At 44.3% G+C, this 143,672-nt stretch overlaps 2 protein-coding genes and 1 long non-coding RNA gene across 7 annotated transcripts; 2 read left to right on the top strand and 1 right to left on the bottom strand.

The window, feature by feature from the left end:
* Window positions 1-13,427: 13,427 nt before the first annotated feature.
* On the top strand, window positions 13,428-17,240 carry LOC138803811 (uncharacterized). Its single transcript, XR_011365054.1, has 3 exons — window positions 13,428-13,497; window positions 14,252-14,423; window positions 17,204-17,240. It is a non-coding gene; the product is annotated as an uncharacterized lncRNA (long non-coding RNA).
* A 38,085-nt stretch (window positions 17,241-55,325) lies between these two features.
* On the top strand, window positions 55,326-68,566 carry Smndc1 (survival motor neuron domain containing 1). The gene is made up of 6 exons (XM_069987961.1): window positions 55,326-55,509; window positions 56,787-56,906; window positions 62,381-62,523; window positions 63,098-63,259; window positions 65,772-65,925; window positions 66,880-68,566. Exons 2-6 carry the CDS (start codon window positions 56,787-56,789, stop codon window positions 67,015-67,017), a joined length of 717 nt encoding a protein of 238 aa, XP_069844062.1. The 5' UTR covers window positions 55,326-55,509; the 3' UTR covers window positions 67,018-68,566.
* Window positions 68,567-75,940: 7,374 nt separating this feature from the next.
* Mxi1 (MAX interactor 1, dimerization protein) lies at window positions 75,941-140,196 on the bottom strand. Of its 5 annotated transcripts, none has more exons than XM_069987956.1 (7): window positions 139,696-140,196; window positions 119,728-119,860; window positions 109,947-109,976; window positions 96,282-96,383; window positions 80,193-80,307; window positions 79,404-79,575; window positions 75,941-77,711 (listed from the first exon to the last, which is right to left on the bottom strand). In XM_069987956.1, the coding sequence occupies exons 1-7, from the start codon at window positions 139,997-139,999 to the stop codon at window positions 77,548-77,550; spliced, it is 1,020 nt and encodes a 339-aa protein (XP_069844057.1). In that variant the 5' UTR covers window positions 140,000-140,196; the 3' UTR covers window positions 75,941-77,547. The 5 variants fall into 5 exon arrangements, with proteins under 5 accessions (XP_069844057.1, XP_069844060.1, XP_069844059.1 ...); XM_069987959.1 differs by lacking the exon at window positions 139,696-140,196 and adding an exon at window positions 124,023-124,150; XM_069987958.1 differs by lacking the exon at window positions 139,696-140,196 and adding an exon at window positions 120,997-121,227.
* Between the last annotated feature and the right edge of the window lie 3,476 nt (window positions 140,197-143,672).

The following is a 143,672-nucleotide window of genomic DNA, read 5'->3' as shown; positions in this document are numbered from 1 at the left end:
TTTTTTTTTTCCTCAAGGCTTGTGCTCTACTGTGAGTCACAGCTCTACTTCCAGCTTTTCTGGTGGCTAATTGGAGATAAGAGTGTCATGAACTTTCCTGCTTGGGCTGCCTTGAACTTCGATCCTCAGATCTCAGCCTCCTGGGTGGCTAGGATTACAGGCGTGAGCCACCAGCACCTGGCCACATTTCTTCATCTGCACCCCAGCACATTGGATTAGGGACCCACTCTACATGTCTCAATGACTCATGTCTGTCATGACCCTCTTTTCACATAAGTCTGTGTTTGGGGGAGCCATGGTTACGATATCAGCATATGGATAATTAAACCCATAACCTATGAGACTACCTCCACCGTTCAAGAGTCCATGGCATTCCGTTGGTGTTCATAGATCGCCACAGAGTCCTCTTGACAATTACTGCAGATGCCCAGTTCAGGACCAGGGGCACCACATTTCTTACAGCCCAAGTGTGACTGACCCCACCCCTGGGTGACAGAGCCTCTGTTGATGATAGCCACGTAGAGACCAGGAAGCAACAAACTGATAAGAGCCTGGAAGTTAAAAATAATCAGGGCAGTGGGCGTGGGTGGAATGTGTCTCGGTGACCTTTGCCCATCGCAACCTTGATTTTTCCAACAGCACGGCTGGATCTGAAGGTGTCACTAGCGCACGTGGCTCTCTTCTTGGCAGCTTGGGAATTTCCAATCCTGGAAAAACTGTAGCCGTAATACGGAAATCTATTTCTCTTTCTTTATGCCCTGGCAGCCCTTCAACACCTTTCAAAGAGTGGGAGAGGTTTCTGGTGAATAACTCTTTTCTGTTGATGTAAGAATGGCTTGCTGGAGGACCCACACCGATGCAACCCCTTGCATCCTTGACCTGGGAAAGCACAAGATTTGTTTAAGTCTCTTTTCTGCAGGATAGGAATGATGAAGCAGGCTTTCCTTGCCTGCCATAACCTGACGAAGGACGTCTAAAGGAGTATCTGGTGGCAGGGCAGTGGCGGCTCATATCTGTAATCCTAGCTACTCAGGAAGCTGAGATATGAGGGGGATGGTTTGAAGACAGCCCCAGGCAGCAAAGGACAGGGTCAGTCAAGCCTGTCTTTGTGTCTACAGACCCCCAGGCATGCGCCTTGTGCACATGTCTGTGTGTGTGTATGAGAGAGAGAGAGAGAGAGAGAGGGTGGAGGTGTGAGAGGGGGATTTCTGAAGCCTATGGGAGTTCTTTCATTGTTTTCCTTTCAAATGTTCCTACCAGCTGCAGGGGCTGTTCCTGGGAAATCTTGTTGTCTAGGTGAGTCTGCCAGTGGTGGTAACTACAGGGCACGTGGACAGAGGTTATATAAGTGGGCAGGTGAGGTCACCCGTGTGTGGGTGTGCCTGCAGTCATCTGAGGTTCAGTGTCCGGAACCAGCCCTCTGAGCACATGTGTACCGCCAATCCCTCCAGTTGGACGGCGCTGGGTCTCTCGCTCATGCGCTGCAGGCTGGAGCTCTTGTTCCCAAGACACAAATTATCCTGTTTTTTCCTGGCTTGTCCTGGGTAGCACCCTTCTCTGGGAGAGTTTAATAAACTCTTCGGTACCTGCCAGTCGGTCTCCATGTGAGGGAAAGGCAAGTGGGTGCCAGCTGCCTGGTAGCCGCCATGCCCCCTGGGTTTGCATTCGCCCCGTTTCTCTGAGATAAAATTGCTGGTGACACTTTGCATCCTGGGCCTCCCGGAGAGCCGGCATTCAGCGCAGATGTGTCTTCATACCAAGGCCCACGCCTTAGAGCCCCTGACATGCTCACCATTGTTGTCATAAAGCTGGGGAAGAGTAGAATAATAGAGCCATGTGGCTCCTTTGTGAGAGGAAGAAGAAAGCTTCTGGAGCCTTTGTGTGAGGCACAGAGGAAGTGAGGCCCCAAAGAGGCCAGAGGAGGCCGGGAGGAAAGGGGGGGCTTCCTGTCAGAGACAGGTGACAGGGCTCAGGATGAGGCTGTAACAAAGGGCTGCGGCTGGGATGTACACTGAACCTAGGGGAGTAGTCGACCCGGGAGCTGTGACCCTCAGAGGGCAGGAGAGGGGGTTCCCACCCCCACCTGCGCCCGCCTCCCGCTGTGTGGGATTGGCTGAGGAGGCCCCAAGGATGAGTGACTGACAGAAGCAGCCTCGGGATTTACTAGGCTGGAACTCTACATCCTACACATTTCCTTTTCTTTTTTTGTTTTTATTCTTTTGCACATGCTGATACTGAGGCTTGAACTCAGGGCCTGGGGGCTATGCCTTAGGGTTTCTTTTTGCTCAAGGTTAACACTCTACCACTCGAGCCACAACTCCACTTGCAACTCTTTGCTGGCAAATTGGAGAATCTCAGGTACTTTACTGCCTAGACTGGCTTCCAACCTTGATTCTCATAGCTCCTGAAATAGCTAAGATTACAGGCATGAGCCATTAGCATCTAGTCTAGCCACACTTCTTAAAACACAAACAGCCCCGCATACAGACAAGGCTGCCTTCCTATCACTGTTGCCCGGTTACTGGGCAAAATGTGGCCAAATGGCTTTCTCCTTTTTCAGTTCCGTTGAGGGAAACTGAAGAAATAAATTTCCCCTCAATACACTCCAACTAGCTTTCCAGTGGTCCATAAAAATCATAACAACATTTACTGAGTACTTGCTTGTGTGCCAAGTGCTATTAAATAGATCTTAAAGAAAGACACTAGTGGTATCTCCATAGCTTAGAAGAGAAGGCAGAAAACTCTGCCAAACTCACAGAGACTGAAAAAAATCCAACCAGACTGGTGGTACCCAAGAGATCTACTGACAGAGGCCTGGCATGGCTGCTTGCTTCTGGGGAAAGTGGTTTGGGAGGTGAGAGTCCCAGGGCCTGAGGGACCTTATCCTTTGGAAGCTGGGTCACAGGGTGAGTGCAGGGTGAGCCTACTGAGCTCTTTGAGACAGACAGGCAGGATTCCGGGAAAGCCAAATTCAGGAGAGACAGTCATGGAAGGAGAGCGCACGGGCCCAGGTTGGCCTGCAGAGGTAAGTCAGAAGAGAAGACCAAGGGAAAACCAAAGGTCTGTGGAGACAAAGTGAAGGGCCCTGGAGCAACAATCAGCCACAGTGCTAACCCAGGCCTCTCTTCCTGGGGTTCACTGCTGGTTTCCAAGGGTCCCCCGGAGTCTGTAGGCAAGCCTGTACTCTGACCAACTGCAGGACCTGGGCTAGCCTGGGGTGCGCTCTGCAAATGAAAACACTCACCTCTGAGAGCTCCCAGACCTGCCCCTAGGAAGAGCTGGAGGGCTGTGGAGTCAGGGTGCAGAAATAAACAACACCTGAGCTCCTCTGCCACGTGTCTCTTCCAAAAACTTGCTTACTAGAAACCGTTTAAAGGAGTCAGGTATGGTGTCTCACACCTGTAATCCCAGCACCAGGGAGGTTGGAGCAAGAGGATCATGAGTTCAGGGCAGCGTGAACTCACAACTCATACTGCTCCGCCTGTCTCATAGGAAGACACTTTCAAAAACCTGAATAAATAAAAAAATAAACTAGTACCAACCACAGGGAGCGAGCCGCATTGTTGCAAGCCTTTTCGACTATTTACATTTTCTTTTCCTATGGGCAAGGTGAAGGCCTAAAATAAGGCTGGACTTGAGTTGATTTTTTTTTTTCTTTTCTTTTCTTTTTTTGCCAATCCTTGCTCTTGCAATCTGGGCCTAGACTTTGGCCCAGAGCTCGAGGCTACTGTTCTACCACTTGAGCCACAGCGCCACTTCCAGCCTTTTCTGAGTAGTTTATTGGAGATAAGAGTTTTACAGACTTTCCTGCTGGGCTGGCTTCAAACTGCAGTCCTCAGCTCTCAGCCTCCTGAGTTGCTAGGATTACAGACCTGAGCCACTGATAGCTGGCTGGCTTTACTTTTTGGAGACCGTTTTGCTATGTAGTCCAGACTGGCCTCAAGCTGAAGATCCTCCTGCTACAGCCTCCTACAGAAGGATGACACTGCTCCTGGTGAATTAGCTTGTTTTTGAGGAAGAAACTGAAGCACTGGCTGGGCAATCAGCAGTCAAAGGCAGTGAATATTGCTTCCATCTTGTTCTTGATCAGAGTCTCTGTGGAGAATCTGTCTCGCTGCTAAGTCAAAGCCTTCTTTCTGTGATCATTTTGATATCCCAGTGCCCAACGGTGGATGAAATGAAGCTCAGGACAAGCCCTGAGGGCTACAGGCCTGTGTGGGCAAGTCACTCATGCCATGGTAGAAGCCACTGTCCTGGCGGGAGGCGGGAATAGCCAGGTTAGGGGAGGGGCCACCCTGCCTGTCAAACTTCTGAGGCTGGATGGAGGACTCCTGTATATTCTTCCTTACCTCAGGAGGCTCCTCTAACAGCAAAGAAAGCTGGCTATTAAAATGTCTTTTGGGGGCTGGGAAGGTGGCTCAGTGGTAGAGTGGTTGCCTTGCATGCATGGGGTCCTGGGTTCAATTCCTCAGCACCACATAAGCAGAAAAAGCTGGAAGTGGTGCTTGAACTGAAGAGCTGAGGGACAGCGCCCAGGCCCAGAGTTCAGGCCCCACGATCGACGATAATAATAATAATAATAAATAAAATGTCTTTTGGGGTTCAATAGCAAGGGGTCCTTCGACTTACACGCTGAGACAAGGCAGAAGAAAACATCCGTCATTCTTCCTACAGGTTACTCTGAGGCATAACACACAGGGCACTTTCTTACTTGTAATTTGTTTGTTTATTATCCTTCCGTGGTTGTACGAAGGGATTTCCATTCAGCACTGCCAGTCTGTGAGCACCAGGCATGTTGATCAATGTCAGCATCATTTCCCTCCATCTCCCCCAACCCCACCCATCCCCTCAATTTTCCTACTTCCATTTTCACATACATCCATTGAGGATTATGACTGCATTTACCCGCCCTTCCTCTTTCCAAGTGTCTACCACCCTCCCTTCCCTTCGCCCCACCCCTGACAGCACATGCTCCTGCTTCCTGACATTTATCTTGTTAAATTACAAGTTGTTCAAAGGAGTAACACTATGGAATCTTCCTCTGCGTAGAGCATACTTTTGTTACTATGTCTGTGTCTATATGCGCATGACCCTGTATATATTCACATATATATTTATAATTTAGATCTAACTTCACACATGGGAAGAAAGCATGCATACTTTGACTCTCTGAGCACCAGGCACTTTAAATTCTCTCCCGAATCCTACCCAGACATCCTGTCTCTGGTGACAGCTGGGTCGTTAACTGTGAGGTTTATCACTGGGACACACAATGGAGCTGTGTGCTTCAGGTTGTTGTTAAAGGACACAGGAGGTGCAAGAGGTCCTGAGAGTCACAAATCTCACACTCCTTCCGGCCCCACAATTGGAAATAAGTACAGGAAAGGTCACTGGCAAGGTCACTCACGTGACCATTTCATGGGTGTGTCATGTAACCAGCACTTAGGTACCTCAGTTTGTCAAACACTCTCCCTATGCTCCATCTCTCTATTCAAAAAGCAAGCCAGGACCGGTTCTCCTTCCTAACACTTCCTCCCCCTGGCTGTCCATTAATGCTGTCCATTAGAGCACTCTCCAGCAGAGATAGGCCACAGCCAGTGGGCTGAGTAAGCCACTGAGACCGTGTTTTCTCAAGCTCAGCACTAGTAACCCGTCGTGGGGACTGTCTGTGCCCTGTTGGCTGTTCGGTGGCACTCCTGGCGCTAGAGGCCAAAGATAACCCAGAAGACATAAATCTTTTGCTTTAAATAACAAAGTGGACAAGAACCTTGAAAAGGTTTTTGACATGAACCTGTTCTAGACCATGACCCTCTCAAGACTATGACTTAGATCCTTCCCTGCCTTGTCCCCAACCCGACACAAGTCTGGAATGATCCTTTCCCACTCCCAGCTCTGCCCCCAGAGCTTTGCAAAAGCAAGCAATCTAACCAATCTTCCTTCTTCCTTCCTTCCAACCTGCCTTTCTTCCTTTCCTCTTTCCTTCCCTTCTTCCCTTCTTTTTCTCCTTCCTTTTCTTTCCCTCCTTCTCCCCTTTCTTCCCTCCTTCACATGCTAGAAATGGAACCCAGAGCTTTGCGCATGCTAGGCAAACACTCTACCACTGAACTACATCTCAGCAGGAGCTCATTGCTTTTGAATAGTGTAATGATTATTTTTTAATGGCTTGGTCAAAAAATAAAAGATATTATTACCCTCTAAAAATATTGAAAGAGGTATTACTGATAAATATTACAACTCACATGAATCTTAAAAAACACACAATGTATAAGAATCCAGATCCAAAAGACCATATGTTGTATGTTCTACTGGCATAAAGTGTCTAGAATGGGCAAATCTTCAGAGGAAATAGATAAATGGTAGCCAGTGGCTATGGAGTAACTGCAAAGGATTAGAAGGAGTGACTGCAAATGGTTTGAGGTTGACTTAGGGATGATAAAACAATGCTCTGGGATTAGTGGTGGTGGCACAATTTTTACCATGCAAAACACTGAGCCAAGTGGTGAACATTAGGTTATATGAGTTACATCTCAATTCAAAGAAAAAAGATAAACACATAGCCGTAGAGAAGTACACAGTGTACACAGAACACATTTATAAGCCTCTGTGGAAAGGTTGCCTAAAGAAAAGACAACATTTGCTGGGTACAAGTGGCTCATGCCTGCAACCCTAGCTACTCAGCAGACAGAGCTGAGGCTCATGGTTCAAAGCCAGCCTGGGCAGGAAAGTCCATGAGATTTTTTTTTTTTTTTTTTTTTTTTGTCGGTTGTGGGGCTTGAACTCTGGGCCTGGGCACTGTCCCTGAGCTCTTCAGCTCAAGGCTAGTGCTCTACTACCTGAGCCACAGCGCCACTTTCAGTTTTCTGAATGGTTTATTGGAGATAAGAGTCTCACGGACTTTCCTGACCAGGCTGGCTTTGAACCGAGATCCTCAGATCTCAGCCTCCTGAGTATCTAGGATTATAGGCATGAGCCACCAAACCTGAAAACTGGAAGTGAGGCTGTAGCTCAAAATGGTAGAATGTTAGCCTTAAAAAGAAAAGCTCAGGGACAGCACCCAGGCCCTGAGTTCAAGCCCCATGGTCAACCAAAGAGGGGTGAGGTGAGAGAGGGGGGGGGCAACACATAAACCTGCTTTTAAAGGACAGGAAGAACTTTCAAGACAAATGTCATAGCATGTGCAAAGACCCAGCATGAAGAGGGGAAATTAATGAGATATGTTCTTGTATCTTACTATAGTGTTCTCAATCTTCTGGGGTATAGAAGTCATTGGGTTTTGTGTGTGTGTGTGTGTGTGTGTGTGTGTGTGTGTGTGTGTGTGTGTGTGTGTGTGTGTGTGTGTGTGTGTGTCTGTGTCTGTGTGTCTGTGTGTCTGTGTGTCTGTGTGTCTGTGTGTGTCTGTGTGTGTCTGTGTGTGTCTGTGGTTTTGGTTTTCTGTCTTGTTTTTGAAACAGGGTTTCACTATGTAGGCAAACTCAACTTGAACTCAAAACTCTTCTGCCTTTGCCTCCCAAGTGCCAAGGTTACAGATGTTCACTCTGGCATTGAGAAATCATTAAAAAAAAAATTCCTGCTTGATTCTGTGCCACAGTTCTCAGGCTGCAGAAATCCCACTCCATCACTCCTGGTACTTAAGCTTGTGAAGTGCCCCAAGGCCCTGGGCTGCTCCAAGACTGAGGCTGCTCATCAGCCCCGGGTTCACAGGAAGTGCTTCTCCCCTTCTTGTGAACACAGGGGCTTTCTCAGCCTTGGTGACCCAGGCACCCTGCTCCGAGGTGGGCTGGAGACGCTGCTGGTTGTAGGTTGGAGTCTTGGAGAAGACTTCTGGTCTCTGGAGGAACAGATGATGCCGGGGAAGCCCTCTCCCACCCTGGTTTGTTCATCCTACTACTTCTGTTTATCTCCTCTGCCAATTCCCTAAATTACCTTTGATCATGGAGCAAACAACCACCCAGTGAGACTTTCAAGTGTTCAGCCTGCCCTGCCTTATAGGTGACCTCAGCATCAGCCAGGATCGCCAGTATGGCACCAGATGGTATAGGTGCCAGTCAAGGATATCTCTCTGAAGAATGCAGGCCAAGACCACGCTGTCCTCAAGTGTCGTGACTCTCAACAACTGAGTCCTGCAAGCTGGGGCAGAGGACCCTGTTCCCTGTGAGTTCTGGTACCACGGCATTCGGTCCTATGTGCACGCAGGTCCTTATGGCCACAACTTCTGATGGTGGTGGAGAATAGAGAAGGTGTGTGTCAGCCTAATGAGCTCCCTTCCCATAGCTTAGCACGCTCCTTCCCCTCTCCACTAGTATGCTCCCTTCCTAGGCAACACTAGACCCCTGTAGTAAAGGCAGTAAATAATCAGCCTCCAGCCCCCTTTACCTTGGGATGGCACTTCTCTGGGGCAGCTACCACCATAGAAGGCAACAAGAGCCCCTTAGAGTGACCTTCAGGTCTGGGCAGCTGCAGGGTCCCTTATCTACTCCTTGGGTAGCAGCCATAAATCCTAATCCACCATGATGAAGCAGCTGGGTCTCCTAGCCCCTTCTAGCCCCGCCTAGACCTCCGAAGTTACATAGGTCACCCCAGACAATAGCCGGCGCTTCTTCTCACTTCTCCCTTTTGAGAAGGGGTCTTGCCAGCCCCCTTTTCTGGCAATAAACCTTTTCTTTGTTCTTTGTACCGGGATGTCTGTGTGGCTTTCCTGGCAGAGTCTAAAATACTCTTAAGAGGATGGGTAAACTGAGGCTACGAGGGGGGAGGAATGAAAGTGGATGTGAGCAAGTGATGGAGACAACATGGGCTTGGAGATGAGAGAGCAGACAGAATGTTTAAGTTCCCAACTCTAAGAGAGCCAGGGACTCAGCCGGGAATAGCAGGTCTGATGGTGTGCTGTCACCTTCACTGACTGAAGCCATTTAAAGAAAGACCAGATATTCCAGGTGGCCAGTAGGGGTGTGGGGTTAGAGGTAAAGCTTCTGTAGGCTGAAAGCAGGTAGCAGCTGTAGTTTACATAGAATAAGGGTTGGGCCCAGGGTGTAGGTGTGGGGTGGGGGTGGAGGGGTGGTTGGGGGGGGGTAGTTCTTATTTCCAGGCTGTTCACAGAGGTAGAGCTGTCTGGTTAACTGTCCTGGAGGGGAGGGGTCACCCACTTTACTTTGTGGGGAGGATGTTTATTTAAGGAAAATCACTATATTTACTCAAAGCTTTGGTCTGCTGGCTGGGGTGGAATTATCAGTGAAAGCCAGGCTATTAATCAACTGTGGGGCCCGGGTGACAGAACCTTCTGGAGAGTGGACAGGACCGAGGGGAGAGGGGGGACAGGGAGAGAGGGGAGGGAGGAGGGCTGGCTCAGGCCCCAACCAGTGTGGGAAGGACTCTGCTCCCAGCAAGAGGATGATCACTGGGGAAATGCCCTTGAGGTGGTGCCAGGGGTAGAGACGGAGCAGAGGGTGGCATTCCATGGCATAGCGGTCATGGGACAAAACCAAATGGAGATCACACTGCAGGGTGCTCGACGTCCAAGGCCAGGTTGTTCAGGGGGGAAGGAGGAAGCTCCTGGAAGGATGCTGGGATGCTGAGCCCTGGGAGGGACAGAGGGGTTGGAGGCCTGAACACATGCTGCACTGGAGCTGCGCCACCGTGGGCTTCTGGCCTCCAATCATGTCCTGTGCACCCATAGCCTTGCTTGGCCAGCCTGGCTGGGTAGGTAGCAAGCTGGATAGGTGCTGACAGTGGTGCTTGAGCAGCCACCCCCCACACTCCCCAGTCCCCAGTGGCCAGCAGAAGGTCTTCTTTTCTCACACACACACACACACACACACACACACACACACACACACACGGGGGGGGGAAGGGAGGGAGGGAGGGAAGGAGGGAGAGAGAGAGAGAGAAAGAGGGGGTGGGGGAGTCAGTTGTGGGGCTTGAATTCTGGGCCTGGGCAGCTCAAGGCAATGCTCTACCACTTGAGCCACAGTGCCACTTCTGGTTTTCTGGTGGTTTATTGGAGATAAGAGTCTCATGGACTTTCCAGTCTGGGCTGGCTTTGAACCACGATCCTCAGATCTCAGCCTCCTGAGTAGCTAGGATTACAGGTGTGAGCCACCAATGTCCAGCTTAAAATATTTTTGTTGTTATTATAAAGGTGATGTCCAGAGGGGTTACAGTTATATAAGTCAGGTAAAGAGTACATTTTATTTTATTTTTTTGTCGGTCATGCATGTATAAATGAATGAATGATGTTCATTGATGATCATTCCCCGGTGACGGCATCATTAGTAGCAACCTCATCATGGTGCTAGTAAGACAGAATTTCCAGATATAGTTCCAGGCCTGGCAAATGCTTGGCAAATACCACTGGGACTGTGATTGTGGTCACGTTTCTTACACCCAGATCTCCTCATTACCTCATGCACTGTACATCTACACACATGCAAGCCTCCTCTTCTCTTCCCTTCACACAACTCCTTAGTGCCATTATACACTCCCAGCTTCCAACTTGCTGTCCTGGGCCCAGAGGTTCTGAACACCATGTGCTTAAGTATGTGATCTTGGGCTACTTACTGAACCTCGGTGGGCCTCCGTGTCCTCATTTGTAAAAGTGAAGGTGACAACAAGATCTTATGGTACTGTGAAGAAGAAGGAGTTAACACAGGTGAAGTGCTCAGCCAGAGTACATCTAGGTTTCTCTTTGCAGTAAATGAAGACTACACTTGCATGGCTGGGAGCCATTTGTGTTCTTTCTCTGACATGTGTTTCAGACATGGGCCAGCGGCCGTGGCCCTGGAGTTAGAGGTAGCACCAGCCCTAAGGGCTTAAAGGCAGGGCTCTGGGTTGCCAGTGGAAGGAGAGGGGACAGGTAGCCGCCCTCCCACAACCAGAGCTGATGTCCTAACCCTTCTACCATCTTGGAAGATCTCTTATCTCCTCCATGAATGGGGTGGACTTTTAAGCCAGGCATCTCCACTGATAACCAGCTCCCTGGAGATGTTTGGGTGAGTTGGCTTTGGAAGGTGTGGGTGGAGGAAGAGGGGGAATCCTGGAGGATGGGAGGTCTGGGGTGATTTCCTCCCTAGCACCCAGCCCCTAGCGGCTCCTCAGCTTAGACTGTTTCCAGAAGCTGGGTCCTGAGTGAAGGGGTGGGGGACTAGGCAGGTATGGGACACTCAGGGGCATGCGAGCCGATTGCTTCACCTCAGAGAATGAGGACAGCCACCAGACCCAAGGGTGTAAACCACGTCTCTGAGTCTCCTCAGACTCCCACCTTGGGAAGCATGTGGCCCAGGGACAGAGATGAAGGAGCTGTATTTCTGTAACAGTGAAGTAGGGTGGCTATGGCAGAGGGAGAGGAAGTCTGGTCATTTGCTTCTTTTTGTAGTACTTGGGATTGAACCCATGGCCTCAAAATATGCTAGGCTAGGCAAGCACTCTACCATTTGAGCCAGGCCCCAGGCCTGGTCTTTTATTCAGCAAGTATCCACAGAGAGGCCACTATGTGCTTGGTGCTGTGGTTGCAATGAATTAGCAGTTATTATCGCAGGCATTGCCTTCAGAGAACTTGCTGGTGATCCCAAGCTGGTGGCTGATCCCTGTAAACCTAGCTACATAGAAGGCTGAGACCTGAGGATCAAGGTCTGAAGCCAGCCCAGGTAGGACAGGCCGTGAGACTCTTACCTCCAGTTAACCAGCAAAAAGCTAAAAGTGGGGCTGTGGCTCAAGTGGTAGAGTGCCAGCTTTGAGCTTTCTGTTTTATTTGGAGAAATGCTTATGAGAGGAATAAAAGAGAGAGGAAACGAGAAAGTCAGGAGAACCACCAGCTTTCGACACAAGTCTGATTCTGAAGAGCAGACAGACAGGAGGGTAGCAGAAAGCATCCTACACTGTTGTGCAATTTAAGGAATCTTTGCAAGGCTGCCAGAGGAGTCCGCCTTCTCCCAGGAAAGATCTGCCCTAGAAACAGACAGAGCTCTGTCATTGGCTGGGAATGGTCTTTGGGAGGTGTGGCCTTACCAGCCTTGGATTCAGAACCGGGAAGCCACACTGGCTGATTACATTGCCTACAGCTGCAGGTGTGTGAGGCTCGCTGTTACAGGTCCTCCTAGAGCACTTGACATTAGACCTTCAATTTAATATTTAAATAAAGATTTTGAGGGAGGAGGGGCGGTATTGATACTGAAACTTGAACTTAAGGCTGGTGCTCTGCCACTTGAGCCACATCTCCATTTCCAGCTCTATGGTGGTTAATTGGAGATACCAGTCTCCCATAGACTTGCCTGCCTGGGTTGGCTTCGGACCCCAATCCTCAGATCCTCAGATCTCAGCCTCCTAAGGAGCTTGGATTACAGGCATGAGCCACCAGTGCCTGGCTTATCTTTACATCTTTGAGCAGTCTATTCTGGGCATGGATGGGTACGGGGGCAAACAAGATGCCCCCTCTAGGAGCCTGCAGCCCAGAGAAGAATTCAATAACTAATCATACAGGGAGCAGGGAGTTTCTAGGCAAAAGTCAAGTGAGTTTCTGTTTTCTGTTCACACGACTTGAGCGGCTCTCTACACCCACAGGGGGTTTTCTTTGAAAGGGCAGCTGTCTCTGGGGACAGCTCCTGCCCCCTGGATGTGAGTCAGCCCCGAGGACTGGCTGTGATGACACAGCCCTTAGATTCTCTGGGGAATGGCTCCATGCCATTTCCCTGAGACGCAGAGGGGGCCAGAGCAAACAGGGACACACGCAATCTTTCTTCCAAGTAGAAACACCTTCGTCCGCAGCGAACGTCAGCCTGGAACAGCCTGACATCTCTGCTTCTCCTGGGCTTTGTGGTCTGCTCCCTGCCACGGGAAAGACTGTCACTTGGTGAGTGTTTTTCTAAGAGTGGCCTCCATTTACTCCCCTTACAGAAGTGTTAAAATGATGCAATGGTAAAGTGCAGCCCCAAGAGGAAGGAGGCAGATCCGGTGACAAGCAGCATTAGCATTTTTCCTTTTCCTTAAGTCAGCTCTGAGCTAAACCTATACCCTGCAGGTTCACCGTGGGTCCTCATCGGTTAGGACCCCCATGTTACAGAGGAGGACACTGAGGCTCAGAGACGGTTAAAACCACCCACCACACAGCCCATAAGTTATCTCCATAGGTGGTTTCTCTCGAAGCTTTGCAGAATGTGACTTCAGCCACTGGCCAGGACTCAAGGCCTAGAATCCAGGCAGGGCCTCGTGTGGAGGCAGTATCACTTGGTCTGCACACATAGTATCTCTGTGTCTACAGCTATGGAGTAGTGGTAGACCTGGATGTCCATATCCATGGGGGTTTGGGGGAATCATTTTCAGTTAAGGGTCAATATGGTACTAAAACCCTGGGAAAGCTAACACCTCATTTGATCTCTTTGGTTTTGATGCCAGTACTAGACCTGGAACTCAGGGTCTTATGTTCTCACTCAGCTTTTTTGTTCACATTTTGGTGCTCTACCCCTTCAGCCACTCCTCTGGGTCCAACTTTCTGCTGGTTAACTGAAGGTAAGAGTTTCATACACTTGTCTACCTGGGCTGGCTTTGACCTGTGATCCTCAGATCTCAGCCTCCGGAGTAGCTAGGATTCACAGGCATGGGGTCATCAGTGCCTGGCTTCATTTTATCTTAAAAAATAAAAATCGTAGGAGTTGTAGCAAAACAGGAGAACCAGCATCATCAGAATCACTGTACCAATGGGGAAATTGAGGCACAGAGACTTTTTCTTACTTGCTGCAGAATACATACTCTAGCAGGCTCTACTGTAACAAATAGTGCTGAGTCTTTTCCCTCTGTGTCTTTTCAGCAGAAACCCAATGCTCTCTTCTACTTAATTTTTAAAGATTTCTTTGCCAAGGTCTGGAATTTCAGTAGTACTGAAGTATTAATGACAGTTATGCGCACTATGAGCTACTTACTTCTCTTATTAGCTAGCAACATATGAAGAGCTTATTGTTTGTTGGCATAGATCAAACACAAGTACTGTGTTGCCTCTTCTGAGGATAAATGGAGTTGAACGGGATTCAAAGCCTGTGGGAGGGCCTCGAATCCTAAGGGACAGGTGATTTTTAAGCCCAAGGTCATCACTTTCTATAAGGATATAGCTCACCTAGAGGAAGCTTTGAATCGATTAGCATGGGCAGGCTGCCAGTTGGTAACTCTGAGCTCTCTTTGAACCTCATCTCTCTTCCTGAGTTGCTTTAGCTTCTCTCCTGTCCAGTAGTCTTCTCTGCCATTCTGATTCTTTTTTTTTTTTTTTAAGAAACATTTTTAGGTACTTGCCATTTTCACTCATTGGCTAGCACTCTACCAACTGAGCCATGCCTCCAAGCCCTGCTACCCTGATTTTTGGAATTATTGGAATTTCTGGTGTTCTTCAAACCCCTGCATCAGCCTCTCAGCCCGGCTCCTGGAGAAGACCAATGTGACCAAAGGTATGGCCCATAAACTACTGCCTGTAGAGTAGACCCTGACTCGTGATGATCCTCAAAGTAGAAGTGGGAGAGAAAGAAGAGCCCAGTGAAGGAGCCCAGCATGGCCGGAGGGTGCAGTCCTGGTCCTGGTGATCACCTTAGACATTCAGCCCTGGAGGGCTCAGCTGCCAGCAGAGTGCTGCAGAGAGACCTCATCTCCTGGGTTGCTGTCATTTGTCTGGCTCTGTGCTGCTCCTCCTACCACACAGGAGCCAAGGTCGAGAGGTTGACTACAGTGGACTTCTATTTTCTTCTTTTTTCTTTTCTTTTTTGGGGGCCTGGGAGTGGTGGTGGTGATGTGGGTCTTGAGCTCAGGGCCCAGGTGCTGTCCCTAAACTTTTCCACTCAAGGTGAGTGCTCCGGAGCCACAGCTCCACTTCTGGATTTCAGATTTTCTGGTGGTTTATTGTAGATAAGAGTGTCACAGACGGGCTGGGAAGTTGGCTCAATGGTAGAGCGCTTGCCTTGCATGCCTGAGGCCCTGAGTTCGATTCCTCAGCACCACATAAGCAAAAAGAAAAAAGCTGCAAGTGGCACTGTGACTCAAGTGGTAGAGCGCTAGCCTTGAGCTGAAGAGCTGAGGGACAGCGCCCAGGCCCAGAGTTCAGGCCCCACGCCCAGACCCCCCCCCCCAAAAAAAAAAAAGAGTGTCACAGACTTTCCTGCCTGGGCTGGCTTTGAACTGCGACTCTCAGATCTCAGCCTCCTGAGTAGCTAGGATTACAGGTGTGAGCCACCAGCACCTGGCTTTAATTTCTTTTCCAAGGCAAACAAAACACTAAGCTGTCAAGAGACTTTCCCAGCAGAGTTCTGGCTGGATGCAAAGTTCTGGGAAAGTCTTCCATTTCGCTGCTCTGCAAGAACACAGTCAGTGATAGAATCTTAATTCATCCTTGGGGTGAGAAAATAGCACCCCAAGGTCAGAAAAGAGGCTGTGCTTTCCAAAGGGGGCACATTAGCCCCAAAGGCCCTACATCATTTTCCTTAAAGAATACAACCGTAGGCAGGTGTGGTGGCACCCACCTGTAATCCTAGTGACTGTGGGTGGACACTGAGGCAGGCTGGGAAGATCATGAGTTCCAGGCTAGCCTGGGTAAGGTAGCAAGACCTAGTCTCAAATAAAAATTAAAAATAAAATTTAAGCTGGTTCATGTCTGTAATCTTAGCTACTCAGGAGGCTGAGATCTGAGGATCATGGTTCAAAGCCAGTCCAGGCAAGAAAGTCCATGAGACTCTTATCTTCAATTAACCACCAGGAAACCAGAAGTGGAGCTGTGGCTTAAAGTGGTAGAGTGCTGGCCTTGAGCTGAAGAGCTCAGGGACAGCGCCCAGGCCCTGAGGTCAAGACCCACAAGTAACCAAAAAGAAAAATGAAATTTAAGGAGTGGGAGGATATAGCTCAGTGTAGTGTTTTCCTAGCATGTGTGAAACCCTAGGTTCCATTTCTAGTGCTTTCTATTAAAAAATAAATAAAAGTAGGACAGGTGTGAGTCAGAGCCACATACGTCATTGCCCCTCCCCCAGCACCTACGTTTGTGCCACCGCAGGGATGCAACCAGCAATAAGAGCCAATGCTGGTGAGCGCTCAGGGCCTGCCCCACAGCCTGCTGGAGCAGTGCATGACTGGTCTCATGCAACCTTCACAGCAGGGGCCAGGCAGCGGCCCCACTCCCCTTTTACAGATGGGGAAACGGAGGCTCAGGCGTGCTACAACTGGTTAGTAGAAGAGCTGGGATTTGAACCTAGATCTAATGTCAGTGTCTGAGCTCTTGATGGTGAAACCATGGTTCTCCCAATAAGTTCAGGAACTACTTGCCTGGGAAATTCTCAGCTTGGTAAAAATGGCCAATTCAGGGTCTTGCTCACAGGTACTAAATCAGAACCTGGAGGGATGGGGGTCAAGAACCAGTCATTAGCCATTTCCCAGGTGGTTCTGAAGTCTGAAACCATCTGCATTGTGCTGTGTGATCACCTGAGTGGAGAGAAAGGGCAGTGTGTGTGTGGGGGGGGGGGGGGGGGGGAGGTAGATCCTGAGGTGGGCCGGTCCTGAGCGGTGCAGGATACCATGTGATGTGCTAGGGGTTTCGAATTGCGTCCTTGAGACGGACCACCCTGAGCACGTTCCTCCAGTCCCTCGTAGCTGTCTTCACATTCTGCCTGCACTAACCAGGCTCTATCCGTCCGCAGCCTGAGGTGTCTGGGCCCAAAGGAGGTCCCCACAGGAAGCCTAGGGCAGTGTTTCTCAGGCTAGGATTGGGGCAAACTCACCTGAAGACAACTCCCCATCCCCGAGATACCGCCTTGGAGGTCCCTTACCTTCCCCCTTGCTGCAGACCTCACCTGCTGAGGTCCCAGACAGCTCTGTGCACAGCACATGCTGCTTTGCTGGAGTTGGTGACCTCCTGGGTAGGGGGTTGGAAGAACTAAAGAGGAGAGGCAGTTGATGGCAGTAGCAGGTGGCCTTTGGGATGCAATGAATGGGTTTGGGCAGTTAATTGGAGATAAGAGTCTCAGACTTTCCTGCCCAAACTGGCTTTGAACTGCGATCCTCAGATCTCAACCTCCTGAGCAGCTAGGATTACAGGTGTCAGCCACCAGCGCCTGGCTTCAGCATTGTTTTGAAGATGACTTGACCTGATCTGGGTGGGGCCAGCTGGCTTTGCCACAGACTGATGATGCACCTCCCCCTTTCCTGAGTCACCTGTCTGGCCATGTTTTTTTTTGTTTTGAGGGGGCTTTAGGTACCCCAGCTGGATGACATCTCTAGAAGCTTCCCAGACCCCTGGAGCTATCAGAGACAACAGCTTCCACACAGGAAGGGACCCGGATGCAGCCTGGATGTCTCTACCAGCAGCTGCAGCCTCCTCCTCCTAGCCTCTCTTCCTGTCCTCCAGGATAAGGAGACCGTAGACAGACAAGAGTGCTCTGCGTGGCGATGGCTGGTCCAGGCAGCAAGTCCTATTTCTTCTCCACTCTCCATCTGGCTTCCTCCATGAACTTTCTTCTGAACTCCTTCCAGCCCCACGGGCAGCTCTCCTGCCAGCAGGACCCGGTGCCAGGGAGAACAGAGTAATTGCCTCTCGTGTTGTGCACGCAGAGCCTTCATTAACACATCCCCGGAGTGGCATTCGCAGCCCTCTGTCACAGCAGCCCGCCACGGAAGAGCACACAATTCATCACCCTCAGATTCTCCACTGCCTTGAAAGAGCCAATTCGCCCTGTTTCTTGCAGGTTGCGTCGGTTCATTTTAAAGTCATGGGGTTGGTATTGCTGTTATTTACAGAGTTTTCTCTGTGCCCTTGCTTACTCAATGGTGCATGTAAATGACCAGGCCCCATCACTCACTCGATTTTTTTCTTTCTTTAGCACAAGAAACCACCCTTCCTTTCTTTCTTCCTTCCTTCCTTCCTTCCTTCCTTCCTTCCTTCCTTCCTTCCTTCCTTCCTTCCTTCCTTCCTTCCTCCCTCCCTCCCTCTCTTCCTTCCTTCCTTCCTTCCTTCCTTCCTTCCTTCCTTCCTCCCTCCCTCCCTCCCTCTCTTCCTCCCTCCCTCCCTCCCTCCCTCTCTTCCTTCCTTCCTTCCTTCCTTCCTTCCTTCCTTCCTTCTTTCCTTCCTTCCTTCCTCCCTCCCTCCCTCCCTCTCTTCCTCCCTCCCTCCCTCCCTCCCTCCCTCTCTTCCTTCCTTCCTTCCTTCCTTCCTCCCTCCCTCCCTTCATTTTTTTGTGCTGGTACTGTGCTTCAAACTCAGGGCCTTGCATTCTTGCTTGGCTTTTTCACTCAAGGCTGGTGTTCTACCACTTGAGCCACACTTCCATGTCCAGTTTTTTTTTTTTGCTGGTTAATTGGAAATAAGTCTCTGAACCTCATTCTCAGATCTCACCCCACCCCCCTTACCACCCCACCCCGCCCCCCACTAACTAGGATTACAGGTTTGAGCCACAGGCACTCAATAAAAGCAATGTTTCTTATCGAAGGAGGTCAGGAGGTGAAGGGTATGAAATGGGGGTGCCCCCAGCCCCACAGTTTGTATGAGAGCTGGGGAGGGGATGCTGAAACAAAACCTGAGTGTTACTAGTCTGTGGCTCAGCCAATGGTTACATTTGTGACCTTAGGTGAAATGATGCAATTCTGGGTATTACCCCTTATTTACAAAGTCAGGGGCTGGCATTGGCATGCAGTCCTGGAATCTTAGAGCTCATCTAATTGGCTATAATTTCACACATAAGAAACAGAGGCCAAGACTGGCCATTCAGCTCACCTGTAGTTAGGGAGTGCTAAGAAGGCTTTAGGCCCTCTGGTTTTGGGTGAGATGGACACGTTGCAGATCTGACACAGTACAGGGGCCGCTCTGCATGTGTGGACAACTACAGGAGCTACTATCTTCCTCATCCGAGACTCCAGGGCTTAGAGTGATGCTTCTCCCCTAGGGATCTATTTGAGGGGGTCATCGGAAGGGACATCTTTTTCTCTTAGTTGATACAACTCAAGCAGGCAGTGAGTGGAAATGAGGGCAATTTCTACCCACTCCCGCGACGTTCCTGACAGTGGAGTCCCCTGGACCCTCCATTCGGCCCACCCCGCAAAGGTCACTTTGAACCTTGTACTTCCAGTATATGAACCTTTGGGGGTGTTTAATCAATATCCAAACTTTAACAGGACAGATGATAATACAAATCTGGTTCTACCAAAACAGTAAAAAATATGGTTGATCCCTTTTTGACAAATATGAACACGAAAGTTTAGCAAGGTGCCTTACCTAGTCATGTGACCCTTCAGCTGATCAGCGAGAGGAGCTCTGGGACTCATTCCAGGGCCACCTGGTTGGACGGCCTTGAAGTTTCCTAAGTCCTATTGAATCCACTAGCCCCTGCCTACCTCTGTTTCTACATCGAGAGGCAGTGGGTGGCTATTTCAGCGCCTGGAGTCTGGGTGGCTCTAGGCAAAGCCAAGGGACGTCACGGAACCCAGGATTGCTCTTTGCCCATGGGAACCTCTGGCTAGCAGGTGATCATAGCCAAACAGGTCTGGGCTGAGCTGTCCCAGAAAAGGCTCTACTGCCCAGCCAGGCTCCGCCTTGCTCTCCAAGGTTCTGAAGTCATTCCTGCAACTTCAGAACCTTCTCTCGTTTCATGGTGAGGCAGACCAAGTGCAGGCTCTGGTTCAGGTTTGGATTTGTCTCAACCTCCATTCTGCCAGCAAAATAGTCATCACAAGGTGCTTGTCTTTGCAGAGCCTCAGTTTCCCCATCTGCAAAATGGGAAGAACAGTGCCAATCTCAAAGGGCTGATTAGAACATGCAACAGAAGACAGAGAGAAGCAGGTAGGCTGCATGTACTCAGCAGCCTCCTGTTTTCTGGTAGACATTGGAAGATGATGAAAGAGCGGATGGAAAATGTGTAGGAGAGGAAAGTGGGTTGGAATGGGGCTGCTGGGTGGGGTGGCCTATTTCCTCTTGTTTTTCTACTTGGAGCCCTGGTGCAGGAGAATCCCTGGCTGTTGCTGACAGCCTTGCTCAGACACACTCAGTCATTTCTATAGGCTAAACCTGCTGCTCTAAACAGCTCAGTATCAGCCAATAGGCCAGTGGAACCCAGCATCTAGAAGACTTACGATGTCCAGCTCCATTACTATGGGGCTTCCAGCGAGGTGGTCCACGTTAGGGCTTCAGTATTATCATTGGTAAAATGGAATGCTGGTATCTGATTATGCACCTGGATGACCAAGTTAGATCCTTTGCAGACTGTGCTGGCTCCGGCCTATGCGACCTGTTTTTATCAAGCTGCTACTCTCACTGCTGTTTTGTTGTTGCTGCGGCTGTTACTGTATCTGTCTTATCCTGGCTGCTGGTCTTGGAGACATGCCCATCAGGAAAGTGTGGTTGGTGTGCCCCAGGCCCTAGGCCTGGCAAGCCCTATCATCCGAGGGGGAGCCTGCCTCATCCACAGGCATGCGATCCAGGTGTAAGTAGGGGCTGTATTCTGGCCACAGAAACTTCAAAAATCAGAAGAGAAACTGCTCTAGCAGGCGGGGGAAGGCACTGCAGAGCTCCGCCCCATGGCTTACCACACGAGCCTAACCTGGTGCTACCTGCTATAAGAAGCCTCCATTGAACTCCTAGCTACCTGAGAGATGTGTGGAGCTCTGGGAGGGGGACAGGCCAAGGAGAGGGACTGATGGAGACCCCACTCAACCTCAGGTCCTGCATCAAACCTCTGAAGACAGAACTCTGGTTCCTTCTACCAGAGTATCCTCAGGACAAGCCTTCGCAAGCTGCGGCCATCCCTCCGCTCCTCTTGTTCATTCCGAGGAAGTCCACTGAAGTGGGGAGGGGGTTCACCTTGTGGTCCGCTGTCTCTCCTGATAAAATAGAGACTTAGATTCTCTCTGTGGTGAGGGGAGGTGGGCAGGGCTGAATGACTCAATTCAGGGACTTGCAGAGGCTTCTGTTAGGGAGCTGACCTTGTGCCAGGTTTGCTGTTCCTTCCCCAAGCGGAGAGGACCTTAGGGGCCCTCACAGAGCAGAGAGAAGGGCAGGCATGCAAACAAAGCAGACAAAGCAGGATAGCATCACACTGATGCAGAGCAACCCTAGAATCCGGCCCCCTAATTAGTAGCTGTGTGACCACAGGTGAGTCACTTACCCTCTCTGTGCCTCCATGTTGGCTTCTGTAATCATGGGGATGAGAGCCAGTAGCCTCCCTTATCCATGGTTTTAGCCGTCCAACATCAACCGTGATCCTGAAATATTACAGGGAAAAATTCCAGAAATAATTCATACTCTAGGGTATAATTGTTCTACTCTATCAGTCAGTGCTGTTAGTCTCGCTGACTCTCCTTTGTACATTAGGGTAGACGTGTGGAGGGACGACAGAGCCAAGTGTAGAGTCGGGCACCATTGGCAGGTGCATTCTGGGACTGTGTCTCCTGCACATGAACAGCTACCTATGTCCCTGCCTCCACGGCAATTGTGTGTGCGTTAATGTGAGAAGACTTGGTTAGGACGGGGCTGGCTCACCCCACATCCTGTCCTTGCCTTAGCTGTCAGCTGGCCCCAGTGTGCTCCAGTGACATTGGCGGTGGCCTCAGGTGACACGATCACGTGGACGGAGTCCTTAGGGATCTGCAGAGGCTCCGAATGGGAGGGATGCTTAAGCCAAACTCCAGAGGCAAGCCGTGGGCTGTGAGCAAGGAGGAGGGGAGGGGTCCAGAGGTGGGGCGGAAGCTGCGGGCACACCAGGGCCACGGGGCGTGAATTAGATTCTCCAGTGCCTGGTTGAGATATGGGTGGGGAGCTGAAAAGGGGCACGGAGGTCTTGGAGCAGCTCAGAGGTCCAGGTGGTGGTGACAAGGCAGGTAGCTTCCAGTGTGCAGACCTGAGACCAAACCCAGAAGGCCCACGGGCTGACCTGCCAGTTGAACAGCAGAGATACAATGCTGCTGAATACATGGCTTTCGAGGCTGCCCTGTATGGTGGTGACAGAGAGCCAGGCCTCTGATCATGGCTCAGTTCTCACAGGAAGGACCAGAGGGTGAGGGGACACAGTGCCACCAGGGAACTAGAAAGACTGAGCCAGTGATGATACACAGAGCACCTACTATGTGCTAGCACCTACTATGTGCTAGCCATTGCGCTAAGTAGTGTCACTTAGCCCTAAATCTATCTATCTCTGAGGTGGGGTTTTAAGTCCCCTCATCTCCCCCAACTAGATAGGAAGCTGTGGGCCTGAGCATGTCAGCCAGCAACTTGCCCAAGTTTGCCATCCCCAGAAGCACAAGCTCTGGATCTCTGACTTCTGTTTGTTTGGTTTCATTTTCTGTTTGTGGCGCTGGGGATGGAACCCAGGGCCTTGTTCATGTGGGGCAGGTGCTTTACCTCTGAGCCACATCCCTAGCCCGGATCTCTGACTTTTAGTTCTTGACCAGCTGCCTGTTGATCTTCAACTGACTCCCCGCAAGCCACACCTGTGAGTGGGCCCCGAGCCGCCACCACAAACCAAGGCTGCCTCCTGTGACTTACAGATACTTCCGCTTTTGCTTACTTTAACTCAGCTGAGAACATCCAAGGAGCATCATTCCCAGAGGACTGCTTGGTCTAGCCTTATGAGCAGGAAGGAAATGGACTGTTCCAGAGTCTGAACCATCTGTCTTCACCCCTGCAGACAGACAAGGGGCTTCCCTCGGATTTAGGAATTCGGTCATGTTCAGCATGAGGCAGAGTTTCCACGGCTGGCCCAGCCCTTCATGTGGGATGGGGGAAGATGGCAGCCGAAACCGAGAAAGTGCTTACAAAGGTCAACGTCACAAGCAGGGCTGGTGACCATGTCCTCTTGCGGAGGACAATTCATCTGTGTCATCTGGGGCCACCCCAGTTAAGCCTCCCAGAAACATGTCAGCCATTGTCCCCTCGATGAAGAAGCAGGGACTGTGAAGTGTTAGTAAACTGGTTTAGGTCCCATGGCCAGGAGACACTGATGATTCTAGCAGGTTAAGCAAGGACACTTGTAGCTCTGTGTGTTGCCTTATATGTTGCTCTGTGTGTGTGTGTGTGTGTGTGTGTGTGTGTATGTGTGTGTGCGTGTGTGTGTGTGTGTGTGTGCGTGAGAGAGAGAGAGAGAGAGAGAGAGAGAGAGAGAGAGAGAGAGAGAGAGAGAGAGAGAGAGAGAGAGAGAGAAGGAATGTGCTTCTGTGTGCATGCACACATGAGCCAGTATTAGGATTTGAACTCAGGGACTGGGCACTGTACCTCGGCTTTTTCACTCAAGGGTGGTACTCTGCTTCTTCTTGAGTCACAGCTCTACTTCCAGCGTTTTGCTGGTTAAGACTTTCTGCCTAGGCTGGCTTCAAACCACAATCCTCTGATCTCAACCTCCTGAGCAGCTAGGCTCTTAGGCATGAGCGACCAGTGCCAACATTCCTGGCTTTTTAGAAAATTCTCATTTGTTGGAGCTCCTTTGCGCAGTTGCTCTTTTCTGTTTTCTTTTTTTAGGCCTCAGGGGTTGAGGTTAGAGACCAAAGGTGGAGTTGGTTATTTTGCACAACCGGCTTGCCTCACACGTCATCCACACGCCAAGTTCTGTTCACAAAGGAAGTGAGAGGTGTCCGATTTGGTCATGCAGAACACAGCTGGGCCGCCTGAAACGTACCGCACTGGCTGCTCCGAAGGAGTGCCCTCCCTTCCCCAGGCAGATCTGGCTTGAGTCAGAGCAGATGTCACTCCCACGTTGAAAATACCGGGCCATTGTCCCACAGTGAGTTAGCTTGTCGGCTGGCTCAGGTCATTTCCGGCCTACTTCCTAGAATCCACATTAAAGGAAAAAAGGAAAGGGAAGGAGATGAGGGAAAGAGAAGGAAGAGAAGGAGGAAACTGCATGGCGAATGGAGCCTGTCCGAGCAGCCTGGCCAGTGCTTCTGAAGGTTATTTTGTCTTTGGCTGTGTCCAGGACCCCGGGAGCAAATCTAGGTTGCCTGAAATCCAAAGACTTGCAATCTGGGACACATCTTAACAAAAAGAACATAAAAGTATGAAAGCAAAATTAAGTACAAAAGTGAATATATATTCACAAGGAGGGGAGGGGAGCTCAGCAAATAGCTTAACACCTTACAGTTTTGAGTCTCTTTCTTTAGAGATCTCTGTGAGTCAGTTGCCAGAAATGTAATAGCAGCACTTCCTCTCTGTAACCCTGCCTCTGGCCTCCTTCCCACTGTTTGTTTCTCTGCCTTTCCCACCTTACAGTTTCATAGTAAGAGCACTTGTGATGAGACCAGAAAGCTATAGGTTTGGGGACAGGGAGTTCTAGCCTTTAAAAGGCAGGCCTTGGCTGGTTAAAAACTGAATGAGGCCCATGGGCTCATGCCTATAATCCTAGCTACTCAGGAGGCTGATTGCTGCCTGCTGTTCAAAGCCAGCCCAATCAGACAAATCCAAAGGACTTTTATCTCCAATTAACCAGAAAAAAAAAAAAAGCTGGAGAGGCTGGGAAGGTGGCTCAGTGGTAGAGCGCTTGCCTTGCACACATGAGGCCCTGGGTTCGATTCCTCAGCACCACATAAGCAGAAAAAGCTGGAAGCAGCACTGTGGCTCAAGTGGTAGAGTGCTAGGCTTGAGCTGAAGAGCTGAGGGACAGCGCCCAGGCCCAGAGTTCAGGCCCCAGGACCGACCAAAAATAAAGCTGGAAGTGGAGATGTGGTTCAAATGGTAAAGCACCAGCCTTGAGCAAAAAAAACTAAGGGACAACACACAAGCCCCGAGTGCAAGCCCCAGTACTGGCGCATGGCACACACACACACACACACACACACACACACACACACACACACACACACACACACACACACACACACACACACACACACACACAGATGGATCTCTTCTGGGGAAAATGCACAGATAATTAAGACCACTCAATTTCATATATTATTTCAGGGATTCCTATCTCCTGTAAAGCCTACCTGTAGGAAACCATCTCTCTAGAGCATTCCTCTCATTCCAGAGGTGAGACAACACTAGCCCAGACAGGGAAGTGACTTGCTCAGAGTCACCCAGTGAGCTGAGGCAGAGTGGGGACTGGGCACAGCCCCACCCCTGCCCTCCTCCGAGAGGCTCCCTGCCTTCAGCACAGGACAAATGCGGGCTGCTCAGGAAGGAGGCCCGTCAGAGGGTCTTTCCTGTGTCTTCGATCTGCTTTGCTGGGTTTGTCTTTTTGCCTAGTGTAGCTCAGAGAGGGCAGAAATGATGTCACTGGAACAGACCAAAAAAGAGAGCTGCAGGCTCTGAGTATGGAGGTGGAGGGAGGGAGGGAGGGGAAGAGGGGAAGAAGGCAGAGAGGAGGGGGGAGAGGGAGGAGAGAGAGAGACAGCCTTAGCCAACAACCAGCACCAACTTGGGGCCCGTGCATTCATACCTGGAGACCTGAGCCCTTGGGGAAGTCCGGGAAAGAGTCCCGTGTGAGCGGGGTGCTCCTCGTCTCCTGCCATGTGGGCCCCTGGAGCGCGCTCATGCTCACAGGCACCCTTTAGCAGGCTGCTGCTCTCTGTCCACACAGCTAATGCCTCCCTCAGCCCTCCACCCCACGCTGCCCACAGCCGCCACCCTTCCAAATAGCTTAGAGCTCCTGCTGCCTTCAACTCTGCACCTGGGCCTCCTCTCTCACAGTACCGTCACTTGTGGCCGATGTTATGTTCAGTGGTTTGAGGACTGTGCATCCATGGAAGCCAGGCCTAGCTGGGTCCTTGGTGCCTCTGGTCTGGCACCTGAGGCTCTCCACCATCGCTTGCTGATTTAAATGAATGGTGGCCTCTGATGGTGTCGACCGGGGCACCAGGAGCCAATGCCCAACAACCAATTCATTCCTGAGATCCCAGCTAGGTCTTTGGGTTCCCAGAGGCCCGGTTAAACATCTAGAGCACCAGAGCGGGACATGCAGACCACCCAGGGGCCTCTCCACGGTTCCCCATCGGAACCACCCAGAGCCAGCCAGCAGGTGCTGGAGTCTGCAGGGCAAGTTCGTGAGCCAAGGACTGAGCTGGGTGTCTCCTGAGGGCTGCTCACACCCGGGAATGATTAAGAAACTAAACAAACAGCCTCCCCTCTCCTGTCTTCTGGGACGTCTCCAGATAGTGGAGCTGTCTTCAGAGGACAGCCTGTTATTCATACCCAAGTACTTTTCCTCTTTGTTCTATTTAGTTGGGGCTAGAATGTATCCTCTCTTTTTTTAATTTTTATTCTTCCCAATCGGACACCTACAGCTCCAGGGAGCCCTGATCAATTATTCTTTCTCCTTCCTTTTGTTCTCCTCAGTGTGGTTGTGGGGTGGGGAAGCAAAAGATATAGGTGACAAGAAACAATGAGGTACAACCTGTTTTTCTCCTTCTAGGCTGGGGGAGGAGGGCTTGTGGGTGGAGAGCACCGATACCAATTGCTCTTTAGAGACGGCCCCTGCAGCCAGCTCCACCCATCTCCAGCAGAGGCTGGGGCGGGAAGTCTGATCCCAGACCTCAGGAACCAGCGGGTGCTAGGGCCAGGTGAGTTTGCCTCAGCGGGTAGGTGTCTGATCCCATCTGCTCTCTGAGTCCCGGCCAGCATCCTCCAACAGAGCAGCCTCCTTCCTCCCTTCCTCTCGCCCACCTCGAACGGAATAAGCACAATGATTATTTTTTCCCCTCTTGACAGGCACTGGATGCGTAATTTTCTTGTACCAATCACCTTTGCAGAAAGATGAGGAAACAGCAAAGATAGGATAGGTAGGCAGCTGAAGACAGGTGATTGGTGCTGATGGGAATAGTTGTGGGGAGTGCATTATCCATGTCTTAGCCTTTCTAGTTAAGCACAAGTGGTTTTCAGCAGAACCTGCAGCCTCAGTATATGTGAGCTGTCCTCAAGGCCCGGCTGACTAGTCCCTGAGCGTCGTGATCAGGCCCTCAGCCCCCCTCTCTGCCTTACTCAGCTGGTGACTCTGCTTTAGATCACTGCACCATGGCTTTAGTGCTTTGTCTGTTCCGGAAAGAGCTTTACTCTGTCATAGCTTCCCTCCTCGCAAGGCCAGTGCATCAAAAGAGAGTCACCACCCTCCCAATGTGGTGTGCTGCTAGATGAGTGGCAGCCATCCCACACCGTGAGGGCAGGTGCAAGAGGCTGTCAGATCAATGTCTAAGGGGAGGGAAACAGTGGCGTCTTATTATGGCCTGTCATCACAGCAGGGCTGCATCCGTTCTGTCCAGTGAATCACTGAACACACAGTTCTCAAGGGTGAGAGATACAGCTGCAGGGGCTTCCACACACAGCCTCTGATAGGCACTGCCCAGCAGGGAACCCTGGCACTGCCACGTGCCAGCTGTGCAAGCTACAGTCTTCATCAACGCAGGGCCCTCCCGTCTCCTCACCTGTCAAGTGGGGATGGGCTTACTCCTCAAAGACTGTTGTGTGTAAAACTTAAAACGTTGCCAGCTACAAAAGAAGCACCAGAGAAGTGTTTGCTGTTATTCTTAAGACTGAAAAGCCACTCCCAGTAATTCAATATTACTTTTCTTTGTGTGTGTGCCAGTTAGCTTTTTTTTTCTTTTTCTTTTTCTTTTCATTGTTCTTTTTCTTTTTTCTTTGCTTTTTTTTTTTTTTGCTCAAGGCTAGAACTCTACCACTTGAGCCACAGCCCTACTCCTGGCTTTTTTGGTAGTTAACTTAAGAGTCACACAACCTTTCCCACCAGGGTAGGCTTCGAACCACAGTCCTCAGATCTCAGCTTCCTGAATAGCTAGGATTACTGGCATAAGACCCTGCTGCTTGTCTCAATATTACTTTTAACTAGGAGCTGTGAATTTCCATTTCTCCATCCATCCATCCATCCATCTCCCTCCCGCCATACTAGTTCTGTCCATGAAGGCTCATCCATTGCGAGGTCAGCTGCAAAAGATCAAACGGTAAATATTTCAGTCTAAATAGGACACAGTTTCCAACACAACTAATGGCCACAGCTAGTGGCCACAGACAGTATGTACAATGATGAGGGAGGTTGGATCCTAACTAAGCATTATTTACAAAAACAGAAGTGGACCAGATTTAGACAGCAGACCATATTTTGCCAATCCTTGATCTAGGGTAATTTGTTTTATACAAAGTATGTTTGTACGCTTGTTGTCTTCCTTTCCTCTTCCTTCTTTTTGCGGCTGAGTCTCATTCTACAGCCCAGCCTGGTCTTGACCTCAACCTCCTGCCTCAGCCTTCCCGTGCTTACAAGCATGCTCCATCACACTCTGTTTTTGTTGTTTATTATTTTTATTTATTGTGTATTTATTATTATGTGTGTGTGTGATGGCCTGCTCACTGTCCCTGAGCATTTTTTTTTTCTCAAGGCTAGCTCTCTACCAAGTGATCTACAGCTCTGTGTCAGGTGTTTTGCAGATTAATTGGAGATAAAAGTCTCAATGGACTTTCCTCCCTGCCTGGCTTTGAACCGTGATTCTCAGATCTCAGCCTTCAGAGTAGGTAGGATTACAGGCTTGACACACTGGTGCTCAGCTTGTGGGTTTTTTTGTTTTTTGGGTTTGTTTTTTTTTTTGCCAGTCCTGGGGCTTAAATTCAGGGCCTAGGCACTGTCCCTGAGCTTCTTTTAATCAAGGGTAGCACTCTACCACTTGTGGCTTTTTCTGCTTTTGTGGTGCTGAGGAGTCAAACTCAGGGCTTCATGTATACTAGGCAAGCACTCTATCACTAAGCCACCTTCCCAGCACCTGTGGTTTATTTACTTATTTAGTTGTTTTAGTTTTTGTTGGTCATGGGGCTTGAACTCTGGGTCTGGGTGCTGTCCCTGAGCTCAAGGCTAGCACTCTACCACTTGAGCCACTTCTGGTTTTCGGGTGGTTAATTGGAGTATCATGGACTTTCCTGCCCGGGCTGGCTTTGAACCATGATTGTTAGGTCTCAGGCTCCTGAGTAGCTAGCATTACAGGTGTGAGCCACTGGCACCTGGTCCCTGTGGTTTATTTTTAAGCCAAGTTCCCCTTGGCAAGCTGGCCTCAAACTCTTGATTCCCTGCCTCAGCTTCCCAAGGACTAAAGATAGAGGGGCATAGCGCCATGTCCAGCCAGTTGTCCATATAGTGAGTATGTAATACTTAACTCATTTTCTTTTTGCAAGAGGTGCAGATTGTTTATCAGTCTGTACCAGTATAATAAAGATACCTCGCTTGGGCTTTGGAGTTAGAAATCCCCAGAAGAAAATTTGATTCTGCCATTCATTATGGAAAATGACTGACTTCAGAAAGCAGCACAAATAGAAGGACCCTAGCTTGGGTTGGCCCTGAGCATAAAGTGAGGTCCTATCTTGAAAATCACCAAGGCAAGAAGGGACTGGATTGTGGTCAAGTGGAAGGATGCAAAAAAAAAAAAAAGAAAAGTAATATTGAATTCCTGGGAGTGACTTTGCAGACTTAATAATAACTTACAAGGTCCTGAATTCAATCTTAGTACCACCAAATGTGTGTGTGTGTGTGTGTGTGTGTGTGTGTGTGTGTGTGTGTGTGTGTGTGTGTGTGTGTGTTTGAGAGAGAGAAAGAGTGGGGGAGGACAGAAGGGCTGTGAGTGGTAGACATAGGACCTGTGATGGCTCATGGAGGGCAGAAGAGGTAGAAAGGCTGGAAGGCTCCATCATGGCCTTCTAGGAAAGCAAGGAAAAGCCAGAGAAAGACATTCAGGAAGAGTGGCAGGGTTGGAATGGACCAGGCTTGGGTGCTTCAGTGCTTGGAACTGTATACTTCCTTCCTCGCAGGCAATATGACGTGGTGGTCTGGCTTTTACTACTTGGCACATGAAGTCCGGAGCCTTGTCCTGTCTTCCTCCATCCAGCCCCAGGCAAGCCCTGAGCTTCCTTTAGTAATTGCCAATGCTTTCTGGGGTCTTGGAGGTAAAAAATGGAACCTAGCTGTTCTGATCACAGAGAATATTATCCTAGTGCTTTATTATCAACTTTCTGTGCCGTGACTACTCCAGGAACATTTTCTGTTCCACTGCTGTGCATTCCCAAGGGGATGGCAAACACATACTGACTGCCCACTGCCGTACCCCTGTGGGTGGGATGCAGCGGCAGAGAAGCAGCAGCCGTCTTGTTGGTCCAACCTGACACCCCCCCCCCACATTCCAGTTATAAGAACTAGAGGAAGGAACAGAACTTGGAGGACACTGAGGGGACCAAGGAGGGACCTTGTGTGTGCAGACAACCCTGAGACCAAGCCCACACCCAGTCCTGGTAGGTGGAAAAGGGCACACAACTCTCTTAGAGGCTTTGCAGAATACCACTGATGTCTCTGATTTCTTCCCATTCCAATAAGCAGGAATCTAGTCATGACCAGACAGTCATGACAATAGCCACGTCTGGGGATAAGGTCAACCCCCCACCCTGTTCCCCCTTCCCTCCCCCCCCGCAAGGTCAACAGAGGATGATGACCTAGGCTTGGGCTTTCCAGAGCTTTGCTGCAATAGAGGAAGGAAACTGCCTTCAACCTGAAGCTCAGGAGACCCATGTGAGTCAGAGTTACGACACAGCTGGATATCGCCTGCCAGTCCCCTCCCACGATGCTCAAGTACACACTGTCACATCTCAGCACCAGACTAGACCACTCCCCGCCCCGCTGCACCAGGCCCCTGAAAGATGCTCTCTCCTTTCTGTTCGCCGGGCATCCGGATTTCCTCATGACCTTCCTTTCTGAAGGTCATGTTCACCCACAGAGTTCCCACTGGCTGGTGCTTAGCATCTCCCTCTACTATTTAAAAACAGCAAACTCTAACAAATGAAAACAAGAGTTGTTTTTTTTTTTTTTTTTGCTGTTTTTGTGTTCTTTCCTTTTTGTTCTATATGTTCATTTATATATCTTTGGGAGTGAAAGGGGAGACACAGAAATGGAGGGACAAAGGGTGAACAAATGCAGCAATGGTACTCACTGGACCCTGTGTTGAAAATGAACTATACAACTTGTGGATGGAGACAGGAGGGAAAAACTGGAAGAGAGCGAGGGAAGGGGTGACATGGTCCAAAAAGATATGTGCTCTTTACCTGACTTCTGTAACTGTCACCCCTCTGTCCATCACCTTTATGATAACAAAAAAATTAAAAAATAGCAAAAGTCCTGAATAGGTCAGAAAAATCAGTTGATCTATTTAAACTTCTAATAGAAACAAAGGAAGGTAAAAAGCACAAATGTTTACTCAACTCAGAGTAAAGTGCTGCTGAGGACCAGTGCTGAAAGGAAGAAAGAACACAGAGGAGGGTCTCCCAAAGGACTTCTGATTCTTAGGGAATGGAGTTTAAACAGAGAAGGGAATTGGCCAAAAGGGGCTGAAGTCAAAGAGCCCATGGAAGCTGGGAAACACCCTTCTGCCAGTCTATGTGGGTATCTTTGACCCCATGGAGATGGAAAGAAGAACAGTTCAGAAGCTTCTAGTTCACGGAGGCAGGCTGGGAAACCCAGCCTATGGACAAACTGCATTTTGGACCACACAGCAAGAACCACAGTCTTCTTCCTCAGGTTGTTTGTTCATATTGCCTTTGTGCTGAGATACTCCTTTTGTGGCTTTCGTGTTTCTCTGGTATGGCTTTTTGTTTTGTGGTGGTAGGTTTTGAATGCAGGTCCTCACACATTCTAGGCATGCGCTCTACCAGTGAGCTACAAGACCAGCCTCTGTTGTGCTTTTAACGTCCCTTTCTCTTGGTGGTGCTAGAGCTGGACACATTACATGTTCACCAGGCATCCGGAGTTCCTCATGCAAAGTGCCTGATCATGATTTTTACTCATTTTTTTGTTTGAAGCACTTTATTTTTCTTCTGTATGCTGGGGATGAAACCAGGTCCTCATGATTGTGGGGCAAGCAATATATCTCTGAGCCACATCTTTATAACTCCTCTACCAATTAATGTGTTAAAAACCCCCACCTTTTCTTTTCTTTTCTTCTTTCTTTTTCTCTCTCTTTCTTCCTCTCTTTCTTTCTTTTCTTTCTTTGTTTCTTTCTCTCTTTCTTTTTCTTTCTTTTTTTTTTCCGGTTGGTCAGGGGCCTGAACTCTGGGCCTTGGCACTGTCCCTCAGCTCTTAAACTCAAGGCTAGCATTCTACCACTTGAGTCACAGTGCCACTTCCAGATTTTTCTGTTTATGTGGTGCTGAGGAATTGAACCCAGGGCCTCAGGCATGTGAGACAAGCACTCTACCACTGAGCCACTTTCCCAGCCCCCACCCTTTCTTTTTGTGGCTTGAAAATCCCAAAGGTTTTTCATCTTTTGTGTATCTTTTCATGGAGAGAATTTTTTTACACATTCATGTTGCCTATTTCATTGATCCTCAAACTATATTCAGGTAAAGGATCTTTTTGTTTGCTGTTTTTATTTCCACTAATGGTTGACTGGTACAATCTAAAATAAGATTAAAATAAGTTAGAAATGAAAACAAAAACTATATTAAGACAATTGTCATCAACATCTTGAAGTGACTTCGGCTCTTAGTGTTCATAGATTTTTTTTTTAAAGTGAAACACCTGTATTGAGCTAGTGATATTTCGACACTTGACAGATGCTTTACAGTATAGAACAGAGATTATAAAAATATCATGAGGCCTGGATATAGAAAACAGCATGAAAGAAAAGAAAATCAAGCAGGCAGACATGAAAAAGAGGAACACTAGTACACTAGGATAATGACAAAATGTTCTCATGAAGTCTGAAAACAACTAGATTAAGAACAGAATACATTCTATCCCAGCACATTTCTTGCCATATGAGATGCTCTACTACAATCATAAGCCAGAAACACAGTGATCTTCCTCATTTATATGCTGTCACCCAGAATGTCTAGGGCTTCCTCATTTTGAGGAAGAATGCTACTAGTGTCAGAGTTTATGTGAAAGCAAATTAATTTTAGATATAACAAGATTATCTATTCATTTATTTATGGGATTCTTGATTAAAGTTTTCATTTCATGTCTCTTGATCAATTAATTTATCCAGATGGTTTCTGGAATATTCACTAAACTTTCCAATTTTGTGGAGGAGTTAATTCAGAATGACCTATTTCAAACAGATCTCCTTTAAAAGCCATAGCACATATTAACTTTTTGTTGAACTCATTTCTAAATGGGTCATCTTTTCTGGGCCAGCTATTCCAAAATCCGAGAAAGAGATAGACAGAGACAGAGACAGACCAATAGAAAAGAGAGGTCTATGTTTCCCATGTCTTCATTTGTAAGAATTACGCAATCATTTTTCTTGACCTCTTTGTTCCAGGCTCTGGTCTGGCAGATAAGTGGCATGAAATTTTATAATTGAAGGTCAAAGATCTTTTCTGATTCACTACAGTTTCTTAGTTTGCTGGGTAACAAAAGCAAAGAAAGGGGAAACAACTGTAACAGCACAAATGTTCAGACTGTGGGTGAACATTTGTCTGAGTGTTGAAAGTGTGGATGCCAAGGTGTGTGTTGACTATGTTTACTACATATGTGTATCTATTAGTAATGTGTATTGAGTGTGTTGTACTGTGTTGAGTGTTTGCGCATGTATAATGAGTTCTATATGTATTGGGTCTGTGCACTGAGGTGTGTGTATGTATGTATAAAATGTTTGGGTGTTGAGTATGTGTGTCATTGAATGTGTATTAAGTATTAAGTGTATATATGTGTTGAATGAATATGTGTGTGTATCTGCCTGTAAGGGTGTCCATAGTAGAACTGTATGTGACAGAGACACCAGAAAAATTAAATCACACATGTTAGGTCACACAGATTGCATCAGGAATCTAAAGGGCTGCTTCTAGAGTCTGATTTCTTTTGTGTGCTTTGCAGCTTGGCACCAACAAGACAACAAAGTAAAATACAGATTAGTGTTTATTTGGACTAGTCTGGAAAATCAGAGAGGATCCCAGGGCAGATCTCATGGCTGGTATCTTCTCAGTCATTTCTTACTGCAATTCACAGCCCACTTTTGCTTCCTTTCCAGTTAAAAAACAAACACTGGCTAGAACAAAATTTACCATGAAAGTACACAATTCACCAAGAAAATCATAGAAATGACAATAGGTGGCCACCAAGAAACTGGCTCGCAGTTACCACTGTTAACAGGTACGTCTCCCCCCCCATACATACAGTGTGTGTGTGTGTGTGTGTGTGTGTGTGTGTGTGTGTGTGTGTGTGTGTGTGTGTCTGCACGCGCGTGCGCACACATGCTGCTATTGGGGCTTGAACTTGGGGTCTTGCACTCACTTCTTTTTCTTCCGCTCAAGGCTGGCACTCTAACACTTGAACCACAGCTCCACTTTCAGCTTTTTGCTGGTTAATTGGAGATAAGAGTCTCTCTCCTAGACTTTTCTGCCCAGGCTGGCTTCAAACAGCAATCCATAAATCTCAGTTTCCTAAGCAGTTAGGAGTGTAGGTATGAGCCACCAGTGCCTAGCTGTAACTGGCACAATGTTGACCCCTCAACTGGACAGAAACGCTGAGATTTTCTCTTTCTTTCCCTTCTCAGTCTCTTCCCAGAGCACTCAAACCTGTCGCTGATAAGCTCTTCCCAACAGCGGCAGACGCCAACATCAGGCATCTGTTTAGGCCACACTGTGCAGAAACTTCTCTCCAGGTGACAAAGTACACAGGCTTGGCCCCTGCAGCCCCGGCCTTCTTCATTCTTGCTCCACCCATACTAACCTCTTTATTTTTTATTTTTTTGGTGCTGGTCCTGGGGCTTGAACTCAGGCCTGAGCTTTTTTTGACTCAAGGCTAGGCTAGCACTCTACCGCTTGAGGCACAGCTCACTTCTGGCTTTTTTTTTTTTTTTTTTAGTTTAGTGGAGAGAAGAATCTCAGACTTTCCTGTCCGGACTGGCTTTGAACTCAGATCTCAGCCTCCTGAGTAGGCAGGATTTCAGGCGTGAGCCACCAGCACTAGGTTTTGTTTTTCTGTTGTTTGTTTTTTCTACTCGTTGAGCCCTCTAAGCTTTTCCTTACCTCAGGGCCTTAGCACTTGCAGTTCTCTCTCCCTGGAATATTCCTCCAGCTCTCAGCATGGTTCTCCTCAGTGCTACTGGAAGACTAGACAGATTCAGAACAGGGCAGTCACTGCTGCACCTGGACAGTGTGAACATTATCTGACATCCTGACAGATGCGATCTTAGCGGCTTAGCAGAGACAAAGCCCCGAGTGCAGAGAGGAGAACATGAAATTGGTAATTACAAAGAATGTATGCAAAGGGAGACAGGAAAAGCAGGTGCTGTTGAAAGTTTCCTTTCAAAGCCAGAGATAAGACAACATGTGTGCATTTGGGCACAAGGTCCCTAGGGAAGAGAAGTAGGAGGGCGGGGATGATTGTCTGGAAGAGTCATTTTGGAGTTGAGCAAAGTAAAAACAGAATGTGATTGGAGAGTCCTGTGGGGTTGCCAGGCACTGTGGAGTCTGTTCAATACATGTAATGCTCACACAATCCTATGAGGTACGCGTTGTTATTTTTATCTTATAAAGGAATGATCTAAGGACCGAAATGTTAACTAAGTTGCCTAAGATCACATGGAAGGCAACTGGAGGAGCTGCGGTTGGAGGAAAGATTCTGACTGCACGTTAATTGCAAGATTCAAGGTTTGTCAGGTGCCATTGGTTTGTGCCTGCAATCCTAACTTACTTAGAAGGGTGAGACCTAAGAATTCAAACCAGCCTGCTCAGGAAAGTCTGTCAGACTCTTATCTCCAACTAACTAGCAAAAAGCCAGAAATGGAGGTATGGCTCAAGTGGTAGAATTCCAGCCTTGGGCAAAACTGCTAAGGGACAGTGCCCAGGCTCTGAGTTCAAGCCCCAGGAAAGGCACAAAAAGGAGAGAGGGTTCAAGGTCAACTTCTTTTATCTTTCTATTGTCTCCAATTCAAAATCCTGCTCCAGCCTTCCTAGTGCTGTATTTATAGGTGGGTACCGCCATGCACAGCAGGAAGGCAGCTCTAACTAGCTGGTGGAGAGGATTTTTAAAAGTTCCCAACACAAAGAAATGATCGATGTATGGTTGATACGTCACTTATCTCAAGCTGATCATCATATATTATATACATATATTGGAATATCACATGCTAGTCCCCAATAAGTAAGTACACTTATCTGTTGATTAAAAACCAACATGTTTTAAAACAGAAAGAAAAGTCAGTTCCTCAAAACAAAGGGGCCCAGAGATATAACTTAAAAGCCAAGAGGCTACAAGAATGGAAGCGCTCTAATGGTTTACAGTGGGGACATTTTCAAGACTTTGTTTAGCTGCCGAAGAGACATGTGTTGGCAATACTCTATTTTCCAACCAGGAGTGGGACACGGGTGTTTTCACTGAGCTACATCACTGAGCTCAGGGCTATTTTGGACACTTTTCTGTGTATTATATCTCACAATAAAAGGTTTAAAAATGAACCTGAGATACCTTGTTGATGGTAGCTGGTATGGGACCATCTTCTTTCAAAATGTGCCTCAATTTAGTAGCTCCCAAACCCAAATGGCCATCAGACCACCTGGGAAAACATCTGAAATGAAGCCTTTCTACCCAAGATCCAGAGACTCTGTTCCTTGGCACAAACCCAGAACTCCTATGATCAGAAAGCTGCCTGTGGGGACAATTTGAGCCAAGTTTTGGGGGCCACCAGGCTCAACTAAAATGCAGTTTAAATTCATGTTTTCTGTGCTATTGGTTCTTATGGCCTGTGGAGATGCTATAAAAGGTGCCTGGTGAGAGACAGAAGACTGTTGGCTGTGCTTTGTTCCTTGCTACATGCTGAACACAGCTCCAACCTTTACTTACCTTCCTTCTGGTCTTTCCATGGCTTTGTGCCAAGGAAGAAAAGTGTATGCAAATACATTGTTTAACATATCCTTTAACATCACATGATCAAAAATGAATGGCAGCTCCTCTTTCCCTTTAGCTTTTGTCTTTTGTTTGTTTGTTTGGGGTAGCTTTTTCTTTTGACATCTAGGGAAAGACCTCATGCCAGAGAGAGAGAGAGAGAGAGAGAGAGAGAGAGAGAGAGAGAGAGAGAGAGAGAGAGAGAGAGAGAGAGAGAATGCTTTTGCAGGAGCCACAGCTGTAAGTAGAAGACTCACACCCACCTGCGGGAATGGACCAGCATCCTATGGAATAAACAGTGGCAAATAGTCTATCTGCTAAGAGGGCTGTCACTGTCACCGTGCTGGTGGGGAGAGGAGATGTTCTCCATACTCATCCTTGATATGGAGCCAGCTAAAAAGTCATGATGGTGGAGGCCCCACCTGGAAAGGAAGGGCGGAAGCGCTCAAGTACGCGGGCTGGCATTTCAGGAGAAGCTGAGGGCTGAGCAGAGCCAGCCTGGGATCACCCTGTTATCTCTCCAGTCCCTTGAAGAAGCCGGCTCCGAGAGTATCTCAGAAACAACACAAAGCACAGCTCTATTTGCTGCCCTTACTGGGAAGACAGAAGAAAGGAGCAGGAGTTCAGGACTCACTCTGCAATTTGAATCTCAGGAATGCATAAGAAGTGGCAAGCTGCTGCTTCGTGAGCAGAGATGCTCTATTGAAATTTGACTCATCCTTGCTGGTTTATTGTGTTTTCCCCTCTCCTTCTGTGACACAGAGGGGTGAGGTGAGTAATGCTCTGCTCAGTGAGAGAAAAATAGATCTCCAAATGCCTTCCATTATGCTAAAGGCCTGTGTCACCAGCTGTGGTGGCAGGGGTGTGGTCTCCATCCATTGGGGGTGGAGGAGGGCAGATTCAGAGCATCTGACTCCCTCTGCTGAGGCTATTTGTGGTTCAAAAAAACTCAGGCAGGAACTGAAAGCTGATAAGCATAGAAGAGTCTAAAAGCTCTGTTTGAGGTTGCGGGGGTGGGGGTGGGGGTGGGGGGGGTGGGGGTGGGGAATCAGCCTGGTCCTTGTGCACAGGAGTTCCCAAGGCCACACAGTGTAGGGTGGGGAGGGGGGGAGCAGTCAGTCCCACTTTCTGCTCCCGACAGGTGCCTGCCCCACCCCTTCCCCACCTCTTCCACTCAAGAAGAAAGGAAAGAGCTAATGTCTGCGGTGCAAGAAGCATTTTCCATATTTCTTTCACATGTGTGTACTTTTGCACACAATTGAGGAGTGCTCTCAGTTTATCCTTTCCCAGAGGAGGAACTGAAGCTTCAGGAAGGTTCTTTCACTCTCCTGAGTTCCTGGGCTAATGCAGGACCGCAGAAAACAGCTCTAATTATACACATCCATGGGGGAATATGTGCTTGGCTAAATTCTGTTATTTGAACAGTAAGTAAAAAATGCAGTTATTTGAACAAGAAAAAGTGAAGGAAAAAAAATGATCTCGGTTGCTTCATTTGCTTGCTGGGTAGACTGCCTAGATTCCTGATCAATAACCCCAGACTCTCTTGGAGCATTGCTGTTACTGTCTAGAAGGAGGAAGTAAGGATGTGGTCACTGCCAGAGGTAGAGGCTTGTTAACAGGATGGCAGCAAGTGCAAATCTTAGGTGATTATTCTGCAGCTTCTCCATTCCCTATAAAGACTTAGAAAAGAAAGAAAACCCCCGTCTTCTCCTATGCAATTTTTTTCTCTCTAAATACATTAAGTTCCAATCTATGAGAAACATATTTTTTCCCCCTTCTGGAATTCACCGTATTATCCTCCTAACCAGCTGGATCCAAGCTAGGGAGAAAAATAAATATTTGTCTCAATGGCATTTTCTTATTCGGCTAATTGATTTTTTTCAACTCCCAGTAACGCTTGAACATCCAGCCGCCTAATTACCAGCAGCTTTTCATTTGTGCTATCATTAACTCCACAGCTGCCTTGTCTGTGACAAGTGGGACCACAGAGATGACAGCCACACTGCTAGTTTCTGAAAGGAGGAACAGAAAAGAGGTTGGACTCTTGCAAAGTCCAGGTGGGTTTCAGGGGGGAAGCTATGCAGAATGGAGTCCTGGAGACCATCTGGCTCAACCCTTCCACTTACAGATGAGGAAACTCAGGGTCTAGAAGGATTTAGGGACGTACCCAAGGTCATCAGGCTGACTCAGTGCAGAAACAGAAGCTTGGGACTTCTCGTTCCTTGGCAAGAAAAAAAATGGTGTCAGAATAGGGCTTGACCTCAGGGCCTCTTGCTTTCAACTTGTCTTCTTTGCTCCAGGCTTGTACTCTACTACTTGAGCTACACCTTCATTTCCAGTTAGAAATTTTTAATTGAAGTACACATTCAGAAAGGTGTGATACACCATATTCATAAGCTGCTGTCTGTTAAATGGCAACTCCTTTGTACAACCACTTAAAGATAATAATACAAAAATATTTTAGAACATGTGTGCACATTTTAAGTATATCGTATAAGTAATTATCGTTACATGAAGCCCTCCATGGAACACCATCCAGGTCCAGGAACTGCCACCAGAATCCTAGGGAACTCCTGATGTCACACTTCCCTCCATCAGTAACTCCCTGCTCAAAAGTAACCACATCCCAACCTCTAATACCATAGACTGGTTGGACTGAAAGCTTCATGTAAAGCCCAGCTATTCAGACCTAAAAACCAAGCCTTCTTCCAGGTATGGTAGTACACACCTGTAATCCCAGAGGTAGAGATAGTAGGAGTACAGTGTGAGGTCACCGGACAAAAGCTAGGGAGACCCTATCTCAAAAACAAACTGGGGCCAGGCGCTGGTGGCTAACATCTCTAATCCTAGCTATTCAGGAGGTTGAGATCTGAGGATCGTGGTGGGAAGCCAACTCAGGCAGAAAAGCCCCTATGAGATTCTTATCTCCAATTAACCACTCAAAAAAAAAACAAAAACAAAAACAAAAAACCCCGAAGTGGAGCTGTGGCTCAAAGCAGTAAACATTAGCCTTGAGCAAAAGAGCTCAGGCCCTAAGTTCAAGCCCCAAGACCAACAAAAACAAAACAAATCAAAACAAAAAAACTGGGCATGGTGGTTTAAACTTGTTTTCAGCTACTTGAGGGGTAGCAGCAGGAGAGCCAAGGCTCATTGCCAGTCCAGGCAAAGAAACAAAACCCTATCTGGAAAACAAATGAAAAGACAAGAGTATTGCTTAATTAATAGAGCATTTTCCTACCAAATGGGAGACCCTGGACTCAATCCCCTATACTGCCAAAGAAACAAGAAAGAAAACAAAAAAACAACCCTTCCTTTTTCATAGAGTATGTCTGTGCATTTCATCTCCTTTGAAACCTTTTGGTTTCTATAGAGGTGGGGGGTCACACAACATTGGATATGCCCAATGCCACCAAATCATTTACTTGAGGTGTTTAATTCTATTTTATATGATTTTTTTTTCCTGTTTGGTCGTGGGGCCTGAACTCTGGGCCTGGGCACTGTCCCTCAGCTCTTCAGCTCAAGGCTAGCGCTCTACCACTTGAGCCACAGCACCACTTCCGGCTTTTTCTGCTTATGTGGTGCTGAGGAATCAAACCCAGGGCCTCATGCATGCAAGGCAAGCGCTCTACCACTGAGCCACCTTCCCAGCCCTGTTTTATATGATTTTTTTAATCTCTAAAAATAATCTCTTAAGATATATAGCTTTTGTTGTATGTAAGTTTAAACTAAAAATATTCAGCCCACACATCTAAGCAGTGCATAGTGCCTGGAGCAAGTTTCTGCCACCACTGGGTGCTTTTCCCTATGTTCCCCTCACCAACTACTTCCCTCTCTCCTCACACAGAAAGGTTCTTTGTCATCTCGTCAAAGCCAATGGTCAGTTCTTTCTCCTCGTCTCAGTTCTCCTGTGGGCAGCATCCCACCTAAACAACAATGCAATGGTTTATCTATGTATTTATGTATTTTTACTTTTTACCAGTCCTGGGGCTTGAACTCTGGGCCTGGGCACTGTTCCTGAGCTTCTTGTTTGACTCAAGGCTAGTGCTCTACCATTTAAGTCACAGTGCCACTTCTGGCCTTTTCTGAGTAGTTTGTTGGAGATAAGAGTTTCACAGACTTTCTTGCCCAAGCTGGCTTTGAACCAGGATCCTCAGATCTTAGCATCCTGAGTAGCTAGTATTGTAGGTGTGAACGACCAGTGCCCAATCATGGTTTAAACAAAACAAAACAAAACACATGTCTAGGCTTTGGGATGCCATGTTGATTTAAATGACTTCCTCCCACCTCCTTTCTCATTTTCCTTTTCCTCTTCTTCCCTTCTCTGAATACTTCAAAGCCTAGGGCTCTGTTTGTGACCATGTCTTCTCTCTCCTTTAGCTGGGTGACCTCATCCTGTTCATTTCTATGTCTATGACTTATATAAATAAGCGTCTCCAGACTAAACATCACCCCCAAACTCCAGGCATGCTCTGTCCTACAGCCCATTTGTCATCTGTTTTAATGTTTCACATAGCCAAGATGGAAATATAGATTCCTTATTCCTAAACTCCACTGAGGGTTTCTCATTTGTTAAAATGATACCAGTATTCACCTTATTTCTTAGGCTAAAACTTAGTCATCATATTGAATCATCTCTTTCATCTCACTTCTAACCCAAATACATCCCACTTCCTCTTCCTCTAAAATGTATCCCGAATGAGCCCCCTTTCTTCTTCTTCTTTTTTTTTTTTTGGAGTCCGGTCCCGGGGCCTGATCTCTGGGCCTGGGCGCTGTCCCTCAGCTCTTCAGCTCAAGGCTAGCGAACTACCACTTGAGCCACAGTGCCGCTTTTTTCTTTTTGCTTATGTGGTGCTGAGGAATCGAACCCAGGGCTTCAGGTATGCAAGGCAAGCGCTCAACCTTCTCAGCCACCTTCTCAGCCCCTCCCTTTCTTCATTTCTATATTCCACTGCCCTCCAAACCTGATTCAAGGCCCTCCTGACTTACCTGGATTATCATTCTTTCCTGAGGTCTCTCTTCCTTCCATCGTGCTTTCCTTCAGCAACCCAACCCCTGGACTCATGCTTTCAAAGGTAAGACTGGGCTTCACCCATACACACTGTGAGTGCCTACGCTCTCACAAGGTCAAGAGGACTGACCTCTCTGACCTTGGCTCTTTCTACTCATCTCCTCGCTCAGGACACTGCAACCCACTTGGCTTTGTTTTTGTCTCCATCTTTACACCTGCTCTTCCCAGAGGAAATGTTTAAGCAGCTGCCTTTTCTCATCACGTTGTTATGGCCCCAACTCAAATGTTGTTTTTCATTGACAGAATCTTCCCTGCGCTGACAGCAGTCATTTTGAGATCTCAATTGTTCTTCGGTATTTATCTTTGACTTATTTAAGGATGGTATCCTCTCGCTGGAATGGAATCTCCCTGGTATCTGGCAATAGGAAGCACTAAGTGAGTATCGGTGAACCAGCTGGAGCTCATGAAACTGGTGAAAAATCACATTATATAATACTGTTATTTATCATTTCAGGACACTAAGTTGCAGCTCATGGAAACCTAACTCCAGCTGTCTTAAGCCATAGTAACAGAGAAAACCAGAAGTAGGCCTCTATATTGGTCTGCCTTTTATTTTCCTGAGACTGGGTACAATTCTAGAGATTCAAGGTCTCAGTACTGGCATCTGTTGGGCTTTGCTGAGGACTTACGTAGCAGATGGCATAGAGTGGTGGAAACACACGTGGAAGGGAGAGACTATGTGATGAGGCGAATCCAGAGTGGGGAAGGGCTAGTCTTGCTCTTTTATAACATCTCCCTTGAGAACTTGTCAGTTCTTCTTTAGGTGCCAGTTATAGAGACACTCACCCAGAGACGTGGGGGATGATCCATAGCTTATACAAATATTACATCGAAGGCTGTCTTGAAAGTGCATCTGTCCCAATCTTTACATTGTGAGCATCTCTTTTTGGCTGCTCTCTTGTGGGTAGAAGGACTGGAGAGCTGCTCCCACTTCTCATGATTGCCACAGTCAAATCTAAAGATTAACATTCAATAGGTCATTGGTTTTCTTCCAATTTCATTCATTTGTCAAAATTACCTTTCCTAATTTTTTCTAATTGTCATAAATATGGGAACAAAGTACTCTTCATGGCCCTCAGTTGTCATAAAAAATGTAGCCTGAAGAATATTTCAGTCATAAGTAATAGAATTACCTTAAATAATAATAAGCATTTACTAGTACCCATAAATTTAGATTGAGTCAGGCTAGGTGCTGGTGGTTCATGACTATAATCCTAGCTACTCAGAAGGCTGAGATCTGAGGATCATGTTTTGAAGCCAGCCTGGGCAGGAAAATCAGTGAGACTCAAAACGCCAAAAGCAGAGCTGGGGTTCAAGTTGTAGAACACTAGGCTTAAAAACAACAGCTCATGGGCTGGGAAGGTGACTCAGTGGTGAGTGCTTGCCTTGTAAGCATGAGGCCCTGGGTTCGATTCCTCAGCACCACATAAGCAAAAAGAAAAAAAGCCGGAAGTGGCGCTGTGGCTCAAGTGGTAGAGCACTAGCCTTGAGCTGAAGAACTGAGGGTCAGCGCCCAGGCCAAAGAGTTCAGGCCCCACGACCAGACCCCAACAAAACAAAAACAAAAACAAAAAACAAAGAGCAACAGCTCAGCCGGGTGCTGGTGGCTCATGCCTGTAATCCTAGCTATTCAGGAGGCTGAGATCTGAGGATTGAGGTTCAAAGCCAGCCCGGGCAAGAAAGTCTGTGAGACTCTTACCTCCAATAAACCACTAGAAAACCGGAAGTGGCGCTCGCCTTGAGGTAGAGCACTCGCCTTGAGCTGAAGAGCACAGGGACAGCCGCCCAAGCTCAGAGTTCAAGCCCCACGACCGACCAAAAACAAACAAACAAACAAAAAAAACCCAAGAACAACAGCTCAGGGTTGGTGCCCAAGCCCTGAGTTCAAGCCCAGGACACACACACACACACACACACACACACACACACACATACAATTAGATTGACTCAGGTTTGTTCACTCTGCTCTCCTGGCATCATCCTAAGAGTTGTTCCTTTTGGAAAAGGAAGACAAGGGAGGGAATGAGAAAGAAAGATTGTAGGACGGTTGCCAGGAAAATAAGGGTAAGGGCAGAAGAGGAGGTGAGCTTCCCAAAAGAATAAGGCCCCTCAGACTTTTACCTGATATTGAGGGTAGGGTCAACTTCTACTGGGAGAAGGGGGCTGACACTCTGGTGGGGGGGGGGCGGAGTGGGAGCTGGGAAGCTGGGCTGGGTATGTAAAATACCATGAAATATATGGTGGGTATATCAAAATGTAAATATTAGAAAGCCTATCATTAAAAAAAAGTGTTTGTATATTAGTCCATGTGATCCTTCAGTGATGGCATAGCTACGGTTCTCATTTTCTGGTAAGTCCAAATCACCTGTGGTGATTCTGGTTCAGAAGGTAGGTGGTGTGCCCTAAGTACTTGTGGTTTTTCAGAGCTGTATAGTTGGTTTTGCTTACCAGGCTGGCAGGTAAACAGTAGCATCCACAGGTATGTCAATAAGAGTTCAGCATGGTCCTTGCCCTGAAAGTCTACGCAAAATATCAAGACATTAACATAGAGCCAGAGGAGTTCAGAGGAAAGGTCCCCAGGGGCTAGTAAGTTGGGAAGGATCCTGGGAGACAGTGGGACCTCCAACGATGACTAAGACTTGAGAACCAGCAGGAGCAACATAACCAGAAGGGCACAGCAGGAGTAGGGGTGGAAAACGAAGGAACATTTGTCACATTCATGTGTCATCTTTGTTAGGGGACAGACCGATCTCTGGTTTGTTGACATATTAGTTCATGGAAAAAGGAAGTCTTCTCATCTTGAACCAACAACTAGAGAAACTGAGGTTTGTTTCCAGAACTGGGTGAATCAGTGTTATCTGATATTCCTGAAACTATTCACCTAGCTTCCTCTTTGAGCACACAGGGGATTTTAAGAGACGCCATTGGGGTTTTCACATATTTTATTTGTTCAAAATCAGATCCACTGAGTGGAAAAACCCTATGAGATCACCTCTGTGCTCTACCCAAGCCATGCGAGGGATAAGCAATGAAGTTAGATCAGGAGGTATTACAATTCTTTCTCCACGCAAACAAAGATAAATCCAATCAAACCCAGCTAGGCTGCAAAAGTGATTAGGAGGAAGGCTGGAAACAACCTGAGAGTGTGGAGGAAGTTTGTACATTGGCTGGCAATTGGATTCCATTTAAAGATTCAATTAGTGACAGATCCAGAATAGAGCTTGCTTCAGTGAGTGTGGTTGTGCCAGGCAGAGGCCGGGTGCTTTGCTGATGGCACAGGAGGTGAGTCATCCCACACTGGCTCCTTCCGCCAGGCTGGGACAAATGTCACCCACTTAACTTTGATGGATGCACCTTATGCACAAAAATATGTGGACAGATAGTGACTTAAAAAAAAAAAAACCTCTGCCATTAGTCCTCATTCTTAACAAATGTCATTCCCTTTGTTGTTTTACCTTTCTTGGTGCTCATAAATTGCTGTGTTGTGAACTCTGAGAGGGTCTCCCTGGTGCTAACAGAGTTTCTGAGCATTACCGTTGGGAGCAGGTATCCAGTGACTAGGGCTAGTCTGGGAATAACGCCCTTGGTAGATGGAGTGGGTGTCCAGCTGAGGTAGAAAGGAGCAGTGGGACTTTTGGGGAGACCAGAGGGAGTCCAGGCCTCCTTCTTGTAGGAGAATGTGGTGGGCGAGCACCGTTTCCTGAAAAAGGAAATATAAAAGCAGGGAGTAAGATAAATTCCCTTTTGGCTATGTGTGCAAAGAGTCAGTGTCTTCTTTTGCTCTTAACAGTTGGTCAAATGATTATAAGAAGGGAAAGTAATTACTTCAGTGGAGACTAAAATAAAATTAGGATTATTTAACTGTTAACAGAATATAAAAGACAAGGGAAGATAAATACTTTTTAAATGCTTTCCCCCACCCAATATTTCTTTCTTCAGTTTTTTGTTTGTTTGTTTGTTTTTTACAGAACATTGCTGTGTACCCAGGCTGATCTGAGACATATGGTCTTCCTGTCTCAGCTTCTTGAGGGCTAGGATTATAGCCATGCGCCACAATATCCATGCCCATAAGAGTCTAAATGCTCAATCACATATTTACTATCTGAAAAAAACTATTTTTAGAAAACATTTATTGCTCCTTTTGCGTGATTTGTTTTGTGCCTGTCCTGAGGTTTTAATTCACTATTCCTTAGCATTTTTGCTCAAGGCTTGTATTCTACCACTTGAGCTGCAGCTCCACTTCAGGCTTTATGGTAGTTAATTGGAGATAAGAGTCTCATGGACTTTTCTGCCTGGGCTGGATTCAAATCATGATCCTCAGATCTCAGGCTCTTGACTAGCTTGAATACAGGTGTGAGCCACCAGTATCAACACCTCTAGTTTGTTTGCTTTTTTGTCTTTTCTTTTTTGGTACTGGAGATCAAATCCAGGATGTCGGACTTGCTAGGCAAGCGCTTTGTCACCTAACTACATCCCAGCCCCTTGCTTGCATTTTAAAAAAGCAAAACCAAAAACTCCAATGGCCTCTGATATACTAAATAATCACTAATTGTGCAAAAAGGTAAGGGAGTATTCTTTTGTTTTGTTTTGTTTTGTTTTGTCGGTTGTGGGGCTTGAACTCTGGGCCTGAGCACTGTCCCTCAGCTCTTCAGCTCAAGGCGAGCGCTCTAAAAGGTGTATTCTTCAACAAAAGAAATGGTTCATCTTTATACCTGAAATGCTTATGTATCTGCAAGCTCCACATAGACTAAGAGGCATATCAAAAATCTATTTGAAACAAATACAGCATCTTCTACTTGAAGTGTCCAGATGTTTTTCCCTTAGTTTTTTTTTTGTTTGTTTGTTTTTTGGGTTTTTTTTGGCAGGCCGTGGGGCCTGAACTCTGGGCCTGGGCACTGTCCCTCAGTTCTTCGGCTCAAGGCGAGCGCTCTACTGCTTGAGCCACAGTGCCACTTCCGGTTTATTGGAGATAAGAGTGGCAAGGACTTTCCTGCCTGGGCTGGCTTTGAACCGCAATCCTAGATCTCAGCCTCCTGAGTAGCTAGGATTATAGGCGTGAGCCACCGGCGCCCAGCTCCCTTAGTTTTAACCTGAGGAAAACCAGGTAACAGTTTCAAGGTTTCTGATATGGGTGCTCCTACAAGAAAAGAAGCACCAGAGATCCCCAAATATGGTGCATGAGAAGTCTGCCTTCTTCCCAACTGTAGTGCGTGTTACAACTCACTGCAAGACTCCTTTACAGCTTTGATACTTTTGTTTATTATTTTTTATTATTTTCTCTTGGTGTGGTGCTAGGACCTCATGCTAGGCTAACCTCTCTCCCACCAAGCTCTGCCCTATCTCCTATAGCAAGCTCCTCTTCAGTGGGGAATTACACATTCTCCCAGCAGGGGGAATTCTGGTGGCTGATGGCTCTCAGCTGAATTGCTCTAAGTCCCTTCTATAGGAGTTCTAGTTGATCACTTAGCTGATAAATTAGAGAGGGGTAAATATAAAGCCCTGACCTCCTAGACATAAGGGGTGGAAGATCTCAGCCCACCTCCAGAGCTCCTTCTATGGGATTGACGAAGGCACCTGTTGCAACTACACAGCAGCTCACCTTCTTACCATCTCCCTCACTGGTGATATCACCAAACACGCTCCAACAATCCCTGGCACAGAAATCTCAGAGGCCTTTTCCTAGGAAACCCAACCTACAAAATTTATCAGGACCACAAAGAGCTTTTCATGAGTAGTAATTACAGAGGAAGAGCGTATCCCTATAAAATTACCTATTACATCTATTGGGTTTTGAACACAATGAGCCACACTTCCATTTTTGTATGCACAATACCAACATGCAAGCAACACAAAAATCGTCTTGAAGGGCTTTGAAAATAAATGAATTCATAAAATGAATTCATTGTCGCAAGGATACATAAAAATATGTATCAGAATCAAAATAAGAGCTAAGTCAGATCATTTGGACACATAGGTCGTTCTTGGTTAGTAAGTTACAGCTTGTATGATCGTATGTTTTTCCTCACTCTTCTCCCCCAAAGCTGCTTGGCCATGTATATTCACTACAATGCCCTCATTAGGGTTTAAATAATCAGATATTGGAATATGCATGGATCATGACTGCCACCTAATGGAACTTTGGAGTATTAAAGCTCCTATTATGTAGGTGGCGTTGGGTTTTTTATTTTCCCAACTGCTGGCATAAATAAAATGGCCAATTGTAGCTATAATAAACTAGGAGCCACTAGTCTTGAAAGGCCAAACTCTGGGATTATTTTGTCTCCTGTGAAAAGTCTCCTGGCATCTCCTTTCCCTTCTACATGTGGCAATGCATGTCCCAGTCCAACCATGGTTGTTTGGTTCAAGTAGCCTTCAAAAAGATTATTCTGCCCTGTATAGTGGTGTATTTTGGTAATGCCAGCATCCCGCAGTCGAAGGCAGGAGTATCATGAGTTCCAGGCCGACCTCGTGACATAGTGAGACCCTGTCCCCTCCCCCATAGTAGACAAAAAGACTGTTCTATCATCCACTGTGCCATAAAAAGGATATGAAGCCTTTTGTCCCTTTCCTCCTTTCTTTAAGATAAATATAAGCTGTAGGTATCATTGAATAGGGATGGGAAATATCCAGATAAAGAGGACACAATCGGGCTGTGACACCAAGGAATCAAATGTACTCCAGGTCCAAAAGACTCTAAGACTGCTGCAGCAGCAGCTGTTATCTGAGAAAGCTTCCCGCCCCCCCCCCCCCCACACACTCCTGAATGACATTAGCCTTCTGAAGAAATCCATGCAGTTTCCATATAGATGTCCAACATTCTGGACGTGCAGTTCTTCTTTCAAGGCCATTCTACTTGCTCCCCTAAGTCTAAAAACTGGAAGCTGCCTCAGAAGGCTTGATTACATTCAGGCAAGCACTTTCAGTTGGTTTACTTCATAGATAACACTATTATTTTATGTTACACCAAATCAAGAGGCATATAAAGTCAGGTTCTCCTGTAATTAGTTGTCAAGTTAGGTTACCAGGTTAAGGTCTGTGTCCACTGAGTTTCTTCATAGTAAGGTGTATTTTCCCCATTGTGATTACTAAGAAATCTGGAGTATAACAACTTTATGTAAGTATAATTATGGAGTATAATACTATTATGTGATGCCTTAACTCTATACAGACATCTTCCCCTTTCCTATTATATCTTTTACTAATGGGTCTTAGCTTCTATTGATGGTCTCTGCTTCAATCATTGGAAATCACAAGTGAGGAATTTTCTAATTCTCACTCCATCTATGTTTACATGACACTTTTTTTTTTCTGGTCCTGGGCCTTGAACTCTGGGCCTGGGTACTACTCTCTCTAATCTTTTGCTCAAGGCTAACACTCTACCACTTGAGCTATAGTACCACTTCAGGCTTTATTTGTGATTAATTGGAGAGAAGAGTTGCATGGACTTTCCTGCCTGGGCTGGCTTCAAACCATGATCCTCAGATCTCAGCCACCTGAATAGCTAGGATTACAGGCCTGGGTCACTGGCACCCAGCACATGGCCCATTTTATTTTATGTCAGTTGTGGAACTTGAACTCAGGGGTGCTGTCCCTAAGCAATTTTGCTCAAGGCTAGGGCTCTACCACTCTGAGCCACAGTTCTACTTCTGGGTTTGAATGGTTAATCGGAGATGAGAGTCTCATGGGAACTTTTCTGCCTGGGCTGTCTTTGAACTACAATCCTCTGATCTCAGCCTCCTGAGTAGCTAGGATTACAGATGTGAGCCACCAGTGCCCAGCATGATACATTAAAAATTTTTTTATTGTAAAGATACTGTACAGAGGGTTTAGTTACATGAGTAAGGTAATAAATACATTTCTTATCAAGCATTGTTACCCCCTCCTTTGTTTTCCCCTATTATCCCTTCCCTGCCTTCCCCCCCCCCCACTGAGTTGTAAAGTTCATTTTCAACATAGTGCCTGTATGTCTATATTGTTACAATGGGTCAACCTGTATCCTTGTTTCAGCATTTTGTTATTTCCCTTCCCCTCTCCAAATTAGAAAAATGTATATACAAGATGTAGGGCACCAGAATCAAATACAGTGACAACAGGGGATATACCATGGGGGAAGAACATACAAAAGAAACAAAAAAAAATCACATAGTACATAAAAACAACAGTGACAAAGGAAAAACATCTTGTAGCTAAGATATAGAACCAACCCAGATGCCTCTCAGTAGATGAATGGATCAAGAAAATGTGGTAAATATATACAATGAAATTCTATGCCTCCATCAGAAAGAATGACAGCGCCCCTCTTGTTAGGAAATGGAAACTTGGACAAAATTATGTTAAGTGAAGTAAGTCAGACCCAAAGAAACATAGGTCTCATGGTTTCTCTTATTTGCAATAATTAGTATATGTCTAGGATAATCTTATCAGACAAGCAGAAAAGGCAAAAAAAGCTATGTACATATGACAATATAAGATGATGCTAAGCGAAACGAACCTCCAAATGACACATTTTTAAGTTTTTTTATTGTAAAAATACTGTACAGACGGGTTGCAGTTACATGAGTAAGGTAATGAGTACCTTTCCTATCCAGCAGTTACCTCTTCCTTTGACACTTTTTTTTTCAAAAATTTTATTGTGATTAAGTGGTTACATAATTTCCCAAATTTCACAGTACTGTGGGACAGTGAAGCTTAGTTAAAGTCACAAACACATTCTAACTTTCAGAGGACAAATTGTCTATCACAGTATATAACATTTATGAGTTCTATGAGCTTTGCAATAGTTATTCTTCCACATTGGGTGATATGTACATTTCTTTTGTTTTGCATGGCATCAGCTGTTTCTTCTCTCCCACTTGTTCCCTCCCTCCCATTGCTGCCATTGAGTTGCTTAGTTCATTTTATCAATGTCCAGTGCAGCTGATGGGTCCTGCTGTTGTATGTTTTTCCCTGATTCCCTCTAGTTCTGTGTCGTCCTCCTGGTTTCCCTCTGGTGTGCATATATACCATACATGTGCTCAGAAACATGGGTGTTATTCGACCAGATGAGTGGAAGTCCTTTGTTTCTTAAGTCCTGTTAATTTTGTTGTATCATATTTTGTATTTAATATCCACTTATCAGGGAGACCATGTGCCAGTTTGTCTCTTTGCTCTTGGCTTACCTCGCTCAACATGATTTCTTCTAGCTCCATCCATTTCCCTGCAAATGCCATTATTTTGTCATTTCTAATGGCTGCATAATATTCCATTGTGTATAGATACAATTTTTGGATCCATTCAGCTGTGGTGGGACATCTGGGTTGTTTCCAAATCCTGGCTATTGTGAACAGTGCTGCAATAAACATGGAGGTGCATGTGTCCTTGTATACTGGTTCCTGTTTTTCAGGCTAGATGCCTAGAAGTGAAAGCTAAATATTGACCTCCCTTATGACCCTCTGGACTGCTTTCCAAAGTGGTTGTATACGTGTACATTCCCACCAACAGTGTAATAGGGTTCCTCTTTCTCTGCATCCCCTCCAGCATTTGTCGTTGGCTGACTTGAGGATGTGGGCCATTCTGATTGGGGTAAGGTAGTATCTCAGGGTTGTCTTTATTTGCATTTCTTTCACAACCAGGGATGGTGAACATTTCCTCATGTGTTTCTTTGCCATTTTTATCTCTTCTTCTGAGAAGTCTCTCTTTAGTTCCCTTGCCCATTTAGTAATTGGTTTGTTAGGTTTGGGAGGGATTAGTTTCTTGAGTTCCCTGTATATACTGGATATTAACCCCTTGTCGGATATATTGCTGGTAAATATTTTTTCCCAGTTAGTTGGTTGTCTTTCTAGCTTAGTTGCTATAACTTTAGCCGTGTAGAAACATTTTATTTTAAGGTAGTCCCATTTGTCGAGTCTCTCTCCAATTTGTTGTGACACTGGGATTCTGTTCAGGAAGTTCCTTCCTGTGCCTCTAAGTTCAAGTTGTTTGACACATTTTTTTTTGGGGGGGGGGTCCAGTCCTGGAGCCTGAACTCTGGGCCTGGGCGCTGTCCCTCAGCTCTTCAGCTCAAGGCTAGCGCTCTACCATTTGAGCCACAGCGCCACTTTCAGCTTTTTTCTTTTTGCTTATGTGGTGCTGAGGAACCGAACCCAGGGCCTCATGCATGCAAGGCAAGCACTCTACCACTGAGCCACCTTCCCAGCCCATGTTTGACACATTTTTTAATACAAAGAAAAATTTCTTTCCCCACACAGAGTATCTCTTTGGACTTAAAGTATGTTTAAAGGCTTTGATAGGGGCTGGGAGGGTGGCTCAGTGATAGAGTGCTTGCCTTGGATACATGAGGCGCTGATTCCTCAGCACCACATAAAGCAGAAAAAGCTGGAAGTGGTGCCGTGGCTTTAGTGGTAGAGCGCTAGCATTGAGCTGAAAGAGCTAAGAGACAGCACCCAGGTCCAGAGTTCAGGCTCCACAACTGGCAAAAAAAAAAAAAAAAAAAAAAAAAAAGGGCTTTGATAATCTAGTAGTTATTATTCTTTTTTAGTGACCAAAGTGACTTGTCTTTGGCCATGAAAGGATCCATCACATCCAGCCCAGGGAGCCATGTGGAGGCAGGTGGGCACAGGTGAAAGATTATTACAAGGTTTATTAGAGGGGCCATATTTCTCCTGGAGAGAGAGCACATGGTGGCCTCCACTATGTAGGGAGCAGCAGGGTCTGAGGGATAGGAAGTGAGGTAGATGGGAGTTCAGATGGGTCTGGGTGGAGAGAGGGAGGGGCCAGCTGTGTGGTGAGAACTCCAGGGCAGGGAGGTGCTCAAGTCGGGGTGGTGGGGACAGTAGGTGGGCTTAAAGGTTATAGGCCAGCAGTCTGAAAAGCTAGGTTCTGTGGGATTTTGACTCGATCTGATTAGCTGAAGGTATTTTTTTGCTTCCCAGTAAGTTATTTCAGGCTCAACTTTGTACATTTTATACTTTCTGGGCCTGAGATCCAAAGCCAGCCATTTCTCTAAGAAATGCCTTTTTTTTTTTGGTCAGTCATGGGACTTGAACTCTGGGCCTGGGCATTGTCCCTCAGCTCTTCAGCTCAAGGCAAGTGCTCTACCACTTGAGTCACAGGGCCACTTCCAGTGTTCTGGTGGTTTATTGGAGATAAGAGTCTCATGGGCTTTCCTGCCTGGGCTGGCTTTGATCTGTGATCCTCAGATCTCAGCCTCCTGAGTAGCTAGGAATACAGGCGTGAGCCACTGGTGCCCGGCTTAAATGCCATTTCTTTCTTTGGTCTGAGGCCGGTACTTGAACTCAGTACCAAATGCTTCGCTCATTAGCTGGTGCTACAAGTGAGCCATGCTTCCAACCCCTTAAATGGTATTTAGATATTAAGATATAATTACCCTCTAATGGGGTGATATTGCTTCTATGAAGTATATTTTATATAATTATATTATTAAACGTTTATATATCATATATAAATGTATGATATATAATAAACATATCACAAAATGATATATAAAACACATATATATTGTATAATATATAAGTAAAACAAATATATCATAGATAAAATATTTAATAATACACTACCTATTATATAAACATATTATATATAAACATACATATTATATAAATATATATCATATGTAATACCAATATATGAGTTAGGCCCTGGTGGTTCATGCCTGTTATCTATTAGGTCTGCCTGGGAAAACAGTCCCTCCCCCCACTTCCTCTTCACCTGCCTGAAACCAGTAATCACCTGTCAATCATCTGACTGTGAGCCAGCAAAGAACCCCAGACTCTGAGGTCATTTCCTGATCTGCTGAGGTAATTTCCTAAACCACCCTGGTCACACTTTCTTCAGAAGTGAGAGGTTCCCTAGGCTCTAAGATCACTTCGGCATCTGCTGTAGTTCCTATATAATCCGGCTCAACAAGAGTCCCCTCCTTTTCCTTTCCCTGTCTCCTGTGCCTTTCCCTCATGCGGCCCACAGTTTGCTCTCCCTGCAATAAACTCTTTTCTGCCTGAATCATGTTTCTTTAGGTGAACCTTACAACCTCCATTCCAATCCTTTAGCCATGTTTGTGCATCTATTACAACTCGTGTACAATGTACTATTACAAATATATACAACCAGCACTTTTTTTTAATATAAATGAAAGTATTTGCCACTGTTCATCATTAAAGACTATAACTTGAATCAGCACTGGTGGCTTATGCCTATAATCTTAGGGGACTAATAATAATAGTTGGAAGCCAGTGGGGGCAGAAAAGTTAGACTCCTACTCCAAAATAACCAACAAATGCTATGCTGGAGGTATGGCTCAAGTGGTAGACCACAGCCAAGAAGTGTGAGGCCCTATGTCCAAATTTCAGTTCTTTATTAAGAAAGAAACCCAACTAAGGTCTCTTCTCCAATAGTTCTTGAGACTCTTTACCTACTAAAGCTTTTATTACTAAACAGGTTCTATGGCTGAGTGAGGCAGCTCACACTTGTAATCTCAGTTATTCTGGAGACAGAGATCTGAAGGACCAAGGTTCCAGGCCAGTCCCATAAAGAGCTGGGGAGAGCCCTGCTCTCAACCAATAGCTGGGGGTAGTGCCCAAGCCCTACCTGTTAAGAAACCGAGTCATGAAGGTATCAGAATAAAGAAAGAGCAGAAAGTGAACTCAACAGACCAGATCAACTTAATGAAAAGTTGTGGAGGGACGCCGCGGTGACGTCAGGAGATACAAAGCATAATGGGGGCAGGGGTGGAAGGTAGCTGGAGAGCTTGAAGGAATTTCGGGACATGCCTTGAGAGTTCATGGTAAAGGCCTGAAATGGCCTGGTTCCAGGAACCTATGGGGTACGTTAATGGCTTGGCCAGGTGGAACGGGAACTCAGGGGTGGCCACCTGTGTGTGGGGGGGGGGGGCTCTCATGTTTATATTCAGATTCTGGGCTGGAGAATTTCGGGAAGGCCCACGCAATGGGATCAATACAGTTACGAGAATAAAGCAGAGTCCCAGCACGGCCCCTCAGTACCCCGCCGTAGAGGGGAGAACCTTCGGTCTAGGCCGGTCGGCGGCGAAGGCAGATCTCGTCGCTAAAGGGCTGCGGCCAAGCGTTACAACACGTGTCTAGCAAGCTGCAAGGGAGGGAGTTCAGAGCCCACGCTTCCGCACCCAGTGGCCAGGGAGTTTAAGGACTTGCATTTCCGGTACAATTCCAGGTAATGCTGGCGACGCGGAGGCTGCAGGAACTCACAAGCTGCCGGCTACCGCACGCCGAAGGCATCCCAGAAACCAAAACGGCGGGAGGACGCCCACTCCGAGAGGCCTGGGGCCGGGCGCAGACTATTTACGTCACTTCCTCCCTATTAGGCCCGCCCTTTTCGCCTCCCTAACGCGTCAGGCGTACGGCCTTGCAGGGCGCCAGGAATCCGGTGGAACGAGCGACGTTTCGCGAGGGTTCGTAGGTCTCGCGATACTTCACTCGCCTTGTCTTTTCCTCCTTCCAGCGCCCGGCTTTTCTCCCCTCCCCCGCCGCCGCCGCCGCCGCCGCCGGAGCTCCTTCCCCGGCCGAGTCGCCCCGTAGCCGACGCGGAGGATTTCTTTTTCCCCCTGCCGAGTCCTGCGGTCCGCACGGTTGCTCCTGGGCTCCTTCATCGGGACCCCTTCCCGCCACCCCACCCCCAGCCCCACGCAAGGTAACAAACCCTGGGAGGCAGGCTAGGCCTCGCCCGGCCGCGGCGGCCCCGGAGTCGAGGCGGAGGCCGGGGGTCGGGGGGCGGCCTCGCCGGGAGGGCTGGGGTCCCAGCGCCCCTCCGCCCAGGCCTGAGCTGGACGCGGCCTCCGGGCGGCCCCGCCGGGGAGCCGGGCGGGCGGGGTCCGGCGCCCGCGCCGATCCGCCGGGAGCCCCGGGGGAGGCCGCCCCCCGGGAGCCCGGGGACTGGGTTTCCAGCTCGGGAGGGATTCCCCCAAGTTGTGGCGGGTTTCGGGGGGCCGGGAGGAGGGCAGCCTGGCTCGCCGGAACCCTTTGGAATCCTTCCAGGATCCAGGCTTTTGGCCGATGGGAATTTTGAGGAAAGACAAGATTTGCTTACAGATCGTGAGACGGTTAATTCGAGGGTGTGTGTGTCTGTGTCTCTGTCCGTCTGTCTCTGTCTTCCTGCCTGCCTTTTTTCTTTTCTTTTTTTTTTTTTTTTTAAAGAACTGTTTCTTAGAGTTTCTACACGCGAGGGGTGTGTTCTTTAAGATGTATCCACAAATGGGTAACGGTTCAGTGACGGAGTGGAAACTTTTGCATAGACTTTTAGTTGCGTAGCTCGAGTAGTGTATTTTGGTTAACATAACATTTTTATCTGGTTTTGGAAGTATACTTTCAAGCTTGAAAAAATAGGCCCTTTTCTCCCAAGTTTTGACTCTGAACCAGTAGTACTACATGCATTGACTTTTGCATAATAGGCTTTAAAAGAGAAATAGATGATTTCCTCTTTTTCTGTATCTTTACGTGGAATTTATCTGTTTGTAATCTTTGCAAACTGTTGTCTTCAAATTTGCGATTTAGCAAACTCTGAAGTAAGTAAAAATAATGGTAGTGAATTAAGTGGCAATGTTAACAAGGAGTTAGGAGCAAATCGTCATTCAGGCTAGTTAGGGAATTCGTGTCTGTGTGAGTGAGTGAGTGCCAGCCAGTACTGGGGCTTGAACTCAGGGCCCAGACACTGTCCCTGAACTTTTTCACTCTAGGCTTTAAGCCCTGGGTTCTTTTTTCAGCTCCACTTCAGGCTTTATGGTGGTTAAGAGTGATAAGAGTCATGGACTTTTCTGCCAGGGCTGGCTTCAAACCACAATCCCTAGATCTCAGCTTCCTGAGTTACCTAGGATTATAAGCATAAGCCACTGGCCCTCAACTGGGGATTACTTCTTACGGTTTAATATTTGATTCCATTTTTCATGGTCTTACCCCCTTTGTTCTCCCCAGATGTCAGAGGATCTAGCAAAGCAGCTGGCAAGCTACAAAGCCCAACTACAGCAAGTAGAAGCTGCACTGTCTGGAAATGGAGAAAATGAAGATTTGTTAAAACTGAAGAAAGATTTACAAGTAAGTGTGGGTGGACAATTGGAGTTAACATTGCGGAGAAAGTATTTCTGTATTTTCCAAGTTATTGTTTAGAATCTATAGGCACACAAAAGTGTCCTTGGAAGGAGGTCTCCCGTGTGTGTGTGTGTGTGTGTGTGTGTGTGTGTGTGTGTGTGTGTGTGTGTGTGTGTGTGTGTGTGTGTGTGTGTGTGTGTGTATTTGAGTATATGTATATAGGCTGTGAGGCCTCTAGAGAAGAGGGTTGCTCCCTCATTTTGAATACAATTCTGTAAATCTTGTGTGTGTGCTTATAGGATTTTTAAAAAGTTGGTTTTGAAAGACTTTCAAGAGAATAAACTTCATAATGGAACGTGCTTTTAGTTTTCAAGATTTGGCAAGGGAAACAGTTCAAAAGGTAAAAGTAAAGGACTTAAGTTTAATCTGGTTAAAATCCTCTCAAATTACACCAGATCTTTGAACCTGAAATGTGGCTTTTTGTTTTTCAAATCTAATGGGTAACACCATAGGTTAAAAACCCATCTTAAAAATACTTGGAGATACACATTTTCTATATCAGTGTTGTGTAGGTGTTTGGATTTAGGACTAGACTTTGGGTACTTGTTGATTCTTGTTGATGTGTTCAAAAGGAGTTCAGTAAGTGTGAAACTTTTGAAAACACATTCTGGCTTATAAAGGCAAACATAAAGCCACGATAGTAAATACCTGTTTCTCAGGATGCCAGATTAAGAAAATTTATTTAAGTACTGTTTATAAGTTTTCATTTTGAGACCCTCTTCAGGATTCTGAGCCTAAATTTGTAGTTTTCATTTAAAGTTTTGATTCAGTGATCTTTCTCTACTCAATCTATGTTTTACATAATAATTATTCCCTTTACTCCAGGAATTTTACAATTGCAAATAAATGACAGTTATATGAAAGAAGTTTCATATTTGGGATTCTGAAAGAGCATACCTGGGCATAATTAAAATGTGTTTGACATTTTCAAAACCAGATTCTAGATTTAGGATAAACTTGAAATAAGTATATTATTTTAAAAAAGAAAGTATCTGGGATTTCACTATGTACCCTTCATCAATATTTAGAAGCCAGACAGACCTATGAACTTCAAGCTGCCATTCAGTAAGAAAATGTGTTGGGGGAACAATTTCTCCCACTTCTCAGTCCTCCTGTAAAAATAACTCAGTGGCTTGCCCTGGTCTTTTCAGTTTGATTTGCTCACAGGTTCTGTGAGTGCATGTTGAAGGGGAGGTGACAGAGGCAAGCTGACCTCTGGTGTACTTAACAGCTTAATTCTTGTCTTGGAAAGGTATCTCATCTCCCTTTACCAACTTAAAAGCAGTTATTTTTTTCTTTGGAGAAAAGGAAACATTGAGTGCCAGTATTTATGCTGTCTGTTGCTTCCTGGGCAGTGGTAAGAGAGGTGTATGGAACTGGTGGAGTGGGAGTCTGAAACAACATTATTAGCAGATCTTTTCAATATTTCTGGAATAAATTAGAGTGTGGACACAACTGTCGTAATATGATTTATAGAGCAAAGGTGCTGTAGGGAGAAACTGTTGTGCTGGACACCTTAATGGGTACTGAAAAGGCTTATCTAGGGTTCAATTCATTGTGATCTAGGAGTCGTCTATCTATAAAATATCCTCTTATCTATAACTGTTTAGAACATTTGTGATGATGAGATGAGCCTTTTCTGTATTTGCTGTTGCCTGCCCTAGCCACGTGTGGCTGTTGAATATCTGAAATACAGCTCGCATGACCAAGGAGCTGAAGTTGTAATTTTACTCAAATAGCCATACATGACTACAGCTGGACTGCATAGATTTAAAAGCTTAAATAGCTCAAATAGTGATGATACAGAATGTTTTACCTGACCAGTCTTTTTTTTTTTTTTTTTTTGGGTCCGGTCGTGGGGCCTGAACTCTGGGCCTGGGCGCTGTCCCTCAGCTCTTCAGCTCAAGGCTAGCGCTCTACCACTTGAGCCACAGCGCCACTTCCGGCTTTTTTCTTTTTGTTTATGTGGTGCTGAGGAATCGAACCCAGGGCCTCATGCATGCAAGGCAAGTGCTCTACCACTGAGCCACCTTCCCAGCCCCATATAAGAAGAAATTTATTTATTTATTTATTTTTGGCAATCACGAGGCTTGAAGTCTGGGCCTGGGCGCTGTCCTTCAGCTCAAGGCTAGTGCTCTACCACTTGAGCCACAGCGCCACTTCCTACCTGACCAGTTGTGATCAATTTGTTTCTGTTAATCCCATTATGAGGGGAAAGAAAAAACTTTTTATTTTGACCTTTTTTTTTTTTTTTTTTTTTTGTCAATTGTGGGGCCTGAATTCTGGGCCTGGGTGCTGTCCCTCAGCTCTTCAGCTCAAGGCTAGCTACTTGAGCCACAGAGCCACTTCTGGCATTTTCTGCTTATGTGGTGCTGAGGAATCGAACCCAGGGCTTTATGCATGCAAGGCAAGTACTCTACCACTGAGCTACCACCCCTACATTTTTTATTTTGATCACTAGAGGATAGTTCTGTTTCAAACTGAAAACTGCTCAAAAATGGACAGCATCCTTTAAGATTCGGTCAAATTTTATTTGGTAAAATGAGTACTTAGATGTGTTCTTCCATTTACTATCTCCCCACTGAGTTAGTGATAGCTTCTATTTTGCTGTGGATTCCCTCTTTTTCTTCTTTCCTCCTTGGGATGTGTGTATCTTGGGCCACTTGTGTTTAACTCTTCTTATTATTCATTTGATGCAAAGTCTGCTCAGACTGATGCTAAGTTTGTGGCTTCATTTTTATTTTTTGGATCATCGTATGGTTTCTGATTTCTTGTGTTTTTCTAATGGAAACACATTATTAATCTAGGTTACTAATTTGTCCTTTGACTTGTGGCCCTTTCTGAGTTTTTTACAGTGACTCCCACTTTTCCAGTAAGTTGTCTTTGTCTATCTTTACATGTACTTGTGTTCATATAGAATAATGTTACTCAGAAGGCAGTAAATTAATCTACTGAAATCCTCACTACCTGTCTTTTTCTCTTAAAAGACAAAGTAGATATAGTAAAATCCAGACTGGCTAGCTGATAAGCCCCCAGGCAGTCTGTGCTAATCACAAAAATAGCTGATTTATTAGGCTGTTGTGCTGAATAAAGTGGTTCTAAAGGAGGCAGGGGTCAAGTCACTTGTCTCATATATTACAGTGGCTCTCTGCATCCCCGAAACGCCTTCCTTCAGTAAGCAGAGTGCTTGTGTGCACCCCTTTGACCTGCTGATATGTAGATCACAACACCTGATGCTTCCTGGAACTGCCGATTACTGTAACTGCTGCCCATCTGTCAATGAAGGAGCAGTTTCAGAACTCAGACTTGGGGGAGGAAAAGTAATTACTGGTATGTACCTTTAAGAACCCCCTCACACATACAATAGTTTTTCTAATACTTTGGTCAATATGCACATGTAAAATTAATGAAAAATCAGAATAGTTTTCATAAATAGTTGGGAGGGGCATGTAAACCCAGGCATTAGAGAATGAATGCTCTGGGTTTTGTTTTTTTATAGAGGCTCATTGTACAGGGTCCTGAAAATTCTTTATAACATGCACAACTTTTCAGGATCCTTTTCTTGGATGGAAGTGTTTTCATTATGAATTTAGAAAGAAAATGTTCTGCCTTTAAAGAAATTGGAATCTGAATTTGAGACCTCCAAAGGCCGAATTCGTAGTGTGCCTCAGTTCAGTAGAGGCTGTGTGATAAGGAGTTTGTAAGCTCCTGAGTCAGGTTTACTGGATTGTATCTTTAGCTGTCAATATGATTAGCCAAGATCAAAACTGGATAATTGATTCTCCTTTTTGTATTCTATATTATTTGAAACACCTTTGCTTTATTTGCAAAGAACTATCATTAAAAGGACTGAGATACAGGCACTTGCCTAGCATGAATAAAGCCCTGGGTTCTATTTTCAGCTCTATTAAAACTGATTACTCAACTAATTAAAGTCTTGTTCTACAGGAATTAGATGTAAAAAAAGTATTTGACTACTTGGGAACTAGTAGAACTTGAGAGATTACTATGTTTGTTTGGTTTGGTATCCTGAGCTTTGGACTCAACTTTAAACTTGCTAGGCCAGTGCCCTACCACTTAAGCAACTCTCCACCCCATTTTGCCTTTGATTGCTTTTCATGTACATCTCAGGGTGCCCAGGGCTGGCCTTGGACTCCACCTAGTGTGTATACCTGAGATTAGAAATATATGCCACTATGCCCAGCTTATTGGTTGAAATGAAGTGTTGCTAGCTTTTTGCCTGGGTATTTGTGTCCAGAATAGCTATGTTTACAGGTGTGAGCCATCATGCCTAGCTGTTGTACTAAATTTTTCTGAATTTCAAATTCTGAGTCTTGTTTTATTTATAAAATGACCCTTTCTCCACGTATTTTCTTTCTAAGATCTAAGTAATTTTTAGAAGTAGCCAGGAAGATTTAGAATCTTTAGGAGAGGAGATAACATTTAACTTCCTTGGCTACTAAACCTCAATGGGAGCCAGAAGAAACTAAGTAGAGTTTAACTTTGCCAGTAATTCTCCCCAAACATATACTTTGTTTTAAATGCAACAGAGTAACAGATTGGTGGCTGAGTCTTGCTGATCTGTACCTTAAGTTCTTGGCCCTTTCTAACACACCTTTGAATTAAACCAATGTATATAAGCCTCAGTTTAAAAAGAACTTGCCACAAAGACATTGCCTGCCTTTGTGTGTTACTTTTATTTTTTTTCCTTTTAAATGAGGCTGTGCTAATGTGCTTAATACTAAGGAATAGAATATTTTAAAGCTAACCTGATAATTTGTACTCAACTGGGATGAGTTATATACTAAGGAAATAAGCTATGACTACAGTGTATTAGCACAAGTATGTGTAAGTGGGGACATTGTGTACTAACATTTCTGTTTTGGGTGTTTAGGAACTTTAAAGGAGTGTAATGGGTAGAAAGTTAATACTATAACTAAGTAATGCCTTGCACATTGTGGTTGCATGAAATATACATGATACTGAGGAGTACTGAGGACCCTTTCTCTTATTGATGATCTTCAGTCTAATTCAGTCTGTCCTATTTTATTTCTCATCCTTAGAGCTACTCAGCTAAAATACACACAAGTAATGTGTGGGATAAGCCTACCTATACTTTTATTTCTGTTAGTATTTGGGTTAAGGTGAAGGTATGCAGGCTTAAAGCATAGCTCTGCTACCAGCAGTATAAAATCTACATGGAGATAATTACAGCACCCTCTTAGTGTTATAAACGACTTGATAAGTTCTATTCAAAAACACAAAAAAAGGTTGGGGATGTGGTTCAGTGTTGTAGAGTACTTGCCTGTCTTGCAAGGTGCCCTGGGTTCCATTCCCAGCACCCAGGGGTGAGGGTGGAGGCTAAAAGATGGTTGATGATGCAAATTATTAAAGATACTATGGTTTATGTTCTGTTTTAGGAAGTTATAGAACTAACCAAAGACCTTCTGTCAACTCAACCTTCAGAAACACTTGCAAGTTCGGACAGTTTTGCTTCTACTCAGCCCACTCATTCATGGAAAGTAGGAGACAAGTGTATGGCAATCTGGAGTGAAGATGGACAGTAAGTGTAGAAAAAACTAACTATAACATGAGATAATAAGATACAATGGTAAGATGTTTTTATTCAGTTCGAACTGCCCTATTTTAATCTTTTGGTATAGGCAATGTGGTTTATGAACCCAGTTTAATTCTTGGCTGTTTTCTTGGCTGTTAATACAACTTAATTTTAGCTTTAGATTTAGTTTGGGGAAAAGAATCAGTTGGATCTCCAAGGAAGGATAAATGAATAGGGGTTTCTAAATCAGTCTCTCCTCATGTTGAAAGTTGAGTGGTTGATTTTCCCCTTTCTGTTAAGTGAATCACTGAAGTCAGTCTCTTAAGAAATATCTTAAAGAAATTAAAGTACATCGAGTAGATATATTTGAAAACGATTTTCCCGGCAATATTTTGATTAGGACTTATTTGATAGTAGAATCTATCCAAACACTCTTTTGTATTGTTCTTGTCAGAAGGGCCATTTAATGGAAGAGGTTTTAGTTTAGACCCATATTAATAGTTGAATCACTGCAGTATAAGTCTTATAGGCTGAGTACTAAATCTTTACTCACCTGCTTACAGCCATGATATCTTTACAGGTGTTATGAAGCGGAGATCGAGGAGATAGACGAAGAAAATGGCACCGCTGCAATCACCTTTGCTGGTTATGGCAATGCTGAAGTGACTCCACTGTTGAATCTGAAGCCTGTAGAAGAAGGCCGGAAGGCAAAGGAGGACAGTGGCAACAAACCCATGTCAAAGTAAGTGACTGATTTCTGTACTTTGGGTGTTCTGCAGTTTGTTATAGTACTTGAGGTAGCCTGCAAACAACCAGGGTAGATTAAGAGAATTCTAGGACTTCATAGCATTTGAAGGTAGTCACAGAGAGTCAACACTTTCTATGTATGCCTAGGTTGAAGACATATTGGCTCCTAGTTTGGTATTTTATAAATAGTAAGAGGATAATGAATACTAACAGTATCTTCTTAATAAATTTTTATAAGGCAGCAGGTACTACACTATAGTGAACAACAGCTTGGACCTTATCCCTGCTGAGTTAGTGAAGAGAACACAGAAAGAAATGCTTTAGGGCTGGGCATATAGCTTAGTGGTAGACTCTTTGCTTAGTATGTGCAGAGCCCTGGTCTTATCCCTAGCATGGTGGGTAGGTGGGAGAGTGCTTTCATAGTACACTGTAGAAGTCATGAAGGGACATAACAGGTACTTCAGAGTGAGAAAGAAACATCTAAACTGAGATTTGAGATGAGCAGAAGTTAGCAAAGTAAACTAGAACACAGTCTGATAATTTTTATAATATTTGTGTATGTGTGCACACACACACACACGTGTGCTTGACCCTTTTTCTCTTATTGATGGAGCATTTTGACATTAGGCAGTGGTTTAAATCTGCCTCTTCCTCTGGAAATTGGGGACAAGCATCTAAATTACTAGGTATTGACTGATGGTAGTCTTCATAAAGCTTGTAACAGTTCTTAACACATAATAATAGTTCAGTAAATGTTTAAGAAAGGGTGGGACACTTAAGGGAAGCAGAAAGAAATTCCTGTAATAAAAACATGGAACTGGAGGTGGATGGTTTAGAGAGCCAGACTCACAAAGTACTTGTAAACCACTGATAACATTTTAAAGTAGAAGGATGAGATTCCAGCTTAAGAATGAATGTCTGAAGAGAGAAGGCAGCTGCTGTTATAATCCAGGCAACATAAATATCCTCAATATAATTAGATTGCTTTACAGTCTACTACAGTCATTGTGAGGGCTGAACTCTGGTTCTGGGCACTGTCCCTCAGCTCTTCAGCTCAAGGCTAGTGCCCTACCACTATGCCACAGCATCACTTCCGGCTCTTTTCTGCTTATGTGGTGCTGAGGAATCGAACTTAGGGTCTCATGCATACGAGGTAAACACTTTACCACTGAGCCACCTTCCCAGCCCCATAAAGCAATGATCTTTTGAGTTTGTGTAAAAAACACCTTTAGTTTCCTGATGGTGATTATATGGTACAAAAGCATCTAGATTCTATTACCTGTTTTAAAAATCTTAATTTTGGCTGCTGTTAGGTGAACAAAGATTATTAATAGTTTTAGGTTTGATTTTATTTAGGATCAGAAGCTAGTTTAGAGACTTTTGGAACTCCCAGGTTTTTTTGTTACTGTTTTTAAGAATTGTTAGTTATACCAAGGCCCAGTGGCTAGCATCTGTAGTCACAACTTCCTGAGGAGGTTGAAGTCCAGAAATCACAGTTTGAAGCCATTATGGGCAGAAAAGTCTTTAAGAATCCATCTTTAAAACAACCAGCAAGAAGCTGGACTAGAGACATGTCTTAAATGGAAGAGTGCTGAGCAGATTTTAGGCCGTGTGTTCAAACCCCAGTACCAACAAATATTGTTAAAATTTCACTGTGCTCTTCCAATTCTTCCAATCTCAGTAAAAGTATATGATTTGTATTAAATATCTTGATATGATCTTTCCAGATGTTACTTGTTAACTATATTTACTTAGAAATTGGTAAAGGCTTAGCTGGTCATTAATGTTGGAAATCAACATATTCCCAAAGCATAATTGGCAAAAGCTATATGAGTCAAATAGAAAGTCATAGTTGAACATTTTATTTGTAGGTGTAATAGATATATTTATGCTTGAAAGTTTACAAAGATGCTATGTGTGTGTCTACACACACATACATATATATTTTTCAACACCTCTCCTTACCTTCCCCTCACCCCTTTCAAGCTGGGCATGACGTACCTGTAAAATCTCAGCACTCAGAAGGCTGAGGTAGGACAGTCATGAATTCAAGGCCAGGCTGGACCTGACCCCTCAACCTTTTGAGATACTGTTTTATAAAAAATAGGTTTTTTTTTAGTAATGCTAGATGATTGATACTGATTTTAATTAAAAGTTGGTTGGCTGGGCGCTGGTGGCTCACGCCTGTAATCCTAGCTACTCAGGAGGCTGAGATCTGAGGATCGCGGTTCAAAGCCAGCCCGGGCAGGAGAGACCGTGAGACTCCTATCTCCAATAAAACCACCAGAAAACCAGAAGTGGCGCTGTAGCTCAAGTGGTAGAGCGCTCCTCTTGAGCTGAAGAGCTGAGGGACAGGGCCCAGGCCCAGAGTTCAAGCCCCATGACCGACCAAAAAAAAAAAAAAAAAAAGTTGGTTGGATTTTTTTTTTTCTTTTTGTACTGGGATGGTGTGCAAGAAAGACATATTTAAATCTCTAAATTTTTAATCTTTTTTTTCTTCTGCACAGAAAAGAAATGATTGCCCAGCAGCGTGAATATAAAAAGAAGAAGGCTTTGAAGAAAGCACAGAGAATAAAAGAACTTGAGCAGGAAAGAGAGGATCAGAAGGTGAAATGGCAACAATTTAACAACAGAGCGTATTCTAAAAATAAAAAGGGCCAGGTTGGTAAATTTGATCATATTTTATAATATGAAAACTGCAAATGTTATTAAAATGATTTTTAAATGAAACATTTGCTTTTAACTCAGAAACTTTGTTATTGGGATTTGAGCAGAAAAACTAAAATTTTGATCCATCTGAAGGCAAGCTTTAGATGAATAGTGAGTGGTGGTGTTTGGTGACACTTTGCATAGCTTAGGAGTAAAGGCTTTAGGTATGACCCTTTGTTCAGTTTTGACACTGTGCAAACAATGCACTTAAAATTGTTACTATAAAGTTAATATACAGGTGATGTACAGTTACACAAGCCAGGTAATGAGTACGTTGGGGTTTTTTTGTTGTTGTTTTTGCCAGTCCTGAGGCTTGAACTCAGGGCCTGGGTGCTGTCATTGAGCCTCTTTGTGTTCAAGGCTAGCACTTTACCATTTTTGAGCCACAGTGCCACTTCTGGGTTTTTCCTAATAGTTCATTAGAGATAAGAGTCTCACAGCTTTTCTTGCCCAGGCTGGCTTTGAACTGCCAAGCTCAGATCTCGCCTGACTAGTTAGGATTACAAACATGAGCCACCAGCACCTGACTATGATACATTTTTTTTTCTTTTGAACAATATCAGCACTTCCCTCAACAATGCACTTTTAAAAAGTATTGATGAGGGCAAAGAATGTGGCTTAGTGGTAGTAGAGTGCTTGCCTAGCATTCATGAAGCCCTGAGTTTGATTCCTCACTACCACATAACACAGAAAAAGCTAGAATTGGTGCTGTGGCTCAAGTGGTAGAGTGTTAGCCTTGAGCAAAAGAAGCTCAAGGACAGTGCCCAGGCCCTGAGTTCAAGCTCCAGGACTGGCAAAAAAAAAAAAAAAAAAAGTACTGATGTAGATTATATTTTAACATTAAAGTTTGAAATTGGTATTTTTTCCAGCACTAATCAGGAAATGGTTTCTGTTTTCTTTCCTTAGGTAAAGCGGAGTATTTTTGCTTCACCGGAGAGTGTAACTGGCAAAGTCGGCGTAGGAACTTGTGGAATTGCTGATAAACCCATGACACAATATCAAGATACCTCTAAATACAATGTCAGGCATTTGATGCCTCAATAATAAGAAAAACTGTTGATTTCATCTCTGCAGGGCTTTACATTTACCTTTTTATCCTTATATTTTTCTAAAGGTAAATTATTTGTTAGATGAGTAAGGAGGATACCATTGTTGTCATTGTTTGACTTCAATAGAGTGAAACTTGAAGAAACTGCATTTGATAACTGCTATTCATTTAACTTCCTGTTTCTACTACCACAGCTCCTCACTCTGTTGAATAAGGCATCTTTTCTAGACAGATGCTGCTTAAATTGGCAGTAGGATGAATTGTTGATCTTTCTGATACCAGCCTCCCCACCACCCAATGTGGTATATGCAGGTTATAAGTTGTACCTTGGGGTTTTCAGATGATTCGAACTTGACATATATTCTAGCATTTCATTGGAACATGAAGGTAAAACACCAATCTGCTAAAAGGATCCTTCCATCTATTCTTCTACATTAAAACCTAGCAGTTGTCCTGACAAGCCTAATGGGAGGTTAATTTGCAGATGGCAAAGTTTTGAGGATTTTCCTTGAATAACTTGTTTCCTTGCCTATGGGGATGTGTGTCAAATTGATCCAGATTTAATTTCTTTTTCAACTGAGTTTGAGTTTGATGTAAGAAACCATGTTTAGGATGAAATCCCTTTCTGTGGTGTTTTTGTTTAATTTTGTTTTTGTTTTTCTGTTTTTTTCTTTAAGGGTATTGGTACCAGTTTTTGGATGTGTAATGTTTATATGAGAAAACAGAAAGCTGATGTATAGCCCTGTATACAGTGTAGATACTATTTTTGTAAAAAAAAAAAAAAAAACAACCCACGGCTAAATTAATGAACAAGAGTACTGAATATTTCATCACAGAGTTTCTTGTATTTCTTGTGCATTAATCTGACCATAATTCCCCTGTATATTATGTTCACGTAGCTGAGTTTTTAATTTTTATTAACTAGATCAAGTTGCCAGCATTTGTTGGTGTAAGTGAATATCATAGTTATCCCAAGTTGAGTTTAAGCCAAATATGCATAAAAGGGTCTTCCTGTTAATGGAAGAAGATGACTTTTAGGATGTGTGTTAATTTCAGTTTTGTATGTTTAACTTTTATTAAATAAAATGTTTTAAAAAACCTCCAGGTGTGTTAACAAAAAGGGAATGACAATGATGAGAGTTTTGAATTCTCCTCCTCTTCCCTCTATACAAGCCCCTTAAGCCCCTTTCCTAGCCCAAGAGGTCAGTTTTTCCTTCCTAAACATGTAGGACAAAAGGCATACATTACAATAGAAAAAGGACTACTTGGCCAGAATGAAGCTTAATGGAAGAATGCTTGCCTGGCACGTGCATGGACCTGGACTCGTTCCTGAGCACTGAATCCAAAAGTTACAAATCAAAAAATGAGGACAAGGGCAAATATTTAAGGCCAGGAAACTTCTAAATATTAAATTCTAAATAATCCTATACTTCCTTGGGCTTGAATTTGGGGCCTGAATGCTGGTGTCCCTAAGCTTTTCAACATTAGCACTCTACCACTTGGGCCACAGCTTTTTGGCTTTTTGCTGGTTAATCGGAGAGAAAGATACTCAGACTTTCCTGCTTCTGCCTCTCAAGGGGTAGGATTCCAGGGGTGTATCATCACTATTGCCTTTTTGTAACATCTTTTTTGTTGTTGTTCTTGGGTCCGGTCGGTGTGGGGCCTGAACTTGGCCTGGGCGCTTTCCCTCAGCTCTTCAGCTCAAGGCTAGCGCTCTACCACTTGAGCCACAGCGCCACTTCTGGCTTTTTTCTTTTTTCTTATGTGGTGCTGAGGAATTGAACCCAGGGCCTCAGGCATGCAAGGCAAGCGCTCTACCACTGAGCCACCTTCCCAGCCCAGCCCTTTGTAATATCTTAATAGCATAGTCATAATCAAAAGTTGCTTAGAAGAAGAATATAGTTAGCAAAATCTGATATATCTGTGTGCCTCCAGAAAAGGATTTCTGAGATTACGTTGGTGTGTTTGTTGGAAAAGTGGTTTACCTGGTGTTTGTGTAGGCAGGACTGTCAGCTGCGGCCATTCTGACCATTACTTTTCTGGGAGCACTTTTGTAGTAGGAGAGAAATAGAAGTAGCTACATCATAATAAACATTATTTTAAAAAATAGACTGGGCATGAATCACTAGTACCCAGCACAACCACGATTTTTAAAATTCTTAAAATGTTAATAGTTAACAAAGACTGTTCTAATTAATATTTCGGTGTTTGAATACTGCCTTCCTGCTTACTAGCTAATGTCCCTTTAAGGGTTCAGGAATGAGTTATACGTATAAGGACAGGACAATGTCTGACATATGGTAAACACTACAGAAGTATTTACCATTTAATGTTGAGTAGAATGAATATTTGATGTTTTTTCCTTTACACAATAGCAATTCATATTGGATAATGATAGCTGCTTAAGATTGGAAGCCCCCAATTACAACTACTATTGAAATGTTACAAAATTATATATTCAGTAAATCATAGTAGAGGTTTTTGAAATAATCTTCACACTAGGGCATATGTCTTACTGGGTACAGGGTTGAAGATCTAACAAAAATTTTAATTCTTGCTGGGCATTGGTGGCTCATGCTTGCAATCAGGAGGCTGAGACTCAGGATCACACAATTTAGAGCTATCCCAGGCAGGAAAGGCTGTGAGACTCATCTCTAATCAACCACTAGAAAACTGGAAGTAGATCTATGGCTCAGTGTGCTAAAGCGTTAACCCTTGAACAAAAGAGCTCAGCAATAGTGCCCAGGTCCTGAGTTCAAGCCCTAGGACTGACCAAAAAATAAATGTTAAAGAATTGGCTTGTGCGACAAACATTAGTAACTGAGAATCATACTTTGGGCTAAATGTAAAAGGAGTTCAATTTCTGAAGCAAAGAACTTTTAGTAGCAGTTTTATTTAGCCTAGTTAAGAAAACTAAGCATCAGTCCAAATTGCTTCAGTTAAATTATTCCAACTTGTGTTTTGGTGCTGGTACTGGAGCTAGAACTCTGGGCCTGGGCACTGTCACTTAGGTCAAGCCACTTGAGCCACAACTCCTTTTCCAGCTTTTTGGTGGTTAGAGATGGATTCCATGGGCTTGACAGGAATGGCTTTAAACTTGGATTTCAGCCTCCTGAAGAGCTAAGATTATAGTCATGTGCCATCAGCACCCGGGCCAACTCTCAATGCTTGTTTGGGTTCATAGTGAAGGAATGTGTATGGGTGTGTATGTCCAGTGTGGTGTGACCGTACCGCTGGGTGTGTGTCTGCCTTGAAAATAGCAAGGGACCATTGGCTAATAATGGAAAACTGATACTTTATGTGTAGATGGTAATTTTTTTTTGCCAGTCCTGGGGCTTGAACTCAGTCTGGGCACTGTCCCTGAGCTGGTTTTGCTCAAGGCTAGCACTCTGCCACTTGAGACACAGCACCACTTCCAGCTTTTTCTGTGTATGTGGGCACTGAGGAATTGAACCCAGGGCTTCATGCATGCTAGGCAAGCACTCTTACCACTGAGCCACATTCCTAGCCATAGATGGTAATTTTATAATTACAATAGACTCCTTTTTTCTTTGATGTTTAGAGTTTGAACTTAGACCCTCATCTTTGCTAGGCAGACACCACTTGAGCTATGCTCTCCCTTCCATTAAGTTAGATCTTGTATAAGATGAAATGTTCCCATTGTAAATTCAGCCAGAGTTGCACTGATTTGGCTTGCCTAAGTTCTACATTAATTGAAGTGTAAAAGGGAGAAAATATTTAAACCAACAGGTTTTATTCTTACTAGAAATCTTTGGAGAGTTGAATAAATACCTGCTGAATTACATTGTTATTTGTATTCTATGAGGCAGTCGATACTAAGTAGTAATTTAGAAATTCAACAGTAAATGTGAACACTAGCATTTTTGAGTTGCAAGTTACACTGAATTTTTAATGCAGTTGAGATGAACATAGGCAAATTAACAAGTAATTCCGTAGTTTGGAAAAAAACAACGAAAACTGAATCCTTTTTATGCCTTTTTAATAAGTATATATAGTAGCCTGTTGGTTTGCGGGTGGGTGTTCCAGTTCCAATGCTGAGGAAAACCCATGACTGCACAGGGTCACAGCACCACTCCTTACTTCTGCAGCAGTGTCTGACTCGGCTGAAGACATGCTGCCTTTTAACTAGCCTACTAATTTCATTTTACCACCTGAAACATATGTCCTTTCTGGCTTAGGAGGATTATCATAACTTCTACCTTGTTAAGGGTGCCAAGTGCTTCCGGAAAGATCCTTTATAAAACAATGGGCAAGGAAATCCCCAGATCACATGATTTGAACACTTGATGGATGATAGCAGGTCTGAGGTCCAAACTTCAGTTTATCTGCATGAAGTGCAGGCAGGACTTTAGTAGGATTTTTGGGGGGTTTTTAAGTGATGTATAGAGGGATTACAGTAAATCAAGTAGAATATATTTCTTGTGCTATTGTTTTCTGTTTTTGTTTTTCCCTCTCATTTCCACTCACAAGTTGTATAGTTGGGGTTTTTGTTTTTTGTTTTGTTGGTTGTGGGTCTTGAACTCTGGGCTTGGGCACTGTCTCTCAGCTCTTCAGTTCAAGGCAAGCAAGCAATCTGCCACTTGAGCTATAGCGCCACTTCCAGTTTTCTGGTGGTTAATTGGAGATGAGTCTCACGTCCTTTCCTACCCAGACTGGCTTTGAACTGCTATCCCCAGATCTTAGCCTCCTGAGTCCCTAGGATTACAGGTGTAAGCCACTGGCACCGGCTGTTTAGTTCATTTTTAACATAGTGAGTATCACTGCTTTATTATTTGTTCACCCCTTGTCCCTCCGCCCCTCCTCCCTGCCTCCTTCCCTCCCAAAGATAGATAAGAAAACAACAACAAAGCCTCATTTCTATTTCCTGGAGTTCATTTTGATACATTTTATTATTTTTGCTGGTCCTGGGGCTTGAACTCAGGGCCTGGGCTCTGTCCCTGAGCCACTCTGTGTTCAAGGCTAGTGCTCTACCACTTGAGCCACAGTGCCACTTCTAGCTTTTTCTGAGTTTATAAGAATCTCACATCTTTTCTGTCCAGGCTGGCTTCAAGTTGTGATTCTAAGATCTCAGCCTCCCGAGTAATTAGGATTACAGGCGTGAGCCACTAGCACTCATTTATATTCTTTTAGTATATATCTTAGCAGAATCTTTTGACTTTATTTTTTACAGTGCTATTCTGTCCTGGAGTGAACATCTGAAGTATCATTGCCCCATCAGTAACTCTTCAGTCATTTCTTATGGGCAAATGCTCAGAATTGAGAGAACAGAAAGAATTCCAAAACTACAGTAAGTTAGTAGGCAGTATTTGTTGTTGCCAGTCCTGGGACTTGAACTCAGGACCTAAGCACTGTCCCTGAGGTGTTTTTTTCTTACCTAAGCACTATGCCTGAGGTGTTTTTTTCTTAAGGCTAAGTAAGGCTTGGACTAAGTAAGGCTAAGTATGACTACTTGAGCCCCACAGCCTTTTTTTGGTGGTTAATTGGAGATAAGGGTCTCACTGAGACCATGGTGGCTCATGCCTGTAATCACAGCTACTCAGGAGGCTGAGATCTGAGGATCTCGGTTCAAAGCCAGCCCAGGAAGGGCAGGCCTTGAGACTCATCTCCAATAAACCACTCAGAAAACCGGAAGTGGCGCTGTGTCTCAAGTGGTAGAGTGCTAGCCTTGAGCTGAAGAACTCAGGAACAGTACCCAGGCCAAGAGCTCAAGCCACATGACTGACCTCTTTCCCCCCCACCCCCAAAAACAAAAGGTCTGATTTCTCTGCTTGGGCTGTCTTTGAACCACAATCCTCAGATTGAGTAACTAGGATTAGAGACAAGCCACTGGCATCGGGCATAGGCAATATTTTAAAAGCTTACATTCAAGCTTTTTTAAATAATTTTTTGGGGGGGTCCAGTTGTGGTGCCTGAACTCTGGGCCTGGGCACTGTCCCTCAGCTCTTCAGCTCAAGGCTAGCACTCTACCACTTGAGCCACAGCGCCACTTCTGGCTTTCTTTTTGCTTATGTGGTGCTGAGGAATCGAACCCAGGGCCTCAGGCATGCAAGGCAAGTGCTCTACCACTGAGCCACCTTGCCAGGCCTATTTTTAATAATTTATGACTGAAGAACGATAAAGCCAAGAAGTGAAATTGTTGCCCAGTACTTACCTTTGGAATTACAATACCTGTTTAAAAGAATCAGACAAGGGCTGATGATATAATTCATTGGTATGATACTTGCTTAGCATGTGCAAGGCCCCTAGGTTTGATCCTCCACATCACACACACAAAAAGGAAATCAGACAGTCCACAAGAAAACCAGTTTTCTATTCGCATTGCTACATATGGGCCAAGAAAGTGGACACTGACTTAGAAAAGGTAAGCACTCAACACTATCTAGGGCACTCAGTTTCCATATGGTGGTTATTATCAGGTTAGTCCTTTAAAAAAAAACAAAACACCCAAAACCTATCAAAAAAATAATAGATACTGGTAGGGATGTGGCCCAAAGGGAATGTTACTACACTGTTGGTGGGAGTGTAAACTTGTTCAACCACTCTGGAGGTTTCACAAAAGACTAAACATAGAGCTATCCTAGGACCCAGCAATCACACTCAGGGCATCTATCCAACTGACCACAACCCAGACTACACTAAAGCCACCATCATGACCATGTTCATTGCAGCACAGTTTACCATAGCCAAGACATGAAATCAACCCAGATGCCCCCTCAGTGGACAAATGGATCAAGAAAATGTGGTACAATGGAATTCTATGCTTCCATCAAAGAATGACATCGCCCCATTTGTAAGGAATGGGAAGACTTGAAAAAAATTATACTAAGCGTAGAATGAAAGGGCTCAATAACTATGTGCGTATGATCATATAAATGAGGTTTATCAAAATAAGCACCAAGAAATGGGAAGTTTTTTTTAAAATGCTGTTTGTGTTCTTTTTCTTCTTTTTTTATTTGGGTTATTCCCTTCTGTTGTGGTTTTTATTTCTGTACCCTTTGTCTTATAAGTTTATCTGATTTGGGGAGGGGAAAGGGAAGCACAGAAACAGGGACAAAGGCTGAACCAACTCAGCAGTGAAACCTACTAGATACAATGTTGGAAATGAACTATGTAACTTTTTTTTGGTGGGGGGAGGGAAGTTGGGAGGGGAAAATTGGGAGAGAATGAGGGGGTGACACTGTTCAAAAAGAAATGTACTCATTACCTGACTTATGTAACGAACTCCTCTGTACATCACCTTTACAATAAAACATAAAAAGAACTTTAAATAAAATACCAAACAAATAATCACTAAGAACTGATGGTACTTCTCTTATGAAGTATTTATTTTAACGATTCTGCAGGACATCCAACGTGGACGCAGGAGTGGTGCCGCGGTCTGGTCCTAGCTATTCAGGACACTGGCAAGGGAATCACTTCAATTAAAAGGTAGCATCCCTGCTACCTCTATACTGTTTTGGTTGGCATGACTTCCATTTGCATCTAGGATTTGTGTGTGTGTGGAGAGGATACTAAAAAGAGGCAAAGTTTCAACTCTCTCTCTGTCTCTGTCTCTGTCTCTGTCTCTCTCTCTCTCTCTCACACACACACACACACACATACACACACACATCACTGAAAGGCAAAACAATTTCTCAATAGATAGGAACCAGGACGCATTACTGCCTCATTCCTTAATGCCTTTTAAAATCCCTTCTTAATTGTTAAATAAGGCATTGTCCTGGGGACTAGAAAAAGCACTTTCAATAAGACTTCTCACTTCTATGGTAACCAGATACCTGTGCTACCTCAGAATCCTTTGCTAGTACACCCTGGCACAGGGTGTATTCAACCTCTTGAGGTATCCCTCATGGGTGCTTTACTAGAAGAGTACTAAATGAGAATGCCCAGGCTTATTTTCAGCTTGTCAAAGAGATTTTCTAAAGTTAAAGAGATCAGATAATGAGAATGACCAATGTCTTTATGTCTACCTGAAGCTATAGCAGGTACATTAGACCCCATGCAGCTAGGTTATATGGAATTTTAGTAGGAGCAGGAATTTGTCTAAATATTAGAATAGACATAGTAATTATAATTGTCATGAACTGGACTTCTGAGACAGTATCAACATAGACATTTCAGAGACAGTTGCTCAAAGATGTGAATACTCAACAAATTTTTGTTTTTATGGGGGTGTTTAAAAAAAACACCTCAGGTGTCTGTAGTCAGTTTTATCTCTTGTGGTTAACTTTTGTGTCTTCAAAGTTGATTTATCTTTTAGAAAATTAGCACTTCGTATCCATCACAGTCTACCCATGTCCTTGAAGAAAAACCCAAGGAAGGAGTAGTTTAGGGGACAGTAGGAATATGCACTGTAGGTTTGTAGCCCATACTGTAACACAACAAAATGGTTCTGCAAGTTTGCCCCCAATTCCAGCCATGGGTCTAATGATGCTGATGAATGTCCTCAGATTAACAATATGGACCTTTGTACTGGCCTCCACTTCCCATGCTTGCTAGCACCCTTTAAACTAAACTCAGGAAAATCAAAAGTAAGCAATTTCTATAGAACAACAGCTTACCTACAAGTATAATTAATCTTGAAAGTAGAAATAATTTACCTGGGGCACAGAAATGAGCTCGTTTCCTCGCACTTTTAAGTTCCCAGTACCTGAAATGTAACAAGTTCTAATGCTGAGTTTCCAAATATATGCAGTTTCAAGGAACGTTTCCCACTCAAACAGCACAATTAAGGCATGTGAAGAGGGCATGTGCATACATACCCACACACACATGCACACGCACACACATACTGAGGGTGTGTGACTGCCCAGGGCGGAACATTTCCTAGACAGAAGCAGTGGATGCTATTAAAATGCTACTCAGAATAGTCTTAACATTAACACACAACTCAACTGGGCTGCTAGATATGGTTGTCTTTATTTTCTTTTTTCTTGTCCAGCCCTATCTAAACATAAAATAAAACTACAGGACTGAAATTAACAACCCATTAAAATCAGCAATAAGTTATGAAAATCATAAAGCTTTTTTTTTAAAGTAATTAGGGTAGTTAAATTATTTAAAGTATACAAAGTCCAAACAGCTGAAGGTCAGGTCTCTGGGAAGGCTCCCCAGGATAAGGAAGAGGACCAGAAGGAAACCTTACAGTTTGAAAGACAAAGGGAACACATGACATCAAAGTGCAGGCTAGGAATCTCACGTAGAAGAAAAATAACGTTTCCAAAAATGTAAGAGCAACATTAGCACCTGCACGATGGGACTGTGGGAAGGAGAGAGACTGCCGGTAGAAAATGGAAGCAAATCTTTACATTAAAATGAGACAAGTGCTGAACTCAACTATGTTATCTATGATAGCGTGTCTACTATGGAGATCAGATGTTAAAAGCTGGTAAAAGGTAATGATCCTAAAAGAAAACAAAAACAGCATTGACCTCTTTCTACCTAGCCCAGACCTCATTTTGTGCACTAAAAAGAGAGGTGTGAGGTGTTTTATCATTATCAAATGCTGCATCAAAATAGATGATTTTTTTCCCCATGTGTTTTTCCACTATAAAAGACATCTATGTTTACTTATGGACAAGCTTTAAAAAGATGTCATTTTGGTTTTCAACACATATAAACAGTTATCAAAATCTCAAATAAAAATGCTGCTGTGGCTCAGACCTTGGTCTGCTAACCTGCGTGCACAGCTCTTCTGACCCACGCAGACACGGAGGCACGTGGGGCTCTTTCCTTCTGGCTCCCCAATCCACACTCATAGGCCTTTGTGTGACAGAGGCTGTCATGCACGGAACTGCCCCCATGCGGCCGAGGGGCGGCGGCTGGCGAGCTGGCGGTTGGGTGCCCTAGTGCTAACAATGCAGGATAAGGTTAGCTTGCTTAGCATGGAATCCAACAGAAAGCTGAGCTGCATGATGATCTCTCAAAAGGCTTCATGTAGTCTCTCCTTTTGTAGAGCATGAAATGATTTTTTTTTAATTTTAAAGAATTGATCATCCACAGGCTTTGTGATAAACTATCCCAGGCTGGAATTTTAATAGCTCTTTTAGCTATGCAAAAATAATGCCTGATTATCTCGTCCTTTCCTTACTATAGGTTTGATTTTGTTTCTAGGGCCATCACGTTCAGGAAGGGTTCATAACCACATCCTTCAACGCGTCTGCTCAGTACAATATGACCCAAGTAGAAAAGAAAGAGGATGGAAGCTGCACTGTCCTCTTAAATCAACTACAACTCAAGACAATTTCACACACATTTTCTGCTGCCATTAGAAACTGTGTTTTTTTTTCCCCCCAATATGAATGAATATTCGGAATATTTGTTCTGCTGGGGAGGCTCTACTCCACCTTTTGCTAGTAAGTATTTGCTTAAATACAGGTCTGTTGACCCTTTTGTTCAAGTATAGTTTTGTGTAGTTCTAAAGGAGACTGCATCATGAACCCAGTTTAAGAGATTGGATTGGCCCAGTGAATATTTTGCCCTGCACTGTTACATCATGCTGGGTTCTAGGAAGTGAAGGAAAGTTTGACACTGGCACTGGAGTAACCCTCGTCACTCCCAATACTCTGCAGGCTGCTGTGGTCATCAATGTCACTGATGCTGGTGGTACTTATATTGTCCACTTCTCCATGGGAGAACTCTGTGCTTTCAACATCCACTTCAATTTCCTCTGCCAAAGGAAAGGAAAAGAACATGAATAATCCATATGTGCACCTTCAAAAGTTAAAAGGCCGGGGGAAGAAGCAGTTATCAAGTAAACATTATACAATAGGCTTATTATTAGTGATCTCTGGAGAATGGGGGAACTGAAGGTGAAGAAACAGGCCTGTTTTCCTCAAAGGAGGATGTCTGTATACAATGGTGGTCTTAATTTAGGCAGCAAGTTTACTAAAACCCTTTGACGCCGGTCCGTCTAGACCTCCCACTAAAAGCACTTGGCCTATTTGGAAATTAATACTTAATATTAAAAGATCCCAACCCAAGTGGTTTAACACATCTGTTTTGCATTAAACAAACAAGCAGTTGTTGGTGCTGTTTATTAATCAAGATTTCCTTAAACTATGTGGAGTGGGGTGGGATGAGGGTGAAGAGAAAAAATTGAGAAACAGGCAAAGTATCCAAGAGGCCTTTGATAGCACCGTTCTACAGATCCATCTGCAGTTTACCTTTTTTGGTGCTGGTACTAGGGCTTAAAGTTGGCCTGGGTGCTGTCTCTTAGTGTTTTTGTTTGCGTTTTTTTTTTTGCTCAAGACTGGTACTCTCCCACTTGAGCCACAGATCCACGTTCAGCTTTTTGGTAGTTAATTGGAGATAAGGGCGTCATGAACTTGTCTGCCTGGTCTGGCTTTGAACCTCAACCCTCAGATTTTAACCTCCTGGGTAGCTGGGATTACAGGCCTGAGCCACAGGTATCTGGATTAAAATTCTTTACTGTTCGGTAACTAAAATAAGCCAGTCAAATATATTTGCATTAAATATAGCTTGAAGCCTTCCCACTACATTTTTTTTTTTTTTTGCTGTGCTAGAAACTGAACCTGAGTCTCTTGCATGCCAGGCAAACCCTCTGTCACTCTGCCATTGAGGTGGTGGTAGCTACAGATGGATAAAAAATAAAACTCAGACCCTTTCTCTTTTGGTTGACTTTTGTTTCTTAATTCTGCCAAAGACAAATGCTGTAGGAGAAGTGAAAGAAGTGAAGGGTGTTGTATTCTCAGACAAAAATCACTATCACTGGTAAACAAGATATAACATCAGTGCATCTTTCTGACATACTGAATCCAGGGACACATGACCATTTCTGTGATACTTCTTGCCCAAATGTATACTGTCAGTCTAATGATTTGAAAACATGCAAAACAAAAAACAAAAAAATCCTCCAATCAAGGGGTACTGAATAAAACTGGGCCAGTATTCTGCAAAAGAATTCTAGTGCTCTGGGGGACTCCACTCTAGGATCCTAGACCAGACAAAGGTTAGTAGTGGAATTTGAACTCGTAATCAAGAGATTACTTATTAGTATTCTATCAGTGTTCACTTCTTGGCTTCAAAAACTACTGTACGAGAGAATGCTGGAGGGAGGATAGATAACTCAAGATTTTCCATGGAAAACTTGTAAAATAGAAAAATAAAGCCAAAATTCTGTAAGTTCACCAAGTTACTACTAGACAATCTGATCAATAAAACCTAGAATGAGTTGGGCTTTCGTTTATTTTAGAGTGTGCTTGCCTAACAATTGTGAGGCCCTGAGTTTGATCCTCTCCCCCTTCCCCCCCCCAAAATAAACAAAACCCAGAATGTTACACTGGCTAAAAAGGCAACCCACCTTCCCTAAATCCAGACAGAGAAGAGAAACACTGCCTACCTCGCTCTGAATCAGAACGATCTGAAGAAATAGTTGATCCAATGCTGTCCATTCGTATTCGTTCCATCTCTTGAGGACCCTGCAGCTGTTCCAGTCTCCGCTTTAAAAATCTCTGTTCTCGTTCCAAGTTCTCAAGCTGGTGCTGGCTCTTCCTTTCAGCTTCTTCAAGTTTCTAAAATGACGAAATATTTACATTTGTGTGTAGTCCAATACAAACATTAAAACATTGCTACATAACATCTTAAAAGGGGTCTTTGGCAGAGAAACATGAACACACATCTATATGTGTTTGTATGTGTATATATATGTATGTGTGTGTGTGTGTGCCTATGGATATAAAAACATAAAGAAGTTACATTTTAAGTATCAAAAGTACTTTCCTTTATTGTCTATGAATGCTACATTACTTGAGAAAAATAGAATTCTAAAAGTCTGTAAAGGAATCCCCACAAAGGGAAAAGCACTCACTCTGCAGTGTGATGGAAAAATACTGAGGCACACAGCCAAATAAAGTCATGTCCACCAGAGGGCACAATTGCCTTCCGTCTGGGTATAAGGAAGCGAATTGTTATTTTCCTAGTGCTCTCAGCTCTTCAACTGGCCATTGTCACAACAACCAGGTTATGTTACTCCCATATTAGCTGGCCAGTTTCTAGAAAGATTCTTCTTGAGGTCAATTATTAAAGAGAGCATGGTAAGCTAGCTGATGTATGTAAATAGGAATCATTGCTAATAATTAAACCCGGGCCCTGAGAAGCATATGCCAATGCACAAAGTAGACATTCTCACCTTGATGTGTGCTTTGGCTTTGTTGAGCAAACCAAGTGTTGTGTGCCTGGTGCAGTCTGGTCCTAATGGAATCAGAACTTTTAAGCGTTCTAAACATAGGCGCAGATGAGCTCGTCTAAGAAAGACAAAAAGGCAAAAAAACAAAAACAAAAACAAAAAACTTAGCATGGTCCAGACACTCTACTAGAAACACTGAACCTATGGTAAAGACAATTCAGAATTTGGAGTAATTTACCTTATAATCATGTTATACCTCTAATTCTTCAAAGTATCTACAAGTATAGGGGTACTTGCATTTCTGTTGTACTCTGTAGACACCAGTCATACTATAATCCCAATGGTAATCTCTTTGGGGGTTGCTTTATTTTTTAAGCTACCCCATACACTCTCCAATGTATTAATATGTACATATAAAAACATACTGGAGCTAGGCACCAATGGCTCATACCTGTAATCCTAGGTACTTGGGAAGCTAAGATCTACAGATCATGATTTGAAGCCAGCCTAGGCAGAAAGTCCGTGAGACGCTTATCTATGATTAACCAGCAAAAATCTATAAATGAAGCTGTGGGACAAGAGGTAGAGTAGTAGTTTTGAGCAAAATGTCCCAAGGACATTGCCCAGGCCTTGAGTTTAGACTCCAAGAATGGTATGTGCACACATGCACACACAGGAGCAATTGTAATCAATTTTGAATGCCTAAAACCACAAGCTAGAGTACAAGTTTCACAGCTATGGTACTCCAAGGAGGTATAAAAGTCTCAAAAATTTGTACTACTCCCTTTCCTCTCTTCTTTTCTCCCTTCCTCTTCTCTCTCTCTCACACACATTCCTTCTTCTCTTTACTATATATGCTTATTAGGTCAAACTGTATGTACTTCCCCATCCACAACCATTTCTCATTTTATAAAAAGGGCAATTTGAGCCAGGCACCAGTGGCTCACGCCTGTAATCCTAGCTACTCAGGAGGCTGAGATCTGAGGATCACAGATCAAAGCCAGCCCAGGCAGCAAAATCCATGAGACTCTTATTTCCAACTAACCACCAGAAAAACCAGACATGGTGCTGTGGCTCAAAGTGGTGGAGAGCTAACCTTGAGCAAAAAAACTCAGGGTCAGCGCCCAGGCGAAGTTCAAGTCCCACAACCACTACCACCACCATATATGTGTATGTATGTATGTGTGTGTATATACATATATATATGTGTGTATATATGTATGTGTGTGTGTGTGTGTGTGTGTGTATATATATATATATATATATATATATATATATATATATATATATCTCCTGTGGTTAAGTCTAGCCAGTAAAACAACAGCCCATAAAATACTCTCCACCTCCCTAAGTGTACCAGTTCATTAATTTTTATTTTTCTCTCTCAACTAGCTTCCACTTTTGTACCCAAGGGAAACAGGTGACAGAATCCTTTTACTAAACATCATTGTATTCTCTGGTCCACCTGTACTGTGTGAAAGCTGAGAGACATATTTCTTTCTTTTTTTGGGGGGGGGGTCCGGTCGTGGGGCCTGAACTCTGGGCCTGGGCGTTGTCCCTCAGCTCTTCAGCTCAAGGCTAGCGCTCTACCACTTGAGCCACAGCACCATTTCCAGCTTTTTTTCTTTTTGCTTATGTGGTGCTAGGGAATCGAACCCAGGGCCTCAGGCATGCAAGGCAAGCGTTCTACCACTGAGCCACTTTCCCAGCCCCTGAGAGACATATTTCTTGGACGTTGTAGCAGAGGGCTTCATGGATTCACCTTCGCTGAACCAGGAACCATGAGCATGGAATTGAGAGCATTCTGGTGCATACGTTTATCCTAAAGCAATACCAGATGCCATCTTTGGGTCTGTGTTTCATAACATCGAGCATCATCCATCAGATAAACAGAGTATCTGAAACTAGAGTACATACATGTCAGGTACCCTTAACTCCCTAAACAACCATAACCAAACTTTTAGCAACTGTCCCCACTGCTTCGGGAACAAATACATCTTTTGTTTTCTCCTCCAAGAGAACAAAACAGTTTCAAGAACTCACCAAACTATGCTTTCCCTCTGTTAATACCACAGGAAAAACATGCCAAGTGAAAATGTCAAAATCTAGCAATTTCAAAGCGAGTAGGAGACAGTGGTAAGCAGCCAGTTGCACCACTGATAAGCAAGGATGATGACAAGTCATGAGGTCAGAGGTCTGGCTGATGAACTGTCCCCATTCTTGTAGCACCTACAGTCCAGTTAGTCAAGGGTCCATGAGAACTGCCACTCCAAATGATGTCTACTGAGCAATCACTTCAGGTCTAATGCTTGGCTTCAGGCTGAAACCTGCCAAACTTGTTGCAGCTACAACAATGTTTTTATTTTCTCTACAAGGTGCATCAATGGATTTCCCATTAATGACACTCAATAATTTTAAAGTCACTCTATTTCTCTGTTATGGGACCTAAAATCTCTTAAGATGGGAAATGCCACAGGAGCAGATTGATCTTTCTGTGACAGGCAAAAACAAAAACAGAAAAATCTCATGCAAAATAAAAAGTAGCTTTGAATCCCTCCTTAGGAGGACTGTCACACTGCCTGACAACTGCACTAGTAGGCTAATGACTAGAAGGCGAGAGAAACTGCGGGTTCTCTTGCCAGTACCCAGAGGTTCCACTCTGAATTTAAACTCCTACAAATGTTAACAGAGCAACTAGTAAAATTCACAAGGAGCATGTTGTAAGAATTTTTTTCAAATTACTTAACTCCAGAAATTTGGTACATAGTAGAATTATCTTTCACATTTTAGTCTTAAGAAACGTGAAACCGATTCCTTACTATAATTCCACATTAAGAACAAAAAGAGTGAGATGATTTTCTGTTTTGTGAGACTAAAACCTACCCTAAAAATAGTAAGGTAGCTCAGTGGTGCATCATATTTGCTTAATATGCACAAGACCACAAGTTGGATCCTCAGCACTAAAAAAGAACAAACAAACTGCAGGGTGCAGACAAAAAACAAACCCTAACATCCTATTAATATGTCTTTTTTCGCTCTTTTAAAGAATCTGGCCTGGCATGGTGGTAACACACACCTGTTCCAGAGGATTGCGGTTCAAGGTCAGCCCAGGCAAAAAGGTAGTCAGTAAACTGGGCATGGTGGTGTGTTTCATAATCCTAGCTACACAGAAGGCATATGTAGGAGAGTTGCAGTTAAGAGGCTAGACCTGGGCAAAACAGTGAAACCAAATCTCAAAAGTAATGGAAGGACTGGAGGCCTGGATCAAATGATAGTGTCTGTCTAGCAAACCTGAGGCCCTGAGTTCAAAATCTATTCATGCCTCCCCCTAAAATTCAGTTGTGCTTATTACATGACTTTTGTGTTCTCTGCACCATTTCAGACATCTGCCTGGTTGGGAAAGGTGAAAAGGTGAAAACTTTAATAAGAGCTTATAAACCAAAACTTGGCACGATAATAACAAGCGTTTAATCTCAGCATTACAGAGGTTAAGGCAGGGTAAGCAAGAATTTGACGTCAGTCTGGAGTATATAATGTGTTCGAGGCCAGTCTTAGCCAAATACTAAGCCTCTGTCTCAAAAAATAAAAGTAAGTAAAATAAAAAGGTTAGAATCCAGACTGCAGAACAAAGCCTTCTCTTTTCTTTCATGATGTCCATACTGAAGTGAGTCATGCAGATATCAAGGATGATGGAATCTGAATAAATGCAGAGATTGTTAGTAGAGAAGGCAGACTAGTAAAAGAAGCTACAGCTTTACTTTGGATGGAAGGATACTGAATTTGTCTACAAAGGAGCAAGGATTCCCAGGTAACTGAAAAAGGATGGAAAGGACCTAAATTTGTAGAATGGGACCAAATATAAAATCTAAGATTAAAAATATCTAGGGCTGGGAAGGTAGCTCAGGGGTAAAAGTGTTTGCCTTGCATGTGTGAGGCCCTGGGTTCGATTCCTCTGCACCACATAAGCAGAAGTGATAGCCTTGAGCTGAATTGTTGAGGGGCAACGCCCAGGCCCAGAGTTCACGTTCCATGACCAACACCAACAAAAAAACTAATTTATAAACCTAAGACTAAATTCAAAATTTCATTCAAGAGCCAACAATGAAACTGGCATTCTATAAGGAAATAACAACTATGCTTAACAGCCTGGGGATCATGGAGATCTATCTGGGGATTGCCAATAAATCATGTATATTTATTAAGTAATAAATCAGGGACTAGTCAGGCCAAGAGGTGAGGTTTAATGTCTGAATGAACAGGAAAGGCAGAAGTCCCTCTTCTATTTTTTTTAGGCTACTACCAGTCAGGTAATTACAAAGCATCTGTGAGATGCCTTGTCTCACAAATGCCAGCTTTGCATTATTCTCAGGGTAGGTTTTAGCCAGGCTACCTGCTTTCTAAGGACAGCACTGCAACATGGACAGTGGTAGGAAGGGCAAGTGGGGGGAGGGGGACTGGCTCTCCTGTGGGAGCTAAATGCCATCTCCTCCAGTTTTTGCCCTGACAAATAAGCAGATATTTGGAGAGGAGAATAATAGCGAGTCGGTGGCAGTTGAAGGGCAGCAGCTGGCCCAGCGAGAGCCACACTTCTCAGGCTTCCCTTCAATGACTGCGTTTCCACATGCGATTCCACTCCACACAGGGGAAATGTACCCTTCCACGAGCCATGGGTATCCCGTGACTATAAACTGGAGCGCATTACATTCTCCTCGATGAATGTACTTTCTCTTGATTGTGTCAATAGCTGGAAGAAGGGACAAACAGCAAATTCATCCCCACTGTGCTGCCACTCCCTCCTCTTTCTCCCATAGGCTCCTTGTTGGTAACCAGATTGCAAGCTCAGCCACGAGTGACCTAGAAAGGTGTATGTTTTGATGCCATCTGGTCTTTTCTTTTTCTGGCCTTTATTCTCATGTGATTGGTAGCTTGGGCACCACCGGTAAGGAGTTGCCAAACCCAGGGGCTTTAAGACTTTGGGAAAGGAAAGAAGAAGAGACAGGCACGCAGAAGAAGGTTGGTTCGATTTAAAAATCCTTATTCACTGAGGAAAAAATATACAAGCAGTCTAACATTGCAGAATTTATGGAACTACAGCTGATGGAAAATGATCCAAAAAAAAAGTTTAGACTTCTAGTTAGGGGTTATGTAACTTATTTAACAGGTATACTCCTAAACACAGGGAAAACCCCACAGAAACAACACTGCTACATCTTTCCTGAATAAGCATGGGGAAGGCAACGCAAAGTTAGGGTTGGACACTGCAGCTAGGAAATGAGCTGGTGGAAAACCCCTGTCTCCTTGCTAGGAGGGGGACGGGGCTAAAGCATGCAGAGACTACCTCGGGTTTCCAGTTCCAAAGATACTTGGAAGTCTGCTTTAAAATGAGGTTTAAAGGAGCTCACTGGAGGACAGGGCAATTCCCAACCACCTGTTAGGAAGAAAGAGCCTATCAAAACTGCCCACACCCACAAAGCAGGCAAACAAACCCCTTATGGGAAAAAAGAACAATTAGCATGTGTTTGGCTTTTATTTTGGTAGACTGGGATCATTTTTCCCTGAAGGAACTGGTGTTGTTTTGCGTTCAAAGTCTGTAAACTTTACTGCCAAAGTGCCATATCACAGAAAATAATGGGAAATGATTTTGCTATAAAATGAGGTATTCTAAAGCGCAGTTATATTAATTACTAGAAGCACACCATTATAGGAGAGGAAAAATATTCACTTTCAGAAAAAAAAAAGTTGCAAGAATCTTACGACCGACCGTGTTTTTCATTGCTTGTTTTTCAAGTCCTCTCTGGAAACACTAATCCCCCTGCCCAACAATAAGAAATCTAACCCTGCCAGGACCCACAAACCATCCATTGGCTGGGGCTGTTAGAGGCCCAGTCCTTTCTTGGAACTTGCTTGTCTTTCATTCCTCCACTACAGGATAGCAAGACTTTGCCAAGTAACTAAATCAAAATGGAAAACAAGTCAAATGATAGGGACAGTGCTTGTATTTTCCTCTTCGCTGAAAGTTACGCAAGGGGCTCTGAGTCCTTTGTGAGCCACATTCTTCAAAGCTGCAATGGCTTGTGGCCAGATTTCTGAAATGCTCTCTCTCTCTCTCTCTCTCTCTCTCTCTCTCTCTCTCTCTCTTGCTCAAAACAGCAGCTAGCTGCTTCTCCTACACTGTTTATACCAACTTCCTCTAAAGTATAGTATGTTGAGAATCTCTAAGACACACACACACACACACACATCATCTGCCTACTTGCATGAACATATTTAAAGTGGATGCAGATGAGCTGAGTACACTTCTGAACTTTACTCAGAAGACATACATGATCCGTGTATGCTGTTTACAAAGTATGGAGGCTGACAAGCCACTCCTTAAAATAACACTTGATAATTATATGTTTCACACACGACTTACACATTATCTACTTCACAGAAAATAAACAGAATATTAATTCCCAGGTAGTAAGTTAGTAAATGGCATCCATCTCCCTAGCCAGACTTGACTGTGGTGGTCATGGGATTTCATACAGAAGTAAAAGTAGAATAGTTGGAACCTCCTCTCTCACTTTTCAAAAAGAAGCTATTTCTGCTTAATAACCTTAATTGGTATCTTGTAGAATAAGCAAATAGGAATATCACCCAGTTTACAATGAAGTTGCAAATTATACAGTATTATATATACTACATCATAGTGCAAATTAGTTATACTGTCAACCTCAGAAAGATCTATATACAAATAAGAATGAAAATCAGTTGCTACACATGTTTTTCTTGGAAGGCTAAGTATGTGGCTGGGGCTGGAGCTGAGGCCTCACACCTGCTAGGCAGACACCTGAGCACTTGCGCCACCTCAGCCCTTTTATTGCCTGGATTATTTTCCATGCACTGGGCTAGCCTCAGATGGAGATCCTCCATGACCTAACTTACCAGTTGAGATGTGGTCTCTCTCACTAACTTTTTGTCTGGGCTGACCTTGAATCACTTCAGCCATCTTTCCAGCTCTTGGGAGCATTTGGGGGTTTTGTTTTTTAAATTTCTGATTCCTACTTCCTGTGTGAGGAAACATTTCTCTTCCTTCTCCACTTCTTACTTTAACCTTGTCTCACACTCAATTTCCTGCTAAACCTTTAAAATGAAATAAAATAAAGAAAACCATGTTTGTTTTTTTGACAAAGTCGAGGTAGCTCTAAGGGCAGAGAATGTTCCCCTAGGGTACTCAACACTGAGCGGCTAGCATTAGAAGCTATAATGTAAAATATGGCCCCTCTCTTAAAAGGCATCATTTTCTCAAAACACTTGGGAGAAAATACTTTCATGTGAAAATAAGCGCACATAATAGACTTTTAAATTTAAAAACTTGAAGTAAACTTCATTTCATACCATATCTGGGGACCTCCAGAAATCTATGTTCCAATGCTGCAGTGAAATGGCTACAAATCACCAGTCGAGTTTTGGACTTCAGAACATTTCTGGCTCATGGCTGAGATTATAGCGCAAATATTTAGAGAAGGGAGGAGGGAGCAAAGGCGAGGAGGTGTGAGGAAGGAGAGCAGTGCGAAGGGGAAAAGAGATGGTACATTTTTTCCAGTCCACAGCCAAACTATCATTTCCTCCTCGAGACCTTTCTTTTCATATTCCTTCTTCAGGTAATTAACATTTGACTTTTATATTAACCATATTGTATTTTGAGATCAAATACACACTTTCAATCATTTCCACATTTCTAACAGTAAATGAATGGCTGGTATACAGTACAGAGAAAAGATAGTACAATTTCTAGTGGATGTTTCTGGAATACTCTTAACTAACCAAAGATGAGGCAACAAACATACAGCATAATCAGGTCAGCATTTGTGGGAGATCTCACACATGGCTCACGAACACCAGAACTTGAAACACCTGTGTTATTTCGGGAGCCTCTGAGGTCACTAATGAATAGTAAGGTGCACCCTACCCGAGAGAGAGGGGCAGTCTTAACCTAAGTCCTGATTATAAATAACTCACATTTCTTCTACAGTGAAGCAGAGGGCTTAGGAACTATAGCATTATGCCAGAATGACTTTAGCAAAGCATTTACAGGGACCAGGACAATAATGCTAAATGAAATGGAGAGTTGTTTTTTAATCCAGTTTTCTATCACCAATGTCAACTTTCTGACCTTATTAATAGGCCTCCTAAAAAGTGAGAAATTTGAACTAAATTCCAGTTTGGCCTCTGTTCCAGCTGTTGTTCAAGTAGTGGTGCCAATATCAAGTATAATGCCAGGAAGACAATCACTAAGGAGAAAATAGGAAAGAAATGGCTAAGAAAACCCAGTATGAATGGAAACCTAAAAACTCTACAATGCAAGGAAGAAGAGACACGAAGCAACTTTTTATCTCATCTTTACATGAGAAGCTAGCGTTTGCATGGATTTACAAGACCCCCACCTGCTGATCAGTGGAAGACAGTGCAGAACACAATTATTTTGATTTGCACTCATCTCTAAGGAAAACTTGACTTCTCTTCCTTCCTCTTTTTTCTAAGATTGTTATGTAGTCCAGGCTGGCCTGACACTTGTGCTCTTCTGCCTCTATTTCCAAAGTGTTGGAATTACAGGTGTATACTACCAACATACCCTCAAGTCTTCACTTTTGCCAGCTTAAAAAAAATAAAGCCCATGTTCTTCACTGGAGCTATTACGGGTACCTCCAAAATGCCTCAACAGAAATTGTTTATTTTATGTCCATTCTATGAAAATTTAGTTTCTACACATTTATTCCCTCTGCCCTTATCTGTTGATAGGATTCGGTCCCCCTGCCCTCGGCATCCCGCTGCGCCCCTCTCCCCACCGCCTCAACCAAAACCAAACTAGATCATTCATTCATTCATTCATTCAACATACTTCTTCTCCTACCACACAAGAACTTTCTGTATTCCAAGTTTCAAAGTCTGGGAAATAGGGCTACATCACTGGAGAAAACAGTGGCAATTTGTTCTAAATACAAAATAGCTTATTTTCTTTTGGCAACTCTCCAGGGCTTTGGGTGGAGAGAAGGCTAGTCCTCTCTGGAGAGAGTGGGCTCTGAATCTGGACTACCATCAAAACAAAGCTGTGGGTGGGAGAGATTTTTTTTTTTAATTATTTATCTTTCACATCAGTTTGGAAACAGATTTTTTTTTTTTAAAATCTTGCCTTCGAACCCTTTCTACTGTTTGGCCTTTTGTTGGTGTTCACCCCATCCTGGCAGCCCTCACTGGCCAATTTAATGGTACCAAGGGGCTGAGAAGTATTGCTGTCCAAAGGAAAAAGCATTCTCTCACAGGGACCGGAGAGGCAATCTGCCACCACAACAGTAGCTACTTGTTAATTTTCTGTTTGAAACCCAGTGATGTCAATAGCATTGTACCCCGCCAGCCACCATGGGGTAAAGTACATTTTGAAACCAAAACAAACTTCGTACGTGCTGGCAAGTCAGATACCAGACACAGTGACAACGCGCTGTAAAACACGGCCCCAGTTTTATTAGGAGACACTGCACATAAGAAGCAAGTCTGTTCTACAGAAGCTTAAGTTGCTCCCAGTGGGACTGCTTTATTAAATCAAATTATTGTCCAGGATGATGGAGAGAAATGAAGAAATAGTTACTGATCTCTAATAAAATGGCAACCTCACATTGCACAAACAGCCTGCTTCGAAGAATTCTTTGTAATGGAACTGTTCAGTTATGTATGTTTTACTACTTTTGGAGCTGTTCATTTAGAAGGATAAAATGAAAATAATCAAGTCTGTCTTTACACATGGTCCCACTAATCAGACGTGATCTTATCGTTTAGGGGGAAAGACATCTTTCCTAACAGGAACATGAGTATATTGGGGTCTAAGAATTAATGGATCCTTAGAAGCTTTGCCCTGAGTAGGAGGACCTGAGAGGGAGAACCGAATGACTCAGTGGGAAACAGCTAGACATCTGCCAATTCAGTCAAGCCAGCAAGAGATTATGCTTTAAAGTCCCATGTTAGCACAATTTCCCCCAAATCAAAATGTAGGGTTTTTTGGTGCATTTGTTTTGGAGTGGTAGAGGGGATGAAATTTGGAGCAGGAGAAAGAAAACAAAGAGCAATTGTTGGTTAGTGCGTCTTGTTCTGTTCTGTTTAATAAATGCTGAAACATTTTTATTGGCTATTTGGAACTGCTGGAAAAAAAATTCACAGAATTTAAAATATGCTATAGGGGCTGGGAAGGTGGCTCAGTGGTAGAGCGCTTGCCTTGCATGCCTGAGGCCCTGGGTTCGATTCCTCAGCACCACATAAGCAAACAGAAAAAAGCCGGAAGTGGCGCTGTGGCTCAAGTGGTAGAGTGCTAGCCTTGAGCTGAAGAGCTGAGGGACAGCGCCCAGGCCCAGAGTTCAGGCCCCACGACCGGACCAAAAAAATAAATAAATAAATAAAATAAAATAAAATATGCTATAGTAGTTCCTGATAACAACAGAGAACTGAAGCTTGTGTATATTTTTATTTCTGTTCTGAGTGCTCTCTTCTATGATACCTTACCAGTTTGTTTCTTTTCTAGTCACAAGGGCCCAAGTGAAGGGTAGTCTTTGGGTTACAGCTGGGGGCTGTCCAGCCTAACAGCAGTTGGCCTTGACGCTGGGCAGCTCAGTCATTTGGTAACCCACAGGGCACTGACACACGAGCAATTTCAGGCAGGCAGAATGTGAACATGATGTAAGAACTACTGTACTATACTGTTTACAACCCTTCTGGAAGGGAAAGGTGTAAAATGGACTAACAACAATTACAATAATTTCCTAAATAAACTTACTTTTATTTTTTTCTCATTTTAGGCTTACATTTATTTACTAAGTTACATATTTACTTATTTATTGTGCCAGTCATAGGGCTTGAACTCAAGGTGTGGGCATTATCCCTAAGCTTTGTGCACAAGGCCAGCACTCTACCACTTGTGCCACTACCCAAACTGGTTACTTCCAGCTTTTTGTTGGTTAGTTGGTTATGAGTGTCATGAACTTTCCTGCCTTGGCTGGCTTTGAACGTGGATCCTCAGATCTTAGCCTCCTGAGTAGCTAGGATTACAGGCATGAACCACCAGTGCCCAGCCTGAAAGGTAAACTTTTATCTAGTGGAAGAATGGATTCAAGTTATTGCTGGATCACAGGATTAAAGTCTGTGATTTCCTTCTATTTATATTTGTCTAAATATTAGTCTGAATCTCTTGAAATGCTCAGAAATCAGAGGAATCAAAGCTCACGTTGTTTTTTTTTTTAATAATTCCAGCCTCAGCTCACCACTATTACAGTTTTCTGTTCAAGGACAGCTTCATGAGTTTTGTTTTCATTTATTTGTTAACTGGCAAATAAATGATAACTGTACACTTTGATTCTATTAGGAGCTCAGAAGAGTAACCTCAAAAATGAATGTAGTTTCATGGATTTGGAAAAAAGAGCTAGGCCATGGGCCCATATTCAATTTTACTAACACAGTCCCTGCGATTCCTTATAGCAATGTTGTGGTTTTCTAAGTAAGTGTCAACAAAAGAATAGACAGAAGAGGAAGAGGAAGGAGGAAGGAAAAAAAGAAGACAACGACAATGACTAAGAAGAGGGTAGAATCTGGAGATAAACTTTGCCAAATTTAACTCCATTTCCTTTCATACACTGAGGTATGAAAGGTTTAATGCCTCCTGCAAGCTCACCAACACCTTTCAACTCGCACAACAAAACCTATTTGAAGGATCTTTTCAAATGGTTAAAAGTGAAGCCGTGTGTGTGTGTGCATGTGTGTGTGCATGTGCGTGTGTGTGTGTGTGTGTGTGTTCCTGGGTCTTGAACTCAGGGCCCGGGAGCTGTGCCTGAACATCTTTTGCTCAAGGCTAGTGCTCTACCAATTGAGCCACAGTGCCACTTCTGGCATTTTCTGAGTAGTTTATTGGAGATAAGAGTCTCATAGACTTTCCTGCCAGGCCTGACTTCAAACTGCAATCCTCAGATCTCAGCCTCCTGAGTTAGCTAAGTGTACAGGCATGAGCCACCAGCGCCCAGCTAAGACCCAATATTTATTTAGTATTTCCGTCTAAAAACACCAGTATTTCTTAAACTTTGAAAGCAGGCAGACCACGCTCCCTCCCATGTGACTAACACATGAGGTAAGAAATCCCAGCTGCTTCCAAGATGGCCAAAAGAGTCCAGTGTCACCAAACTCTCTTTAGGAAAAAGCCTTCTCCAGGACACAAATAGCAGCTCTGTAAAATCATTCAGCTCTCTGTCTAAATTGTGTTATGTTTACAAATGTTTTCACTGCAAAGATGGGGTTTCTAATTGAAATAGAACCTTATTTAGCAGAGACTGGATTTTTTTGTCCTTTTTTTTTTTTGTTTCTTTTTTACAGATTTGCTAAATACAAGCTGTTCTGTAAAGGAATAATTGTCAATCAGGCCAGAGTGAATCAGAATTGTAAAAGATACAGATATGACAGTCCTAGAGGAAAAAAAAAGGTACAACTGGTCACCCCAATGATCAAAATGACAGAGGGCGGTGTTCGTCAGCGACACCAAGGAATGGCTCATGGAAATCTATGATGGCAGGCCTCTACAGCAGTGGCCAAATATCCGCACCATTACCTATTTTTTTTAAAGCCTGAAAACTTCTCCTCCGAGTTTCCTTAATTTTAGTCAGTATGGTTTTGGTGAAGAAATCTAAGTGTACTTTTTCTTAATTTTCAAACTATCCTTATTCCAATTTAGTGAATCCATTTCTAGATTTGAAAGTCCTTATCGTTCTCATTTAACTCTAGATAATTTTAAAAAGTCAGCTTTGCTCTCATTACTTCACGATAAAAGTACTGGAAAGCCAGGTGCCAGTAGCCCGGTGCCTCATACCTATAATCCTAGCTATTCAGGAAGTTGAGAACTGAGAATGGAGTTTGAAGCCAGCCAGGGCAGGAAAGTCTCTGAGACTTATCTCCAATTGACCACCCAAAAGCTGGAAGTGGTGCTGTGACTCCAGTGGCAAAACCCTAGCCTTGAGCAAAACAGCTCAGGGACTGTGCCCAAGCCTTATTCAAGCCCCAGGATGTACACCAAAGAAAAATTATTTTTCTGTGAAAAATACCATTTGGAATAGCATAAGCTCTCCTGTCAACTTCACCTTTTAGATAAACAAAAGTGTTGCAATTCAAAAAAAAACCTGACTAGGCTCTTCATTATAAATAGCCTACTAGAAATAAAATGAACATCTTCAATGGTGATCCAACATAGAATGATATTTGGGAGATTCCCCCTGCCCTCCAAGCTAAGGAAGACTAATCTGTCCTAGGTAAAGTTTTCAGTTGTGTTCACTTAAGACTCCTAGGCCTGCAGCAATACAATCCCTACAATTAAGGGAGAGCTAGAGTAGACACCTCTTCATAGGGAAAAAAAAAAAAAAAAACAGCCATTAAAAATAGCAATGCTGCCTGGTACTGGTGGCTCACACCTGTAATCCCATCTCCTCAGAAAACTTAAGATCTGAAGATCATGGTTCAAAGCCAGCCTGGGCAGGAAAGTCCGTGACACTCTCATCTCCAGTGAACCACCAAAAAGCTGGAAGTAAAACTGTGGCTCAAGTGGTAGAGTGCTAGTCTTAAGCAAAAAAGCTCAAGGACAGCATCCAGGTCCTGAGTTCAAGCCCTAGGAACAAAAAGGCACACACACACACACAAAAAGGCAATGCTGTTTAGCTGTCACTACAGATATAGTAGCAAGTCCATAGTAGGAAATAAGAGAATAAAAAAGCTGAACCCCATTCTCTAGGTGTACTTTTAGGCCCCAATACATTTTATCCCTGCTGAATACAAGTTCACTTTCATCCCAGAATAAGTGGCAAATTATACTTCCATGATTAAAAGAGCAAGAAAGATTCAAATATAGCATTTCTTCTTGAAAGCTCTTTCAAACAAACATACTGTAGGCACGACAATTTTGGCAAACTCCTAGGAAGAACCATTCACATCACAGAAATAATCGTTCATGACTAAGCTGCTCACGCTTGCTTCCATCCGGGCTACCTCCTGTTAGTTTACCTCAGCCCCCACCTGACACACAACTCAGCACTAATTACATACTTTCAAAATAATATCTTTTGTCTCTATCTAGTCAAGACAATAAATCCCCAATAACTAGCACACAGTCCAATGCCTAATAAGTGCTTGTCAGTTGATCTGTAATTATCTTTAGGAGTTCTTTGTCAGTGCCAGGAACTAAGCCACTTCAAATGAACTCTTATGACCACCCAAAAATTTTGAATTAAAAATAAAAAACAAACACATAATCTTAGCGTTAATGATACATAGGACAGTTAAGAGATATTCACATACATATTTGACAATGATTATTAGTCCTTTCAGACTGAGTGTTCAAAGGAAGTTCAAAACAATCCCTAAATTTTCAAGATCAAGCTACTCAAGAGGCTGAGCTCTGAGCATCATGGTTCAAGCCAGCCTGGGCACAAAAATTCTCATGAAACTCTTATCTCCAAGTACCAACCCAAAAAACCAGAAGCAGTGCTGTGGCTCAAAGTGGTAGAGTGCTTGCCTTGAGCAAAGGAGTTCAGAGACAGCACCCAGGCCCTGAATTCAAGCCTCACAACAGACAAAAATAGTAACATTTTTTTTTTGAAGATCAAGTGACCAAGGAAGTATCTACATCAAACTCTTAGTTACTTTACCCAAAAGAGTAAAGGATAAGGGGAAAGGAAAGTGCTGGAAAGAAAGGCCAAAATACTACTAATAAAACTGCTACTAAAAGATGAATGATCGTAACTACTATTTCTCACTGTCGGAGCTGTAATAGTATCCACCCTCTCCTTACTCAAGTTTTCTAAGCTCATGCAAAAATGTTGAGAAGCCCAGACACTGGTAGCCTACAGCTCTAGTCCTATCTACTTAGGAGGCTGAGATCTGCAAGACTGTGGTTCAATGCCAGGCAAGGGAGAGAAGTTTGTGAGACTCTGTCTCCAATTAACTAACAAAAGAACCCAGGCTATAAGCCAGGCATTAGTGGCTCATGCCTACAATCCTGCTACTCAGGAGGCTGAGATTTGAGGATTGTGGTTCGAAGCCAGCCTAGGCAGGAAAATCTGTGAGACTCTTACTCTAATTAAATTACAGAAAACACCAGAAGTGGCAGTTGCTCAAGTGGTAGAGTGCTAGTCTTGAGCAAAAGGAGCTCAGGGACAGTGCCCATGACCAGAACTGGCCAAAAAAAAGCCAGGCTAGAGGCATCGTTCAAGTGGTAGGGTGTCAGCTGAGTGAGCAAGCTGGATCAGGCTCGAGGCCCTGAGTTCAAACCCCAGTACTGCCTCTGTCCAAAAAAAGTGTTGAGAAACTTGATGGATCATCACTTGAGTAGAAGGGTTCATATTGCAAAGTGAAGGTGCCAAACTCAAACACTATTTGCATTCCAGCTTTCCATATTCAAATTTAAGTACAGAAAGAGAATACAGTTTTTACCATTTTCAAAAGCTTCCTCAATAAAAGACCACCACTGGGAAAAATACTACTATTTTTATTTTTTTTATGTGTGTGCTAGTCTTTAAACTCAGGGCCTGGGTGCTATCTCTTAGCTTTTTTGCTCAAGGCTGGCACTTTACCACTTGAGCCACACCTCCACTTCCATAAAAAAAATTATTTTAAAACTGAAGCACTAACTAAATTAACAATACCTTCCAGTCTGTGTTTTAAAAAAACATTTTCTTTTCCATGCAAGTATTATTAAATACTGATCATAATTTTTAAAATAAAAATATTATTTGAATATGGCAGATTCTAAAGACAATTACTTTTAAAATGATAGTATGTGAATAATAATTTACAATAAGCAAATTCATATAAGAAGTCTTCAGATGAAATTAAACATTTACTGTTTCAAGAGTAGAGAAAGACAACCACTAACATCTTTCCTTCTAAGCATACTATATCAAGATGTGCTAATCATAAATGCTTTCTAAGTTTCTAATAAAATTCTCAGCAGAACAAGTCCAATATACCGTATTTGAAATTTACTAGTTACAGCTCAGCTCATTTCCTACTTAAAAAACTCATCTTTAAGTTGGGTACCGGTGGCTCATGTGTATAATCCTTAGGATTATCCTCAGGAGTCTTGAGATCTGAAGGTCGAAGTTCAAAGCCAGCCCAGGCAGAAAAGTCGATAAGACATATCTGTAATCAACCAACAAAAGCTGGAAGTGGAGGTGTGGCTCAAGTGGCAGAGGGCTATCTTTGAGCGAACAAACTAAAGAACAGTGCATAGGCTGAGTTCAAGCTCTACTACTGGCACACGCACACACAACTCATCTTTAATTATTTCACAGCTTTTAAATGAGACAAACTCTTCACTTTTTTTTTAAACAAAGGAATCTATCTTTATAAAGACAAAGATGTGTATAAGTATGTGTAATCACACACACACACACACACACACACACACACACACACACACTTTTAAATTGGGGAACATGAGAATGGCTCCAGATGCATGCCTGTAAGCATCAACGGATCATTTTAGAAACAATTTCTATGGCTAGCAGCATTTATATAAAGTCACAGCATCTTGTGATGCTTTCCTAAAGCTATTAATTCTAAACTAAGTAACATTAGCTTTTCAAGAAAAAAAAAGTCTTCCTAAGGCCCCGCCTAAGAACACTATTCCAGCTGAAATGGAAATTTCCATCTAGTTGTTTAAATAAGTCTACAGACTTTTAATGATGTCAAAGAGCTACAAATAATCAGAAGCAAAATAGGATTCACAAAACTGCAGATGAAAAATCACAGAGAAAAGTCTGTATCTCAAAAGCAACCTGAAATTTAGCTAAGACATTAATATTAAGTTATAGAACTATGTAGATAGACGAGGATGACAAATTCTGAAAGGCAAGACACATGGAAATTTCACACATCCTGAGGAAATGTTTTCCTAACAACAATAACAAAAAAGATCTGCCACAACTTCTATGCTCTTTACAGAAAAACTTTAATTCATAATTGAATTCCTTGGTCTCTGGTATCAATTCAAATATAGAAAGAAATGTGCCATCATCTGTAAACCAGCACCTAAACAAGCCCTCTCCAGAGGCCTTTTCCCACCTACTACAACTTGAGCAGAGTTCCCATCAGGGGCACAATCACCACATATTTGCTGTGTGGCTCATATTACCTACAATACTCTATGGGGACAAACTGTTCTCTGAAGCAGCAGTGGAGAACAAAGCTATTTTCCTTGGAAAGGGAAGATGTTTGTAGGGTTGCAAATACCTCTCTACATGCCTTCCTAAAATATTTTCTATCTTCAAGTGGCAAGTTTCACCAAAAAAAAAAAAAAACAACAGGAAGAGTTAGGAGAGCACATTGGTCTATCTCATTTGGTATCTAAGCTTTTTTTCCCTCCTCTCTTAATCTAACATAGCAAGCTATGCCACAAAAACATTCATTGTTAACTCTCTAAGTACCTGTTAGTCAAGGTACTTACTTTGAGTAACAGATATAAACACAAGTTATAATGCCCTCATACTATGTATAAATCCAAAACGAACACACTTGATCTATGAAGAGGGAAAATGATAGCATAAAGTAGTGTGGGTTAAAGTTCATATAAGTGACAGAGTAAGTAAGTGATGAATGTTGAAAGCTCACTTTTGATGGTCAGAAAAGGCTTTGTGAAAAATATGCTGTATCTTTAGTGGGGGGGGGGGGGAACCTCTCAGGAATCAGAAAACCTGGGCTTTAATCCTGCCTTAGTCACTAAGCGGCTTGGTTGGGCACACAATAGTCAGGGGCTTAAGTTTTGAGGGTAGACTGCATGGTTTTCTAACATTCCTTTCTTCTTTATAATCTATGGAAATGAGTGGATAGGTCCATAGTTACTACTTAAAAATATTTTCCCCTTAGGTTCACAAGCACTCTGGCTACAAAACACCCTACAAAAAGATTAACATAGTTTCCTGTTGAATCTCACTCCCTCACCCAGCACTGACAAGGATGCATCTCTTTTGTTTTTGAGAGAACCTCGCCAGGTAGCACAAGCTTACCTGGATTTTCCAGCCTCCTGCTCCCACATCTGGAGTTCTGGGATTACAAGTGCATATTGCCACACCCAGCAAGTATATGGGTTTGACATGTATCTTTCCCACCCCTGTGCATACATGGTCTTGCTTTTGTTGTTGTTTGGGTTTGGTTTGTTTTTGTTGGTGGTGGTGGTGGTGGCAGTGGTGGTGTGTGTATGTTGGTACAGGCCTCTAACTCAAGTTGGCTTTTTTGCTCACAGCTGGCAATCTAACTACTTGAGTCACACTTCCACTTCCAGCTTTCTGCTGGCTTACTGGAGATCAGAATCTGGTGGGTCTCTGTGTGGGCTGGCTTCAAATGAAGGTTTCCCAATCTCAGCCTCCTGAGTAGCTAGGATTACAGGCGTGAGCCACTCAAGTCCAGCTTGCTTTTTTTTTTTTAAAGTACAAAAGAAATGATACCAGAAAACTATTTTACAATTTGATTTTTCACTTCTTTAGAAATCATTCTAAATCTGTAATATATACACATTTACATGATTCTTTTTGTCTGAAGCAAAGCATAGGTTACTTATATTTTGATTATAAATCTTTTTGGCATTTCCCAACTCTCCTCCCTCTCTCTGTGCTTCAAAAGAGGTCAACTTCAAAAGAGGTGTGAGATATAATATATAACATACAGATAGAAAATACAGACGATAGGCAAGTATGCAGAAGTCCCTGAGTTCGATGACTACCAGCACTGCAATAAATGAGTAAGTAAGTAAATAAAAAATTCAGCCGATGAAGCAGCTCAAAGTTAACACCCATATTCTCAGAATAAGAAAAGTCTGAAGAATATACTAGAGATATCTTCAACTAGGAAATGGGAGATAGATATGTGTCCTAGTCCTTGGGTCAAAACTAGATTTCGTGTGTGTGTGTGTGTGTGTGTGTGTGTGTGTGTGTAAACTGGAATTTTGTAAAATGTCTTTTAGCGTGTGTGTGTGTTTGTGTGTGTGTGTGTGTAAACTGGAATTTTGTAAAATGTCTTTTAGCGCGCGTGTGTGTGTGTGTGTGCGTGTGTGTGTGTGCGTGCGTGTGTGTGCGTGTGTGTGTGCATGCGTGTGTGTGCATGCGCGCGTGTGTGTGCGTGCGTGTGCGTGTGTGTGCGTGTGTGTGCGTGCGTGTGCGTGTGTGTGCGTGTGTGTGTGTGTGTGTGTGTGTGTGTGTGTGTGTGTGTAAATGAATTTTGTAAAATGTCTTTTAGCCACTAGAGGCTACTCCATGTTACTGGAGTATGAACGCAGGGCCTCTCACTTGCTAGGCATAAGTTCTGACACTTAAGCCATGACTCTCTAAAACCCTCTAACTAGATTTGAAAGTAAAAAGTAGGACTAGAGTACTGGAAATTTTAGGATTATTTTGAATCAAAAGAAATCATTTTAGATGAATTATTTTTCACTGTGCTAGAGATCAAACCCATGGCTTCAAGCATACTGGCCATGTGTTCTACCACTGAACAGTGACTTAGACCTTAGAAAGCATCTTAAAGAGGACTTACTTCTAACACCTTATTTTAGAGAAACTAAAGCCCTATGTGTACAGTAGAATGTGATTTTAATTAACCAGTAATGTTGTGCCTTTGCTCTACACTCTGTGGGAATGGTTGGGGAAGAAAAAAGGTTTGAATAGTCACAGGTTAAGTATTATGTATATGAGACCAAAGGAGAATGCAATTAAAGAGTATAAATTTCTAGTAAATGCAGTCAGTAAAACTAATTTCCAGCCATTCTTAGCCACTGAGAATCAAAAAGACAAATAAATGGAGATGTCCTAGAATTTTTAGTGAACTTGGCAGATTATTGATGCAGTGAGTGTATTATTGGAAAGCTACTTTTATTGTCCAAATAATGAGGAGAAAAGATTCCAATTTACTGACCTGTGGCTACTTTCTCTTCAGATTGTTTACAGACAAAGGTTTAGATGAGATAGTGTCCTTTGTTTTAGGCAACAGTGTGCTTTTTCCTCCTTGTATGTCATATTTCATCTAGTTATCACCAGAGCATTAGAAGTGACTCATTAGATATAGCAACAAAATAGTTACTATTAAAAAGAGGATTTCTCAAGACTGGAGACATGGTCAGTGGGTAAAGTGCTAAGCAATGAACCAAAGCATCAGGTACTAAGTTTGAATCCTGATCTCTGGGCAAAAAAAAAAAAAAAAAAAAAAGGATCTCAGTAGCTTGTGAAAATATACAAATGAAAGTGGAGGGAGGAAGGTAGAGTAGAAAGGAAGAAAAGTAGGAAAATGGAAGGGAGGAAAAGAAAGAGAGGGAAGGGGAAGAAAGGGAAGGAGAGAGAAGGAGAGAAAGAGGGGGGTGAGAAAGTAGGAAGAGAGAGGAAGGGAGGGAAGGAGGGAGAGAGGGAGAAAGAAAGGGATTAAAACAGAAAGGGAAAGGGAGGGTTGAAGACAGAGAGGAACTAAGAGCTAGAATACAATAATATTTACAGATTAACTTATTACATATCTCCTTACAAATTAGTAAATAGTTTTGCAAAAGGAACATAATCCTTCATATTCATTAGGGACAGTACCCATGCCCTGAGTTTAAGTCCTAGGACCAACACTAAAAATAAAATATAAATAAATACCTCAGGGTTGTAACTACAGTTATGTGTCTCCCAAATAGCTAAAACTACAGACATGTACCACCACACCCAACTGGGTTCTTCCTTCTACAACCAAGAAAAGCAAGACCCCCAACATGTTACGTAAATAACATTTTAAGCCTGTCAGTTGTAGAGATAAAAGAAAAAATTGTTTTCATTTTTACTTTCTGGCATAATTCTCTTATCAATGCATTACATATTCCCAAAGAAGCCATTTGTGTTGGATTCTAGATACCTTTTTGATAATCTGCTACACATTGTTTAGTATTAAAATCTGTCTTCACTGGCTTTTCTCAAAATAAAAACAAAACAAGGAAGTTATTTACTTATAAATTAAGTTCCAACTTTTACCAATATGGAAGATATGTGTGTAGACAATATGTCATGTCTGTCCCAGAGCTGAATTAATTTGTTTGCCAAGCTGGTTAGCAAGTAACCATATGTAAAAATTCTCTCCTCATTACTGAATCCTTGTTTAGAATGGAAGGTTTTCACTATAACTTATTGGACTTTCAATTTACATCATTTTCTAAATAAGTAGAGAAAAAGCATAATCTATCACAACAGTTAAAAAGTAAAAGAATCTGAATCTTTTCATTTTAAAAAAGATAAACGTAAGATACTAAAGAAATCTCTCATCTAACAAAAATTTACATGCATATGTACTCATATAAATATAAAATACACACACACCCCTCCTCTTGGTATAACTGCTGGAATGTGTATTGGGATAGAAATCTTTATATTAGTTTAAGAAAAAGTGAAGCTGGTGGCTTATGCCTATAATCCTAGCTACTCAGGAGGTGGGGATCAATGAATTAAGGTTCAAAGCCAGCATAGTCAGACAAATACAAGAGACTTAGCTCCAAATAATTAGCCAAAAACCAGAAGCAGAGGTATTGGTCAAATGGTAAGTACTAGTCATGAGTGAAAAAGCCAGTGAGAGTTTGAGGACCTAGGTTCAAACCTGTTTTGGGGAAAGAAGGAAAGAAGAAAAAGGAAGGAAGGCAGGGAGGGAGGCAGGGAGGGAGGGAGGGAGGGAGGATAAGGAAAAAAAAAAGAAAAGGTATGTAAATATTTTATTAGTATTAAACTTTCAGTATTTACCATAGTATTTACACTGCATTAATACTTTACCATATGTACCAAAAGAATTTAGCAAGAAAGCATAATTCTGCTATATAATTATGAGCATCATAACTACGGCATATTCAGTTATATATATATATAATATATATATATATAAACATTCTTCAAAGTGTCACATAAAATAACTTTGCATGTACTGCATCATCTAAATTATGTCAGGAAAATATTAAATATTAAAAAATATTAAACTTTGTTTTTTAAAATTACAAATTCATAGTTTGGTAAGAGGTGCTTTCTTATGGAAGTTTCCAGTGTCACTGACCCACAGCTCTCTAATTCTTGGATAAAAACACTGTACCTTTGCTATAACCTTCAAATACTCACTATGTCAATTATTCAACATCAGACTTAATTACGTGTTTACTTCTACATGTAATCTCAAATTCACAATTTCAAGTGAAATTTCAGGGTTAGTTTCAAAGATTTAATGAGCTCATCTCTTCCCATGCATCATTTGTAGAATCGATTTAAACTGTATGAATTAGGCAGATGAAGTGTTGAGAATACATGGTTTGTAGCATGCAGTCCTTGTTTTCAGAGTCAGCCATTGTCAGAGTACAGTATGTGTAGCCAGGTCAAGGAGTAGAAAGTTTAGTTTTAATGAGTTATTTCTGACAAAGGTCACTGAGAAACTATGAATCTATCTGGACAAAAATTCAATGCATTAAAAATGTCCTGGCCACACTTTCTCTATTAAACCATACATTTTATCTCCAAAACCCACCCATCCCTTCATCTGTATCTCATGTAACATGCAATTCTAACTCCAACAGGTGCCTATCTCTGGCAGCTATTTTTCAGTTGCCTGCCGTCCGCAGCATTCTTACCCCTATAAAATACAATTAGTCATTTACTTGCATACAAAATAAATACAACAATTACGTTTCTCTGGCAAATGATGCTGTTCTTTTTTCATATTGTTTGACAATGTTAACCTACATCTTTAACTGGCTTTGTAAGAGAATTGTATAAAGGCTTGGGGATATAGCTCAATGGCAGAGCCTTTGCCTAATGAAGTCCTGGGTTCAATCCCCAGAAGAAAAAACAAAAAGGAGTAAATTCTAAATGACTGTCTTCTCCTGTCTAAAACGTATCACTTCTTATTTTATGTAAGTCATCCTCTACAGCTTTTTGATGTAATAGACTCCTACTGCCTTAAAAAAAAAAGTCACAAAAAATAATTATCTTCTTCAAGGCAAAGAATAAAACTATTTTCTTCAGGATTTTTTTTTTTAATTACAAGTATCAGTTTTTCGTTTTTACACTAAAAAAGCGAAGTAGCCATTTTTTATTTGTCTAATCAGGAAAACTGGGAGCATTGGATAATAAGGTTTTTCCTTTTTTTATTGACTATTACCCATTTTAATTTTGTTGTTTAAGATGCAACACATGGTCGGGTGGTGGTGGCTCACACCTGTAATCCTAGCTACTCAGGAGGCTGAGATCTGAGGATCAAGGTTCAAAGCCAGCCTGGGCAGGAAAGTCCCTGAGACTCTTATCTTCAATAAACCACTAGAAAACTGTAAGTGGTGCTGTGGCTCAAGCAATAGAGCGCTCGCCTTGAGCTGAAGAGTACAGGGACAAAACCCAGGCCCAGAGTTCAAGCCCCACAACTGACCAAAAAAAAAAAAAAAAAGATGCAACACATATAAACAAATTATAAGTAAGATTGACAGAACTACTACATGCTCTCAATATCTGGTCTTATCCTGTTAATTTAACTGCTAATTAAAGGACCTTAAAAACCTTTATATCTTTCTGTAAGTTTATTTTTTACTTTATTATTATTATTTTTTGGGTCCAGTTGTGGGCCTGAACTCTGGGCCTGCGTGCTGTCCCTCAGCTCTTCAGCTCAAGGCTAGCGCTCTACCACTTGAGCCACAGCGCCACTTCCGACTTTTTTTTTTCTGCTTATGTGGTGCTGAGGAATCAAACCCAGGGCCTCATGTATGCAAGGCAAGCGCTCTACCACTAAGCCACCTTCCCAGCTCTGTAAGTTTATATTATATGTAAATATATACATAGAACGCATATATAATATAGTCCTCTCTCCATTATAAAATACTGTTCTAAAATGCATCACATATTAGAAACTCATCTATAGTTAATTACATGTCTTAAGTAACTGCACAGTGTTGAATCATATGGGCAGTGCCATCAGCCAGTGATGACGTCAGTGGTCTCTGTGTGCCAGATTTCAAGGTCAGTGTAGTTTTCAGGACCTTTCTCTCCATTACTGGTAACTGCTATGATAATGGATGTCCACAACATTAATGAGAATCTAGTTAGCCATCTTAGCAGGACCTCATGTTTTTGGTTTGCCTTTTTGTAATGACTGTTGATATTGACCATGCCTATTGGCCATTTGCATGTCCTTTAAAATTCTGAATAACTATTCAAATTCTTTGCTCATTTTTAGACTGGGTTATTGACCTTTTTATTATTTAGTTGTGAAGAGTTCTTTATATGACCTGAATACAAATCTCTATTCAGTATTTTCTTCTACCTTTCAAGTTGTCTTTTAACCTCCTTATGCTATTCCTTTGAACCACTGAGCCACAAATGTCTTTAACTTTGATAGTCTAGTGTCTCTATTTTCTTCTATTGCTAGATATTTCTTTGCTGTTATATATAAGAACTCTCTACATAACCCAAAGTCATAAAGGTATACTCCCATAGTTTCCTCTAAGAATTTTGTAGCTTAGCTCTCAGATCCAAATCTAGGCTTCATTTTGAGTCAATTTCTGTGTATAAGGTAGGAATTAAGTTTCATTATTTTGTACATGTCGGCATTACTTCTTAAATCCAAGTGCATTAACATTATTGAAAAGATTTTAAAAATAGAAAAAGACAAAATAGTCAAGGCCAGATGTGGTGGCACACTCCTGTAACCTAGCTCCAGGAGGTTTCCAGTTTGAGGCCAACCAAGCATGACTCTTATCTCAAAAGCAGAAATAACCTGGGTATGGTGGCACATATCTGTAATTCAGCTAAAATTAATGCTCAAAGCCAGTTCAAAGAAATGAGTGCCAGATCCTAGTTGAAAAACTAAAAAGCTAAAAGGCTGGGGACATGTTTCAAGTGGCAGAGGACTTGACTTCAATCTCCAGTTCCAAAGAGGGAGAGAAGGAAGATGAGGGGAGGTGAAGGGAAGGGAGAGGAGAGGGGAAATGAAAGGAAGGGGGGAAGGGAGAAAAGAGAAGGAACAGGAGGAGGAGGAGGAGGACCCAAAGTGGAAAGGAAGAGGTAGGGAGTAAAGGAGAGAGAGAAGGAGGAAGGATGCACCTGACATTCTAGCTATGCCTAGGTTAAGACTGGGAGGTCTACAGTTCCAAGCCAGCTGAAGCAAAAAATAAGTTCGTAAGACCCCCAGCTCAAAAGAACAAACTGGTTATGGTGGCATGTGCTTATCATCCCTACTGCTAGCAGAAGTGTAAATAGGAGGATTCTAGCCCCTGCAAAAAGTGAAGGCTTATCCTATAAACAGGATCATCTTTCCTTCCGAGGTATATGAAGATCCTTCTACAAGAAGAGTATGCATTGCTACTCATTGGACATCATTCTCTTATCACACTGCTCAGTCACTTCTGCTCTGCCTAGGAAGGCGTTATTAGTCCAGTGTCCTCATGTAGCCTTTCTAGCTTTGCCAAACTTGTAATAAGGGTAAGCCTTTTGTTTCAATGGAATGACAGCAATTAAGGCTGAATGGCCTCTCCTGCAGTCAGCACTAAGGTTCTTGACCATTAAAGTCCTGTTAAAGTTGTTGACTGTTGAAAACATCATCAGTAATTTGAATTAAGAAAATGAAAAGGCAATGAAGCGATCTAAAATCTGTATTAAATAGTTTCTTCTCCGGCAAAGAACCAAATTCATAAGAGAAGCTAATGGACAAAGTGAATTCTTAATTCTTCAATCTCCAAGACTCATTATGTTTACCACTAGATAATTCATATAGGTTCCTGAGGAATCCAAAGGTATTCTGCTTTTCCTCTACCTTGTGGGCCTGCTATGACCTGCAGTCGGACAGGGCTACCACACAGGAAACAAATGCTCTGAACCATGTAGATCAGGCCCAGCATAACCAACATGGTTTCAGGAAGAAACCAGAACCCAGAAGCTATGCAAAAAAGAATCTAAATTTCTGTGTTCTGAAACTACCAATAGCTCATTAACAAGCTGTAGACATCCTGGAGTTAATTGTAGGTTAAAATGAAGTACTCAGGGTATCTCAGACACAAAATCTCCACCACCAGGCTTTGCTGTGATTTTGAGAGTCAGAACATCAATGTTTAGTACTTATTGCTTCTTCATAGCCAGTCCAGACCTTCAGCCATCTTAGGGTTTTAGTTAAAAGAGCCATCTGGAATGACTCTGCCATTTGCTGATAATTTAAAATCTCCTATTCTTACTACATTTACCTTAGGGGAAAAAAAAAAGAGAAAGAAAGAAAAAAGAAATCATGAACTCAAGAGAGATTTGCATACAAAATTTTAGAACCCAACTAAAAGGGGAAAAAGTATCTTATGGCAAGAATGTAAGATACATGAGTGGCAAATTTTCAGGAATTATGAATTACTTCAAGAATGAATTACTTAAAATTCAGTGTGAGTATAACATGTTTTCTGCCACGTTCCTCATAAACTTGAAGCCAAGAGGCTGAAAGTTACAAAACATGTGGATGCAGCATGATTATAGGGCATAATCTGAACATAGGTGCAAACTGTATAAAATATCAATGTGCACTGGGCTTTAGTTATATAATGTACATAGATTAGTTGCTTGAGCAAAACAACCCAGCTCTACAACACCTGGCATGGTCTCTCATATGTGTGTGTGTCTATCTGTCTGTCTGTCTGTCTCTCTGAGTGTGCCTGTGTCTGTTCTAGAGCTTGAACTCAGGGCCGAGATGCTGTCCTTGAGCTGTTGTGCTCAAAGCTAGAGCTCTACCACTAAGCTACAACTTCACTTCCAGGATTTTGTTTTTTAACTGGAGTTAAGAGCCTTACAGTCTTTCCTACCCAGGCTGGCTTTGAACTGCAATCCTCAGATCTCAGCCTCCTGAACGAGCCACCAACATCTGGCTCTTTCTTCCATTCAGTTAACCCTATAAAAGGAAGATGCCTCAGTTTCGCTTTTCTCTTCAAGTCACCCATCCAGTCCGTGTTGTTGATGTTTTATATGCTGGAGTCCCTTGGGCAAATTGTTGTTTCTCCATAAATGAGTGAGGTAGACAAGACTCCTTGGGAACAAACCTCCTTATTACAAACAAAGCCTATCTACCTTCAGCCCAGCTCTTCAGAACTATTATTCTTTTTTTTTTTTGTCACAATTAACCAACCAGATACTTCCTTTAAGCTATCTATAGCTTTAATATACCAAAAACATGAACATAAGGTAGGAAAAAGGTTTTTGTTTTGGGATGTTTTTGGGTAGTGGTGGTACTGAGGTTGAACTCAGGGCTTTACACTTGTTATGCAGGCTACCATTTGAGTCATTTTGCTTTAATTATTTTCAGGTAAGGTCCTCATGCTTTGCTAGAGCTAGCCTTAGACCAAGCTCCTCTTAACTACAACTCCCTTATGTAGTCTGACTTATTGGTTGATACGGGATCTCACTAGCTTTTTGCCTGGGCTGGCCTCAAACCTCCATCTTCCTGATCTCTGCCTTTCAAATAGCTGAGATTATAGGCATTGGCTACTGTGCCAAGTCTAAGACTTTTTTTTTAAATGGAAGATTCTCTACTGAATAAACTGTTATGCCACTAACACATCACTCAAGTTTGAACTCCAACTTCAGCCTTCACTCAAAATTAAAGCCACCATCTACAGGTTGCAGGCTTGTCTCGGGAGAATGCCTACCTAACAAATGCAAGGCCCTGAGTTCAAACCCCAGGACTGCTAATAATAATAACAACAAAAATCCTAAAACAGACAAAAACAGTAGGCCATCAGCATATATGCAATAAATGCCGGACACTGAAAATTCAATGAACCAAATAAAAATCTTTGCCTCCAATGCACAGTCATTTGGCAGATAAGATTATGAACTAATAACCACAACCACTCTCACAATGGGAGAAGTGAACAGAACATTGTGCTAACGAAGTAGCAAAAACTACGAAGTCTTCCTGAAGGGATATGCTAAGTCTCTTCAGGAAGATATGACATCTATACTCCCCAGTAACAAGGCACTTAGGCCAGTCCATCTGTAAGATCTGTTCTAATTGCAAATCATGATTTCCTGTTTGTCAAGAGTGGCTGGTACAATCCAGGAACTGATGGTTCACACCTGTAATCCTCACTCCTCAGGAGGCTGAGATTTGGAGGCTAGTAGTCTGATGCCAAGCTGGGCAAAAATGTCTGTCAGAATCCAAAATAACCAACAAAAATGAGCAGGGTTGATGGTAAGTCTCAAATGGTAGAGCACTAGCCTAGTAAGCAAGAGACCTGAGTTCAATCTGTATTATAACCACCACCAAAAACAAAAAACAAAACAAAAACCCAAAACAGCAACAGTGGGAGGGAGGGCTTCTGTAGACAATTCCAACTGATTATTTGTTGAATCTCGATAAATGAGAATATTTTTACTCTAGAATTCTTGTATTTTCTATCAAACTTAATCTTTACTTATTTTCCAATTCTCTGAAGCTGGTAAATCATCTAATCATTAATTTCTATTGTTTCCACTCCACACTGTCTTTATTTAATGTTTCTATATCTATGGCTGCCATTGTCTCTTTCCTGAATTATTGCAATATTCAAAAGGATGCTGGTATCCCTCACCTGACCAACCCCTTAGAAGCCTAAGTAACCTTCCCAAATATGATCATGTAACAACCCATTTTTAAAGGACTACCTGCTATCTACCCCTCACAGGACAAGAGTCTTGTCATCTTCAACACAGGGTGAAACAGACTCTTCAACATCTTGTCTAGCTTACTTCATGCTCTAATCCTTGATACTCATACTGAATGTCTTGTCGTTTCCTTAGTATACAATGCTCCCTTACCATCCTCTACAGGGCTTCTAAGGCCTTCCTCAAAGGGGAACTAAGTGGCCTTCCCAAACCATCTTTCAGTATCCTTCAATAAGTACTCTCTGCTTTGCCATTACCATACTTACCATATTATATAGTATCATCTTAACCACTTGTCTTTCTTTCCATAAAGCTTTGAGTTCCATAAGGGCCAAAAATGTTCTAAACATTCTTATATTTCCTATGTAGAGCCTTCTACTTGCCTGGCAACGACATTATTATTGATGCTTGATAGGTATTTGTTAAAATACATGAATGAATGGACAAACTACAAAGCAAGACTCAATGCATTCCAATTTGTTATCTTTATGAAATATTTTAGAACCTAAACCTTCATCAAGACCATATTTAAGCTATGAGCCTATCATAAATGATATATTTTCAAAGACAGAAATAAAGGAGGCTACCCATAAGGTCAACATTGAGATGAGCTTAAAAACCTCTCTACTTCTAGTTTTGATAGTTTATGCTGGGTGCCAGTGCCTCATGCCTGTAATCCTAGCTATTCTGGAGGCTGAGATCTGAGGATCATGGTTCAAAGCCAGCCTTGGCAGGAAAGTCCGTGTGACTCTTATCTCAAATTAAGCACCAAAGAAGCCAGAAGTAGAGCTGTGACCCAAGTGGGAGAGTACTAGCTTTGAGCAGAAAAGCTCAGGGACAGTGCCCAGGACCTGAGTTCAAGCCCCAGGACCATCAAAATAAACAAATAAAAGCCTACTTTCTAAATCATTTTTTGTGGAGAATATACACACAAACAGATTAGGATCATTAAGCCAAACATTTTTAAAATAATGACTACATTTGCACTATTACATTATTTTTTACATGTAAAATGGTGAGTTTGCATTTTAAACCTAGCCAAAGTGGCACCTTATTACTGACTCACCGATTCTTTTCCAGCTCATTGTGTGTAGATCTAAAAGAAAAAGGGAAAAAGACAGAACATTAGCCATGCTTGCTAATCAGGCTACAGAAAGGGAGATGAGTTTACCTACTACTATACCACCACCAGCCAATATAACAATGCAATATACACTCAGACTTCTACAATCTCATGCATTAAAAAAGTCTACAGACATTAGGACCATTCATTCAGATATTGTGTTTTCAGTTAATACTTCTAAATATTCTGAAACTGGAGAATTACTGCTACTCTAATAAAATTAATACCAGTACTTACTCTTCTCCCTATATTTTATTGATTGTAGACATTGTTAGAATTCATACACAATCCTATTTAAAATTTAATTATTATTATAAAGGTGATATACAGAGGGATTACGGTTACACAAGTCAGGTAAAGAGTACATTTCTTTTTGGACAGAGTTACTCTTCCCCCACTCTCTCCCAGTTTTTCCCTCCCAGACCTACCCTCAAGTTGTATAGTTCATTTTCAACAAAGTATCTTGTGGTATGATCCTATTTTTTTAAACACATATATATGAAGATCTTTTGTGTGAAACACAAACAAGGAAAAGTTAAACAAGGAAGAAAAATATAGTAATAGAAAGAAAAGGAAATATACATTAATAAAATTATGACATATAAAAGACTAGAAGAATATAACTCAAAATGCTAGCCCTGGTTATTTAGTTTCTCATTTGGCCGCTTAGTATTGCTATGAGACTTTTCATCTACTGAACACCTTCTGCTACACAGCATGCAAAGCAGTTAAAACATACTGTCTCATTTTATTCCTGAAACTGTGCTCCTGCTTTTCTTTGGTTTTGGTGGTACTGAGATATGAACTCAGGGCTTTACCACTTAAGCCTGTGTTGACAGAGTTCCACTATGTGGTCTAGGCTGGCCTCAAATTTTCCATCTTTCTGCTCAGCCTCCTGAATGCTGGATTCGAAGCATGTGCCACCACATGCAGCAACCTCTGCTTTAACGAGAATACTGAGGCTCAGAGACATGGCTCCCGGGCCAAAAGTAGAGGCATCAGGCTCATTAGTTGTGGGGATTTTACTGGTGCGAAAGCCAAAAGCCAGTACTGTCTCCTGTCTACCTTTTGCTTCCTTAGCAGTTTCAGTAACAGGATGAAAATAAACTGATGTTCATTTTAAAGACGTTAATAAAAAGATTTCTCTCTAAACAAATGTAAAAAAAGAATCTTAGGAAGTTTCAAGAGTAGACAAATTAACAGGAAACACATATGTGTACAATTAAGATTAAAAAAAAAGACTAAAAACAGAGTTGGATATTCCACTTTAGAAGAGACAGTTTAAATGAAACCTCTATCACCATATAAGCATTAACAGTTTTGATTGTTCTTTTTTGTTTAGATGAGATGTTAAAGAACAAGTTTTAAAAGGGGGAAATGGCATATTTTAAAGGTATTTTAAGTAAAAACATTCTTTTTTTTTTTTTTTTTTTTTTTTTTTTTTGTCGGTCGTGGGGCTTGAACTCTGGGCCTGAGCGTTGTCCCTTAGCTCTTCAGCTCAAGGCGAGCACTCTACCACTTGAGCTACAGCGCCACTTCCAGTTTTCTGGTGGTTTTATTGGAGATAGGAGTCTCACGGTCTCTCCTGCCCGGGCTGGCTTTGAACCGTGATCCTCAGATCTCAGCCTCCTGAGTAGCTAGGATTACAGGCGTGAGCCACCAGCGCCCGGCGTAAAAACATTCTTCAAAATATGAATGGCTAATCAAAGATGAGATTCTCTGCCCCTTGGCAAACAGAACTGGGTTTCTCTGAGAGGAAAACGAAGTAAAACAAAATTAAGAGACAATTCACACATAAAATATGAGAGCAAATAATAAATGCAAACATTTTAAATAGAAAATGGTAGATTCTGGTCACTGTAAACTTGTTCTCAACAATCTGGCAAACCCATGGGTACCAATTAAGATTGAAAAATAAAGTGCCAATGATAATATACACAAAGATAACCAATTGTGGAATTCCAATATTACACTGAACCTATTCTAAAGAACTTAATCTGACTCCCTGCTGTGAAAAAAATTAAAGCAGCAGGTTCTTTTTACCTCTCTCAAACAGAACTTTTTCACCAAATCAGAAATTATATGTCACATTTAGTTATACCACTAACAAAATTTAGCAAGACTCCCAAATAATAAAAAGAATGACCACAAATATACTAATCATTACGATACCGCCATATTCTTCTCATTTTCACTGTTCTGGTAAGTTAATACCAAGTTAAAAAGTATTAGTACTTTCAGTGTTCTAGGCTGTGTTAGGCTCCAGAATTTCCAGTTGGTAAATTAAGACATGTATAGGCATGACCACAATTCAAGGCAACACAAATATAGGAAGAGAAGTACAATGTTGAGGGAGTTCAAAGAAGGCAAATTTACCTCCAAATGGGGCTACAAGGAAACTTTTGGAAAAGGATAGCATTTGATCCAGGACCTGAGGAAGGAATACATTTGCCACTGGTAAAGTCTAGAACGTGTTAAGGATGCCATTCAAAGTAGAAGGGGTAAGTAAAAATGCAGAGCTACAAAGTTCAAAGCAAAATCAGGTAACACGGTATAGGGGGCATACAGACCCATGGTATTTAAGAACTTTGAGTTTAACATTAACTCTTGCTCACACTAGCTGTATTAACTTTGGGACAAATTATTTAACTTCTCCGATTCACAGTTTCCTCATTTTAAAACTGGCATATTGTTGTGTACCGTGGCTAGTTATTGTAAGAAAGAAAGAAAAATATGTGAAAGCATCTAACACATAGTAAAGACTCAATAAATGTTAGCTACTGCTTTCAGACTTTATGTTTTTGAGACAAGATTTCACTACATAGCTCAGGCTAGCCGAAACTCAGAATATTCCTGCCTCAGCTTCCAAAGTGCCAGGATTACAGGCCTGTGCTACCCCACCTGGCTATTTTTATTATTTTTCACAAGATTAAAAATACATCAAACATGAAAATAGATTCTATATTATGTATTTAAGAAGTGGGGAGAAAGGGTAAGGGAGTTGACAAGGATGCATTTATACATGTATGGAAATGTCACAATGAAACCCCAGCTTGTACAACTAATGCATGCTACTAAGTAAAAGACGTTTTCTTAAGTATGCAACGTGAGACCATCTGATAGGTTTTCAAAAGGTTTTGATGCTTGGAACTAGCCTAGCATCAAGCGAGCAAATACATATGCATAATGGTAAGACACATTGAAAGACATGGCAGGTATCTTGGTCATATAGTCAGCTATGTGGACAATACCATGGTTAGCAGCTCTGCAGTCAGAAAGAGTCTAATTATACGCACACATAGAAAATAACATGTCAAACAGTGATGGCCGCAAGTAATTAAACGTATCAAACATTAGCATACCCAAAACAACCCTTTTGCTTCTCTGACAGTCTGTGTCAATCAGGTCCTTCTAATGATGTGTCATTGCAACACCCAACTATGATAAATTCACTGCAAGGTTCAGATGCAGTGAGGAGTCTCACCCATTTAGCTAGCCAACACATTTTGCTTCTAATGAAATGTACTTCTGAGGGCAAATAAATAGTAATGACTATCCTGCTCTTTGACACCCTTACTCTAAATGCTAAACAACTTCCAAGGACAGAGAAAGGTGTTTCTATCATTTTATCACTGAATCATAGACAATCTTGCCCCTACCTGACAAATAACATCCCTTTTGGGGAGAAATCCTCCTTGGATGGGCATTATTACTTCCACTAGAGCTGTGAGCTTTCACTCACTCCAGCATGGCTCTAATATGTAAACTTTAATCTTTCAGTGGCAGTCTGAAATAAAGCGTAGGAACGACATTACTCAAGAGTAGAGCTGCTGTGGAAGGAAAATGAAAGCCTTCGCATTCATGGGATTTTTATGTTTTTTTTAATTTTTAATTTTTATTTTTTGGGTCCGGTCGTGGGGCCTGAACTCTGGGCCTGGGCACTGTCCCTCAACTCTTCAGCTCAAGGCTAGCACTCTACCACTTGAGCCAAAGAGCCACTTCGGCTTTTTTCTTATGTGGTGCTGAGGAATCGAACCCAGGGCCTCGAGCATGCAAGGCAAGCGCTCTACCACTGAGCCACCTTCCCAGCCCCTCATGGGATTTTTAAATAGGGTAAACCAAAATAAAAAAGGAAAAGCAGTCTAACAAAAATATGTGAGAGATAATTTTTTAATGCATGCTTATATCAATCAGTATTATAATCAGACTAAAACTAGGATCTGGGAAGAGCATGCCATCCAACTTGTATATTTAGATTAGTATCTGGAAAACTGTCCTCACTGGAAAAGAAATAATTAAAGAGCCATGCTATACCCAAAAGGAAGCAATGCTATTTCATATCTAAGGAGAAATCTAAAAGAAAGTTTTCTTCAAGTCAAAAGTACTGCCTGGTTAGAGTAGTGTACATACTGCTTAAGATTTAGCTTGCTGTTAAAATCAATCAACACCTGTGCCATAAGGCTTAAGCTGATCACTGAATTCACCTCTTGGCCACCTGTGCTCTAACCATAAGATGCTGATAATATCTTACCTTTGTGAAACAGAGAACTGTACTACATGAAACCCTGAGTTATATGACTTGCGATCTTCAACACCATCCATTCAGTATTTGACATCCCCCCCCCCCGCCCCTGCAAAAAAAGCCTCTCATCGAATACCAAGAGAAGCAGCTGTCTTTCTGACTTAAAAGGTTAAAAGGCTATACTTCAGGGGAGGGGTATGTCCACAAGTAAACCAGCAACAGGCAACTCATGCTTCAATGAAGTATTTAATAGAAAGCCTGAGTCAGTTTAGTGTGAGACTTTTTTTTTCATGAAAATTATTCATTTAACTCAGTTATGGTCAAAGAAACACATCTCAGAGGCTGTGTCCACCTTCAACAATATTATAGCCATTAAGACTTTAACTGCTACTAATCTCCTTTTTTTGTCCTGAAACTTTACATTTTTTAATTGAATAAAGATTTTAATATAGAAAAATCTAAGAAAAAAAAAGATTCACAAAAACAAGTCTTCATTCAGTTCTTCTCTGAACGAACAAGTTACCTGTTTAAGAATAAAAATGGTAGAGAATGCCAGGCTTCGGTGGCTCACATCTGTAATCCTAGCTACTCAGGAGGCTGAGATCCAAGGATCGCAGTTCAAAGCCAGTCTGGGCAGGAAAGTCCCTGAGACTCTTATCTCCAACAAACCACCAGAAAACTGGAAGTGGCACTATGGCTCAAGTGGTAGAGCGCTCGCCTTGAGCTGAAGAGCGCAGGGACAGCGCTCAAGCCCAGAGTTGAAGCCCCACGACAAAAAATAAAAGGTAGAGAAAGCATCTGAAATAATTTCCACTGGGAAAAATTCTCTAAAATTATCCTTTAAAAATAACTTACCACTCTCTTCCTCTCCTCCTCAACCTTAAAAATCCATAAAGACTGTGAAGAAGGGCTATAAAGCTGAAAATACAATGATACAATTACTCCTTCTAAAATAAAATGTCTTTATTCTATGGTTTGGGGGAGGTGGAGTGGATATTAAGAAAAAGGAGACAAATATAGCAAGAATACTCAAGGTGCATATGTGATACAGTGGGAAATGGGAAGAGATGGACTAAGGAGAAGGATGAACAGCACTGGACACAGATGGACATGTTAAATTACAACCCCCTTGTACACATTTTGAAGTTCAGAAAGTAATAATGTTTTTAAAAATTAAAAAGTTAAACCAAAGCAGGAGAAAATTTTGTTTTTAAACATTCTTGATCTAGCAGGTGGAACTGAAACACTGCTGATGTGGCAAGAGCCTTTAATAGTCATAGGAGGCTAAAGAGAAGAAATCACTGTGTACAACAAGTTGAAATTCAAGCATAAGTTGGTTACCTATTCTTTTTAGGTCACCTTAAAACAATGCAACTACTATGTATATGGCAGAGGCTCAGACCAACATTTACTGCCAAAATTGACAAGCTTTTGATTTCCACAACATGGAATACAGTGAGTGTTCTTTCAAATAAAGTACAGCATTCTGCTTTTTTACTACAGTATAGTTAATTAAAGAATGGGCACACCTGTAATCCCAGGCGGCAGGAGAATTTCAATGTTGAATGAGATCCTATCTCAAAAAAAAAAAAAAAAAAGGCAATTTGGAGTGTTTATTTATTTTTTGCCAGTCGTGGGGCTTGAACTCAGGGCCTAGGAACTGTCTTTGAGCTTCTTTTGCTCATGGAAAGCATTCTTCCACTTGAGCCCCAGCACCACTTTTGGCTTTTTCTGTTTATGTGGTACTGAAGAATTGAAACCAGGGCTTCATGCATGAAGTTGCATTCCCAGCCAAGATTTTATTCTTGAGGTATTATGTATTGTTTTCCTTTGCAAACATAATGTCATTAACACCCCTTAAAACACAAAATAGAAGAGTTTGCCAAAGCAGAAGTTGTATTTTCTTCTATCATTTTTCCTTCTAGCCTAATATGGTATTTGGCACAACAAAATAATAATCAACAAAAAATAAAAACTCTGAATTTCTATTGCAGATAAGTCTACCTAAAGTTGAAATTTTTTCATTCTTTGAGAAACACCCACTGCACAGAGCACAGTGATGGGTAGTGGAGATAACTGTCACTGCAGAATAAAGCAAAAGAGATTGGATCCTCATCTCAGAGAAGGTTTTAGTACAACAAATGGGCCGCAAATTTTAAAGAAACAACCAAGACAACTATTTGTGGGACAACAGGTTCTGGGTTCCACTGCTCACTCTCCTGAGAGGCCTATACTTCCTCTTTGTTACTATTTTTTAAAAAGACAACTATTTGTGCAAACATGATGAACACTTGTCAAGTATGTAAGGATCTGATCCATTCCAGTGGATGAAGAATGACTTCCCCAAGTAGACGATGGCTAGTAGACAGAGATAACTGGGCAAAGGAGGGAGAGGAAGACTGACTGCCAACAGGGAACAGGGGACACAAAAGGACCTTGAGGTAGAAGAAAACCTGTTTCATTAAAGGCGGTCCAATATAACTCATGGGAACAACAATAAATAAAAAGAAATAAACTATTTCCCAAATACTCTGCTATTAGATTTTAATGTTTCACTCCTCCTTCATAAAGCACAAATTTTAAATAAATTAGTTAAGGAAAAATTATTTCTAGTGTTTCAGTTTACTATACTAGTTCTCTTTCATAAGCCCTAGCCTAAACCTCACACATAAATAGATCTACCTTAATATATTCTAAAATAGATTTCTTTCTCTCTTCTTTGCTTGAAACTTAAATCCCCATTAGAAATTTCCTTCCTCAGTTTTAGGTGGTGCAAGGTCTGAGTTCCCTCAGGCACTATCAGAAAATACGTGTATGATTTTACTAAGTTTCTCACATGCTGTGCTAAATCACAGTGGTCAGAACTGTGGTCTTACACAATATAGTAGAATCTTAACAGGTATATTACCATGAAAGAAAAACATTAGTCAAAACCCTAAGCAGAGTCTGTGTTAAGAATAAGGGATGACAAAGATTGCCCTAAATTAATGACTCATTATGTACTTTGCAAACTCTAGAAATGTATGTCTTACTTATGCCTCTAATCCTTCAGTTGTTAGTAAAAATGCTATACATTCAATGACAGAGAGGTAAAACTGAATTCTAATAATTAATTAAAACTATCAGAGTCTTAGAACTCCAGCGGAATAAGGAGCCTTGGTGAGGACTTCATACATCTTCTTCTATCACAAATGAAAACAATAAGGGATGAAGAGAAGTGTCACGTGGTCATAAGCTTGGTTTCTAGAAAATAGAAATTACAGTATGACACAATTCAGGTCCCATTTACTAAATGGTACTCTTTCTACATCTCCAAGTTTTGGAAACAAGTTTTTCTTTTAATCTATGTGTAGACTGAAGTAAAATTCCTAAAGAGGCCCATAATTTCTCATTATATAGCCAGAGAAACTATAGGAGCTAACAAATTTATATTTATGTCTTTAAATGTTGTATATTATACCATATTGTCATCTTAAGCATACCTCTCTACAACAAATCACATAAATTCACCCAAATACATAAATAAACTTAGGTTAATTTTTTTTTTTTTTTGGGTCCGGTCGTGGGGCCTGAACTCTGGGCCTGGGCGCTGTCCCTCAGCTCTTCAGCTCAAGGCTAGCACTCTACCGCTTGAGCCACAGCGCCACTTCCGGCTTTTTTCTTTTTGCTTATGTGGTGCTGAGGAATCGAACCCAGGGCCTCATGCATGCAAGGCAAGCACTCTACCACTGAGCCACCTTCCCAGCCCTTAGGTTAATTTTATAATTTAAAATTTTAAGTTTAAGCAAGGTATGAGTGGCTTATGCCAGTAATGGCAACTACTCAGGAGGCTAAGATCTGAGGATTGTGGTTCAAAGCTAGTCCAGACAGGAAAGTCCATGAGACTCTTACCTCCAATTAACCACCAAAAAAGATGTAAGTGGAGCTGTGGCTCAAGTGGTAGAGTGCTAGCCTGTAGCAAAAAAGGTTAAAGACAGTGTCCAGGCCCTCAAGCCCCAGGACAGGCACAAATTTTTTTAAGCTTGAAAGGCATAATAGTTTAAGAAGAGACAAAAAGGCATCATGTTGTTCTATAGGCAAATTAAAGGGAGAAGACTTAATCCTTGCCTCAGTGAGGTCTGAAATGCAGAACAGAATTTCCATCTCATGAGCAAACTACAATTGATGTCTATGGGAACCTCTAGTTGTTTTCTGCACCAAGAGCTCCCTGCTGCTCAGTCCCTACCCTGCCTCCCCAAAGGACTACCCAACAACCCAAAGGCCTACCCAATGCCTCTAGGACAGCCCACCCTCTAAGTGAATCATTCCTAGATAAAGTTTAAGGAATCAGGAACAAAGTCCCCTTTAATTTCTTCATATCAATGGGAAAGGCAGCATCTGCTGGTCCTCTTTTAGAAAAGGACCTTTGAAAACTTCATGACAAGACACCTTGGGATTCATAGCTTCCTGGAACAAAAATACAGCCAGATGCTACAAAAAATTTTCAAAAGTTGAGGTTGATTATGTCTCAGTACATATAGACAAGCATATGCTAAAGAAATCTATTTGGAAAAAAAGTATTATCTGTTCTGGTTGAAGGACAAACATCTTTTTTCTTTTCCTTTTTGCTTTAAGGCCCCTTCCCTTATCAACTCATATTACGATTCACAAGATGAAAAACACAGTCTTCCTCTTTTCCTTAAAAAATAGATCAGGATCACTATCTTCCTATTTTACCTCAATATTTTCATTCCTCTAACAAAGCCCTTGGAGATATCTATCTATCTATCTATCTATCTATATACACACACACATATATACATACATATATATATCACCAGAGCTATTTTAGATTTAAAATTTTTCTTGGATCATATTAAATTTGGAAAGAAGAGAAAAACTGGTCCAAGATTACCTTTAGCATATGGCTACATGTATGGATACATGCTATTAAGTCTCCTGTCTGCTCAGTCATAAACATCTGATCTAAATAGTCTCAGTGAGAACCATAGTTTTGTCTTTCCAAATTTGTTCCTTTCCTTCCACATGAAGTCAGGCTGTGATTCCTAGACCTTAATGTTTTAAAAGGGTCAATCCCAGAGTGGTGAAGACATTCATTTTGTGTTGCTCCAGATTTGGGAAAACAGGAGTCCAGCAGGACCAACACCTCCAAGTCTAGCTCCTTCCCTCTTGTCCTCCTTTCTAAACCTCCCAGTTTACTACCTGTTGGCAGTGCTGGTATTGCTGCTCCCAGGGCTGTGTTTCTGTGCCCGGCTCAACCTCCGTGGGGGCTTTGAATGCTGTAGTCGGGGGCTTGGCATGGAGGGGAATGATGAGGCGTAGCCATGTTCACACTCTAAAAAGAGCAAGAGGGAAAAACGTGTGAATAGAGAAATTCATATCTCCAGCTCCATAAATCGAAGGTCTAACAGGTTCCTGAAAATAGGATTCGAGGCAAAATATCTCTACTTTGTGGTTAAAAAATATTCCAGTTCTGAGCTGGACATGGTGGTGAACACCAGCATTTTGGATGGAGAAGCAGGAAAATTCTGGATTCAAGGTCAGCCAGCACACACACCTCCCCACATATCGGAAGGAACCTGCCTGGCAGACAAACCCAACCCATTGCCTGGAGAGTGTATTGACACCTTCTAAACCAAATAATTTGTCCTTTTCTCCAGGAAGTCTTTTGGATTGAAGCACTCTTAATTTCTGAGTGTGGTGGTGGTCCCCCAACTCCTCTTTTCCCTGAACGGTTTTCATTCTCTAGCGTCTGTTTAGTCTCGTGTTTGTGTAACTCCAAATACTTGAATCGCCAAGTCTTGGTCATTTTTCTCTCCGGACACCACTTTTCTGGTCTTGGTGCCCAGCACGCCAATCCATTTCTCCTTTGGTCTCCATCTCCACATCTCCCACAGCACCAGGACAGGGAGTCCCGCTGACAGCTGGCTCCCACTCACAGGCCCCACACAGCTCGGCCCCTCCCCGCCACGCCGCCCCCCTACCCCCGACGGCACCCCCCCCCCGCGGGCCTCCAGTCCCACTCCTGTTCATCCTGTGCCCCGTACCCCAGCCCGGCCCCACTCCGCTCCACAAGTTCCCGCCCCCAAGCACGCGCACGGGCCCGCAACCTCCCCGCGCACACTCATCCACACACGCAGGCTCACACGTGTGCCCTCGCACGCGCACTCCCTCCCCTGTGCCCACCTGTCACTCTTGCTCACATTCTTTCACATCTGCGCGCCCGCGCGCCCGCCTCTGTCTCGTGCACGCGCCCTGGCCACCCCCGCCGGGTGCGCGCGCACTGCCCGCGCGCGCGCCCCTGCACGCTCCGCCTGTCACTCGTGCGCACGCTCCCCCGCCCCCCGCCCTCCTCCTCAGCAGCGCACGCACTTCCACCCGCACACTCGCGCACCTCTCCTCAGCAGCCGCACCGCACTCTCCACGCGGAGCAAAAGCCCACGGGCTCAGGCAGCGGCGCCCAGCCGTTACCTCGCTCCCGGCGCTCCAGAAACTCGGCGGCCTCCAGCAGGCGCTGCACGTTGATCATCCGCACCCGCTCCATGGGCACCGCGGGTGGAGACCGGAGCTCGCCGCGCTCCCGCCCCTGGCCAACAGGAGGCGCCACAGACGGCTACCCCGCCTCACGCCACCCCTAGACGTGTGCGGCGGGCGGGCGGGCCAGCCCGGCCGCGGCTCGGCGCGCTCTCCGCCGACCCTGCCGCCTCCGCCGCGCCCGCCGCGCCCGCCGCGCCGCCGGCAGCACGCGCGCGGTTTGTTTACCTCTCGGCGCGAGCACGGGGGTGGGGCGGGAGCAGCGACGCGGGTCGCTCCGCCTCCTTCTCTGCCCCCTGGGAAACGTAGTCCCGCCCCCCTCCCACTGCACGCCGGGAATCGTAGTACGGGAGTACGTAGTGCACTATAGAGCGCGCCTGCGCCTCACGATTCTGCGATGGCTGCTGGGAGATGTAGTTTGTCGCGGCTTTATCACCCTCCAGGAGAGGAAAAAAAGAGGTTGGCCAGGGCTTAGAGAGAGAAGGATGTAATTGAGTTGAATCTATACTCCGCACGTCCCACAGCTTCCCAGGGACTGGAGCATTCATCATGGAAACTGCCATGTTCCAGTCATCCATCTACCACTATATTTTCATGTAACTATTGTGCCTCGGTTTTTTCATCTGCAAAATGAGAAAAATAGCACAGTTGCAAGGATGGTACTCCCAGAATCACTTGATAAGTCAAAAAGTTCTGTTTGGAAATTACTTAAATCAGGGGCTGGGAAGGTGGCTCAGTGGTAGAGCGCTTGCCTTGCATGCATGAAGCCCTGGGTTCGATTCCTCAGCACCACATAAGCAGAAAAACCCGACCGCTCACCTTGAGCTGAAAAGCTGAGGGACAGCGCCCAGACCCAGAGTTCAGGCCCCACAACCAACCAAAACAAAAAAACAAAAAAAACAAAAAACAAAAAACAAAGAAATTATTTAAATCAGAACCCAAAAGGACTATTAAAAATTTTGTTTACTCTCCCCTCCCCCAACAATCTCTGATTGTGCTTTTAGACAACAGAAAGACCACTCTGGAAAGGGTATATCAGTATATCAGTGAGACTGTAAGGGATTTGGGGACTGGCATTACCCCTAATTCTGGTCAAATCTGGACTCTGCTACTTAAATTGGATGTATGGACTCTTCAAGCCTCATTTTCCTCATGTACAAAATGAATAGAATTCTTCCATTTATCCATAGTGCTGAGGACCTGCAGTGAGTCAGGCACTGATGCAGACTTAATGTGCACAGTAATGAGAGAGCAGACTCCAAGGAACCTGCTCTCGGGGGGCATGTATCATCAATAGGACTTATTGTGAAGATTAAATGAAATAATTCCAATAGTACACAGCAGGCACTCAATAAATAGAAGCAACTGTGATTGTTTCCTCCAATACTTGCCTCCCTAAAAAGGTAACTGACAGCCAAGGCTAGAGAAAGAGAGCACATTAAGCAGCAGCCATTACCTCCTCCAAGTCCTCCATCTAACAAGTCATCCAAGTCCAGGCTAGGATTTCTCAACCTTGATATTATTGCCATTTGGAGTCAGATAATTCCTTGTTGGCATGGGGAGTTTCTTCTGAGCATTGTGGAATGTTTAGCCGCATCCCTGGCCTCTACCCACTAGATGCCACTAGCACACCACCACCCAGCAGGCATGACAACTGAAAATGCCTGCAGACATTGCCACATGTCCCTGGAGGCACAAAACCATCCCCAGTTGAGAACAACTCTAGGGAGGGAAAGGACAAGAGAGCTAGAACTGCTCGGTGCTATAGGAGCAAGCTAGGAATGATGTAAACAAATCTACCACGTCTTCCCGCTCTGATTATTTTAACCTGCTGGTCGACATCCAAAATAACAGGAAGCTCTTAGTGAGGGAAAAATTTCCCCATGGTCATTCCAGTGACTACTACAGCAAATACCATCTTGGGATGGATAGCTTACTCTCTCAAAAATGCTACGTGTTCCATGCTGACTTGAATAACCTCTCCCTTTCCCCTTGCACTTTTTTTTCCCCCAAAATGAACAAGATCTCTAATGAGGTCACAAGCTGCAAAATTTTGCCAGTCTTTAAAAATACTTAAGAAATAGATGTTCCATCAAATTTAGAGACACCGGAAAGAAGAGGTGTTCACAAGCCACCTAAGAATTTGTTTTAGAAAGGCTCTGAAGAAGAGATTGTGCTTTTTCAGCTGTCAGCTAGGCCTTTATTTTTTTGGCTAGGCCATTTCTAATCTGGGCTTTCCCATTAGGTAACACAACCATCCTGCATCCTCAGCAAAGGATATGTTAGGAAGGATGAGAAGAAATTATTTAAAAGAAAACGCCATTCACTCAGAACATCTGTTAGTTGAGGATAAAAATGATTAGGTTGAAAGTTTCCAATCCTAGGGGGCATGTAATCGAGAAAAGTAGTATAGCCTGAAAACATGGAAGAATTCAAGATGGGTTTCATCCCACAGATGAAGTCACAGAGTTAGCAGGTTAGTTAAGAGAAAGCTAGAGAGGTGTGTGGAGTCTGTGTCTGACTTGTCACAGGTGACTCTAGGTGAATTAGCCTAGAGCCATGATCAACAAGCAGATGAGACAGGAAACATCACGAGAGTCACAAAAGGCCACTTGCACGTGCGGAAGAAGAGGAAAGATGATGGTGTCAGTGGGCAGTCATGAGGGTTCGTTTAGGAACTGAAATCTCCAGCCTTTTCTAGCATTCACAGAGGCTTCACTTCCTTCTTGCTCTGGCCTGAAAGTCTTGAGCATAGGCCACCAGTGCTTCCCATAGCCCCAAGCATAGGGTTTCATCTTCTCCAGAGTGATGCTAATCACACCAGCCTCACCTGGGGGAAAACAGGCTCAGCCATGGCTTTGCTGTAAGCTCAGATGAAGCCAGTATGCCCTACAGATGGAGTTGGGCAAACCGGAAGAGCAAAGCTTCCGAAGTCTACTGATAGAAGAACCTTGGACTCTTACCTAGACAGTTCCATCCTCTCTCTGAAGTATCTCTTTCAGTCTGGGGGGTGTGTCTCATTTGAACATTTAAATTGTCCCTCAGAGTCTCCCAACTCTATAACAAGCACAGCCTGGTTGGAGACTATCTGCCTTCGGAAGAAGCAAAGCTCTGAGGTTTAACAGGTCCTACCACCTCCTTCCCCATTCCTTCCTCTCCCCCTCCCCCAGTTTACTTCATGCAAATCCCCAAGTGGTTTATGGCAAAAATCCTAACAGTAGAGGCTGATGTGTTACAGGTCAGTCAGGAGAGATGGAGGAGTGGGGGGAGGTCCATGAAGTGATGTCATAAATCCAAAGTCATTGTCTTGGTGACACCTGGTGCTTGGGAGACCATCCCTGAATCTACAATGTGGTACCCTGAAGGTGCTGTAATTACCATTAAGGATGAGGGCTTTCAAATAATCCAGTTGGGGGGGGGAGGCTAAGGGAGGGGTGAGCTTTGAGGTCCTAAAATTGATAACCATAAATAACACAACACATCTTTCCAACCCCCTAACCCCCAAATGACGAACACCTCCTCCCCGCCCCAATTCCTCCCCCAGAAACACTAAGAGCAGCAGCAGCAGCAGCAGCAAGCTTTCGCTCTGCCCAGTGAGTCAGCCTTGCCTAACTTCATGCGCAAGCTCTCCACAAGTCATCAGCAGCTCGGAGCTGCTGCGGGGCTGTGTGCAGAGATAAATTTGGGTCTGAAGGAATGACGTAATGCTAAACCCGAGAGGTAGCTGCAGCCTTCCCAGGGCTCCTCCTGTCGCCAGGGCTGCCGGCTAACATCTCAACCATGCTGGAAGGCACCCAGGTGCCCAGAGTTAGGATGAACAGAACGGAGGGGAGGTTGGGAAGGGGGCAGCAGCCCTGAGGGGAGACAGTGTTAATCTGCGATTGATGAATCTAGAAGTTTGTTGTTTTTTTAACTCCAGTTTTTCTGATGAGATCAGACCACTGGCAGAGGCTCAAACAGCTGCACTTGACTTCCATCCTGACCCATCTCTTCCCTTAGAAAAGGGCTTTTTACATTTTATTAAATGGCCCTTATTACAGCAGCCTATTTCGGCGGTTATAATGGACGTATTAATCTCTCAAATGTCCTTTTCTTTTTTTCTTTTGCATGAACTTGAATCCCAGAAGAAACCTGCATTGCGGGGCTCATCTAGGGGATGTTTACCCAGGAGCACTTCACTTGGGGATATGCTGGGTGCAACTAACAAGGTATGAACTGGTAAACGAATGCTCCTCAAATCACATTTCATGGTTTCCGTCAAGGAACTTTTACATCAGTCAGCCTGTTTCTCAAACAAGTCACCATTTTTCAGTTAAGAACATTTTGGTTCAGAGAGGTGTGGTAATTTGCCCAAGGCCCCAGAACTGCCTATAGAACCAAGAGACCAAGGGTTAGAACCCAGGCCTTAAGCTCTCTTCTCATCTCCATAATTCTTTTTCTTTCTGGTTGATTCATGTTTAAAGGAGGGGAGGGGGACTGAAAGGGAGTAAGCTTTCAGATCTTTGAAACCTGTGGGGCCTCAATCCTTTAAATATCAAGATCAAATTACATCCCCAAAGGATCAGAGAGCTGCTTTGGTTTTCTGTTTAGGATTCAATCTTCCACTAGGAAAGGCTGCCTCCAGCATCAATTGCTTCTCTGCTGGTGATGACCAGAAGTCCTGGGCCCAACCCCCCACCCCCATGCCAGTTTAATTAAAAGACCACCAGGATAAACAATCTGTTGTGCGAAGTAGCAGCCCTCCTTAGAAATGCCTCCAGAATACTCTTTCTCTTTTCTATTTATGTATCATTTTTCCATATACTTGTTTCAAGTGCTGGAGTCGAAAGTTATTTCCTGGTAATGTGCCGATTGTATGACTTTCGGCCATAGCGAGGATAGAAGCTGGTCAGCCACGATGTTATTCTTTTGAAGCACTATTTAATTTCATGAATATTTTCTTTAAACATTTTGGAGTTGATAGCCCAAAGAATAAACTACAATTTTCTTTTTGCTGCGTATGTCAAAATCTTGGTATTGTAATAATCTACTCTGTCAAGATTAGATGGAACTTGTCTGTAAAAATTAAAAAAGAAAAAGGAAAAACAATGTCTGCCAGAGGCTTTCTCTTGCTAAGAGAGTGCCCACATTCTTGCCATAGACCCCGGGTAACAATTTCTCACTGCCAGACACTGGTCTGCGGTGGATCTGCCCCCACCTCTTGGTACCATCACCCCTTTATGTGGGCATAATTTGTGATTTGTGAAGGCCTAGGTAGGCCCTGAGTGCTCAGTCTCAGGTATAACATTTACAGTAAAAACACAGGCCTTTGTTACATGCTGGTGGCTCACACCTGTAATCCTAGCTACTCAGGACACACAGACCTGAGGATGTGGTTCGAAGCTAGTCAAGGAAGGAAAGCTGTTAAGGGTTGCCAAAAGTAGACTACCAAGCAGTTCAGATTCATTCGGAGAACCAAACCACTGGTGTGCACCACATGTAGGTCTGCAGAGAGTTGTGCCAGGCCACACTCAGAGCAGAGTGCAGAGCAATAAGTAATGAGTAGTGAGTACTGAGCAAGCTGTGGCCCAACTGATGGGGTGGGAAAGAATATATAGGGAAAGGAGAGGAAGAGGCAGCATCTGAGTCGGGAGTGACCCACAGCCTGGGGTTCTTTTGCTGACTCACAGTCAGGTGATTGACAGTTACGGGTGATTGACAAGTTACAGGTGATTACTGTTTCAGGCAGGTGATTTCTGGTAAGGCTACATGGTATCCTTCATAAAGAAAAGAGGGGAGGGGACTATTCTCCTAGGCAGACCTAACAGGAAGTCCATGAGCTTTTACCACCAATTAAGCCCCCCAAAAGCTAGAAGTAGAGGTATGGCTCAAGTGTATAGAGTGCAAGCCTTGAGCAAAAAAGCTCAGGGACAGTGCCCAGGCCTTGAGTTCAAGACCCAGGACTGGTACAAAACCAAACCAACCAAACAAAAAACAGGTTCTCATTTGTCCAAAGAAACAGGTGACCTCATCTTTTCTTCCAGCTCTTAACATTTAATTCTAGATTGCTGAGATTCTTCCAAAAGCCCAGAATAAAATGCCTTCATCCACCTACTAGCTGCCCTATAGTTTGAACCAGCTATGTGTCCTCCACCATTCCTCCACCCAGTTCATTCAATCCTTAGAACACCTGTGAGATTCCTGTTTACAGCTAAGGTCCAGAAAGGGTCATCAGTTTGTCCAAGGTCACACCTGCAGTGAACGGAGTTAACCGCGGATCTCTGACTTGGATTCCCACAGCATCAGATATGGTCAGACCACTGGTCTGACTTCACTGGTCTCAACTAATGCTAGTCCTGTCCCCAGTGACCAGGGCCGGTTGGGGGTGGGGAGGATTCTGATGGCCTTTAGTGAGAACCAACAGTGTTAAATCCAACAGTATTCCAGACTGATCTGCACGAGAACAGGCACACAAATAGCTTTCTTACTAAGAAACACTAAGTCAGAAAGTCAGAGAACTGGACATTTATTGATCAAATATTTCTTTTTGTTTTTGTTTTTTGTCAGTCATGGGGCTTGAACTCTGGGCCTGGGCGCTGTCCCTCAACTCTTCAGCTCAAGGCTAGCTCTCTACCACTAGAGCCACAGCGCCATTTCCGGTTTTCTGGTGGTTTACTGGAGATAAATCTCATGGACTTTCCTGCCTGGGCTGGCTTTGAACCGCGATCCTCAGATCTCAGCCTCTTGAGTAGCTAGAATTACAGGCGTGAGCCACCAGCGCCCGGCTTGATCAAATATTTCTTAATCATCTATTATATGCTGGGTATTAAGTTAGATGCTAAAGTGAGAATAATAAAAACTGGCTGTCTGGCTTCAAGGTGTTTAAATTGTAGCCCAACAGACTGACAAGAAGCAAATCAAACACCAGTCAGTTGTTCTAAGAAAACTGAATAATGAAGGGAGAGATAGTTTCAGTGGGTATGGGAATCAAGGACAATCTCAAAGGCTGTACGCACATTTGAAACTTGAAGGTGCCAATAGATGTCCTGGGACTTTAGTAAATGCAGTTTCTGACTGGGCAGCTCAGAGTGGGCCTGAGCGTGTCCTTTCTCAAAGCATGCTCAGTCTCCACAGCCAAGGTGAAGGTCATGGCAAAGCATTTGTATTTTATTCCAAATAAGACCGAAAGGTATTGGAGGGTTTTACATCGGGGAGTGGCAAGAACCCAACTGTAGTGAGGATCACTGAGTTTCTTAGAGGTAAATTTGGGAGGAGAAGAAGAGGTTAGGCCTAGGCTGTTGCATGGTCACAGTGGTGGCCAGGCCTTGAGCTCATCTCCCCAGCTCACATTTGCCTGACCTTGTGCTTCTTAACAGAAGCCCTTGGTTCCCAGCACAGGCCTGCCCAGTTGCTCTACAAGCTCAGGCACCTGAAGGAAATCTAGCAGAGCTTGACAGGGTGTGGATCCACAGGAGGGAGACCTACTGGTTGGGTGAGTTCCCCAGAGGATGCTGGGCAAGTGTACTTACTATGCAAGCAAATAGCAACCCCCTAGACCATTGCCATCCAGGGAAAGGCTCCAGTCTCAATGCCTGGAAAGCCATGGAAGGTTCTGGCTTCTTTAGCCTAGCATGAATGGGGAGAAAATAAAGTCACTCTAGGGAGACATCCCCAGTGGACTCAGCCTGGACTTCAAACATTCAGGATTCCAGTTCTTGCCTCTTGCTAACTGCAGGCTCTCTTAGGCAACTTCCAAGTCCCTAAGGGAAACAGAGGAACCTGGGTTTGAGTCTCAGCTTCACTACTGTTCGCACGGGTCCGAAAGTTAGCCAGCCTTGGAAAGACTAAGGCCTATAAAATGAGGTAATTACAGCATCCGCCTATTGGATGTTGGTAAGGCTTTAATATGAAGCACTAAGCCTGGTATCAGCACATAGTAAATGCTCAGTAAAAGAGGGCCAGTGCACTATTCCTTTGGAAAACAGAGAAGAGATTGTACTTGTCAGCAGCCCTCTTGGGGACAGAGTATCAGACTCCCAAGAGACAGACTGGAATTGTTTATCAGTTTCTATTTGGCTAATATTTGAACTGGAAAACCTTACATGCCTCCCTTCTGAAGCACCAAGACAGCCCTTGGCTCCTGGCCACTTGTAGAAATTATGTATTGCATGATGCTAAATTTCACAATGGTAGAAAGCATGAAAGGAAGTTGTTTGCAAGGCATGCAAAGTTTAGAGGACACAAAAACAGGGTGAGGATGGTCAGGTTGTGGCGGCGATAAAGAGGGTGATAACTTGGGGAGCAAGTAGCTCTGGGGCTCTGTAGAAATAGAGAAACTCTGTGATACAGAAGCAAAGATTTCAAATCGTAGTCTTTCCCCCCACCCCACCCACCCTCTTTTGGGCTTAAATCGGAATTTCCCAATCTTTTTCCCTCAGGACAGTGTGTTTATCTTTCTAATTTTGCTGTGTTTAAATTTCCTTAGCAGACACGGGGGCTGGGGAGTGGAGATATGTGACCCACAGCATGTTGGAGGGGAGAGTGGGCTGGACAGTTCCATTGGTGGGAACTGTCTTCCAGGTACCAAAGGCCCCATCCAGAGAGAACTGCAGGGGAATGGTGTTTATTGACAAGGATGTTTAGAGGACACTTGGTTTTCTAAGTGCAGACAGTTTGTTTGTTTGTTTTTGTGCTGGACCTGGGGCTTGAACTCAGGACCTGGGCACTGACCCTAAGCTTTTTAGCTCAAGGCTTGTGCTCTGCCACTTGAGGCATAGCTCCACTTTCGGCTTTTTTTTAGTGCTTAGTTGGAGACAAGTCTCTCAAACTTTCCTGCTCTGGCTGGCTTTGAACTGTGGTCCTCAGATCTGAGCCTCCTGAGTAGCTAGGAATAAAGGTATGAGCCAGCACGCTTGGCAGGTACTTTGTGCTTTAAAGCCAGATCTGCAGACATTTGTTGTTGTTGTTGTTTGGTCCGATCGTGGGCCCTGAACTCTGAGCGTGGGCGCTGTCCCTCAGCTCTTCAGCTCAAGGCTAGTGTTCTACCACGTGAGCCACAGTGCCACTTCCGGCTTTTTTTTCTGCTTATGTGGTGCTGAGGAATCGAACCCAGGGCCTCATGCATGCAAGGCAAGCGCTCTACCACTGAGCCACCTTCCCAGCCCAAGATCTGCAGACATTATAAGGACAAACTCAGTGTTTTTAAAAAACACTGGGCAGGGATGGGGAAAATAGTCCTGGAAGCCTGGGATCAGCTTTGTTCTATCTGCAATGACGGCTAGAAGCAAAGACACAGGGCCAAATCACCCTCCATTGGTGCTGCTGCTCTGTTGATCTGAGATACACTTTCACCATGTAGTCCAGGCTGGCCTTGACTTTGAGATCCTTGTGCTTCAGCCTCCTGAGTGCTGGGATTACAGGCATGTACCACCACACCTGCATTGGGATACACTTTAAGACAAGTAAATTTCAAAATCCCAGTACTGGAATGGATTACATATTCCATGAGGGCAGGGAGTATATCAATCTGACTCCAGCACAGCGCCTGCCATAAAGCAAGTATGTGCTCCATAAATGCTAGTTTAAGAAATAAGTGAGTGAGCTGGTGTCGGTGGCTCACACCTGTATTCCTAGCTTCTCAGGAGGCTGAGATCTTATCAGATCATGATCCTCAAATCTTGGTTTGAAGCCAACCAGGGCAGGAAAGTCCACAGGACTTTCCAATTAATCACGTGGTAGAATGCCAGCCTTGAGCAAAAAAGCTAAGGGACAACACCTTAGACTCTGAGTTCAAGCCTTAGTACTGGCACACACACACACTCACACACGCACGCACACTACACAGAATGAATTTAGGAGAATCACTGGTCCCTAACATAAACATAATTCTGCATCTGTTCAAAATAGTTGCTGCAACAATCTTTTCAAGAGTTTCTCTGGTCTAAACTTTGAGAAAGGGATTGCAGTTAGCTCTATTTCCTGGAGATGTGTTGCTCAAAGCAAGGGTCATCTGAGTTTCCGGAAACATTTCGCAGGTAAGGGGTCCAGCACAACCTTCTGCCGAGATGAGGATGCAGAGGAGAAACCCCTTGGGATAATTGCAACAAATGCTTAGTATTTTTGGTCAAGGAAATCAAGTCAGCTATTGGTAACTCTAAGAGCTCTGACCAGGCCACACAAAGCCAGTGCTATCAGAGACTGCTGCTCCCATAAGTTTAGCAGAAACCCCAGGAAGCATTCTCTCTGTCATCTCTGTCCCTCTGTGTGTGTGTGTGTGTGTGTGTGTGTGTGTGTGTGTGTGTGTGTGTGTGTGTCTGTCTGTCTGTCTGTCTGTCTGTCTGTCTCTCTGGGGAACTGAAGTCAGCCTGTCTTTCCCCCACTTTGGCTCCACTTTGGGCCTGGAACTCCCCTAACCCCTCTGGGAAGACTAGAATTCTTTCTTCTCATTTAAGGCTTGGGGTACGCATTCTCATTACTTCTGTCACCTTCTGGCTCTTTCCCTTCACCTTCCTATGTAAAAGAGAGTATTTTTGTAAGGATGACAAATTCAAATTAGCTTCATTTGGAAAGACGATTGAGAATGTTGCAATGACCACTGTAATAACCCAAGCCGCCCTGGGATCAGTAAACCAGGCTTTAGAACTGCTGACTTTATGAGCACCTAACCTGTAAAAAGCCATTTGGGGCTTTGTCTGTGACCCATTCTCCTATCAGGCAGGAGGGAACTCAGTGCACAAAGAAGGACCTAGTTCTGTCTCTGCTGTGTCACCTTGGGCAAGCCACTGGCTCTCTCTGAGTCTCTGCCTCCATACCTGGGTAGTGACCTCCTTTCAACACAAAACCAGAACTGGAGAGGAAGAAAGGGAAATGGAAAAGAACAGCAGAAACGTCTCTGCATCTGCCCACTGGAAATGGTTTGCTTCACACTGCAAGAGTTTTAGCTGGGTTGCTGGGTTGCTGTTTTTTACTTCTTTCTCTTTCTGTGTGTGTCTGTCTCTGTGTGTGTCTGTCTCTGCGTTTTTTTCTCTCTCTCTGTCTCTGTCTCTGTCTCTGTCTCTGTCTCTCTCTCTCTCTCTCTCTCTCTCTCTCTCTCTCTCTGCCAGTATTGGGACTTGAACTCAAGGCCTGGTCACTTTTCCTTAGCTTTTTTTGCTCTAGGCTGGTGCTCTACTTCTTGAGCCACAGCTCCACCTCTGGCTTTTAGATGGCTAATTGGAGATAAGAGTCTCATGGACTGTTCTGCTCAAGCTGGCTTTGAACTGTGATTCTCAGATCTCTACCTACTGAGTAGCTAGGATTACAGATGTGAGCCACCAGGGACTGGCCGACTCCTTTATCTCCTTAAAAAAAAAGAAAAAGAAACCCAACACAAAAACTCAAAAGCCACAAAGCCACAACTCACCTCCCCCAAACAGGTTATTTGCAAGGCAGAGCTGTCTGGTGTTAGGTTTGTCAGGCTCAACACACTGCTGGTGTCTAAGTGAAGACCCGGCCGGGGCAGACATGCGCCTCTCCTCCAGAAACCCAGTTTAAATCAATATTTATCCAACTGTATTTATAGAAAGTGGTGGTGGTAGGGAGGAGGGGGTAGGGCGGGAAGCAAGGGGATCTAAAACAGAACAAGCCACAATGACTGATGCAAATCTTTGTGGCCAACTCGTTTCTGCAGAGCCTGGCTGCTTCTTCTTCTTCTTCTTCTTTTTTTTTAACGTAAAAGACCAGGCTTTTGATGAACCTGCTGTTGGCCCCAGTACCATAGCAACAGCCCCAAGTGCTCTAATATGCCCAGAAGACAGACTTGGGAAAGGCAGCAGGAGGGGGTAGTGTTTCCTAGGAGCCTTAAACTTGAATTAGGGCCAGGAGGGCTGAACAACTCTGGAAAACAAAACATCCTTCTCTGGTCAGCTAGTCTGTCTCCCATCCCAGTTGGAAACGTTTTTCTAAGCAAGGTGTCTACAGGAAGACCTTAGACAAGCAACAGGGTGTTCCCAATACCATCTCTGCTTCACGTTGCTGGGTGACCTTGAGCAAGTCGCTTCACCTGTCTGGACTTCATTCCTTGGCTGTAAAACAAGTACACGTGTATATGGTTAAGATCTCATAGGCTGGAATTAGAGGCCTAGGTTGCAAACTCAGCTCTGCACTTAGTAGCTATGTGACCTCTGGGAAAGTTACCCAGCATTCCTGTTCCTAGGTGACCCCATGTGTAAGATGAGGGTAATCAAATTGCTAGGTAGGCACTCCACCAGGGTAATAAAACTGCGTGTGTCATGGAGTTATCATGAAGATAAAAGGAGATAACACATTTAGTCTCCTACTTGGTATATAGTCAGCCCTCAGAAAATGGCAGCCAGGCCTAATATTGTGCAATGCAAATAGTCACTGCTGCTGCATGCTGGTACCCTCTGCATTTCCCTCAGTTTCACTTCTAGACTTAGGCTCAGCCATTCCCCAAATGAAAATCTCCATTTCTGGATGTGCCAGGAACACTGCATCCAATTTCCAGAGCTTCCTCAGACCCTTGCCCTCTCTCCTCCAGCTCCTCCAGTGGCACCCAGTATCTGGGAGCGTGGGGACTCCGAAAGCCAGAATAATCTTCACCGAAGTCTACCTCTAAGCTGGGTGCTAGTAGCTCATGCCTGTAATCCTAGCTACTCAGGAGACTGATTGCTGAGGACAGCAGTTTGAAACCAGACCAGGGAGGAAAGTTTGTAAGACTTTTCTCTCTAATTGACCACCAAAAGAGCCAAAAATGGAGCTGTGGCTCAAGTGGTAGAGTGCCAGCCTTGAGCACAAACACTAAGGGAGACCTTGAGGCTGTGAGTTCAAGCCCCAGTACCAGCTCTTCCCTTCCTCCCCCACCCCACCGGCCAAAGTCCCTCTCTAGCATTTACTAGTGGGCAGATATTACATTTAAGCCAAAAATAAATGTCCAATCCGGGGAACACAACTCCAGATGAAGAGAAGAGCTTGATTATGAATAGTGTTTTGCATACAATTTTCCTAAAACAGAAACAAAAAACAGAACACTATCTATATATCTATGTCCAGAGAGGTTTCAGGAAGAAAAAAGAACAGTAGCAATAATAGATGCTCAATACAAATTTAGAGAATGGATTCATCAGGAGTTGGCACCCATAACCCCTTTGAACATTAAAACCTTCCATTTTAACGTAAGTTGCCCTAGTCCCCTACTTTCTAAGCCAGTAACCTCTTCATCCTCAGGATCACAGTTCCAGCTCTCCAGGCCTGACCCACAGTCCTTGGTCATTCTGTGCAAAGGACAGTCAGAAATCATTATTCTCAATTATTTTCCAAGTCTTCAGGAAATCTATTGTGTCCTATGGCCTATAAACCTGATGTCTATGCCATAACTAGGAAATTACAGAACCAAATTAAAAAATGTATGTGTGTGTGACATATACTCAGAGGTGATCTATTCCCTTAAGATATTAATAATCTTATTGTGAGGACAATGCTAAGTCAGATAGCAAGTAGAGAACTCATGGTACTGATTGTCCAAGCTCAGAGAGTTGCTATTTACTGAAAATGTATTACATTTCAGATACATTAAATGTTTCAAACCAGGGTGTTGATGCAAGGTAGAGCTAGTCAGAGAGGCCAAGGTCACAGAGCCAATGAATAGTAGAGAAGGAATCTGTGCGCCCTTGTGATTTGCAAGGCTTTCATTCTCTGAGCTATTATGAGTCAAGGAGTGGGGCCATCTTGGAATGCTGGGTGCTAATTTGAGTTTTTCTTAAAAAATGTGTTCTTAAAAAAATAAAAACAAAAAAAGCAAGAAAAAAAAAAAGAAAAGAAATGGGAGAGGTCAGAACTGACTGAAGCCTTAAAGGAAGGACTGAATACAGAAACCTCAGAAGAGTAAGAAGAGGACATTTGTATTTGTGTGTGTGTGTGTGTGTGTGACACGTGTGTGTGTGTGTGTGTGTGTGTGTGTGTGTGTGTCTTAAATGGGGAGCTTTGTGATCTCATTTGGCTTCCCGGGCCCCCTCCCCCAAGGCTGGTGCTCTACCACTTGAACCACACCTCCACTTCCAGCTTTTGCTGGTTGCAGATAAAAGTCTCATGTACTTTTCTACTTGGGCTAGCTTCAAACTATGATCCTCAGAGCTCTCAGTGGTAGGCAGGAAGGTGTTGTAGCAGGAAGGCATTCTTGATGGAGGGAAGAGTTGTGTCAAGCACAGAGGCATGACCATGAAGTCTGCTAGCTGGGGAACCTGCTGGACTGGACAGGGACAGAGGTTTCATGGCCCAGGAGAGGAAATTAACTCAGGAAGGTAGGGTGAGGCCAAGTGACACCACACAGCAGCAACTTCCAGTAGCAGCTTCCTCTACTAGGAGGAAGAGGCCTGGCTCCTGGGCTGATCCATGCCTCTGGGAACACACCCCATCTAAGTAATCTCCTGGAGAGAACAACCCAGGCTTTCTACTCCCACCGAATCATCCCTGCCTAGTGCTGCCGCCACAGCCACCTCCTCCAGGCCTTCCCTGACACAGCTTCTACTTGCCAGCCAACCAGCTCTGCCACTCTTTTTTTTTTTTTTTTGTCGGTCGTGGGGCTTGAACTCTGGGCCTGGGTGCTGTCCCTCAGCTCTTCAGCTCAAGGCGAGCGCTCTACCACTGGAGCTACAGCGCCACTTCCCTCTGCCACTCTTCTTCCCTTTTAGTTATGAGCTTTTCCAGAACAGAGACTAAATCGTTTGTGTCCAATGATTAGTCTTCCCCTGGATCCCACAGGCATATTAGGTGCTGAGGCCAGAGGTTATTCACACACAGAATTTCTGGATAATAGCAGGATCAGGCCTCCAGCATTACTATTTTGGAGGCCTTCAATTTGGTTGTAAGGACTTGGATCGGGTGGCATTTTGGGAAAATGTACCTGCATTTCCTAGGGAATCCCCTAGCCTTGTCCACAGAGGGTGATCAGCACTGAACCCCTTCTCCAGAATAATTTACTCTGTCTACTGGAAATAGTTCCTCACCATGGCCACAACTTGGTGATCGCTTCCAGGGATGAAAAGCCCAACGAGGCAAAGAAAAATAGGCAGGTCTCACTATCATGGAAAAATAAGGCAAGCTCCCCGGCCAAGTAAGAACTTTGCAACCAGTAAAAACGGGACGTGTGAACTCGTGACCACGGCTGCTATCGGTGCATCTCGGGAAAGGGCTCACAGAAACCGAAATGGAGAAGCTGAGGGCCAGACACTCTCATCTCTGGGGAGAACGGCCCTTTAAGAAAAGATTGGACCAGCTGGCTGCACTACAACTCCCAGAGATTTCCTGGCTAGCATCCTGGTCCCGCCCCTTAGCCTCCGGCCCCAGCAACGCATGACGTCAGCTGAGAGTGCCGCTGCCTATTGGCTGAACGGTGCAGCTAGGTCAAGTCCAGTCGGAGGAAAGAAGTTTGTCTCCATGTGGAAACCATGTGTCTCCAGCTGGGAGGGGGAACTGGAGGAGGAGGAGGAGGGGGAGGAGGAGGCGGAGAAACCGAGATCCAGTGATTACCGGGGAACTCGCTGAAATAAAGGCGGGGAGGTGGTGCACCTGAGTCAGCCAGGCATGCCCTTTGCAGGAGTGACCTTAAAAAAACAATCAATCAATAAAACAGGGACTTTGCAAAACGAACATAGCGTGAAAATCCTCGCCCTGCCCCTCGGTGAATTAAAAAGCTCGGGTCCTGGCTTCCCCGGAGGACGCAGGGACCTGGGGAATGCTGGAATCCGATCGGAACGCCCAGCTCCCGGCCCTCCCCCAACTCCTGAATGATGTAAGCGTTTCGGAGAGCGAAGCTCGGGAGCAAAACAAGCCCCGCGCGCGCCGAGCGACCCGCAGTGCCCGAGCCCGGCGCACGCACGACCCCCCCCCCCCCGGCTCGCGTTGGTGCTGCGCACACGCGGGCCGCCGTGACGCGCGGGCATTGTGTGCAGCCAGAGAAAACACCGCGAGCGCCGCCAGCGTCCAAGAAGCGCCCGCAAGAAAACGCGACAGCTGTAGACGTAGCGCCCGCCGTTCTCCGTGCGGGGAGACTCCGACGGGCGGGGAGGGAGCAGAGCGGGGAGGAAAGAGTGGTCTCCGTGGGCCGCTCGGCTTAGCAGAGGGTGGGGGGGGTAATAAGGGGTCCGGCGGGTGGCGGCGTGGAGTTTGCTGGAGGTCACTCTCCCGCTCCACCGGCTCCTCCCGCGCCGTTTGCACGAGCTGGGGGGGGGGGGGGGATGGCGAGGGCCTGGAGCCGAGCCGGGCGCAGCGCCCCACGCTCTCGGGGAAATCTGGGGGCCGTTGGCATCACGTCATTGAGAGCCGAACCGCGGCGAGAGCTAGAAAATAAAAACGCTCCCCGGGGCCAGAGGAAGGGGGTGCAGCGAGGCCGAGGGGCTGATGGCGCACACGAAGTTGACTTTGGGGGGTGCTGAGGATCCAGAGCCCCCCCCCCCACCTTGGCCGCCTGGGGCCCGCCCGCACTGGGCGGCCCGGCCCGGCCCGGCGCGCCCGGCTTTCTGCTTACGTGACTGGTGGCCACGCCGGATCCCCGGCACGGGGTAAACAAGGAGGTGGCGGCCGCCAGGGCGGCGGGGCGGGTGGAGGGTGTGTGTGTGGAGATGGGGGGGGGGGGGTAAAGGGCTCCGGCCGTCTGCGGGTACGAAAGTGGGGAGGGAAGGGAGGCGCGGGACGCTGAGGAAGCCCAGACCACCTCCTTAATTTACCTCGATGGAGGGGGCGGGGGGGGGAGATCAGGCTCGTCATACCGGGCCAAGGTGCCCTCTCTGGGTACATTCCCCCCCCTCAGTGATCACGGGACAGACTCTAGAGACCCAGCCCCCCTACACCCCCCCCTCCGAGAAGGGGGGGCAACTAAACAAATCGCGCCCCTCCCCCCGTGCAACAAAAGCAAACACGCCAAATAAAACCGCGTCTGCGTCCAGTTCCAGCCCCGGCTTTTCAGAAACTATCCACCGGATGAATGTACACCCGTCCCCCCCACATCCACACACACGACCCCCTCGAGGGATCGCTCAGCTTCGGGGCCCCGCCGCCGCCGCCGATGCGCCCCTCGCCAGCCAGGCACTCGGAGTAAACAGGCGAGAAGAGAAAGAAAAGAACGCACCACCCACCGCCCGCACCATCCTTGTTTGGGTCGTAACTGCGTCTGCACAATTGCGCTGCCAGCACTCGGCTGCTCAGGACCCTTGCGGCCCGGGTGCCGGCTGGCGAAGGCGTTTTTGTGTTTGGGGTGGCTGTTGTGTTGGGGTGTGTGTGTGTGTGCAAGATCTGACACGTTGCACTCGGATGTCTCTTTCTCTCGCTCTCCCATTGATCTACCTACTTATTCCGACAGATCAAGCATCCCATTTTCCTCCAGTCTGTCTTGTCGTTGCTCCCTGTTCGCAGCTATTATTCTCGGAGATGGTGGTGGAGACACCACCGCACACGCGTGCCCGGGTTAGGGCACGGAGCCGACAGCCTGGGTAGGGCTGGGGGGGAGCGGAGGGGGGGGGAGACTCGGATGGCAAAGACAAAAAAGAACAAAATGAAACAAAAAATACCAAAAGGAAGCCAGGCCAGGGTGGGGTTCTTAACACCCCCCCTCCATGCACCGCGCTCCGCCGGAATGGCGGGGGGGGGGGTAAGAAATTGACCCGGGAAAGCATCGGCGTGACTGGCTCCACGCGCTCACTCGCGAGCCGGCTCGCCCGGAAAAGAAAGACACCGCCGTGCCCAACAGCAGCCCACACCTCCTTCCCCAACTATTGTTTCGGCCAGATCCCAAAGTTTCCTTCCAGCCACGTCCCCTTCGCCAAGTTTCCCGGGCGGCAGCACCGCGGGGCCGGGACGAGCCGCCGGCGTTGCCAGGTCCCGCTGGCCTGTTTCTTTAAGGGGCTGGAGGGGGGCAGCGGCACCCCGGGGGCCTCGGGGGTGGGGTGGGGGCTGTGACCGCGGACGACACGGCCTGGACTCGGTCCTGCTGCGGGGGGGGGGGGGGGGCGAGCCCGGCGGTGGAGAGCGGGTCGGGTGGTGGTGGTTGTTATTGTTGTAGTGTGCGCGAGTGTGTGTGAGTGTGTGTGTCCAGGTCGGTGTGTTTTCTTCTTTCTGGTCCCCCCCCACCCCCACCCGAGCTCTGCCTCAGGTTTCCAACTTTCAGCTCCGAATCCTCTCACCCCGATCCAGGAACGAGCGACCCCCCCCCCAAGCAAAACAAAACAACAACACTTGTCGGCCCGAGAAGGCTCTGGAAGGGGGGGGGGGAGAAAAAGGGAAGAAAGGCGACCTCGGGGAGAAGAGCTGCCTTGGGTTCCGTGGTCAGCAAACAACAACAACAACAACAACACTGCCCCCCCCCGTCCCCGCTCCTCGGCGGTCCCCGCGGCCGGCCCGAGACGGACAGACACACGGACGCACGGACCGACCCCCCCCACCCCCGCGCCCGCCTTTGTTACATCTTTAGCAGCTTTGTGCGTGCGTGCGCGTCCTTTCTCCGGTGTCATCGGCTTGGCTGCCGAGGCTGGATGTGAGTGTGAGTGTGAGTGTGAGTGTGTATGGGGGGGGCCGGGCCGAGCAGGCGACCGGGGCCGAGCGGGGCGAGACAGAAAGAGCGGGGCGCCGCGGAGCGGCCGGGGCGCCCCCCGCCCCCCTCAAACTTACTTTTGTTTTCTTTCTCGATCTGCTCCAGGTAGCTGGCGGCCTCCAGGAGGATCTGCACGTTCTGCAGAAAAGTGTTGATGTGCTTCTCCATCGAGTTCTCGCTGGTGTTGAAAATGTCCGAGAAGGGGCACCGGGGCTTGGCCCCCGCCGGCTCCTCGGGCTGGGCCGGGGGTTGGGGCGCGGCGGCGGCGGCGGCGGCGGCCGGGGACAGGGCCGGGGGCGCGGGGGGGATCGGGGCCAGCCCCGGCCCCGGCCCCGCGCCCTCGCCGCGCGCCTCCTTGCGCGGCCGCCCGCGTTTGCCCATGGTGCTGGTGGACGAGGACCTGGGGTCCGCCGAGCGAGCTCGTCCCCCGGTGCCGGCGGAGCTCCGGGCCCCCCCGGGGAGACCCGGCCTTGCTGGAGCGGAGGAGGCTCCCGGGGCGAGGGGCCGGCCTGAGTTCCCGAGCCCGGCTGCGTGCAGCGGTGCGTGCGCGCGTGTGTGCGAGTGTGTGTGTGGGTCTCGCTGTGGGTCTGTGTGTATGGGAGATTGAATGAACCTACAGGACGGACGGCGGCGCTCCGGCGCCTGGGTCCTAGCGCCAGCCCGCCGCCATCTGACCAGTCAAAATAAAGGTGGAGACTGAAGGCAGGGACCGCCCCCGGCCCGGCCCCACGCCCGGCCCCGCCTCTCCCCAAATCTTAGCACCGACCTGAGCGCTGTACGGAAAGAAAAAACAATACTCCACGTCTCTGGTGCACCTGCATACAAACCTTTTGTGTGTTTGTCTTTACAGAGAAATAATACTTAGGAAAGCATCCGGGATAGTGCCTGGCACCCAGTAGGTCCTCCCAAAATGGTAGCTGCTGGAACTTGTACTTTCCTTTTCTTTCTCCCTCCCTCCCCCCCTTGTCTTAATAAAATAAAAGCCCAATTCACAATAGGCTGAGGCAGAAGGACCAGGAGTTCGAGGCCAGCCTGGCCTACATTGTGAGACCTCTCTCAGAATCAAGCAAAGGATCAAAGCTCAGTTCACATGAGAAGAATTGAATCACCACATGTAACCAGGAACTCCTTTCCCCAACACAAACATTTCTAACACACACACACCTGTGCTATGTGTGTGTTCACACAGATGAAACCCCTGATTTACTCTCTCTTTGCAGCTCTTCAAATGCAAAGTCATTTTCCAAGAAGGGGAGGAGATGGTAAGCATCACTCCACACCACTCTTCCTAGCCTTGGTCCAGCTGTGCAAAGTTCCCATCAGGGTGCCTAACAGCTGGCTCCCTGGTATTTGTCAGAGGGCCACAGAGGCAGAAATGGCAGGCCAGGAGCCTCCTCCCCTCCCCGAGGTGAATCCAAACTTTGGATCTGAAGAGCCTTAACCCAACAGACATGGTATCATGCTATCATCATGTTGCACTTATCAGCAACCACGGGTGCTTTCTAGGCCTGACAAGTATAGTGGGATAGCCAAGGGCTGCTCTGGAGTGCCACAGACAGGGGTCTAGTCCCAGATCTTCTGCATTGTCTCCCTATGCTTGAAACCTCTGATTAGATAGTTTGAGGATTAGATCATATCTACACCTAACACATTTTGGGTTCATATTAAGTTTGTGTGTGTGTGTGTGTTCCTCCTACTCCTGACACCCCCCCCCCATACACACACCACTCCCTGCTTCCTGCTGAGAATCAAAGCCAGGGCCAGGCAAACACTCATTCAGCTCCATCCCTAGCCCCATACTAAGACATTTCCCAGCCAGAGTCTGAGTCCCCTACTCTGAATCTAAGGGGAAGATGAAAGGAACAGGCCCTTTCAGCATTTTATTGGAAACTATCTCTACAATCAGCCCATCCAAAAACTAACACCTTGTAAAGCTGCTTGGAATTTTATATTTTTAAATTAATTTTTAATTAAAAAAATCATCATCTGGCTTGGGTGGTAGCTCAGTGGTCTAGAGCTTGCCTGGTATCTACTGGACCCTGGGTTTGATCCCCAGTGGTATGTGCACATGTGTACACGCATTTTTTTCAAATAATTTAAAAAACATAACCTGCTGCTGATACGACAGGAGCCATCAGTAACTGGCATTTGAAAGCCAATGCACTCATGTTTTAGACCATAATGCAATCATTCTGCCCATACTCCTAACTCATTTTTCATCTTGTGACAGATTTTGCATGGCTGATTTCTGCCTCCTTTGGCTAGGGTAAAGTAGAAGCTTCTAAGACCTGTGAGACAAAAGTTCGTGGTCGATTATCAGCACAATTTCTGACTTTTTAGTTTCCATCAGAACCACTCCCCCAAAATGTTTAAATGTCCATGAACCTCTAAAGACTTTTAGGAAGGGCTTGGGAATGCATGATCTCAACCCAGTTTTATCCAATGCCAGTTTGGTGCTTGCATAAAACAGCTCTGATCTCCCTTGCCCCCAAATGAAAGACAATTGCAATACAACAAAACAGCTAGCTCAGACAAAATCTTGGCTTCTCTTTAATTCCCTAGTGGTGGGATGGGTCACATCTACAGGACCGCAAGCCACATGCATACATGTGTACACCCACGGAGACAGACACACCCCACACGTAAGTGCTGGGGTAAAGGAAGGGTGTTTCGTAATTATTTATTTATCCTTGTTCTATCTCTCATAGGTCTGTGCGTTTCTGAAAGCCCAGTGGGAATCTTCAAGCTGGGCCACGGATCCAACCAAAGCCAAAATAAACAATGGTTTGAAGAAAATCTACCAAAAAAAAGTGCTGATTTGCACTATTCCCACAGTCCACCCCAGCCCCCACCATCATTCCCATGAAAAACACCACTACTGGGGCCAAATCAAGTCTTCTCCCCATCACAGGGCATTGTTTTTTGTTATTATGTGAGTTCTAAGCATCAGACAATGGCACCACAAGAGACACAGTGCAGGCAGGAGAAATGCCTTTTTGTTTCACGGAGTCTTTGCGATTGTGCCCCCCAGAGTCTTGTATAAAGTTTAGTTGCATATATTCAGTTTGGTAACATGTACTTGGGACAATGGAGGTGCCAAGGGAAAGCCTGAAGCCCCTTCTTTATTATTATTTTTTCAGAGCCCATTAAGTGTTAAATCATATTAGCATCGCATTGCTCCATCCCCCTCTTCTCTCCCCCAATTAACAGATTTCTCTAATAAAGTTTGGCTCCAGCCGAAAGCTTGGTATTTCAGGGTTATATCACAGGACAGGCATCCAGGATGCTGGATTACAAACCCAGCTCCATTCCCGATTAGCTTTGCTTCCCAGGAGAAGCCATTCAGACCCTCTTGCAGCCTCTTTTCTCTGGGGCTTTGATTCTAGAAGGAAACAGGCCCTTTTTTGGCAACTTGCTGAGAATCTATGCAGAGAACAGGTAGGAAGTGGGAAGGCAACCCCCCTGAGTGGAAGGTGTGTGAACTCTTGGAAAGAAAAGCCAAAAAATAAAATAAAAAAATGTCCCATGAGCTCAGCTATAACACTCCCACACCCAGGGTGGCCTCGCCTATCTGGGGTGCCTACTTGGTCTGGATCTTGTTTTGCCAACTTTCTGTTTGTTTGTTCGGCTTTATTTGTTTGTCTGCTAATATTTTTCCATCAACCTCATTTGCATACTAAAGCAAGACTGTTCTCACTTTTATTTACCCCTCTCTCCCTGAGACATTCTATATGCTTACATCAAAGGAGTTGTTTTGCCTGTAATTATGTCTTTATGTACACAGAGGATGGTTAATTACCCAGAAGGCTGATAGAAAGGTTGCCACTGAGATCTCCCCATCTTGCGTGGGGATGGATGCTCTTCCTTCTGGCATGGACCATTCGGCCTTTCGTGGACTCCTTAGCCCAGCTCTTTCTCCCTCACTCTCCCCTCTAGCCTTCTCTGCCTGTCTGTCACTCCAACCTCTGGCTTTCCTTGCCTTGCTAGAATGTCCCAGTCAGGTTCTTCCCTGCTCTTTGCTCTGTGGTCTTTGTACTCAAACTTGGTAAACACC

This window comes from Dipodomys merriami, unplaced genomic scaffold (genome assembly GCF_024711535.1).
Source record: "Dipodomys merriami isolate MVZ:Mamm:240054 unplaced genomic scaffold, mDipMer1.0.p SCAF_35, whole genome shotgun sequence".
In the NCBI taxonomy this organism is placed as follows: Eukaryota; Metazoa; Chordata; class Mammalia; order Rodentia; family Heteromyidae; genus Dipodomys; species Dipodomys merriami.
The sequence above is the reverse complement of the archived record's forward strand: the minus strand, read 5'-3'. Positions and strand labels throughout refer to the sequence as shown.

What these genes read in the sequence shown, in the direction of transcription:
- Smndc1 (XM_069987961.1), top strand. Translation starts at nt 56,787, where the DNA reads ATGTCAGAGGATCTAGCAAAGCAGCTGGCAAGCTACAAAGCCCAACTA. An exon ending in ATCTGGAGTGAAGATGGACA is followed by an intron (nt 62,524 to 63,097) that starts GTAAGTGTAGAA and finishes ATATCTTTACAG; the next exon opens with GTGTTATGAAGCGGAGATCG. An exon ending in GGCAACAAACCCATGTCAAA is followed by an intron (nt 63,260 to 65,771) that starts GTAAGTGACTGA and finishes TCTTCTGCACAG; the next exon opens with AAAAGAAATGATTGCCCAGC.
- Mxi1 (XM_069987956.1), bottom strand. Translation starts at nt 139,999, where the DNA reads ATGGGCAAACGCGGGCGGCCGCGCAAGGAGGCGCGCGGCGAGGGCGCG. An exon ending in GATCGAGAAAGAAAACAAAA is followed by an intron (nt 119,861 to 139,695) that starts GTAAGTTTGAGG and finishes TGCTCTTTTTAG; the next exon opens with AGTGTGAACATGGCTACGCC. An exon ending in AAGCCAAAGCACACATCAAG is followed by an intron (nt 79,576 to 80,192) that starts GTGAGAATGTCT and finishes TCGTCATTTTAG; the next exon opens with AAACTTGAAGAAGCTGAAAG.